The 121,896-nt window shown below is 45.9% G+C and overlaps 1 protein-coding gene across 1 annotated transcript; it reads left to right on the top strand.

Moving 5' to 3' along the window:
* Positions 1 to 23,381: 23,381 nt before the first annotated feature.
* Positions 23,382 to 120,717, top strand: LOC309808892 (forkhead-associated domain-containing protein 1-like; the record flags this gene model as incomplete). The annotated part of the gene is made up of 16 exons (XM_082629464.1): positions 23,382 to 23,474; positions 41,131 to 41,337; positions 57,343 to 57,613; positions 66,773 to 66,882; positions 69,983 to 70,219; positions 82,387 to 82,495; positions 86,162 to 86,292; positions 88,538 to 88,627; positions 89,655 to 89,759; positions 93,507 to 93,608; positions 95,490 to 95,613; positions 96,300 to 96,424; positions 99,335 to 99,430; positions 99,854 to 100,074; positions 100,611 to 100,773; positions 120,601 to 120,717. The coding sequence occupies 16 exons, from the start codon at positions 23,382 to 23,384 to the stop codon at positions 120,715 to 120,717; spliced, it is 2,301 nt and encodes a 766-aa protein (XP_082485590.1).
* Positions 120,718 to 121,896: the final 1,179 nt, after the last annotated feature.

Genomic DNA, 121,896 nt, shown 5'->3' on the forward strand with positions numbered 1-121,896 from the left:
AGGGGTTTGTGCCCCAGTCCAGGAAGATCCCACATGCCGCGGTGAGGCTGGGCCCGTGAGCCATGGCCGTTGAGCCTGTGCATCTGGAGCCTGTGCTCTGCAACGGGGGAGGCCACAACAGGGAGAGGCCCGCGTACCGCAAAAAAAAAAAAAAAAATTAAAAGAGATGAATGGATAAAGAAGATGTGGTACATATAACCAATGGAATACTACTCAGCCTTAAAAAAGAATGAAATTTTGCCATTTGCAGCAACATGGGTGGACTTGGAGGGCATTGTGGTAAGTGAAATAAGTCAAACAAAAACAAATACTGTAGGATATCACCTATATATGTAATGTAAAAAATACAACAAACTACCGAATATACCAAAAAAGAAGGAGAGTCACAGATACAGAGAACAAACTAATGGTTGCCAGCGCGGAGGGGGAGGAGGGTACAATACAGGGTGGGAAGGTGAGAGATGTAAACTTCTGGGTGTACGATAGGCTCAAGGATGTATTGTACAACACAGGGAATATAGCCAATATTTTGTAATAACTGTAAATGTAAAGTAACCTTGAAAAAGTATATAATTTTTTTTAAAAGAAATCATATTGAAAATTGGAAACAATTTAAATGTCCATCAACAGGAAAATGCACATATAAATTATTGTATTTCCCTAGATGGGAATCCTACATAGCAAGAAAAAAAAGAAAAAGAAAAAAGGGATGCCAGCAGCCACCAGAGCTGGAAGAGGCAAGGGATGGACTCCTCCCTAGAACATCCAAGGGAGTTTGGTCCTTCTGAAAAACCTTGATTGCAGCCCAGCTGATGCTGATTTGGCGCTTCCAGCCCCCAGACCCATGAGAGAATACGTTTGTTGTTTTAGGCCACTAAGCTTGTGGGAATTCATCACTGTGTTTAGCAAACCAACACGGGGCTCAATCTTCAACTCATTAGAGACCAGCCCCCCACTTTGATCTGAACACTTCTGGACTCTTCCTATACGGCAGGAGTGCTGTGGGAATTGCACAAAGGACCTTAGTTGTTTTGTATGTGTGGAAACAATCAAGTAGAAAATTATTCACGTTGTTCAGAGACTAGCTCATGGATGTTTAGTACGTAAAATATGGAGCATGGATGCACCTCCGTCTAAAAGGAAGGCAGGGAGAATGTTAGCTGGGAATGGTAGCAATAGGCTGGAGCCCTGAATAGTGCCTAGGAAGACAAGGAAGTTATCTGCAAGAGTAAATTAAAACCAAAGCAGGAGGTCACTTTCACCTCAAAATTCCCGAAGGCACACTCGTCCTGCTTGTTCACTGGTTCAGACTTCTCAGAGCTCTCTATCTTTTCACTACAGAGAAAGCTAAAAAGGTAAAAACCAGAAGACCCTGGCCCTTCCTTTCCTCTCCGCCGTGTTTTTGTTCTTAGACTAAATATAAGAAAGGCAAAGACAGGGGAGAAAAATCAAAAGCCACCCACCTCACCTGTTCTTGGGCCCTAACTGGCCCCAGGGCTATGAAAGAGCAAAGAAAATTCCCCCCAGCACTCCCACCCCACCCAAAAGGAGGAATCTCAGCAGCCATATTGGTGCCATGTGACCTCCACCCTCTCAAGTCACAGCTGATAGGTATGTGTTCACCTGACCAGGAGAACCAATCAGAAGCTGGGCTGTGCTAGGCTCATCTCTCCCAGGTCCTGGGTTGGGCAATGTGGTATCAGGGATTAAGGGGCCACAGGTGAGTGAAGCAGGGGACGTACCTCAGCACAGAGAGAAGCTGATTGCTGAAAGAGGCCGACATGAGGATGAGACCTCAGACATAGCTGTGTCCTGATGACTTTCTGGTCTTTGGTCCTGATGCCTTGGAAAGCCCAGCTGTACTTCTGCCCCTGGGTTCCACAAGAAATGCTGTGTCCTCCCAATAAATTCCCCTTTTAAGGTCGGATCCTAAATGTAGTCCATGTCCTTGAAGGCGCGCCCTGCCTTTGCATCATATCAGGCAGTGCTGGGCCCACAGTGGATACTCCACCTGGCCTCAATTTTGATTTTCACTTTTCTCAGACCAGTTACAGTTCTGAAAAGGGGAGCCACAGGCAGATGATTGAGATAAAGATCGTGTTGGAGCACAACTGTGACTGCAGTGCAGAGCGCTGCCTGGTGTGTGTGTGCAGCTAAGTCAGCTGCTTCCACCCACAGGTAAGTATGGAGCTCCACAGATATGTGCCAGGGTACTGTTCTGGGTTCTGGGGACAAAGCATGAAGCCCCGCTCTCCATGGGAAGGGTCCTTGCTTGAACAGTGTTTCCCAAAGTGGGTCCCGTGGCCTTGGGTGACCATGACCATGGTCATTGTGGACTGGCTACTTGCACTGAATCTAATCAACTTGAAAGCCACCAGGGAGCCACGTGCACAGAGAAAGCTGCTCTGCAAGAGGAGACTCACGAAGCAGAGGTTCACGGAGAAAACAGTCCTTCACAGAAAGAGACAGTTCTGGGCTCTCCTTAGCCTGGCCTCACTCACTGTCCTATAGGATGCCCCAGGCTACTTTCAATAAAGTCCTATCTTATGCTTAAACGAGTTGCAGTGGGTTTCTGTTGCTTGATGCCCAATGTTCTGAGACGCCTTGGCTCTGGATGAACACGTGTGAGATGGGAAATCTAAACTAAACCCACAACTGTGGAGCAAAACTGAAAATGGGACACAGCTTTATCCCTGGAAATGGATGGATCAATCAGACCACAGGCCATAAATGGGCAGTACACGAAGAGCCCTTCTGAGGATTACTGGTCTCATTTGTTGCCTTAAGGGCCCTGGCCAGGCCCATTTAGCTCCTAGGACAAATTGTGCTGAGTATTTAAGTGTGGAGGTACAAAAGGACAGCCCCTGTTCTGTATGCAAGCGCAGAGGGCGAGAGATGGGCTTTCAACTGGGGAGGACTTTGTTTTCATCCAAGCACTGCTGCTTCCTAGAAGGATGATCGTGAGCAAATAATGGGATCCCTCTGAGCCTTCCTCTCTACACCACCAAAATGGAGTTTCCTAATTTTTTTTTTTTTTTTTTTTTTTTTTGTGGTACGCAGGCCTCTCACTGTTGTGGTCTCTCCCGTTGTGGAGCACAGGCTCCAGATGTGCAGGTCCAGCAGCCATGGCTCATGGGCCCCGCTGCTCCGTGGCATGTGGGATCCTCCCGGACCGGGGCACGAACCCGCGTCCCCTGCATCCGCAGGTGGACTCCAACCACTGCGCCACCAGGGAAGCCCTGGAGTTTCCTAATTTTGAGCCCCTGAGGAAACCACAGGCAAAGTGCCTAAGCTACACCTGACACAGAGTGGAGGCGGGGGTGCGGGGGGGAGTTGCCACGTGGTGGCTGTGACTAGACCACAGTCTCCTGATGGAGAACTTGAAGATTCAAGCACTTCTCCAAGTGTGAGCCTCACACTCATTTCTGAAACCGTGTTTTGGGAAAATTCACCAGGCGCCACCAATAGTTTGCAAGGAAACTTCACATAAAGCCATCTCAGGAAAACGGCAGCAGGGCCACCTAGGTAAGACCAGTTGAGGCAGCCCTGGGGTCAGCCTTGCACAAGGCTTGGTTCCTCAAGGCACGTGATGGCAACTCTCATGACGTCCGTTTTGTTTGTTTTCAGTCTAACGCCGAGTTGTCTGTGTACTCAGAACTAAGTGGCTGGTACTAGGAACCACGGCCATCAGGAGTTTAGCCACCCTCTTCCTGGTGAGTCCCCAAGCACATTTCCCAGGATTTTAATGGGACAACGTCCCTGATGAGCTCCATTTGGGAATCTCCAAGTTAAACAGTCTATTCATTCAACACATTTTTATTGAGCACCTACTATGGGTCACATGCTAGGGATAATCTGCAAACAAATGGATCAAGTCCCTGCTGACACAGAGGGCACATCTTGGGTGGAGGGGGGACATAAAATAAACCAATAAATAAAAATATGATGCAATGTCAGAAAATGAGAAGTGCTGTGAAGACAAATGAGGCAGGGTAAAGGACAGATGAGAAGGGATCACAGATCTGGGTGATCAGGAAAAGTCTCGAGGGAAATCACATTGCAGAAAAGTGAAGAGTGAGCCACATGGACATCTGGGTGCACAGAATTCCAGAAAATGTCTCAAATGTTTGTGCACATTATGAATCTCCAAACAGTTGCTGTATGACGTCACATTTCCCAAACCCATTTGGCCACAAAACTCTTTTTCCCCACAGAGCATCTTCCAGGGTCAGCTTTCACAGAACACCCTGCAGGGAATGGTAATGGAGTCAAATGTGATATTCTGCAGGGGGAGAAACGGGCCCAGAGCAGACAAGGGTTGCCCATAGTCCTACAGCTCATTGATGAAGTCGTCCATCAGCTTTCTCGCTAGGTGGCATTCAGATCGCAGATCACCAGTAAGGGCAAGCCACTAAGATGGCCCAGCAGCGCCTGGCAGTGGTGGCGGTGGGCAGCGGGGTAAAACCAAGTTCATGGGTGCAGGATGAGCCAGGCACAGGCGCCTGGAACCTCCAGCTCAGACCCCCCTGTGTCCACTCCCCGACAGGGAAGCGTGTGCCTCTGATGGGAAGCCTGCACCCCCTCATGACAGCCTCATGGCAGAGGGGTGGATGCTTTCCAAAGTTCTTGCCACCTGTGTGGGTGGTGGTTCGCAAGGCACCGTCAGACCATTCAGAAGCACCTTTCATGCTGAGCCGACAGGAGAAAGCCATTCCCCGGTGTCTTTGTAGCAATGCAGCTGGCCTAGGAAGCGATGTCCCAGAGTGCCTGAAGATGGGATGGTACGTGACAGCGAGCCACAGCACATCAGGCTCAGATCCTCCAATAACTGAAGGAGAGTAGTCGTCAGGAAACCTGCTCTCCTTGGACATTGCGAAGCAAGCTGACCCAGAGAGGGAGGGAAAGATAGGGAAATACGAGCACACAATACACAGATGCAAATTTCTCCAGAAAAGCCACTAGAGAGAACATGTATACACGTGCACCAGACACCTTTAAAACGTAGCCCTGGCAACAGGAGTTTCCTTGGGACCAACCCGCCTGATTGCCATGTGTCTGTCTCATCAGACCCCTGGAACTCTGCACTTTCCAGGAAGGCAGTTAGGTGGATGACATGCTGATACAAGCCGACCAGCTCCCAGATGCAACATGTGACAAAACGTTCTCAGCTTGCGGTGACACTGTTAAGGATTCAAGCCAACGCCAGAACTGAATGTTCTCACCTCAGATCAGTGGTTCTCAACCAGGATTGGGTTTGCCCCCCAGTGGACATTTGGCAAAGTCACAGTGGCTGGAGGGGGAGCTGCTGCTGGCATCTAGGAGAGCAGGGATTCTGCTAAACACCCACCAATGCATAGGACAGTCCCCACAACAAAGAACTGTTCTACCCCACAGTCAATGGGGCCGAGTTTGAAAAATGCTGCCCTGAACAAAGGAAAATCCATTGTCTTGGGCAGTGAGGATTCCCATCAGAGAGCCTGGCCACCCGGTGTCAGTTCCATAAGAAAGAAGCAGGAAACAATCATTCTTGGAGACCAGTCTGAGTGTGGTACTTACCATTTTCCTTTAAAGAAACAGCCTTTTACAAAGACTGTTTTCCTATCCCTCCCCAGTCCAGAACTATAAATCAAATTCTCCATGGCATGATATAAACTGACTTCTCTTCCCTTTCTCCTTTGCTCTATCTCCAGTCCCAACTCTGTGCATTAAAACCTGGAATTTAATTGTAATATAAAAACTGTGGGAAAGAAAAGAGTCAGTAGTAGTTAGAAACTCAAATTGATTTGGAGAAATTTTAGATTATTTAAAAGCATACTTGGAACTAATGGAGGGTGAATAACCACAACAAAACCAACTAGAATACAATTTGGGAAGCAAAAGTTATGGCAAAATGCCTTCTGGGCTATAGGTCTTCCTTATCAGAAAAAAGAACCAATGTCAAACAATACAGCATGCATCTCAGAGATCACCTAGGCTCAATACTGTATAAAATTGGAGAGGTGCATGGGAACTTTAAATGCAAGAAAATGTCCTTAGTGTTTATCATCAAGATGACTTATTTCAGAAAGCATCCTTGATGATATGTCCAGTCAAGAAAAATCATCAGCATCTACTTTAACAAAACACAAAAGAGAGAAAAATCATATAATAATGGGATAGCAAGCTTTTTCCTTCACTTTTTGGGTAAAACTTGACAAGCTGTGAATATATGTGTTGGTAAGAGAAATTGTGTGAATACTTGATATAAACAAGTGAATAAATGTACCTGCCTGGGCTTCCCTGGTGGCACAGTGGTTAAGAATCCGCCTGCCAATGAAGGGGGCATGGGTTCGAGCCCTGGTCTGGGAAGATCTCACATGCCGCGGAGCAACTAAGCCCATGTGCGACAACTACCGAGCCTGTGCTCTAGAGTCCGTGAGCCACAACTACTGAGCCCGCGTGCCACAACTACTGAAGCCCATGTGCCTAGAGCCCATGCTTCGCAACAAGAGAAGCCACTGCAATGAGAAGCCCGCGCACTACAACGAAGAGTAGCCCCCGCTCGCCGCAACTAGAGAAAGCCAGTGTGCAGCAAAAAAGACCCAACGCAGCCAAAAATAAAAATAAATGTACCTGCCTTATCTAAATGCTGCCTCTTTCAAAGCTGAACAACAACCACAAAAAAGATAAAAGCTGCATTTTTTTTTGTTTCTGACAAATTAGTTGTCTGTTTTGAAAATCAGATTCAAAGTATGAGCCCACAAATTGACTTTTTGATTAGGAAAGGACACACCATTCTAGCAGTTGCCAATGATAAATTCATTTTAGCACCAAGTGGGTTCTTTTAAATCAGCACAAAAGCATGAGAGAGAAAGATTCAGGAATACACATCTCACAGGAGATGCTGTGAGCAGAAGAGAGCAATAATTTGAAAGGTAATGCTAAGTTTATTGAAAATATCCACTCAATGAATTAAAATGGCAAAGAGGAATTGGGACCAAAAATATCTAACTGCTATTTACGATAAAAGTTGATTTTGATGTTTATTTCCCGAGTCTAAAAAAAAAATTTAAGACCTAAGATTTTTCCATTGACCTGAAAGCAGTAAAAATTGTCCATTAACCTTCCCTCAGGCCAATAATAGAAAGGTCTCAAGGGGTAGAATAGGAGCCAGAAATAAGATTGAAGGGGAAACAGTAAGGAGATGCACATCAAATGACTAAATTCTAAGGGTAGGTTAAAAACAGACGATCTCATTGTCCTACGTCATGGAAAGCCGAATTCTCAGATGTGTACATTTTTATATGTACTTCCTTTCACTGAAACATATAAGTAAGAGGAATATGATTTTATCTCTATGGATTTCTTCAAGTCAGGGTTTCTCAGCTTTGGCACTAATGATATTTGGTGCCGGAGAGCATTTATGTGAGGGGGGCCGTCCTGTGCACTGTAGGATGTTTAGCAGCATCCCTGGCCTCTACCTACTGGATACCAGTAGCTCCTCCCTGGTGTGACAATCCAACATGTCTCTAGACATTGTCAAAAGTCCTCTGGGAGGCAAAATATCCCTAACTGAGAGATACAGCTTTAAGTCTACTGGGGGAAAATGCAGTATGGAGAAGTAGACTAAAAGCAGTATCAGCAGGGTGGCAATTTTCATGTTTCTGAAAGGAAGGTGTTGGTAACTGCATTCAGTCACAGAACTGGAAGAATCCAATGACTAAACCATACTGTTCTATGTAATGAAAATGCTACAAAAGGGAGAGTTTTGAACAGGAATGGTGCTCGAGCTCATTTTGTCCAACTTCCTTGTACAGCGAAGGAAAACTGAGAGGCAGAGTTGTTTGTCTAAAGACCACACCAATGCAATACAAACATAGGTGGTTCCAAGTAAATACTGCGTAGTTTCCACCTGGAAAAACAAAAACACGGGAGCCAACCTGCATGAACCCCTGAGGTGGCATAGTACGAGCCTCAAACCACATAATGAGTTCAGTGGATTAAAACACATCTACACTGTTTACATCAAAGACTCCTAATGATATTTTTTAAAACTCACTGGTCACTTTGGCAGTTGCTTCTTTGAATAATGACACATAGGAGGAAAGAACCAATCTCTTATTCTGCCTTCCCTGAACCAACTGTATTTTATGATAAACAAATAAACAAATGGTTGATGAAGGATTCTAGCTAATAATTACCAAAGGAATAACAATCAGAAAAAAATCACAACTCTGTGACCCCACAAGAAATACGGATCCAGGGAATGATCCTCAAAGGATGCTAAACCTATTAGGTAAAAAGTTGATGGATGAGCTCCAGTGCCCATTTACAAATGAATGGATAAAACAAGGTATATACACACAAGGAAATATTATTCAGCCTTAAAAAGGAAGGAAATTCTGACACATGCTACAACATGGATGAACCTTGAGGATATTATGCTAAGTGAAAGAAGCCGGTCACTAAAAAGACAAATACCATATGATTCCACTTATATGAGGTCCCTAGCATAGCCAGATTCATAGAAGTAGAAAATAGATGGGTGGCTGCCAGGGGCTGGGGTAAGGGGAAAATGCAGAGTAGTTGTTTAAGGGGTACACAGTTTCGGTTTTACATGATGAAAAGTTTTTGGAGGTTGGTTAAGCAACAATGTGAATATCCTTAACGTTAGTGAACTGTATATTTTTAAATGGTTAAGATGGTAAATGTTATGTTATGTATATTTTACCATAATGAAAAATTAAAAATGTTAATTATTGGGGGAAAAAAAGCCGTTGGAGACGTTGTAATGGATGGCTCAGTCTGTTAGCATTGGACCTACCATTCAATCTCAATATCGTTAAAAACAGGATGACCAGACATTATGTGCTCACTGTGTGATGCAGGATGGATCACACAGTACCGCCTATGAAGGCGTCTGGACAACAAAAAGACTTTGATCTCCTCAGTCCTCTAGATCTAACTATTAGTTTACAGGAAACATGGGGAAAAGAGGAACAAGTTAACTGAAACCAAGAGGAAGTGATCAGCCAAATCCAGGATGTGAATATTCTCCAGGACACAAGACCCAGTTTCTCCAACAAATCAGTGGCTGGGGGATAAAAAAGGTCAGGGGCGGGGAGTTGCTGTTACAGAATTAAAGACATGTCAGAGACATAACAACCAAGTGTAATGTGTGGACATTGTCTGGATCCTGATTCTAACAAACCAACAGTAAAAAAGATATTTCTGAGAGAATCAAGGAAATGTGAGCATGGACTGAATATTAGATGATATTCAGGAATGATTATAAGTATTTTTAGCTGTGATCATGTCAAGGCGGGGATAATGTAAAGGAAAAAAAGTCCTTTCAGTTAGGATGTCTTTATGGGTGAAATGACACAACTTGCTTTAAATTAACCTAGAAAAAAACTCATAAAGGAAGAAAAAAGAATGAAAGAACACTGAGAAAATGTTGAAGCTGGATGATGAATACATGGAGTTAATCGCAGGCTTCTCTAGTTTTGTGTGTGTTTCCAAAATCCCATAATAAAAAACAATTTTTATGTAGGCAATCTCAAAGGAACATACAGACACACACACAAACAGAGTGAGCTACAACCAAAGCGTAAGCAAATGAGGAAGCCATTTGCGTTTAATAAGTGCAGGAAACGGGAGATTAAGCCTTGGGCCTTGCAAAGTGAGCTAACCAAGTCTAAGATGCCTGTATTAAGCTGGCACCCTCAAAGATGCTCCACACCCTGGCAAGAGGAGGGCTTAAAATTTTTTTTTTCTGGTCTTTCAGAAAGCGGAGCCTATGAAAACCTGAAGTTTTCAATGTGGCTCTGGAGGGGAAAACTAATAATGGCCACAATACTGATGATGATGATGATCACCCTGAAGGTTTGTAACCACGTGGGTCTGGGGCTCAAGTTTACACTCCATGTATTCAGTGGGAAAACTCCAAGTTGAGGAAATAAATGTCAGTGTTCAGAGGTTATTAGCATCCCTGGCATCCAGCTGAAACAAACAAAAAAGACTTCCGAGAGCAAAGCAGCCAGGAATCAGACCCCTCAGGATTCCCACAGATTAAGTTCAATCAAGAAGGAGATCACAGTCAAATTACTAAACATCCAAGCAATAAGTCAGTATGAGCCAGAGTAAGCAGACACAACAAACAAGACATTGAGACCCGCCCCCCGCCACTCCCACCCAAAGACTTCAGATGTTGGAATTATCAGATAACAGATTCTAAAATCACTATGTATTCAATATTTTTTTTAAAGAAGGCTTTTAAAATGAGCAAGGAATGAGACTATCAAAATGGCCAGGCATTTGTCCTCAGGAGTTTGTGGGAGCACAGGAGAGCTATTTGACCCCTGTACATTTGCCTCTTCCATTCTGGTGGGAAAAACAGATTTCTTTACAGAATCAAATTATGCTGGCAATAAAAATTCAAGTGCTTCCAGGAGCCAGAGAGGAAATATGAGCAGTGCATTGGGCAGGCAGAACATAGGCTGTATCTAAAGAGGGAGCCTCTTCTCAACGCCAGCAGATTGTTGATCTATATACAAGAAGAGAGTCCAGGTATTGCCAGATATTCCCATTTTCCCAAAAAAAGGCATAAATCCAGATGTCAATGATCTGTACATGTTGGCTACTGTGGTAGACATCTGGTTTTTGTCACCTAATAACAATTCACCTCTCTTCTAAAATATTATGGTATTATGATCCCCCTTTGGGGACAACACCTTTCTCCTAGTCTCAGTCCAGTTTCTCAGAGATGGTGTTGATTCCACCTCTGGCTTCAGGGATGGGCACGTTGGCTCAAGCTCAGCCAATCAGAGCAGTCTCCTGGGCCACAATAATTGGCTCAGGAATGGGCTTGTGACCCATCCAGAGAAAATGAGAAGCAGTGAGGCCATTGGGGGAAGCTTAGGAAAAAGACTCTTATCCTTCCCTATGGAATTCAAAGCTGAGAAGATGTAAGGGCTGGAGCTTCGGCCGCCTTTTTGTGACCATTATACAGAGATTCTGTCTAAGGTTGGATCCACATGGTTCAAAGATACCCTGAGAGCTGGAGAGAGGCCAAGGCCTCATGAAATCATCTGAGCCTGAACCCAGAGGTTCCCTCTAGACTTTTCATTTTTGGTAACCAGTGAATTTGCATTCATGCTGAAGACAATTTGAATAGGTTTCTCTGTCACTCCACAGAAAGAGGCCTCTCCATTCAGCAACTAATTAAAAGTCTTTTAACACGCTGGGAAAGCTAGACAAACATATCTGAGGGCTAACCATGGACCTTCAGTCTGCGGTCTCAGCACCTGGCCACCCCTCTCCTTCTGTACTCCTGTCCCTAGCTTCTCTGATGACTCATCTTCTAGCCTCCATTCCCACTGCTCCTGCCCTGGACCATCCTCTTCTCTCCCTGCTCTGCCTCCGGAAATCCTACTCATCCTTCAGAACTCAAGTCAAATGGGTCCTTTTTTCTTAGCGCTTTCCTGACAACCCCACCCTAAGCCCTACCCGAGGCAGAAGAAGATACCTCTCCCTCCATCCCCAGGCCCCTCTGACCCCCCCGATGAACACTCAGCCCTTCTGCTGAGGATCCTAATTACGCAGCCACGTTCCTGTCTCCCCTACTTCTTGACCGTGATCCAAATTCAGACGCAGATTAGAAGGGATGATATTTGAGGCTTAAGTTTCAAAAAACAATCAGTTCTTAGGAAAGTCAGAAAACATGGTGAAAGATGAGGATTTGGGTCAGGGATTCGAAAGAAAAGAACAGTTGTTCCGGGGAAAAGAGAGGGTCTATGTGGAGTGTAGTGAGGAAGGAGGAACCACTGGACATATTTAGACCAAACGAAATGATTCAGAGGAAACCTGAGAAGAAATGTCTAGAGAGGCATGAGATTGATCTGACTGTAAAGGAATACAAAAAATGTGTGAAGGGAATGACCCAAAACAACAACGACAAAATGCCCAAAATAGATGCACTGTTCACATGAGAAAAGAATGCAGACAGCAGGAAGACGCTGAGCAACCTCCAGAAAACAAGAGAGAAGGTGACAAAGGATGAGGTTATTTCAAACCAGATAAACTGGGAGGCTTTCTATGGATTGAAAGGGGTTTTTCAAAAGCTAGGGCTCATGTTGGCTTGCCCCTGATGGAAACTCAGGGCACCGAGGCCTTCTGGAATTTTCTGTTCAACAGACAGACACAGGGAGGGTCCCAGGAGGCCAGGCAGTGGCTAGATGTACCAAAAGACCTACCATGGGTCAAAGGTCAAAACAAGCAAGGTCTCAGTTTATGAGCCACCCCAGGCAAGCACTGTCTCGCTTTTTACTTCTAAGGACCATGGGACCTTGTCCACAGTTCCCATGCCTCCTACCGTGGGACCAGTTTTTTCTTCATGTGATAAAATACCTAAGCCGGACAGTAGCCAATCACAGCGGCCTTTAACCTTTGTTGGGGACATACCTGGTTGAGGTTCTGAGCCCTCTTCCCAGAAAAATGCACACAGCCTCAGACACAACAAAGTTTCCTTCCCGTTTAAGCAGCTTATACCCGCCCTGGGGCCCATCTCTTGAACAATATTTCCTAAACTCATTCACTTAATCAAAAAAACATTTATTGAGTGCCAGCTCCCTGGTACCTGCCAGGTACTGCTGCCGGGTACTGCTCCGGTCACCAAGGATACAGGGATCCTCGCTTCATGGAGTGGACCTTCCAGTTTGTATCTGAGCCCTCAAATGATCAGAATGTCTGGCGAAGCGGCCCGGGAATTCAGTGATTCTGACATGGGGCTAGAATTAGGACCTGTCGTCCCAAAGAGCCCCAGCTCAAACACCCCTTCTGTAAGGAGAGAGGGGAGGAGTGTATTAAAATCATGTGCTCTAACTGGGAAGCTCATAGCCTGCTGAGGGAGTGTAGAGGGTACCTGCACTCTGGAAAAATGTTTGGCAGAATCTCGTAAAGCGGGACGTATGTGGGACCCAGAAATTCTACTCCTAGATATATACCCAAGAGATATGTGCACATGTGCATACCAAAAGGCATACACAACGGCCCCCAATTATCCCTGGTGTTCACACCTCTGTGTCCCCTCCCCTTGAGAATAGGCAGAACTGTACCTTATTTCTAATCAGTAGATGCTGCAAAGGTGATGGGCATGTCATTTCTGTGATTATGTTACAGAAGTTTGTAACTTCCATCTTGCCTGGAGACTCTCTCTATGGACTCTCACTGGCTTTGATGAAGCAAGCCACCTTATGGAGAGGCCCACATGGCAAGAAACAGTGCAGAATCTCTGGCTAACAGCCAGCAAGGTGGTGAGGCCCTCAGACTAACTAACAACCCTCAGGAAACTGTATCCTGCCAACCACCACATGAACTGGAAAGAGGATCCTTCCCCAGCTGACCCTCAGATGAGACCCCAGCCCTGGCCACCTCCCTCATTGCAGCCTGGGAGAGGGCCTGAGCAGAGAACCCAGCTAAGCAGTGCCCGGATTCCTGACCCGCACAGACTGTGACATAAGTGTGTGTTTTTTGGATCCGTTAAGTTTGCCATAATTTGTTCTGCAGGAATAGATAACAGAGTGTAATGCAATGCAGCAGTGAGAATGAATGAACCACAGCTACATCAGACAACGTGGTTGAACCTCACATAGTTGAGTGAAAGAAACCAGGCAGCAAATGGAATCTGTAAGATTCCATTTCCATGAAGTTCAAAACCAAGCAGAACTAATCTATGATTGGAAGTCAGACAAGCGGGAGGGGCTAACCAGAAGTGAGCACAAGGAGTCTTCTCGGAGGGGCGGGGGCGGGTGGTGATGTTCTGCTTCTTGTTCTGGGTTCTGGTTAGGGTGGGTGCATACACTTTGTGAAAATTCTTCAAGCGTACACTTATCAGTTGTGTTCTTTTCGAGATGTAGATTATGTTTTGAAAACAAAAGTTTACAAAAAAGACAATATGCTGGAGTCCAACAGCTAGGGTTCGAATCTTGGACCTATCACTTACAAGATTTGTAACTGGGCAAGTTACTTGACTTTTCTGAGCCCGCCTCTGTAAAATGAGTTGGGCTAAGAATTAAATAAAACAGTGCATGGCATAGTGGCTGGTACCTAACAAGCCTCAATAAATATTAGCTAGTTTGGTTCACCTCATTCATAATGGTTCATTGTTAATCTCAAAAAAAGAAGTAGTGGAGGTTGATTTGCCTGGATGCCTGCAAGTCGAATTTATGGAGTTGTCCTGCAGGTGCCACCCCACAGAGACCAGCTGGATTCTCAGAATCCCTCTAGCAGCGATCAGGGGAGCTCAGCCTGCCTCTGACACCCACACCCAGAAAGGTCCCTGGGCAACAAGCAAGATGATATGCGAGTGTTCTGAGGTCAACTTTGCTCTGGGTTGGGACTGAGACGATGCAAATCAAAGCTCTCCCCAGGATGGCTGTGATCGGGTTGAGATGGTGCTGTCCTCCCACATCATCAAGAAAGCAACAAAAACAAGCAAAGAGACAGACAGCAACGCGGACATTCACAGAAGGAGTCTGTGGTATCGGGCACAGTTTACTACTTCACACATATTAACCCATTTGGTCTTTACAGTCAATGCTGTTATTACCTCCATTTTACAGGTGAGAGAAGTGAGGTACAGACAGAATAAAACAAACAAACAAACGAAACCAGGCCGATCAGAGGTGGGATCAGCACCCTTCATCTGCAGTTTTCAAACAGAACATACAGACTGACCTCCCTGGCAAAGCTTTTTTTCTGTGTTGTTGTTTTTTTTTAGAGAGAGTTGTTTTTTGTTTTTGTTTTAATTTTTTAAAATTAATTAATTAATTTATTTTTGGCTGTGTTGGGTCTTCGTTTCTGTGCGAGGGCTTTCTCCAGTTGTGGCAAGCGGGGGTCACTCTTCATCACGGTGCACAGGCCTCTCACTATCGCGGCCTCTCTTGTTGCAGAGCACAAGCTCCAGACGCGCAGGCTCAGTAGTTGTGGCTCACGGGCCTAGTTGCTCCGCGGCATGTGGGATCCTCCCAGACAAGGGCTCGAACCCACGTCCCCTGCATTGGCAGGCAGATTCTCAACCACTGCGCCACCAGGGAAGCCCCCTGGCAAAGCTCTGATTTGCAAGAGATGAATGTCCCAACCAGCCTTGTCTCTATCTGAGAAAACACCTGGGTGATTTCTCATTTACTGACAGGGGAAGGGGGTGAGCACGGCTGCAGAAGGCCTCAGTGACCAGCTGTGATTTTGTGGTTTGAATTTATTTTTGTGAACCTGTGTGTGTGTGTGTGTATAAAAACCTGCATTTCCTTAGCCCATAGCGTCAGGTTATGAATGGACTGTGGAGCCTCCAATGGCCCTTTGCTCTCCCATCTGACACCTACTCAACAGCTTAGCTACTTCCTGATCTTTGAGCGCTCTCTCTCTCTTTTACACTCCCTTTCTCCTGTTCCAGCTCTTTCCCTGGCTCTCTCTTACCCCTTAAAGGCTGGGCAAGCCCCCTACCTCTTCCAGGCAGGAGGCCAGCATTCATTTCTTGTTGGAATGCAGGGGACAACAAGCAGATCTGGGGAGGGGGCACAGTGGATGGGCTCTCCCAGTCAAGGACAGCCCAGGGAAGGTAACTGCGGCCCAATGAGATTTTATGGGGCAGAGGTCCTGCAGGAAAGAAGCCCAGTGGGTGGCAGGAGAGGTCCCTGGCAAGCCCCAGCGACCCCCTCCTGGCCTCAGCTCCCTCCCTCTCTTGCTGCAGGCACTGCCCAAACTTCAGGACAGCCAGAAGCCCAGATTGTTCAGGGCTGAGGGAAAGCAGGTGGTGAGCATGGGTGTCTCGTGGCTGTGACACCTGTCACCTGTGGTCCCCGGGGAAAATACCTTCCCATCACAGTCATCTAGATTCAAATCCTTTTCTGGCTGTGTCACCTTGGTCACATACCTCCATGTCTCTTGAGCCTTATTTTCCTGTTCAAGTGGGAGTGATGTGATAGAAATAATACCCATCACGACATTTTTGAGCATTTCTCTGCAGAGCTCCCTGTTCCAGGTGTTTCATACACACCTACTGCCCCAGGTTATGGTGAGGATTAAATGAGATGATCCACAGGAAGGACTGGGACAGTGCCCTGCGGGTGGAAAGCCCGGAGTTAACATCACTCGCTCCAGTATTAGGACAGCTGGGAATGACAAAGCTGGGACATGGACCCAGGCCTTTCAGACACCAGCATCCTGATGTTGATTGAGATACAGTACAGCCTTGGTAGCCACCCAGAGCTCAATAAGATTGATTGATTACAGGCATCACCAAGGAGCCCATATAAGCTAGAAACCTCTTTTTTTTTTTTTGGCCATGCCGTGTGGCTTGCGGGATCTTAATTTCCCCACCAGGGATTGAACCCGGGCCATGGCAGTGAAAGCACCAAGTCCGAACCAGTGGACCGCCAGGGAATTCCCCAGGTGCAGTATTTTGATCACCCTATCATTGCAAAGTACAACTCTCACTCAGCCCAGGACATGCTATGATAAAGCCATGAGTTATTGGGGTATTTTAGTTTCTGTTTTTGAAATTTAAGTGGATGACATGGAACTGGGTTTTTAGACTTTCACACACCCTTTGAGATGACTGTGGCATCCTGTGGGGAGCGGCAGGATCCAATCAAGATTTGGCAATTTCTGCTCCAGTGAGCCTGAATGTCAGCTTTGTTCTCCGTTTAGTATTTCCTCATGGAGAGATGGACTAATGGCAACATATGCTCTCCCAAGCCTATCAGGGGGCCATGAGCGGCTCCGGCTCCAGGCTGGCCTGGATGGGCTCCATAGGGTCTGGCTGGCAGTGAGCAGGGTTGCGTTCTGTGCTCATGTTGATGAGACTGAAGACAAGCATGGAGATGGGGGTGGGGCTGGGGAGGGCCAAGGCTACAGAAGCCTAGGTCCTGGGGTAAGGACAGTTCAGCTCAGCAGCTCAAGAGTAGGAGGCAAGGCTGTGGGCAGGTGGCAAGGGCTGCCCCTGTTCATTCACTCATTCGTTCATTCAGGCACTGTTCTAGGTACTGGTGATACAGCAGTGAACAAAAGAGAAAAAAATCCCTGCCCTCATGGAGCTTAAGTTGGGGGCAGGGGGGAGTTGGGAGTGGGGAGACTGACAACAAATAAGAGAAGAAAACTAAATAAATAGCATGTTAGAGGAGTGGTAAGATGAAGGGAAGAGCAATAGAGTGAGGTGTTTGTTTTGTTATTCATGTTTTTGGGGGGGTGTTTTTTGTTTTGTTTTGTTTTTTTGGGTGGCATCATGGGGCTTGCAGGATTGACCAGGGATCGAACCGGGCAGTGAAAGCACCGAGTCCTAAACACTGGATCGCCAGGGAATTCCAAGACCCTTTTAAATAGGGTGATACTTGAGTAAAAATCTAAAGGAGCTGAAGGAGATCCCTGGGGGAAGTGCCTGGTAGGGAGAAGAAACAGTAACTGCAAAGGCCCTGAGGCAGAAATGTGCCTGGAGAGTTGAGCCTGACCCTCTCTGTTCCTCTGAAGTTACCACTCAGGGCCCCGGCCTCTGTGGTCACTCCTCATACATTCCTAAGGTCTTTCTGGTCGAATGGCAGAACCTTCCAGGCTGACTGAGGGCCTGGAAGAGATTTCTAGGGAAAAGTTCTGGGAGGGCTCTGCCATTCAACTGCAGGGTTGAATAAGTCCTGAGGTTTTGCCAAGCTTTTAACAAATGCACAAGGAATTTGCAAGAATGCAACAAATTCATTCCTGGACCATGCTCCAGAGCTGCTTAATCAGAATCTCTGAGGTCTGTGCCAGGAAATGTGCATTTCTAAGAGCCTCTAGGCATGTGGGAGCATCTTTACCATATATTCCATCCCATATCGATTTCCATGATTTTTCTCTCTTATATCTTCTTCTAATTGACTAGAGTGGAGTCTGCCATCTTTCATCTTTCTCAGATGAATATTTTGAGTTTGTCTTGGGGCACCTTGTCAGTCATTTCCTGGCAGGGAAATGAGGCATTCTGTAGGTAGTCAGCAGGGCTGTTCTGCTCCCAGACAGAAGGGGCTGATCTGAAAAGAGGTGACATGGGGTGAGGGGAGATAGTTGGCATTTGCATGTCTTCTCCACACGCTCCATCCCCCCAGCCCCGTGCCCATGGGGGGTGCGGGGGGATTTCTTAAGGATCTGATCCAGGTCAACACTGGGGCCACCGTCTGACCTTGTAGGGACTCAGGTGATGTTTGTAGAAGTAAAGAACACATGAATGAATAAACGCGAGTTTTGACAGGGAAGGACAGGAACAGTAAGGCTGTGGGCTTGTAAATACCCCTTCCCTAGCACGTGGGAGAATCTTCCATTCTTTCAGAAGTGTTCCCTCCACCGCACCCATCTCCCATCTCCACCCCCATCCCCAGAAGTGATGGTCCCCCAGCTTACTCTGTTTTCTCCTCCACAACAGAGAGAACTAGAGATTCGGGTGGGACGGGGGGGACTAACCTCCAGGCTTCTCGTGGTTCAGCTCCATTACCCTCCCACGCCTGACCACCCCCTCCTCAACGCACCGAGCCTAGAGCTAAGGTCAGTAGGAAGGATTCTCCAGTCTGCTCCTTCCCCGCTGTAAGACTTGGAGCTACTTCTGTGAACACTGAGCCTGTTTCCCCATCCTGGAAACGGGGCTGGGGACCTCTAGGGGGCAGGTCGGGGAGGGCTCGCAGCGCTGCAGCGGGCTGTAATTGGCCGGGTGCTCCCAGCGCACCTCCCCCTCATCCTCGGGCGCCGCGCACGCCACGCCCCTCCCCAGCTCGGCCGTCAGAATGGCGTTGCCGTGGCGACGTTCGTACAAAGGCCGGGCGGGCGCGCGGGCTGCGGGCTGTCGCCTGGAGACTCCGCGGGAGGGCGGCAGGGCGGAGGTCAGGGCTTCTTGGCAGAGGACGAGGTGTGGGCTTCTTCCTCAGGCCAGGTGAGAGCGGCGCGCGAGGAGGCGGCGGGCGGAAACCTGGGCCGGAGGAGGCCAGCCCTGCGAGGTCAAGGGTGTTGGGATAGGCAGGGGACCCGGCGCCAGCCGAGTCCGAACTCTCTGATCCAGGCTCGGGTCGCCAGGAGCACCCCAGAAAAAGTGCCCCAACACCAGCCGTTCCTTCCTAAGTGCAGCCCCTACCTCGCCCCCCAAGGGAGGCGGCACGGGAGCTTTAAGCCTCTCCTGGGCACCAGCTCTTGGATGTCCTGTGGGTATAGCTGGGATTAAGAGAGGAACCCCTGTTTCCCCTGATTTATGGACAACACCCACCCAATGGTCAGAGACACACACACACACACACCCGCCCCTTACCTGAACTCCCCTTCTTTAAGGAACTTTGAGGCCACTGTAAACCTCAAAAGAAAGTTTGCTCCTATAGCCCAATTCTGAGCCATCCAAAGTGGTCGGGGGAACGCAGATGACTGAAGCCCTTTTTGCCCTTTCCTGTGGCTGGTGCTCCATGGCGCTGAGTAAGAACGAATTCACAGAGCTCCACACATTCAAATTACTTTGACAGTGTTTTCACGCAAGGAAGTGATGCACAGGGCAAAATGAAGGTGGAGAAATATTGTCCAATCCAAAAGCTAAAGAGATAGAATTTAGGTTTTCCAAGGAGTCATCTAAGCTAGATACTGACAGGAAAAATGAAAGGTAGTTACTATCAAAGCTTCCTAGCCAGCTGGCTGTACTGACTTGCTTTGAGGTGTCCTTTGTATTTTCATTCACTCAGCAAGTGTTTCCCAAGCACCTACTATGTGTCAGGTTCTGCCCCCCCGCCACCCCCTGCCCTGGAGAAGGGGTAATGCACAGAACTGGCAGGAACTGCAAAGGGTCTGACATTTGACCCTGTTTGAAAGTTAGTAAGTTAGCCTGCCCAGCTTATAGTTCCTGGCAGAAGACAAGAGACTCCTGGGCCAGAAACAAAGAACTCGATGACTCACAGCACAGCTGACATAACAGGCAGCAGATCTGCATATGCACATTGGTTCCTGTTGCCCTGAAAGTCCCTCGGGGTGGTGCAGAGCAGCCAGTGTGGATGCTGTGCGCACAGTGGGTCTGTGTCCCAGGTAAGGAACTCCAAACTCAGGAAACTGCAATCTTTGAAAGGGGCTGCTAGCAAACCTGCCCAACTTTTGCCCCAGAAGGAGCCGTTATCTTTATTAGAAACATTACCTCTATCCTCCCAGGCTGTTTGCCATACAAGCATCCTCGGAAAGTGAGTGCAGGACAAAATCTTTCAATGCCTTTGCTCTGAAGATGGGTACAAACACAAAATACCCATGAAGAATCGCTTCTGAACAAAATGAACACAGTCCTGGTTTTCCAGGAACATATATGTTAGTGAAAGAGAAACCAACAGCAAGCATAACTAATGAAAGGAACAAGAACATGTCAGAGAATGATAAGTACAAGGAAGGAAACACAGCAGGGGAAAACTAGCAGGGGAATAACATGACTGAGGGTGCCTTTAGCCAGAGTGGTCAGTTAGGTGGTTGCCCCGAGGGGGGACGTCTGAGCAGAGAGAAGACCCCAGCCTTGGGGACGTCTGGGGTGAGAGCTAAACAACAAATATGTGCATAATCCAAGTTTAAGTTTTCGATTAGTGGCGTTTCCTGTGGTTTTCCTGCAGAAGAGACATTTCTTGGAAGTTTCCATTTTAGCTTAATTAGACTTGAATGTGTTGCGTGCTAACATGGTCCTCTGCAATTGAAGATTAATAACTGAAGGCAGCAGAGCATGGTTCTTTGGGAAGAGGAAATGTCTTTTCCCCTGTATACATGACAGCGAACTTAATCAAATGTATTTCTCATTATCTGAAAGCATCAATATTTGTGGGACATCCACAGGCCTCAAAGTTTACAAATATAAACTATCCTGCTTATTTTTATTTCTCTTACCCCCAGGTAGGGTCTCGTCTTCCTTTCAGAGGATAGAATGCTGGTTTCAAGGACTTTCTTTTACTACATGTCCCAAGTGTCAGCAGACAGTGCAAATCCCCCACCCCTACTCTGCCCCACCAGCAGCAATGGAGGTTTGTACACTGGTTACATGCAAAGGCTCAGAGTTGTCACACACTTACTATTGTGTGACCTTAACTTCTCTGAGTCTCAGTTTCCTCATTTGTAAAGCGGGACAATACTGACACCTGCCTCGCAGGGTGGTTCTGAGGATGAAAAGAGGCCATGTGTGTAAAAGGATAGCCCAGTGCCTGGCACTTAGTAGGGATTCAGTGATGGAATGATGATGGAGATGTTGATGGAAAGCAGAGCCAGACCGGAGACCCTCTACGGTCAGACCTAGATGATTTTTGTTTTTATCCACAGTCTAACAACTTCACACTTCAGTGACCTTTCAGTTGAAAAGAGACTTTGGGGACTTTCTTGGTGGCTCAGCGGTTAAGAATCCGCCTGCCAATGCAGGGGACACGGGTTCAAGCCCTGGTCCAGGAAGATCCCACATGCCTCGGAGCAACTAAGCCAGTGCACCACAACTACTGAGCCTGCACTCTAGAGCCTGCGAGCCACAACTAGGGCCCGTGTGCCGCAACTACTGAGCCCACGTGCTCCAACTACTGAAGCCTGCACACCTAGAGCCCGTGCTCCACAACAGGAGAAGCCACCGCAGTGAGAAGCCTGCGCACCGTGAGGAAGAGTAGCCTCCGCTCGCCGCAACTAGAGAAAGCCCGCATGCAGCAACGAAGACCCAACACAGCCAAAAAAAAAAAAAAAAAAGGAAAAAAAAGAAAAGAGACTATGTTTGACATGGCACTGAGATGGATCAGAATTCCAATATCATGTGAATTATCATCAACATCTTGGAACCAGCTGAAGTCACTGAAATTTTTATGTTTTAAAACACATGTATATATGGGCTTCCCTGGTGGCACAGTGGTTGAGAGTCCACCTGCCGATGCAGGGGACACAGGTTCGTGCCCTGGTCCAGGAGGTTCCCACATGCCACGGAGCGGCTGGGCCCGTAAGCCATGGCCTCTGAGCCTGTGCATCCGGAGCCTGTGCTCCGCAACGGGAGAGGCCAAAACAGTGAGAGGCCCGAGTACCGCTAAAAAAATAATAATAATAATAAATAAATAAAAATAAAAAAAATAAAAAACATGTATAGGGCTTCCCTGGTGGCACAGTGGTTGAGAATCTGCCTTCTAATACAGGGGACATGGGTTCGAGCCCTGGTCTGGGAAGATCCCATGTGCTGCGGAGCAACTAGGCCCGTGAGCCACAACTACTGAGCCTGCGCATCTGGAGCCTGTGCTCCACAACATGAGACGCCGTGATAGTGAGAGGCCCGTGCACCGCGATGAAGAGTGGCCCCCACTTGCCACAACTAGAGAAAGCCCTCGCACAGAAACGAAGACCCAACACAGCCAAAAATAAATAAATAAAATTTAAAAACATGTATAGGATTTACTTTGAAATGCATTAAAATATAAAATGTATAGATGGGTAGATATGTGATAAAGCAAATAGAACAAAATGTTGATTGTAGAATCTGGGTGGTGGTTCTATAGAAGTTCACCATCCACTTCTTTCAACTTTTCTGTGTGTTTGACACTTTCGTAATAAAATGCCAGCAAAAGATACGTACAGAGTCTTGACCGTACAGCCAAGCTATAATCTTGATATTTTGTCTTTGGAAATCATTTTTTTTTCAACCTAAATATATGAAGGAATGCAGTGACTTAAAAAGAAAGTATCTTCTAATGCCCATTTCCTTGATGACTGACTCTTCCACACTTTAAGAAGCTCTGTAGAAGTTGGGGTTTCTTGAGTCAAAGTTCAGAAGCCCAAGATTAATAACAGTCACAATCACAGTAGGACAAATGGGTGTTTAGTGTAGCAGTCACCATTCTAGATGCTTCACATTTAATCCTCACAAAACTCTTTGGGATACAGAGTATTATTAGCCCCATTTTACAGATGAGGAAACAGAGGCATAGAGAGAGAATAAGTAACTCACTCAGAGTCACAGAGCTAGTAAGTGGTGGGTTAGTAACACTGAGTATTTGATTCTGTCAGATAACTAACCCCAAACTAAGCTTAATGGGAGGTGGAGAGCGGTTATCAGTGGAATTCAGATTTGTTTGGGTTTTTTTTTTTTTGCTATTGCTTGTTTGTGCTCTGAGTTACATAAAGGATGTCCTCTTGTGATCAGAAGCAAGCTCATCTATGCCGGCTATCACTGTTAAAAGGACAGTCTTAAAAATGTGCGGAATTATCATTGTGATCATTGTTAAATCCAGCTATCCACTCCTACCTCTGCTGACTTCTCCTGTGGACATTATGGTGTATTCCATTCATTCTAAATATGACATTGAATAATTAGAGGACTGTATTTTTCTAACAAAATTGTTTTCTGAAAACCTTTTATAGGGAAAGCAGAGAATATGAAAGCCTATCTAAAGAGTGCAGAAGGCTATTTTGTCCTGAATAAAAGCACTACGATTGGAAGGCATGAAAATTCAGACCTTGTTTTAGAGGTAAGACCTCTTCCTAGCCAGTCCCCGACCCTCCCTACCCCTCACACCACCAAAAGTCCTTACTGTTCTGTGGACTCCAGTCTCTTGTAAAGCACAGCCTCTGGCTAACAGTCCCAGCCTTCCTCGGTGTGCCACCAATAACCAATCCCGGCATGTGCTGGGTCTCCCTGGCACATGTGGTGAGAATGAGCACAGTGCAAAGTGCGATGGGCCCTGTGTCCTTTGCTGACTGTGTGTGCAGTGTCCCACCCTGATGGCGCGGTTTGGAAGGTGGGCGTAGAGCTGATGCTTGACCTTCACCTGCTCCGCGTCTGGCAGCCACGGCCACCTGAAGTGCCCAGCTTGAGCAATGACCTCTCGCCCTTTCCAGAGCTTCTGGAGACTACGGGCCCCTCAGAGCCCTCCCCCGCCCCCGTACCTCCAAGTAGTAAATCAGGGTAAGCCCTGGGCATGGCCTCAGTGCTCTCTCACTTCATTTCATTCCATTCTCTGAATTAGCTGTGGCTTGGTCCACAGTCCCAGCTCATTGACAGCCAAGGAAGTTGGAAGAAATTGTAAGTAAGGAATTATAAAAACAGTGGCTTTGAGCCTTTTAACATTTTGAAAGGGATTAAAATATTGAAGCAGAAAGAGAAATGCAATGGAATCCCTTTAGGACTGTGAAAGGCAGACCACTCTCAGACTTCACTCAACAGATTTTTTTAAACTTTATTTTGAAATAATTATAGATGCACAAATAGTAGAGAGAATGGCACGAAGCATGTGTGGAGTCCTGTGCCATTTTACCACGTGTGGATTTGGGTGTGGCCCTCAGGATATAGGAGTATTCCATCATCAGAGATGTCCCTTGTGATGCTCCTTTTATAGTCACAATTCCTCCTCCCACCATCGTCCCCATGCTCCGAAAACCACTAATCTGTTCTCCGTCTCTATAATTTTCATCATGTATGTATGACCTTTGTGATTGATTTTTTTTTTTTTAGTCAGTGTAGTGCCCTTGACATCCATTTAGGTTATTAGCTTGTTCTTTTATTGCTGAGTAATAGTCCACGGTATGGACGTATCACCTATGTTTAACCATTCACTTTTTGAAGGACATTTTGTTTCCATTTGGGGCTATTACAAATAAATGTACTATAAACATTTGTGTACAGGTTTTTGTGTGAACATAAGTTTTTATTTCTCTGTGATAAATGCTCAGGAGTATGATTGCATGGATTAACATATGTGTTTATATAGATTCGGTTTGTAAAGAAACTGCCAGTCTTATCCAGCGTTGCTATACCATTTTTCATTTCCACCAGCAATGTATGAGACACATCCTCACCAGCAATTAGCCTAAACACGGTTTTTCATTTTAGCTGTTTTAGTAAGTGTGTAGTGGTATCTCATCATAGTCTTAACTTGCATTTTCCAAATCGATAGTGATGTTAAATGTCTTTTCATGTACATGCTTGCCTTCTGCATATCCTCTTCAGTGAAATATCTCTTCATATCTTTTAACTGTCTGTAATCGAATTGTTTAGTTTTTTACCATTGAGTTTTGAGAATTCTTTATGTATTTTAGATATGAGTCCCTTGTCAGATAGATGGTTTGCAAATATTTTCTCCCATCCGTAGCTTGTCTTCTCATTCTCTTAGCAGAGTATTTCACAGAGCAAAAGCTTTAACTCTTGATGAAGTCCAGGTAGTTAGTTTTTCTTTTATAGATCATGCTTTTAGTGTCATGTCTAAGAACATGCCACAAGGTCCCTGACCCTGAGGATTTTCTCTTATGTTTTCTTCTAAGAAAGAAATTTTTAAATCTATGAACCATTTTGGGTTCACTGTCGTTAATGATGTGATATTTAGGTCAAAGTTCATTTTTCTTGCATGTGGATATTTAGTTGTTCCAGAACCATTTGTTGAAAAGACTATCCTTTCTCCATTGAATTGCTTTTGCAAGTTTGTCAAAAATAATCTGGCCATACTTTCTATGGGGGCTACTTCTTAGTTCCCTATTATGTTTCATGGATCTATTTGTCATAATGGATCTACCATTATGAGATAGCCTTGATTACTGTCGCTATGTAAGTCTTAAATCAGGTAGTGTGATTCCTCCCACTTTTCTTTAAAGAAATTTTTTAACCTATTCTAGTTCCTTTGCCTTTCCATTTACATTTTAGTGTAAGCCTGTCTGTATACACAAAATATCATGCTGTAATTTTGATTGGAATTGTGTTTTATCCTATATATCAATGTGAGAATAATTGATATACTCCTACATTGTCTTCCAATTCATGAACATTGTATATTTCTCCATTTATTCGGTGTCTCTCTTGAGTGTTTTGTAGTTTTCAGCATACGAGTCCTGTACATGTTTTGTTAGATTTACACTTAACTATGTCTCTCTTTTTGTTTTTTTTGAGTGATTGTAAATGGTATTATATTTTTAATTTTGGTGTCCACATGTTCATTGACAGTATATAGAAATACAGTTGATTTTTGTATGCTTCTTGGTATCTTGCAACCTTAACTGCACTTTCTTATATAAGGGCTTTTGTAGATTTCTTGGGATTTTATACATAAACAATCATGTCATCTGCAAATAAGAACAATTTTATTTCTTCTTTCAGAAAAGGAGATCTGAATGCTTTTAATCTTCTTTTCCTTGCTTTATTTCCCTGGTTAAGACTTCCAGGACTCTGCTGAACAAGAGCAGTGTATAAATCCTTATATTTGCTTGTTCCTGACCTTAGGGGAAAGCAGTTACTCTTTCACCATTAAGTAGGAGGTTAGCTGTAGGGTTTTTATACATGTTCTTACCAAGTGAGAAATTTCCCCATTTATTCCTAGTTTTCTGAGAGTGTTTATTGTAAACGCAACAGATTTAAAGATAACTCCATGAACCTCCCCGTGAGATTCTCCTCCATGATATGGTCTCCCTTCAAGGACACAGAACATCTGTTCAGTGTGCAAAGTGGGAGGAAAAAGAAGAAGAAGAAGAACTGTAGTTTCTTCTTTATCCTAACAAGGCATAGATTTGGGGTAGTTTTATTTCCTGTCTGGCTAAAGTAGAGACAGAGATCTCTGTTTTGAACCGGCCTATGATATTAGAAAACTGTAGTAATTTTTAAAAGCACAGGCTTTGGAGATAGACAGAGCTGGGTTTGAATCTCATTAGGCTACTTTGTGGCTGAGTGACTTCAACCAAATTACTTAATCACTCTGAGCTCCTTTTCCCTGTCTGTAAACCTCTTACCTCACAGGGTTATTCTGAGGATTAAGTGAGAAATGCATATAAAGAGCCTGGCATGTGGTGGTCAGTGAATGTCACAATGATCATTATTATGGTCTCATAAAACAGAGATTGAGAAGAATCCTCAGAGGTGCACAGGGTTGAGATGAGGATCCACTGACATTAATAAGCCATTTGGAAAAGGGAACTAATGAGGACAGTTATTAACTAGACAGAAATTGAGTTGCATTCATTGTATATAAATAATTGACTGCTTACTGCTCCTCGGACTTAGCTTAAGAAATACGTCACTAGGCTTCCCTGGTGGCGAAGTGGTTGAGAGTCCGCCTGCCGATACAAGGGACACGGGTTCGTGCCCCGGTCTGGGAATATCCCACATGCCGCGGAGCGGCTGGGCCCACGAGCCATGGCCGCTGAGCCAGTGTGTCCGGAGCCTGAGCTCCGCAACAGGAGAGGCCACAACCGTGAGAGGCCCGTGTACCGCAAAAAACAAAACAAAACAAAACAAAACAAAAATGTCAGGGATTTATATTACTAAAAATCATCCTTGCAATTACCCAGAGGTTACATCTAGCAAATAAAAAAGATTGTTTGTTTTATTTGCCTGGATCAATCCTAAAGAATACGCAGTTATGCTTCTAAAGATTTCTACTCATCAGCAAGGCTGACATGTTGTTTGGACTATTGGTATCGTAGTATTTCGACATCATTTACTCTTTCCGATAATGGAAGGTAGTTACATGCTTCTTGTTTTTAAAAATTGGGAGAAAGGAAAATATAAGGAAGAAAATAAAAGTCACTTGTAATCATTTGGCTCAGGGAAAAATCAATATTGATATTTGCAGGGTTTTACCCTCCAGACTTTTTTCTATATCCTGTAAGGAGTTTGGTTCCCTAAGGCAGTAGGAAGCCTGTTTATAGCCAGGCTAGTGAGAACTGTTTCTAGTCAACAGTGATAACGGTTGCTATCACTCATTCATTGCACAGTATTTACCCAGAGCCTCAGCACCGAGCCAAGTCTAGGGGTACAGTGATGGCAGAACTGGACATGGTCCCTGCCATCAGGAAGCTGCCAGGAGAGAGAGAAATAAGTCAAATGATCCCACAAAGGTGTGACTAATTCCATTCCAACATTGGGGCTGTAAAGGAAAGGAATATGGAAGACAAGGAGGACTTAACTAGACAATAGGAGAAGGGAATGGCATGTGCAAGGGCCCTGGGGTGGAAGAGCATATTGTGAACCCAAGGGACTGAGAGAAAACCAGGGCGTCCAGAAGTCAGAGTGGGAAGGAGGAGGGCTAAGGGACAAGTCGGCCTCCTTCATGTCACCATAAGGGTTTTGATCTTTATCTGAAAGTAGTGGGAAGAAGGCTTGAAGGATTGTAAACAAGGGGGAGACCTACCAGTGAAAATCCCGGCTGCTGTGTGCAGACGAGCCATCAGGAGCTCTATTCACAATCTCCCCTCTCCCATTTTACATGGCTCAAAAGCCTCAGCCTTGCTCATTTCACAGCTAAACCTTGCAAGTTATAATTTATATGATTTGATGTGCCTTGTGAAGTGTATTGTTTAGAGTTGGATATGGCTGTTATTTAATCTCTGCTGAGAAAGGGACTCAGTTCTTCCAGAATGAAGAAACACCAAAGCCAGTGGTTGTTGGATTTTCCGCATGTTTAAGAGTGGTTGTTCAACATGAACTCCTAGGCATTCTGACCCAGTGGGTTTGGGGTAAGGCCCAGGAATCTTCACATTTATATGCTCCCCAGGTTCAGGTGGGGGGAATGGAGTCCCTGGAGTTGGTTCCAGGACCACACTTTGAGAACCCCAACATCAGTGCTCCCTCCCTCTCCGTTCTTGATCAGCAGAGCTCCTGCTTTGTGTGTGTGTGTGTGTGTGTGTGTGTGTGTGTGTGTGTGTGTGTATTCTTTCAATAAACTTTGTTTTGAGGAAAAGAGAAGCGAAGGGTAAACAATGAAGGGCTGACTGACCCTACCCCCTCCCCAGGGACTCCCCCAGTCCCACCCTAGTGAGGTTCCAGGATCCCTAGAAGACTGAGCTCTAGGACAGCCCAAGTCAGTGCAGGGCTGCAGCTAGGAAGGTGGAGATGGAAGAGAAAAAGAAAGAACAGACATGACAGGGGGATGAAATGCTGGTGTCCACCCCTCACCCTCGGTGGTCAGTGTCCTGCCAGGCATCTCCTTTCTCATGGGTTTAGCCATCTCTCCAGCCTGTGTCAGCCCTTCTCGCGTGGGATCTGAGGGTCGTGAAGCCAGACTGATCTCATACACATACCCCAGATCCCATCCAGCCGGATGACTCTCGTCCCTTTTTCTGGCCCCTGTCAGTTCTGGGCTGCCTCTCAGGAAAGAACCAGAGCCTACACCATAATCTTGTTTATTATTATTAAACAAGGCTGCTGGGATTCTCCTATTATTTGCATAATTTCACGGACATGCAGATATGTCTGCTCTGTCAAAGGACACACACAGCTGTAGCTCTGATGGGCATGGCCAAATTTCCCACCAGAGGTTTCCAGACGTGGTGTCCTGCCAGCAGTGGACGCCCGTCTCCCACTCCCTCCCCAGCCTAGGGTGCTGACCCCCCATTGGATCTTCACTGATCTACGGGGTGAAGTATGGTACCAGTGTCATTTTAATTCACATTTCTCTTATTCTAAGCGAACACCTGCATTTTGAGACATAAGGTGACAGGTGGACTCTCTGTGGGGAAATCCACGGAATGAAACAGGCCTGGGAGGGTGCACTTGCTGGCTCCCCATCTGCATCGCGCTTGTCCTCCTGCCTGGGTCGTGCTCCCCTCCTCCCCCCTCCCCCCCACCTCACCCCTGGCTTCTCCCCAAGTGCTCCTTGCTCTGGGGGTTCACCTGTTAGGTCTCACCAGTCCTCAGGGAATGTTTTGTCCCCTGTTTGGGAACTGGCGGCTGATTTCATTGGTCAGTACCCAGCACAGCAATTGATGGGACTAGTTTCTCACCAGCAGATGGAGGGCTTCCAAGAGGAAAAAGTTCAGAGGAAAGGGCTAGATCGTGATCTCATTTTTCTTTTTTTTTTTTTATTGTGGTAAGATATGCATAACATAAAATTTACCATCTTAACCACTTTTATTAAGTGTGCAGTTCAGTGGCATTAAATATATTCACACTGTTGTGCAGCCATCACCCCCATCCATCTCCAGAACTCTTTGAATCTTGCAGAACTGAAACTGCACCCATGAAACAACAACTCCCCTTGTCCCCCCATCCCAGCCCCCAGCAACCACCATTCTGCTTTCTGTCTCTATGACCTTGGCTACTCTGGGTATCTCATATAAGTAGAATCATAACAGTATTTGTCTTTTCATGACTGGCTTCTTTCACTGAGTATAATATCCTTTCACTGAGTATAATGTCCATGTTCATCCAGGCTGTAGCATGTGTCCGAATTTCCTTCCTTTTTTAAGGCTGAATAATATTCCATTGTGTGGATTCACCACATTTTGTTTATTCATTCATCTACTGATGGACACTTGGGTTGTTTCCACCTTTTGGCTGTTGCAAACAATGCTATGAACATGGGTGTATAAATATCTCTTCAAGGCCCTGCTTTCAGTTCTTTGGGATATATACCCAAAAGTAGACTTGCTGGATCATATGATAATTTTATTTTTAATTGTTTCAGGAACTGCCATGCTGTTTTCCATAGTGGCTGCACCAAGTTACATTCTCACAACAGGGCACAAGGGTTCCACTTTCCCTGCGTCCTCACCAACACTTGTTATTTCCCTTTTTTTTTTTTAAAGTAGCCATTCTGATGGATGTGAGATGAAAGAAAGATCATAATCTTTTGAATAGCATACATAATGCAAACAGCTACAGCATACATTTATGGACTACTTACTGTATCTCACATGGCTTTATACATCATCTATGTATGTTCTGTATATATATTTATAGCATTATATCCACAAAACTAATCCTGTGCGGGTGAGAACTACTATTATCATTATTATCCGCATTTGATGACATGGACATGGGACTCAGAAAGGTTAAGGAACTGGCCCAAATCACACAGCTAGTCGGGGGAGGTGGGGCTGAGTTTCAGACTGAGCTGACTCAAGCTTCTAAAAACAGAAGCTTCATTTTTTGAGTGTAAATTTAGCTTTGGGAACATCTAATATCTAAATTGGAAATTCTCAGTTAACTGAGATAACAAGATAATTGACTAAGCTAGGGAAATTCCACCCTGTGGAATGGAGAATGGGGGTTGTCAGTGAAATGTGAGATCAATGTTCTCGTGATCCTCATTCATGCAACAGACTGAGGTGGTGCCATCTGGGGGGGATTTGGGTAAAGAGGAAACGTTGACCTGGTGCTTTCCCAGGAAGAGGAGCATTGGGGCTGTTAAGTGGGGGCCCAGCAAGAAACACCACTTATCTCTCCAATCCAGCCAGAGTAAGTTCTCTGCTTATAAGGACTGGTGGAGTTCAATTAGTCCCACCTGGATAACCCAGGATAGTCTCCCACTTTTAAAAAATTTTTTAAAAAGTTTTTGGCTGGGTTTGGTCTTCGTTGCTGAGCACAGGCTTTCTCTAGTTGCAGCGAGCGAGGGTTACTCTTTGTTGCGGTGCACGGGCTTCTCATTGCAGTAGCTTCTCTTGTTGTGGAGCACGGGCTCTAGGCATGCAGATTCAGTAGTTGTTGCACGTGGGCTCAGTAGTTGTGGCTCGTGGGCTCTGGAGCACAAGCTCAGTAGTTGTGGCACGCGGGCTTCGTTGCTCCATGGCATGTGGGATCTTCCCGGACCAGGGCTCGAACCCGTGTCCCCTGCATTGGCAGGCGGATTCTTAACCACTGCAACACCAGGGAAGTCCTTAGTCTCCCTCTTTTAAGAGCACTGATTAGTAACCTTGACATCGGCACAGTCCCTTTGGCCACCTCATGGAGCATATTCCCAGGTTCTGGGGATCAGGGCATGGGCATCTTTGGGAGACCATTCTGCCCACCACATTAATACTACCACCTGACTGGACTGTTGCTTTGGGACTGGTCTGAGAGCTTTCTGGAAGTATCAGTAGGATCAATGCCACAGGCCATGGAGAAAGATGGCTGGATGAGCTGGCAGGTGATAATCCCGTTACCAAGAGGGCAGGAAGCAGGACGGGTTGAGTGAGCACCTCAACATCCCGGAAGCAGCCAGGCAGTTTGGGGCCTGGAGATGAACCAGGGGTTGGAAATACACACCTGCGAATCGAGGGGGTGGCACAGTGGCCCCAGCCCATGGACAGAGTGCAGAGGAAACGGACATCTGAGGGGAGAGGAGCCCGGCGTGGAGACCTGGAAGCAGTCAGAGAGGTGAGGGAGCCAGAGAGCTGCTGCCAGGCTGAGGGTATTCATCACAGAGACAGCTTGCTTTGTGCCAGGTACTGTTCTTTTCACTCTCGAGTGTATTAACTCATTTCATCCTTAGGAGGTTAGTGTTGTTTGCCCCACATTACAGATGAGGGCGTTGAGGCACAGATAGGCTGAGTATCCTGCCTGAGGTCACAGAGGGAGGCTGGGGCACTGGGCACCACGCTCGGGCAGTCTGATTTCAGGAGCAGCCTCTCCTGAGGACTTGCCGGTCCACAGGGCTCTCCCAGGGAGACCGGGGAGGAAGGATCCAGCTGACGGGGAAGCAGAGAAGCTTCTTCTTTCCTTCCACTCCCAGACTCGTCGTCTCACCAGCGCCTGGCCGTTTCCTCATATCCTTATTCTTTTGAAAACCCCATTTTTTTTTTTTTACTATTTCTGTACTACATCCCTTTCCTGAGGCAGTGGGGGGATAGGGCTGGGGGATGGGATAGCCTAGAACCAAAAGGTTAAGAGAAATAGATAAAACACACACACACACACACACACACACACACACACACAAGTTAATTTCAAAAATGTTATCCCACTCCTTTGAACAAGTCACCAAGCAGTACCTTTTGTCAATCATACAAAGCCCAGCTTATCAAACTCATTTTTGCTGCTCAGGGAGCAACCAAAGAGAAGCAAAGAACCATGCCCCAGGCTGCACAGCTGGAAGGTAGCAGAGGTGGGACTTGAACTCAAGGCTTTCTAACTCCAGAGCCCATCCTCTTGCTCATAATAGAGAACATTTCCCATTTGCCCTATGTTCTCTTCTAAGTGCTTTAGTATGTATTATATCATTTATACGTCACCAGTAACTTATAAGACTGTCCTTTTGTTACCTTACAGATGAGGAAGCTGAGGTATCACTTGCCCAAGGTCACCCTGCTAGGAAGTAGGAGAGCTGGGCTCGAGCCCAGTCTAGTAACCACCACGTTGCCCTGCTCCCCCAACCCCTGAACCACCAGGCCACGTGCCTCTCTCTGACAACTGTGTCACATGTCACAGGGAGGCCGAGAGCCCGAGGAGGCCCCCGAGGGCAATGGCAGTGGGTTGAGGACCCAGTGGGAGAGGACCCTCTTGAAGCCATTTGACAATAAAGGAAAGGAAGGGGGAAGGGGCGGTGTTTCCAGGCCGAGGGGGTGGTGAGCACGTTCACAGGTTAGACGGAAGTTATACTGTCAAGGTGAGGATGCAGAAGAGGAGATGGTTGAGGAGAGGGACCAGACCAGGGTGGGATGAAGGCAGGACCACCCGGAGGCCCTTGGCAGCTAAGAGAAGCCTTGAAGGTCCCATCTAGGAGCTTCTCCATGCCTGGGAAGTCCAGGTCCTGGCAGGGAGCTGAAGGCACATTCACAGGGGTGTGGAGTGATGGAGGGGAGTTTCCTGAAGGGACTCCACAGGGAGTGGGCAGGGCTCAGAGAAACCACAAAGGATAGTGCAGGGCCCAGAGCTAGTATGAGTGAGGACTGTTCCCACCCCCAGAGCTGAGGGGTGAGGGGCAGGGGCATTTCCTGGGACCCGGAGACCCCGAGGGCTGGGTAGAGTCCCTCTGAGGGAAGCTGTGTGGCCCCAGAGAAAGGAAGCCAGGGGAATAAGTACCCCAACCTCTCTCCTCCCTGCTCTGATCTCTAACCCCCGCATTTGGCCAAACCCAACCAGAAACCAGAGTCAAGGAGCCCATCAGCCCATGGATGTAGCTGCACAGGTGGGCCTGCTGGGCAGAGGGCGCTGTGGAAGGGGATGGAGGAGGGTCTGGAGAAGCAGACGGAGGATGCAGGCAGGTGCAGGAGGTGAAGACCTAGGAGGCTGTTGTCAAAGTAGAATTAAAAGCCTAAGACCAGGAACCTGCTGGCTGGGGGGCCCAGAGGGCACTGGGACAGCCTCAGGACAGAAGTTTGAGGGTGGCAGGAGGGTTTGGGGGCCAGGATGGACTTGAAGGAGCTGGTGAGCTCGAGCAGGGCCCAGGCTGGGTGAGCGTAGGGCATTACGCATAGGGAGGGGACGGGGAGCAAAGGCTACGTGACTCAAGGAGAGGACGAGACAGAGAATAAGGAAGGCTGGGAGCGGGAAGTTATGGTCTGAGATGGGGCTTCCCAGTTCCAGGTGATGCAAGGTTGAAACCTAGCTCAAAGGACGGTTCCAGGTACACGTCGAACCTCAGCGACAACGTCAGCGAACCTCAGGGCAACATCATAACTAAGTCGGCTTCCCGAGGAGGCTTCCTCAAAGCACAGGAGTCATCAGAGCAGATGGTCATTGTTAAGAGATGTTTAAACGTCTCAATATTTTATGGACTCACTATATAATTTTTAAACATTTAAAATGCAGGAGCCTTTAAGAAATGCACTTGTTTTCTCTATTAGGTCCTGCCTGTCTCCTCTCTCATTATTAAATCACTCTCTACTCTGAAAATCACAGGGTACAAATCAAAGGTACAGGTTTTGGAATTAGACTTGGGTTCAAACCCTGACATTGCCCTGTGCCAGCATCCTGAGGTTGAGTGAGTCCCTTCATCTTAGCCATTTTTTGAATCGTGGTAAAATACATATAAAGTTTACCGTCTTAACCACTTTTAAGTGTACAGATCAGTAGTTGTAAGTTATCCACATTGTTGTGCAACCAGCCTCAGAATTTTTCATCTTGCAAAACTGAAACTGTACCCATTAAACAACAACTCCCCGTTTCCCCCTTCCCCAGCCCCTGGCAACCCCTATTCTATTTTGTTTCTATGAGCTTGACTACTCTATGTACCTCACATAAGTGGAATCATACAAAATTTGCCTTTTTGTGACACTTATTTCACATCATGTCCTCACGGTTCATCCATGTTGTAGCATGTGTCAGAATTTCCTTCCTCCTACACTGAATAATATTCCACTGTATGGATGGACCACATTTTGCTTATCCAATCATCGGTCAGTGGGCACTTGGGTGGCTTCCACCTTTTGGCAATTGTGAATAATGCTACTATAAACATGAGTGTACAAATATCTCTTTAAGTTCCTGCTTTCAATTCTTTGGGGTATATACCCGGAAGTGGACTTGCTGGATCATATGATAATTTTATTCTAAATTGTTTGAGAAGCTGCTCTACTGTTTTTCCTATCAGCTGCACCATTTTACATTCTCAGCAGTGCATTAGTGTTCCCCTACTCTACATCCTTGCCAACACTTGTTATTTTCTGTTGCTGTTTGTTTGTTTTTGATAGTAGCCATCCTAATGGGTATGAGGTGGTATCTCACTGTGGTTTTGATTTGCATTTCCCTAATGACTAGTAATGTTGAGCATCTTTTTATATGCTTGTTGGACATTTGTATATCTTCTTTGGAGAAATGTTTATTCCAGTTCTTTGCCCATATTTGATCAGGTTATTTGGGTTTTTTTTTCTTGTTGTTGTTGTTGAGTTATAGTTCTCTATATATTCTTCATATTAACCCTTTTTCAGATTTGTGATTTGCAACTATTTTCTCCCATTCTCTAGATGGCCTTTCACCCTGTTTATTGTGTCCTTTGATTCACAGAAGTTTTAAATTTTGACATAGTTGAATTTATCTATTTTTACTTTTGCTGCCTATGCTTTTGGTATCATATCCAAAAAAGCATTGCCAAATCCAGTGTCATAAAGCTTTCCTCCTGTGTTTTCCTCTAAAAGTTTTATAGTTTTAGACTACGTTTAAGTCTTTGATCCACTTTGAGTTAATTTTTATACATGGTGTAAGGTAAGAGTTCAACTTAATTCTTTTGCAGTCTTTCCCAGCATCATTTGTTGAAAATACTGTTCCTTCCCCATTGAATAATCTTGGCACCCTTGTCAAAAATCATTGGACCATATATGCAAAGTTTTATTTCTGTGCTCTCTATTCTATTCTATTGGCCTATGTGCCTGACCTTATGTCAGTATCACACTGTTTTGATTACTGTATCTTTGTATGCAGTAAGTTTTGAAATCAGGAAGTGTGAGACCTCCAGCTTTGCTTTTCTTTCTCAAGATTATTTTGGCTATTTGGGGCCCACTGAGATTCCATATGAATTTTAGGATGAATTTTTCTATTTCTGCCAAAACTGCTGTTGGGATTTTGAATCTGTAGATCCTGCTGTGTAGTAATGACATCTTAACAATATTAAGTCTTCCAACCCACGAATACAGGGTGTCTTTCCATTTATTTGTGTCTTTAATTTCTTTCAGCAGCACTTTGTAGTTTTCAGTGTACACATCTTTTACCACCTTGGTTAAATTTATCCCAAAGTATGTTATTGTTTTTGATGCTATCATAAATGAAATTATTTTCTTAACTTCCTTTTCAGATTGTTCATTGAGAGCATATAGAAACACAACTGATGTTTTTTGTTGATTTTGTATCCTACGATTTTGCTTCTGAATGTTGTTTATTAGTTCTAAGAGGGTTGTGGTTTTTCATGGACTCTTTAGGATTTTGTACATGTAAGATCATGTTGCCTGTGAACAGAGATAATTTTACTTCTTCCTTTCGAATTTGGATTGCCTTTATTTCTTTTTCTTGCCTAATTGCTCTGGCTAGGACTTCCAGTACTTTGTTGAATAGAATTGTCAAAAGCAGGTATCCTTATCTTCTTCTTGATCTTAGAGGAAAAGCTTTCAGTCTTTCACCTTTGAGTATGATGCTACCTGTGGGCTTTTCATATTTGACCTTTATTATGTTGAGGTAATTTCCCTTTATTACCTGCTTGTTGAGTGCTTTTATCATGAAAGAGTGTTGCATTTTGTCAAATGCTTTTTGTTCCCTGTATAGCACAGGGAACTATATTCAATATCCTGTGATAAAGCATAATGGAAAAGAATATTTTTAAAAGAATGTATATATATGTATAACTGAATCACTTTGCTGTACAGCAGAAATTAATACAACATTGTAAATCAACTACACTTCAATAAAATAAATAAATAAACAATATAAATGAGTCTTAAAAGTCAACAATAAGAAACCAACCAACCCAACTTAAAAATGGACAACAGAGCTGAACAGACACCTCACAAAAGAAAATCTACAGATGTCAAATCAGCATATGAAAAGATGTTAAACAGCATACATCATTAAGGAATTTCAAATAAACATGAAATATCTCTTCATTTATTTAGACTACTTTGATTTCTTTCATCAACATTTTGTAGTTTTCTTCATATACCTCTTCATATAGCTCAGTATTTTGTTAGATTTATTCCTAAGTACTTCATTTTTTTTTTTTGGTGCTAATGTAAATGGTGTTGTGTTTTTAATTTCAAATTCCACTTGTTCATTGTTCGTATATAGGAAAGCAATTGACTTTTGTATGTTAATCATGTATCCTGCAACCTGGCTATAATTGCTCATTAGTTCCAGGAGGGCTTTTTGTCGGTTCTTTGGGATTTTCTGCATAGACAATCATGCCATCTGCAAAATGGGCAAAAGATCTGAACAAACACCTCACCAAAGAAGAATTTTTTTTTCCTTCCCAATCTGCTTTTATTCTTTTTTCTTGCCTTGTTGCATTAGCTAGGAGATACAGTACAATGTTGAAAATGTGTGGTGAAAGGGGACATCTTCACCTTATTCCTGATCTTAATTGGAAAGTTTCTAGTTTCTCACCATTAAATATGATGTTAGCTTTAGGGTTTTTATAGATGTACTTTATCAGGTTGAGGAAGTTCCCCTCCATCCTTAATTTGCCAAGAGTTGTTGTGGTGGTTTGGTGGTTTGTTAGTTTATCATGGATGGGTGTGTGATTTTGTCAGATGCTCTTTTTGCATCTGCTGTTATGATAATGCGATTTCTCTTCTCTACGCTGTTGATTTGATGGATTACATTAATTGATTTCCAAATGTTGAACCAGCCTTGCATACCTGGAATAAATCCCACTTGACTGTGGTGTAGAACTCTTTTTATACATCACTGGATTCAATTTGCTAATAATTTGTTGAGGATTTTGCATCTATATTCATGACAGGTATTGGTCTGCAATTTTCCTGTTTTGTAATATCTTTATCTGGTTTTGCTATTAGAATAAGTTTGGCCTCACAGAATGAGCTGGGAAGTGTTCTCTCTTCTTCTATTTTCTGGAAGAGATTATTGAGAACTGGTATCATTCTTTCCTTAATGTTTGATAGAATTGACCAGTGAACCCATCCAGGCCTGGTGCTTTCCATTTTGGAAGGTTATTCATTATTGATTCAAATTCTTTACTAGATATGAGTCTTTTCAGAGTATTTATTTCTCCTTGTGTGAGTTTCAGTAGATTGTGTCTTTCAAGGAAATGGTCCACTTCATTAACTTATAAAATCTGTGGTCATAGAATTATTCATAATATTCCTTTATTATCCCTTCAGTGTCCATGAGATCAGTAGTGATTCCATCGCTTTCATTTCTCATTTGAGTAATTTGTATCTTCTCTCTTTTTTTCTTGGTTATCCTGCTAGAGGTTTGTCAATTTTATTGATCTTTACAAAAAAAAAAAAAAACCAAACAGCTCTTTATTTTGCTGACTTTTCTCTATTGTTTTCCTGCTTTTTATTTCATTCATTGCTTCTTGTCTTGTGCTTGTGGTAGGCTTATATTGCTCTTCTTTCTCTAGTTTCATAAGGTGGAAGCTTAGATCTTTTCAAATGTATGCCTTCAATGCCATAAACTTCCCTCCAAGCACTGCTTTCACTGCATCTTGCAAATTTTCATAGGTTGTATTTTCATTTTCATTTAGCTCAAGATAAATTTTTATTTCCCATGAGACTTCCTCCTTGACCCATCTGTTATTTAGAGGTGTGTTGTTTAATCTCCAAATATTTGGGTATTTTCCAGCTGTCTTTCTGGTATTGGTTTCTAGCCTAATTCCATTGTGTTCTGAAAACGTACTTTGCATAATTTCTATTCTTTTACATTTGTTGAGGTATATTTCGTGGCCTGGAATGTGGTCTGCTTGGTGAATGTTCCATGGGAGCTTGAGAAGGATGTGTGTTTTGTTGCTGTGGGATGAAGCTGTGTGGTTGCCAGTTAGATCCAGATGATGGTAGTGCTGTTCAGTTCAACTTCATTCTTCCTAATTTTCTGCCTGGTGGGTCTGCCCATCACTGACAGAGGGCTGTTGAGGTCTCCAGCTACCATGATGGATTCATCTGCTTCTCCTTGCAGTCCTATCAGTTTTTGCCTTCCATACTTTGATGCTCTATTGTTGGGTACATACAATGAAGGACTGTTATGTCTGCTTGGAGAATCGACCCCTTTATCACTATGTATCGCCTCTCTTTATCCCTGATAACTTTCCTTCCTCTGAAGTTGGCTCTGCCTGAAATTAATAGAGCTGCTCCTGCTTTCTTCTTGTGTTTCAGTATTTTAAGTGCCAAAGTGTTTGGTAGGAATTTGAAAAGTGGGTAAAGGCACAGTCATTTGAATCAGGCAAACCTGGGAACAAGCCAGGCGAGTCAAAGTGACTGACTGTGGGCACATGTAATCGTTCTATGCCTCAGTTTCCTCATCTAAAAAATGAGTAATTATCAGACCTACTGTACAGCACAGGGAACTATATTCAATATCTTGCAGTAACCTGTGATGGAAAAGAATCTGAAAAAGAATAGATATTATATATATGTATAACTGAATCACTTTTCTGTACACCTGAAACTAACACAACATTGTAAATCAACTAGACTTAAATAAAAAATTAAATTTTTTTGAAATGAGGAAGTATCCCTTTGAATTATTGTGAAGATGAAATGGGATAATGCAGTAAAGCACTTAGCAAATTTCCTGGCATTTGTGTAATTACACATAATGTGTCATTAATATATTCTACTAATATATGCAGTTATATTATTATCTATTCATATACTATAAGCTATTATTAATATAAGCTATTGGTTATAATTATATTGTGGGACATTAGTATAGATTTCTAAGTCCAAGTACTCTCTATGAAAGTTGGATGAGGCGCTCTGAGAAGAGTGACTTAGAAAGTAGTTGCAAAGTCTCAGGCTGGAGTGGATGGCTCATAGGCAGTGTCCTGAGAAGACAGAAGACTTCGCACGTGCCCTGCAGCCCATAGTCCAGGGCGCCAGGGCCAGGGGGGATGTGATATTTCCTCCTTGGTGCCGAGTTTTGCTCATTCTTCTTATTAAAGTTGTTATACAGGAGGTTTCTGACCCCACTGACAATTCACTGTCTGGGGTCTCTCTCTTTTGTGGGAAATGTGGTCACACGAGGGCCCCTATTGAAAAATAGATCATCTTTGCTTAGATAAATTCTGATTAGCTTTAAGAAGCAACAGTAATAATTAAGCACAGGGGAAAAACCTTCATTGTACACCAAGGCTTTTAAAAGGTAGTTATAAAACTATGTTTTGTGGTGTGAGCTCAATTGTGTTTAAACTTTTTAAAAAGATTGTAAGCATAGAGAAAAGACTGGAAGGATGTGAACCACCGTGTTCTCGGTGCCTGCCTCTGGGGGACGGGAGTCTAAGTGATTTTAATGTCTTCTTTGTGTTTTTCTCTAGTTCTCATTTTCTGCATTATTACAAAAAACATGTTATTTTAAAAATGAATAGAACAAACAACAATTATTACAAAACCTCCCCTTCACTTTAACACTTGCAGTAAATGGACAGTTGTCACTTGCCAACTGACCTTTCTGGTTTGTGTTGGGCCATTTCTGCTGTCTTGCCACTCGGGACAACCAAAAGGATACTTGCATGGGATCAGAGAACTATCAAGTGGCCAATTCCTGGCCAATTTCCCCCGAGTTCCCTCTTGCCTCTGTGTTGCCTGACGCCCTACCCCAAAACTGGGCATCTATTCTGGGTCTGCTGTCAGGGTCTGGTGACCCTCCACTCACTAGCTGTGTGGCCTTAGGCAAGTCACTTAACCTCTCTGACCCTCAGCATCCTCCTCTTAAAATGAGGATTGCAGTGACTGTCCAGCCAGATGAAGTGATTAGCACATTGGGGCCCCCAGTGTCAGTGGCACTAGTTATTCCTTGTTATTCCTGTTATTCCTGGCTCTGACTGTCCCCCTTCTGCATTTCAGTCTGCAGACGTCGACAACCATCACGCACTCATTGAATATAATGAGGCCGAAAGCAGCTTTGTTCTCCACGACTTCAATTCCTGCAACGGCACGTTCGTCAATGAGTGCCACATTCAGAACGTGGCTGTGAAGCTCCTACCCGGAGACATCCTGAGGTTTGGGTCCGGAGGGCTGACCTACGAACTGGTCATCGAAAACCCAGCCTCGGTGAGTCCAGGCCCCTGCGGGGGTGGGGTGGGGTGGGGTGCAGAGGTGCCGTGTTGTGTCACCTTCCGTGCAGCCTAGGGCTCGGGTACGGCCACAGGTGGAGTTCGTCTGGAGCGCGTCACTCTTCCTTTCGCGATTCTGCGAAGTTCAGCCCCATCGCGTGGGTGCCCGGGGAGAGCGAGTCCTCGCGCCCTCTTCTGGGCATTTCGTGGAATTACATGCAAGGGTTGCCTAGCGACCAGCCCGGAGCGAGAGCGTTTTCCTGAAAAGTGAAGCTTGGCGAGGGGAGGTGGAAAGCAAGTGTGTGCTTTTGAAGATGCAGAGATGGATGCTTCCTTTTTAGACAGATCAGTGCTCTGCAACTTCCTAGCTTTGCGACCTCGGCCAGGGTTCTCTGCGTGCCTGGGTCTGGGTCTTCTCAGCGCTGCAGGGCGTTGAGAGAGTATCTATGTATAAAAAGTCAAAGTCTCTGGCCGGAGTAGACACTCAAGGCCTGCCAGCTGTTATCACACCGGATCAGAAATGTTCCCGGAATCAGGACCTAAAGTATGGCCCCAGGTTAAGCGGAACGTAACGCAAAATTCGCCCAGCAAAGCTCAGTCACCAGAAGTATCTGGTTCAGTAGGGAGGCAGGATGGGGGCTGGTTAGCAACACAGTCCTGGGTCAGAACCCCAGCTCTGCCACTGGCCTACTCGGTGCACTCTTGCACAAGCCATTGGACCCCTCGGAACCTCGGTTTCCTCATCTACAAAATGGGGCCAACGACAGCAATGACCTTGCAGGCTTATCTCGAGGGCTAAATGAGATGGTTCTAATTGTAAATCTCCCAGAATAATGCCCATTCGTGGTAAGCACACAATACCTGTCGTGTGTGTCCCAGAGAGACGGCGTGTTAACCTCACTCCCCAGCACCAAGAACGCTGCATGGACTGAGACTTCTGAGGCTTAAAGTCCTTTCTGGGACGAGGCTGGTTATAAATAAATAAAGTTTAGAGAATCTAGACAGAATCCTGTGGTGTCGGTCCCCTAGGCAGCCCTAAATACTCACTCAGAGAAGATCAGCACCGTCCCTCCGGCTGCAGGGCCCATGACACCGCATACACCACGTTTGGCTTTGAAAATCTGGGGCAGTTTTCTCCTGCTGCTTCTCAGCCCCCTTTTCCTCCTTGGACCAACATTAAAGTGTGCTCACTTGTGGGATGCACTGGGATCCACTGGCCGCCCTGAGGAGGGGCTCCTGACCCAGAAGGTGTTGACCTGATCAGGGGTTCTCAACATGGGTTCTAAGGATCCCCCTCGTCAGAAGCACGTGGGGAGCAGACCCACAGTGCAGATCTGGGCTTCACCCAAGGCCTGAGGACTCATACTTAGGATTCCCAGATGAAATACAGGACACGCAGTTAAATCTGAATTTCAGAGAAGCAACAAATCATTGTTATGTACAGGTGTGGCCCAACTATTGCAAGGAACCACTTATGCTAAAAAAATTATTTGGTGTTTATCTGAACTTCAGATTTAACGGACACCCTATAGTTTATTATATATTGATTTATTCATTTCTTTATTTATGCGAAATCTGGCAACCATACACATCCTCCCTGGGAGTAGGGCCTGGGAATTTAGAATCATTTGTATGGAACACTTACAGAATTTTTTAGGGATCAAAGAAAAGGGGATTTCACACTCCCAAGCCTGAAAATCCAAGTTCATGAAGTTTGATTCAATGTGCCCCAACATGTCTGATTCCAAGAATTTTTCAGGAATGTTCAGTAAAATTACAGGTTCTCAGGCCCCCTCCCTGGGAAATTCTGACTTTGTGGCTTGCCCGTGGGGAGAAGAAGAGGGGGAGCAGCAAACAATATCTGCATTTTTTTCTTCTTTTTTCCTACAAAGATATTTATTGAAATATTATTTATAGGGGCATAAAATTTGAAAACTATTTCCATCCAAAGGGGGCATTGTTTAATATATTATATTGTTTAATATATTATAAGGAGTTTAATATACTATAAGGAGTTCATTTATATATGGAATACTCTTCTGCCTTTTTAAAATACAGCTTTCTTGAGATATAATTGACATGCCATAAACGTCACATGTTTAAAGTCTGTAAGTGGATGGGCTTTGACATATGGGTACACCTGTGAAACCATAGCCACAATCAAGACAGTGAACAGCTCCTTCATCCTCCAAAGTTTCCTCCGGATCACAGCAAGTGTTTGTTTGCTTGCTTGCTCTTAACAGCTTCACTGAAGTACAATTTACATAACAGTAACTTCACCCATTTTAAGTGTCCAATTCAATCAATTTGAATATATTGATGGAGTTGTGCAGCCATCACCACAACCTGCTCTCAGAACATTTTCCTCCATTTCTATCACCCCAAACCTCGGAGAAACCTTGGAGGTATTTCATTTTGGGGTTTGTTTTTAACTTTTAATTTTCAAAATTATGGTAAAATACACATAAAATTTACCATCTTAACCATGTTTAAGTGCACAGTTCACAGTGGCATTAAATCTATTCACACTGTTGTGCAGCCATCACCCCCATCCATCTTCAGAACTTTGTTCATCTTCCCAAACTGAAACTCTATGCCCATCACATCAAACCCCCTGCTTCCTTCCTCCCCTCCCACCATGCTTTCTGTGTCTGTGAATTGGACTATTCTAGGTTCCTCATATAAATGGTATGTTACATTGTTTGTCCTTTTGTGACCATCTTATTTCACTTAGTATGATATCCTCATGGTTCATTCCAGTTGAATATTTCATTGTATGGATTCACCACATTTTGTTTACCTGTTCATCCATCCATGGCCACTTGGGTTGCTTCCACCTTTTGGCCATTTTGAGTAAGTTTGTTATGAACACGGGTGTACAACTATGGAATGGGGACTTTATTTTACAAGGTGCTTCTTATATAATTGTGGGGAAAAGTGATGACGACCTCTAACCTTGAGTAGATAAGACGGAAGAAGATGCTTTGTAAGAAGAGAAACCAGGAGAGCAGCAGGAGGAATCACTGACGTGAACAGCACTGTGCTAAGCAATGCACCTGCTCTCCCTTATTTCACGCTCACAGCAACCTATGAGATGGGTTCTCCCATGATCCCCATTTGACAGACAAGGAATCCGAAACTCAGAGAGGTTAAGTAATTTCCCCAGGGCCACACAGCTTGTCAGTGCAAATTAAACACTATCCCCACTTGTGGAAAAAGGAGGGGAGAAAACCATTTAGTCTGATGCTAGCTGGAGCAGTAGCCTTGACTGGTTTTCACACCGAGGAAAGCATACTCTCACGGTCACTCGAATATGCACGGATTTTTTCAATTCTTATTCCTACACGCACTTGCACCTTGCTTCATTCCTCGGTTGACTACAGGCAGCTGCACAAGTGTTCCCCCGGCCTGTGCCCAGGGCACTTTGCAGGACTCTCCACAGCCCCATCTTCTCAAAAGTGCTCTCTGCCGGGGCGTCCCCAGCTTGAGAAGCTTCCATCCATGATGCTCATATTCATGGAGGGGTCCTTTGCAGCGTCCGTGTGAGGGCAGCCTGTGGACTGACTGACACCTTCCTACAACTTCCACTTCCTGATGACCCCAACCTGCTGGCTATTTAAAAGAAGAGAAAGGAAGAGGGGAAAAGGGAGAGGTATTGAAGAGCATCTCTCATCAAATATTTTGAAGCCCAGTTTTTCTAAAAAATTCGTAGCTGTCTTGCTTCCGGCATATTCTTGTTTCCAATTGATTTTGGGGTCCCTGGTGAGGGCGCTGTGTTTCCTCCTTGGATGGAGTTTCCACGGAGGACTGCACTGTTATCATACAGATTAAGTATGATGAGAACTGTTCTTCTCCCGACAAAGAGTTCCCAAATGAAAGCATTTAGTTCAGGTTTTGTGGTGACCCTAACCAATAGAGGAGGGTGTGACAGCATTTTACTGGGGGAGGGGGGTGAGGTGCGGGGCGCTTAGGAATCCAGATGTGTGTGCAGATGTCACAGTGGTTAGAGCACGTGCCCTGAGGTCAGACTGACTCCAGCGCCGTCCCAGCCCTGCTCTTGACCGGCTTTTATACTGGACGTGCACAAATCATCTACCTCTCAGGGCCTCGGTCCCCACTCCTGTAACAATAGTTCCTACCACCTTGAGTGACTGTGGTATTAAGTGGGCAAAGTGCGTAAATTGCTTAGTCCAGCGTCTGGCACCTAATAAGCACATGATAACCCTCAGCTTTAGAGTCAAGCAAACCAGCATGGAGCAGCCAAGATGCCTCCTTTGTAAATGTCCTTTTGGACAGGGAAGCCTCCCAAGACCTGCCCCCGCTTGCAGATAAATATATTTGCAGATAAATTACCCATAGAATAACATACAAGATGGAAAAATATAAAGAAAAACTCTTGTTTGACAAAGTGCATTGGCAGCCAGGTTGTGCCCAGGACCATCCTTTTTTTTTTTTTTTTTTGCGGTCGCGTGCCTCTCACTGTTGTGGCCTCTCCCGTTGCAGAGCACAGGCTCCGGACGTGCAGGCTCAGCGGCCATGGCTCACTGGCCCAGCCGCTCCGCGGCATGTGGAATCTTCCCGGACCGGGGCCCAAACCCGTGTCCCCTGCATCGGCAGGTGGACTCTCAACCACTGCGCCACCACGGAAGCCCCCAGGACCATACTTTGTAAATTATACCTCTCTCATCAAAGTATAACCTAGGGCTGCCATATTGCACAACTCCAGGGTCACCATTCACAACGTAGTCCACGTGGATGGCGCCCACTGAAGCTGTGCAGGACATAACCCGCAGGGCCATCTTCAATGCCCTGAAGCAACCGTTGATTAATCCCATAGAGTCTTGGCACCAGGCGTGGGAAATTGAGGTCCCAGAGTCAGGTGTGCCGCCGTGTTGTGGGTTTTGTTTGTTGTTGCCTTTACTCATGCTTTCTGAGCTCTGGGAAAAGGGGTGTGGAAACAAGCTGTGCTAGTCACAGGGGCGCCGTTCTTACAAGGCAGCTGAGTAAGGAAACCCACGTCACCCATATGTATCCATCATGTCTTTCTCTATTCTGAAATACGGCAAAACGGATGGAAATGGCCAGAATGAAAAAGGAAGCCAGGCGCCACAAATGACGTGCCGAGTTGTTCCATGAGGGGGTTGACAGCTCCTTATCGGCAGCCCCCATCCCCATGACTGCCTGTGTCTGGCCTTCCCTGTAGCCTGCTCTGCCCTGTTCCCAGTCCAGCCAGACTCTCCCCCGTGGCTCCTGGATACTGTCTTCTGTCCCTGCAATGTCATGACGTCCTGTCTTGCGAGAAGAGCGCCCTCTGTCGGCCAATATTCCTTGCTGCTTTAATGGGGAAGCTCTGCAGAACACAATCGAGAAAGCAAGGGCTTTGGAGTTGGATGGACCCAAGTTGAAATGCCAGCTGCAACTGGCTTTACCTTTCTGAGCTTCAATTTCCAATTTCTGCCAAGGAGCTACTCATTAATCCCAGGTCCCCTTTCCCCCTTCAGTTGTTTTTATAGAGGTCCCTGGGACCACCCCTATCATGGCATAAACTGAGGCTCAGAGAGTTTCAGTGACTTCCCCAAGGTTAGGCATCAGTCATATAGATCCAGAGACAGGATTAAAAGCCGGCTCTCCTGAGTCCCTTGGAGCCTTTCCCTAATAGCACGAAGCATCGTGGGGCCGTGAGAGCCCAGGCAGGTCCTTCACTGCCCAGCGGTTAAGGAAGGTCTTGCAATTCCCAGTCCAACCTGCAGTTTCACACGCTGACAGGGGATGATTCATTATGTGGGTAAAAACGAAAGCCACTGATAATAGAAGAAAATGCATTTTCAGTTATCTGGCTTCCTTGCTTGTTTGGCTCCACTAACTTATTTTTTGGCTGCACCAATGCAGGATCTTAGTTCCTTAACCGGGGATCAAACCTGCACCCCGTGCTTTGGAAGCGTGGAGTCTTAACCACTGGAGGGCCAGGGAAGTCCCTGGCCCCACTAACTTTTTTTCTTTAATTATTTTATTTATTTTATTTATTTATTTTTGGCTGCGTTGGGTCTTCGTTGATGCGCGCGGGCTTTCTTTAGTTGCGGCGAGCGGGGGCTAACCTTCGTTGCAGTGCGCGGGTTTCACATTGCGGAGGCCTCTCTTGTTGCGGAGCATGGGCTCTAGGTGCATGCGCTTCAGTAGTTGTGGCATGCGGGCTCAGTTGTTGTGGCTCGCGGGCTCTAGAGCACAGGCTCAGTAGTTGTGGCCCATGGGCTTAGTTGCTCCGCGGCATGTGGGATCTTCCTGGACCAGGGCTCGAATCCCTGTCCCCTGCATTGGCAGGTGGATTCTTAACCACTGTGCGCCCAGGGAAGTCCACCCACTAACTGTTTACCAGGGATATTGCTGCCGTTCCTGGACAAATTCAGTTGCCCCCTTTCTTTTTCTTTTTTGACGATGGTGATCACACCTGATGGCTAATGTTTTATGCTCATTTATTATGGACCAGGAAGTGTTCCCAGCATTTCACGTGCACTATCTCACGCACTTCTCACAGACTAAGAAATGGCTGTTAGTATCCCTGTGTCTTACAGACAAGGCACAGAAATGACACACTCGTCAGGGTCCCAGAGAAGGAGCAGAGCCGGGAGCCGGACCAGAGTCTGTGTGACGCCGGATCCCAAGGTCTTAACCCGAGGTCGGCACGTTATGGCCCAGGGCCAATTGCGGGCCATCCCCTGTCTTTGTAAAGTTTCCTGGGAACACAGCCATCCCATTCATTTCAGTATTGCCTGTGTTGTCGGCTACAAGGGCAGAGTAAGCTGGGCAGATCCTATGGCCCACAGGGCTGGAAATGCTTACTGTCTGGCTCTACAGAAAACGTTGACCAGCCTCTGCTTGTAACATTATGCAGTACTGCCTCTTTAATTTGACTTGGTTTCTGAAAGAAGAACTTAAAATAGACGGGGGAGCTGGGGAGAAAGAACTCACTCAGATTGAGCCTTACTGTGTGCCAGGAAATGTGCTGGTTAATTGCTTAAGTTTACTGAGGAATAAGAAAAAACAGACAAGCTGGAAAACTAAATTTTGAACAGACTTTTCAATACCTCTTTAAAAGAGAGCTGGAAATATGTGGTTCTAAATATACATACACATATATATGCATTTGCAAATATAGTAATAATATAATTACATTGACATGGATCTGATAAATATACTAGACATTAACATATTATATATACAACGGATGCATATTACAAATTTTGCCTGTTTCTTCAACTGGAAAGTTTTCTTTTAAAACTGTGGACTGTTGGGAATTCCCTGGTGGTCCAGTGGTTAGGACTCAGTGCTCTCACTGCTGAGGGCGTGGGTTCAATTCCTGGTCAGGTAACTAAGATCCCACAAGTGCACGGCGAGGCCAAAAAACGAAATAAATGAAACTATGGAATGTCTTCCCTGAGTCACTTTTGAAGCAGAAATTTGGGGTTTGTAGTCTGAAGCCTGCTGTAGCTAGAGAACTATTTATCTATCAAAGTTTCTCTAAGCAGTGTTTTACTACTTGTCTTATGATTGGTTCCTTGGTCTTAAATCATTCTTCTCTGGAGATGCTGCTTTACTTTTATAAGTTGAAAGGTAAATTTGGTGCATGGTGGGTTTTATTTGAGCATGTCATAACCTTTAAAACAACTTTCACTCTGAGTACATAGTGATGCTTATGCTAAAGTCTCAATAAGCATACTGTCCAGGAAATTTGATTGTTTGCAAGTGTCAGAAAACCAACTAAAACTAGCCTAGGCAAAAAAAAAAAAAAAAGCTCATGGAACTGAAAAGGCCAAAAGCTGCAGCTTAGGCCCAGCTGGATCCAGGCGCCCAAATCATGGTCAGGAATCTGACTCTTTCTTCCCTGTTAGCTTCCCAATCTCAGACAGACTCTTGCCTCACCTGTAGGAAAGTGGCCAGCAGCAGCCCCAGCACCCTACAAAGTAGCAGTTCCAGGGAAAGAGCCAGCATCTTCATTGGCAGTGGCTTGGATCACGTGGCTTCCCCTGAACCAATCCCTGAGGCCAGGGGCAAGGAATGCTCTGATTGGCCAGACCTGGGTTATGGTCTCACCCCTGGGGTGGAAGGGTCAGAGTTCTATGGACTCAGGGTTGTCAGGGAAAGGGTGTCTTCCCTGCAAAAAAATTAAAGTGCCCATCCAGAAGATGGAAGAAATGGATGCGGCGGAGACAAAAACAAAGAAGATGTCCATGACATTAGGAAGCATTCCTATTGCCTAAGTGGAGCCTTCCGAACGGGATTTGCCACTAGGGATGTGGGGGGAGGGAAATGACGAATAATCCACTTTTCCATTGGAAAAGTCCCAGGCCAGTCTCCAAGGAAGCAGAGTTGCTCATTTCTCTCCTGTGGTGAACAGGTGTGATGAGAAGCTCAGAGTCAGGGCCTTAGTTGTCCATCCCCAAGAAGGGTGGCGTTTCCACGTTCCTGGGACCTCTGAATAGGGCCCGTTGTTGAGGAGGATGTGGCTTTACTGTACCGGGGGTTGAGAAGCCGGCAACTGAGTGAATGACCAGAGAGCATGGGGCCCTTCAGAACAAAGCCTCTTTCTGGTCAAGCTTTGTCATCTACCTGACCTCGTAGGATTTCCTCTACCTTGTGCTTTTACAGGTCCCGTGGGGACCTACTGATGTGATGAGAAATCCTGAGGCTGGGTGTTTTATATCAAAGGCGATTTCCCAAGATCAGTGAAGTGGAGGGCACGGGGCAGCAGGCAGCCTCAGGCTCGGCCTCCGCAGCAAAAACTCACACACAAGGACCCCTGACGCTGTGTTGTCACCAGATGTCTACAGGCAATGCAGATGACATCGGGGGAGGTGGAGACGGGAGCGCGGGCTGAACCCTTAGCATCCTGCTGAGACAGAACCCGGACCCGGCCAGGAACCGGGCCGCTTCCTGCTTCCTCTGGCAGACCACACCCTTTGTTACCAAACCAGAACCACGTTGCTCCTTCTCTGAACTTAGTTGATGATCATTCATTCATTCATTCATTCATTCCATCTCTCAATCTGGCAAGACCGAATTGAAGCAGGCCAAGTCTAGGGGTAGCAAAAGCTATTTGCAAAAATCCGGCTGTTTTCTCATTAGATTCTATTTCACATTTTATGGACTGACCAGGAAGCTGATTAGAACTTAAAAGGAAAGGAAAAACCGTAAGGTTGAAGATTTACAAGAAAATGGGAAAATTAGATGGGCCAGATCTCCTTTAACACAGCTGGGAAAAACCCAAACGAATGGCTTTTCTGAACAGCTCAAAGGGACTTAATTCTTTTAAGTTCCAAAACCTAAAAATAATGTATAACTTGGCGGTTCTGTGTTCTAAATGTATAATCCTGATTTCTCACACTGAAACCCCGTACATAATTTACCCTTTTCTTGGGGACATAGAATTATTACCCGTCTCTGAGTTACGGTGACACCCCGGGAGCTGTTGAGATAAAGGCCTTTTGTCCTGGCACCAAGAAGCCCCCTCTCCTGGCTTCTGAGATCTACTGGCCATGTTTTCTAGTCTCCATTCTGTCTTTCCAGGTCCATGGCTCCTCCATGCTGGGGTCAGTGTGCTTCCTCGCCACCATCACCCCTACCCCCCAGGCCCTTCCAGACTGTGGGAATTAAGCTCCACATCTATGTATGTTAAATTCTTCTGTAAGGAAGACGATCTCTTCTCCCTCCTTTATGTACTTACTCGCTAATGTATCTAGGTCAGTATGGACTCATGCATACTGATTTTACAGTTTGAGTTTATAATCCAATACTCATTAAGTATTTCTTCGCTCAAATTCTTCCAGCCTTGGCCACTGGGAGCTCTTTCAGATTGCTTACTGTGTCCTTGAGCATCTCCCCACCTTTTCGTTTTGGGCACTTCCTTACTCTCTGCTGTTACAAGATGCGCCAGGCTTAGCATGTATTTTCCCCATCCCAGCCCCAGAATCAAAGTGCTTTTTATTTACACTCCGTTTGCCAACCGTTCAGCTCAGTCAGCGAACACCTACCATAGCAGGCACTCTGCTGGGTGCCAGCACAGCCAGCAATTGGCTGGTAAATATTTAATGACCAGCTCTCTGGAAAAAGTAAAGTACATGGATGCATAGCATAAGGTTTACTGATATAAAGAATGTGTAGCACAGTCTATCCATGTAACAAGAAATACAGTACTCTTTCTTGTAAATTCTATATAGCCAGCTAAGTCTCACAGAATGCTTTCATTGACTTTAGCTGAACTCTTGTATCCATAGCCAATTTCTCATTGCAGTTGACGAATGAGAGAGTTCCCAACCTGAGCACTCGTGGGTATTTTTGGATATTTTGGATTTATGAATAATACAAGTGAAAAAAGAAAGACGTTAGAACTCCACATGTTCATCAGTGACATGAGTGAGTTTGTTGCTGCATCAGATAATAATTTTCAAATACTGGAAGAACGTTTCCCCAATTTTTTGCTCTATTCATAACATAATGGCTAAGACACAACATGCTTTTGTATAAGCTGCATTGTTACCATTTTCTCCATTACTGTCTTAAGTCTAGGCAATCAACAAAACAAACAAACAAACAAAATCAAGCTCTACATGAACCACCATTATTAAACCTATTTATAAAAGTTTTTAAAAATCAAGCCCTCATTTATAACATTTCCTGATTTCTATGTTGTAATACGCACTCCACGGTCAATTTCCAGCTCCCAGTGACACATCCCTGAATACAGAGAAGGAAAGAGAGGTGTGGTAACACATTACTATGTAGCATTTCCAACAGAAACATATAGTAGAGTGAAATAAACTCAAGAGCATAGGTAATAATAAAATAGAGTAAAATAATTAAGAAGAGGTGAGTTTTAAGTTTGTATCACCTTTTTTTCTGATATAATTTAATGGTAAATTTATGTAAGTTAATTCTTATGAATGGCTGTGTTTATCAACCAGTTCGCAAAATTCCTGGACATTTAACAATCGGTTCTCGTGAGCGGGTACCAGCTGGGCCCAGGACTCCTCTGGTACAGCAGTAAACATACCACAGGTCTTCCAGGATGGAGGCTGGGGTCCTCTGAGCTGCTTCCAGGGCGTGGCATGTACCAGATGAATAACACTTCCATAAGACAGTTGTCAGTGTTCCTAGAAAATCCCATTTCTAAGTAGCCCATGCGATGTCTTGTGGTTTTTCACACAATCTAATGGTCATTTCCTTTTTTTAACTCGGAAAATATCCTATCATTCACTAACCAATCATCTAAGATCCGTTTGTGAGTATGGAAAGCAGGTAATAAATCATGACTTCGAGTAACCTAGAAGTCCTAAGAGCACAGGTATTGGAGTCAAATTGTGTCACCACTTCCTGGCCGTGAGACGTTGGGCAAGTCATTTAACCTCTCTGAGCTTCAGTTTCTTAATCCACACAATGAGGGGTAAAATGCCTCCTGCAAGATTATTCTGGAGATCAGATGAGATGACGTGCATTAAGTGCCCAGCACAGTCTGTGGCACATCTGTGGCTTCTCTACACAGTGGCTCATAGCCGTTGTATTGTCCACAATTACTTACAAATGGCAGAGCACATAACAAGCTCTCCAAGGGCAAGGTCTAAGTTTCCACCTTCTCTGCAGGCTCCAGGGCTTCCTGGCAGAATTCATGTGTACTGTAGGCACTCGATGTGCAAACTACTTCCAATTTTTTTTAGGGTCTCCCGTTCAACTTATACTCTTTACAGGGTTAGAAGCAGATATTGGGGAAATAACACAAAGAACAAATAGATAATTTGAAAAAAAATGGATAGTGTTTTCTTGAGTAAATCATTGATCTGTGTTTATTAAAGCTAATATAAATTCAGCCGTGGATGTGGTCATGGTTAATCCAGGTGGTTGACAACCTGCTTTTTTTTTTTTTTTCGGTACACGGGCCTCTCACTGTTGTGGCCTCTCCCGTTGCGGAGCACAGGCTCCAGACGCGCAGGTTCAGTGGCCATGTCTCACGGGCCTAGCCGCTCTGTGGCATGTGGGATCTTCCCGGACCGGGGCACGAACCCGTGTTCCCTACATCGGCAGGCGGACTCTCAACCACTGCACCACCAGGGAAGCCCCAACCTGCTATTTTAAAGGTAGTATGGAAAAGAAATCAGGAGTATCACATATGCTACCTCAAAAACAAAACAAAAAACCCAACCATGGCAACATACCATATGGTCAGAGAACAGACACAAAGAAAGAGAAAAGGCATTAGCGTGTATTTTTAAACTAAAGTTTCTAAAAACAGACTTGAAGACTTCCCTGGTGACACAGTGGATAAGAATCCACCTGCCAGTGCAGGGGACACAGGTTCGAGCCCTGGTCTGGGAAGATCCCATATGTCGTGGAGGAACTAAGCCCATGCGCCACAACTACTGAGCCTGCGCTCTAGAGCCCACGTGCCACAACTGCTGAGCCCATGTGCCCCAGCTACTGCAGCCCATGCGCCTAGAGCCCACACTCCGAAACAAGAGAAGCCACCACAAGGAGAAGCCTGCGCACCACAACAAGAGTAGCCCCCCGCTCGCCGCAACTAAAGAAAGCCTGCACGTAGCAACGAAAACCCAACACAGACAAAAATAAATAGAATTAAATCTAAAATAAATAAATAATAAAAACAAACTTGTTGATAACTGACCTTGACCCCATGCTTCCTGTACAGCCCAGAGCTAGCTTTTAATGTGAGTCTTCTTCTTATGTTTGCTTTTCTCCCTGCCTGTATCGTTGTAGTTGCCAGCAGCAATTTCTGAGAAAACCTTGACCTTCCCTTTGATAAAGCAAGCCGGGAAACTAGAGAAAACCAACTTTAACCATCCAACTAAAGCTACCCTCAACCAACATGCTTCAGAGAAAAAAAAAAAAAAAAAAACCTTTATTTTTAAATTTTTAAACCCGACGAGCTAGGAGTCTCTGCTGCGTTTATACATCTTTGGCTCCTTCCCACTAGGGGCCCTATCGTTCGGGCTCTGTGTGCTGCAAGCAACAGAAACCAGCTCTAGCCAGCCTCAGGGATGGAGCACTTCAGGGTAGCACCCCAGCCAGTGCTCAAAACCAGCTTCCTTATTTTCCCCACCATGTTCACAGCAGCATAGTTATAATAGCCATGAGGTAGAAACCACCCAAGTGCCCATGACGCTTAATGGATAAACAAAATACACTCTAAACTGTATGGTGGAATATTATTTAGCCTTAAAAATGAAGGAAGGGCTTCCCTGGTGGCGCAGTGGTTGAGAGTCCGCCTGCCGATGCAGGGGACACGGGTTCATGCCCCAGTCCGGGAGGATCCCGCATGCCGCGGAGCGGCCGGGCCCGTGAGCCATGGCCGCTGAGCCTGCGCGTCCGGAGCCTGTGCTCCACAACGAGAGAGGCCACAGCAGTGAGAGGCCCGCCTACCACACACACAAAAAAATAATAAAATAAAAGAAGGAAATTCTGACATGTTACAACATGGATGAACCTTGAGGGCATTATGCTAAGTGAAATACGCCAGTCACAAAAAGACAGGTACCATGTGATTTCACTTATTTGAGGTACTTGGTACTTAGAGTAGTCCAATTCATAGAGACAGAATGTTGGTCACCACGGGCTGGGTGGCGGAGGGAATGGGGAGTTGTTGTCTAATGGTTAATAGAGTTTACGTTTTGCAAGACGAAAAAGTTCTGGAGATCCATCTCACAGAAATGTGACTATACTTAACACCACTGAACTGTATACTTTAAAATGGCTAAGATGATAAATTTTATGTTGCAGGTTATTTACCACAATCTGAAAAATAAATAAACAGCTTCCCTCTCTCCATGTCTGGGCTCCACTCCCTCATGCTGGCTGCATTCTGAAGTCCCACCAGGTCACTCCAGATCCTGGTGTCCAGCCAAGTCTTCTTGGTTCTCCTTGGCTCTGATTGGATCACTTGCCCCACCACTGAACCAATCAGTATGTCCAGGGAGTGTGATTGGTTGATTGCTTAGCCCCACCCACAGCAATGGGCCGACAGATTGGGAGGGAGATTCCTGGAATTTCCAGAAGAGCCAGGTGGGTTGCGGCCTGTCCACTACGGCAGTGGATCACTTGAGGCATGAGATATGAGCACTCCCTTCAGCACCCTGGCAGTTAGTGGGCAGTGAGGCACATCTACCTGAGCATCCCAGCACAAAAGGGAATTCCTCCACACTACCCGTGGTCTCTCGATTTGTTTTCTCTCAGGCGGGGGTAAAACATATTCAAATTTCCCCCTTCCCACCTTCAGCCCTTTCATTCGATAAATCTTTATTAAATCGATGAGGAAAGGTTGTAGGAATGATTGAGGCAAGACAGCCCCAGAGGAGAGGACGGGAAGGGATCGGATGGATGGAGAAGTGAGTGCAAGGCAGGAGCAGGACACCTCAGCTTCTGAAAGGAGAGAAAGGAAGAAAGCTTAGGTGGAGACCGAGGTGCCCACAGTGGAGAGAAATTCGAATCTTCACATAAGGTAACAGAGTTCTGGAACACTGCCAAGTCCGTTCCTGAGACAGGTTTCAACGGGGCCAGTGTCATCATAAATGCTGGGCCAGGTGTCGCCAGGCAATTGGAGTTTGATTTTCCCGAACAGTGTTCTCCCTGACTCCAAAAAAGTCTTCAGGGGAATTCACCAGATTCTTGACTTGGCTGGGAAAGACTGTAGCTAAAAGACTGGTTTGGGAACCTGAGTGAGTGGAGAACCTTCCTCTTGAATACAATCCAGCTGGAGCTATAGGAAGTTCTGTCTGCCAGTGCTCCTATTTCGGAAGCATTCTGTCCTGTTTCTCATTATGTGTCTGCAGTCTGCAGAAAGAGAAACGTGACCGCCACAGGCGGCAAACCTTTGAACTTAGCTTCTTCCTTGAAAAGTGTGTTTTTTTCTGCCAAGAGACTGGGGGCGGGGCAGAGAAGGGAGAGAGAGACAGAGAGGGAAAGAGCTTTCCAGAACCCCAGTCCCACCACCCTCTCCACCACCACCTGAGCTTGGTGAAGTCCTTAACCTCTCCAAGCCTCATTTGTAAGCTAGGAATAAGGAGAGCTCCTCCCCTTCAGGGCTATCGCGAGAAATCGGTGAGTAATTACAGTAAATGGTAGCATTCACGATGTCACGGTTTAACCACTAGGCTCGGGGAGGGATGGCCACAACAGCATTAACCAAGACAAAGCCAGGTGTCAGCACCTCTCAGCATTTGCTTCTCCCGGTGTAGATGGATTTTGATGTGCTCTCTAATGAAAGTAGCTACAGACATCTTCCGCCGGGTCAGATGAAAAAAGGTTCCCTCGATAGATATTTATGGAGCGTCTGGCAAGAATCAGATGTGGCAGATGTTGAGGATCACAGGCTAATGAGCCAGCTGGGTTTCGAGCCAGTTGGGGTGCCTGCCACCCCAGAGCTCTCGGCTTCGGGGAACAGGTGGAATGGGAGTGCCAGGGAGACACACAGTGTGGATGTGTGTGTCCTGGAGAGCTGGGCTTGAATCTCGGAGATGTGTTCATTCATTCTTTCAACCAGTATTTAAGGACCTACTGTGTATGTGCCAAGGGTTTATTCTAGGAGCTGAGGATACGGTGCTGAGCAAGGTAGACAAAAAGCTGTCAGCCTCTCAGAGCTCAGAGGTGGCATTGTACCAGCTCAGACGCTCACTGCCAAATCTGTGGTCCTGGGAAAGTCACTAGGTCTTGCTCAGCCTCGGGCTCATCACAGAGCATCAAGGGTATTAAATGAGGTAATGCATGTGAATCTCTTGACTGGGTGCCTGGCACGAAGGCTGCACCCAATAAATGGTGGTGTGATAGTGTGCAAGGTGACCCATGGTGGGGACCGCCATCCCAAATTTGGGGAGAGTGTGGGAGGGATTCTTGGGAGAAGTGACTTATACGCCGAAATCTAGGGCAGCAATTATGTCGCCGGGACAGAAAGGTGAAGACCACCCCAGCTGCTCGTAACCTCCCCTGACCCTCTTGTCTGCCCCTGCAGGTCTCCTTCCCATGGGTGAGGGGCCCAGCACCTTGGCCAAGGCCACAGCCACCTTGGGCCACCCAGCAACTGAACCAGTCACCCTCACCACCACAGAACCCCTTCTACCCGGGCATCTGGCCAGCGCCAGTGCAGAGGAGCTGGTCGCAGGGGTCCCCCGAGCCCCCCATGGTCCCACCAGCCTCCCACAGGCGGCCCGTGAGTGCCAGCGAGAAGATGTTCTCCTTCGAGGTGGACAGAGCCGCCCACAGCGTTCCCATCATCAGGCAAGGTACTCATGGGCGCTTCCTTGGCGGCTTAGGGGAGGGGCTTTTGCTAGGAGGATGGGTCTCAGTTTCTGCTTTCCCCTTTTTTAAAAAATTTTTATTGAGGTGCAGTTGATTTATAGTGTTGTGTTAGTTTCAGGTATGCAGCACACTGAATCTGTTCAACATATACATGTATCCACTCTTTTTTAGATTCTTTTCCCATATAGACCATTACAGAGTATTGAGGAGAGTTCCCTGTGCTATCCAGTAGGTCCTTCTTAGTTATCTCTTTTATGTATAGTATTGTGTATGTCAATCCCTCTCTTCCAATTTATCCCTCCCACCACTTATTCCCGGTAACCATAAGTTTATTTTCTACATCTGTAACTCTATCTCTGTTTTGTAGATAAGTTCATTTGTACCTTTTTTTAGATTCCACATATAAGCAATATGGTATGATATTTGTCTTTCTCTGGCTTTTGCTTATGTTCTCTGGTTCTGAAGTAGAACATAATCAAATGTGAAAAAATTGGGGAAAGCAGAAAGTTAGAAAACAGTAAAAGATAAGCTGTCACCCTTATCACCAGAATTCTCCCTGTTGACTTTTTGGTACAAACTCCTCCAAGACTGTGCTCTGCCCATCTGCACACGTCAGTACCTCTGTGGTGAGTGTGTGTGTGTGTGTGTGTTTGTACATATATATGAATATATATGAATCTGTATCAGAATCTAAATTTATATACTTCAACTCAGATGTACAGACATATTGGTAACTGAAATCCCTCTTGCCTTAGGAGGTTTTTAAATATTTTATTACCATTTTACAGGTAAGAGGAGACTGAGGCTTATGGAGAAAATTACTTCTCCAGAGGTTATGTATTCACTCTAATCTAAAATAACGCTTTTCAGTCAAATTTAAGGCTGGTTATCTCAGTGACTGTCACTCACAGCCTGGTCACTTTGGGGACACACAGCCATCAGGGTTTCCTTCTCCCCCCCTCCCCCCCAGAAGGCCTCATGGCACTTGGGGAGGAGACTTCCTGTCTGTCACCATCCTCTTGGCCTTGCCAGGCTTACTGGCAGAGTAGCTGGGTCGACTTAGTCCCTGGCATGATTCCCAGGTTTCTTCTGTGGCCACTGGTGTGAAGGTCCCATTCTCTGTTTTCCGTGTCCCAGCCCCAGACCCCTCTGAGTCCCCAGGTCTCTCGATGCCTCCACACCCTTCCCTGGTCTCACTCAGGACCACTCACCTAGTCACTTCCCTCAGCCATTCAAATAATAGTTATTATTCTGAAATAAACAGACTAAGGAGCAAATGAAAGGTATCTCTGCAGTTTACATCATCATCATCATCATCTAAGGAACGCTCATGTACCAACCACCCAAGTTAAGAAATTACTCAGCCATTTCCCCCCAGCATTTTTTTTAATTTAATTTTATTTATTTCTTTATTTATGGCTGTGTTGGGTCTTCACTTCTGTGCGAGGGCTTTCTCCAGCTGCGGCGAGCAGGGGCCACTCTTCATCGCGGTGCGCGGGCCTCTAACCATCGCGGCCTCTCTTGTTGCGGAGCACAAGTTCCAGCCGCGCAGGCTCAGTAGTCGTGGCTCACGGGTCCAGCTGCTCCGTGGCATGTGGGATCTTCCCAGACCAGGGTTCGAACCCGTGTCCCCTGCATTGGCAGGCAGACTCTCAACCACTGCGCCACCAGGGAAGCCCCCACCCCAGCATTTTAATGTGAAAACGTTCAAACATACAGCAAAGCAAAAATAATTTTACAGAGACAGCTCTCCTCCTAATTCTACCGCTAACACTTTGCTGTACTCTTTATTACATTTCTGTCTACCCATCCTTCTTGTCCTGCATTAATCCATCTTATTTTTTGGATGCATTTCAAAATAAATAGCACACATCTGTAGTCCTCCCCCTAAATGTTTTAGCACATATACCATTAACTAGAACTCAACATGTTTTGTCTCCTTCATGTAAAATGAACACAGAATGTGTATTAGTTATCATGATTGCATAACGAATTCTCCCCAAACGTAGCAGCCTAAAGCAAAATCAAACATGTGTTATCATCTATACGGTTTCTGTGGGGTCAGGAATTTGGCAGCAGCTTAGCAGGACGGCTGTGGCTCAGGGTCCCTCGTAAGGCTGCAGTCATCTGAAGGCTTGACCTGGGCCAGAGGATCCACTTCGAACACGGCTGCTCACATGGGTGTCAGCAGGAGGCCCCTGTTCCTCACCACATGGGCCTCCCCAGAGAGTGGCTCGAGCATTCTCATGACACGGCAGCTGCTCCTCCTGAGCAAGTGATCCTGGAGGACAAGATGGAAATGGCAACATCTCTTGTGACTAAGCCTCAGAAGTCATGCTCTGTCATTGTTGCAATATCCTGCTGGTTACACAGGGCGTCACCCTCCAGTGTGGGAGAAGACTACACACGGGCCTGAAGACCAGGAGGCGGGGATTATCAGCAGTCATCTTGGAGGCCGGCTACCACAGCCTGCCCTCGGGTCCTCAATGATTCACACTCCTCCTCCTCTCTCCCGAGGCCCCCCAAAATCTCACCCCAGTAACAGCATCGGCTCAAATTCCAGAATCTCGTCTAAATCAAGTCCAGGTACAGATGGGGCTCATGGGTGTAGTACGTTACGTTCAGCTCATCAAGTACTACTTCCAGAAATCTGAAGACCTCTGAACAAAGGGTCTGTCCCTCACACACCCAGCACATATTGGTGGGACAGACATAGCATCACTGCTACATACACTCCTCTTGTTCCAAAAGAAGAAAAACAGGAAACACACAGGAGTCCCTGGCCCAAAGCAGTTCTGAAGTCCAGCTGGGAAAATATCGGCAGTTCCTTGACTGGGCTTCAGTCCAACTCTTGCCCAGAAATGACTTTCCAGGGCTCTTGGCTCTGCCCCTGGTCCGTGAGTTCCGCCTTCTGAGTCGTCCTCCCTTTCCTATGAAAGGTGTCCCATGGATGTGGCTGCATAGTTTTATAGCCTGCTTCCTGCCTGTAGAAGCTTGGGGGTCCAGACGCTTCTTTGACTTTTGTGGGTCTCTGTCAGTCTGAGTTGGCAGTGCTTCTTATTGGGGTTCATCCTATCAGGCAAAACCCACGCCCACAGACTTTTTTGTCACAAGCCCTTCCACCATGGGCTTCTGCAAAGACTGACAAAGGACAGAAGCTTCTTAGAAGCCCAGTTCTTTGACCGAAGGGTTCTCTTGGACACTGCCCTGGATCTGTATTCTTAACAAAGGATTTTACAACCACACCCTCAGCTTCTTCTCTGGACTGTGTTTTCTTGAGAGTGCCCTTGATTTGATCTTTGCCCAGAACCTGTTTCTTACATTTCATTTGCCACCTGGAGAGGCAGGGAATTTTCAAGCCCAGAACATTGCCCTGATTTAACAGCCCTTCCTTTAACTGTCTCTCCCCCTCACATTTCACTATAAGTAGCAAGAAGTAACCAGGCAGCACCTTCCAAGACTCTGTCTGGGACTCTCTTTAGCTTGACCACTTAGCCTCATCACAAACATTTTCTACCTTCCTCATGACCACAGGCAACGTGTTAGGAAACCTTCTGCCACCACCTAACAAGGATCCCTTAACCCCAGTAACATTTTCCTCACTTTCCTGGAACCCTTCCCTCACTGCCTCCTCAAAGGCCATCGGGCTTCTACTAAGACTATTCAGGCTTTCTCAAAGACTCTTGGCCAAAGTCCTCCAGCTTCTGGCCACTGTTCCATCCCAAACCACTCCACATTGTAGGGTTTTTGTTAAATTTTGCACCACTCCTGGTGCCCAAACCTGTATTTGCTACTTATTGTTGCATAACAAATTACTGCAGGATGTAATGGCCTAAAACAACAGTAAACATTTATTATCTCATAGCTTCTCTGAGGCAGGAAGTTGGGAATGGCTTAGCTGGGGGATTCTTGCTCAGGCTTGTCCATGAGGTGGCAGTAATGGTGGTGGCTGGGCTGTGGTCCTCTGGGGGCTTGTCTGGGGCTGGAGGACCCACCTCCAGGATGGGTCACTCCCATGGCTTTTGGTAAGAGGCCTCAGTTCTTCACTAAGTGCACCTCTCCATACGTTGCTTGAGCATCCTCAAGCTGCCAGCTCCTCCAGACAAGTGGTCCTAGCGAGTGAGGCAGAAGCTGCAATGTCTTTTATGATCTAACCTCAGGAATCAAACTGTGTCATTTCTGCAATATCCTTGGTTACATAGAGAAGCTTTGTTACGGACTGAATTGCATTCCCCCAAAATGCATATGCTGAGGCCTCAATCCCAATATCGCAGAATGTGACCATATTTGGAGATAGTGTATTGAAATAGATGAGTAAGTTCAAATGAGATGATTGGGTGGGCCCTAATCCAAGGGCTGGTGTCCTTGTAAGAAGAGAGAGAGAGACGCCAGGGATGCACGTGCACAGAGAAAAGGGCATGTGAGGACACAGCAGGAAGGTGGCCGTCTGCAAGCCAAGGAGAGAGGCCTAACCCTGCCCACACCTTGATCTTGGACTTCCAGCCTCCAGAACTGTGAGAAAATGAATTTCTTTTGTTAAGACCTCCTGTGGTGTTTTGTTATGGCAGCCCCAGCTAACTAATATAAAGTCCATCCAGTATTGCAGAGGATGATGCAAGGGTCTGAATACCAGGAGACAAGAATCAGTGGGGCCATCTTGGAGACTGGCTACCACACCCTGAAAGGTGTAGATCTTGAATGTGCTCACTGAGTTTTGCCAGTCGTGCACAACTATGTAACCCAAATTCCTATCAAGATATAGAACATTACCATCACCCCAGAAAGTTCCCTCATGTCCCTCCCCAGTCAATTCCCAGCCCCAGGCCCCAGAGGCACCCACTCTTCTGAATTCTTTTCCAGCCATGGATTAGATATTCCTGTTCTAGAATCTCAAGTACACAGAACCATGTAGTACATGTTCCTTTGTGGAAGGCTTTTTTCACTCAGCATAGTATTTCTGAGATTCATTCATTTTGTTGTATGGATCATGTTCTGTTTTATGAACATATATACAGGGTTTTGGGGGTTGTTTTTTTAATGCATCCTTTGGACACATGGCACATGGGCTGTTTCTTCTCTTTTTTTCACTCCGCCATTTAAATTTTTCCACTGTAATCACCGGTTTCTCCAGTGCCATGCTGAACTTGGGGCTTCTCTGAAGGACTTGGATTCCCCCTGGAGAAATGAAGGATGAGTCGTATGGCTTAGAGTCACTCACTTCTACCTGGGCTCTATCTCCTCAGCCTCTCAGCCAGGTCTCATGTTTCCAAACATTTGCCCTCGTTCCCCTGACACTCTCGCCATCCTCAGAAAAGGACTTTCATCTTCCCGTGTCATGGGGAGTTCCTTTCTGTCTGGGCCTCTCTACTGCACGCTTTAGAGAAAACTCTGTGCTCCAGTCCTCCATGCTGTCTCTTGACAGAAAACACCTCTTTTTAAGGGTTCCAAGAAAGCTCTTTCCTCTCTTAGCAAAGCTGGGCTCTTCCAATTAAATTGGTTTACTGTTAGACTGTCACCTTGCTTTAGACTTGAAAAATTCTATTTGAAAACCCAAAGCCAAGGATTTATTTTCTGCAGATCAGGTCAGGGTTTCTCAATCTTGGCAGAGTGACAGGTGGGTCGCATAACTCCTTGTTGAAGGATCTGTCCTGTCCACTGTAGAGTGTTTAGCAGCATCCCTGACTCCTACCCACCAGAGATACCAGTAGCAACACCACCACCACCACCCCTAACTGTGGTTCTCAAAAATGTCTCCAGACATTGTCAAAAATGAAAACGTCATTTTGCCTGGGGGAAAACTCACCCTGTTCTAGTTAATACTCATCCTTCCTGTACCACAAGGCAATAAAACGTCAGCTCCAAGGCCAAATCTTAATGGCAAGAGCTCATGGGAGGTGGGGAAGAATTACTGAGAAAAGAAAATATGTGGAGTGACTTATTAAAATAGCATCTTGATTCATATATATATATATATTTTTTTTTCCCAATAATGGGATCATATGAACCTAACATAGGTAACCTTCTTTTTTTTTCTTTTTTTGGCCGTGCCGCTCAGCTTGCAGGATCTTTGTTCCCCAGCCAGGGATGGAACCTGTGCCCCCTGCAGTGGAAGCACAGAATCCTAATCACTGGACTGCCAAGGAATTCCCTACCTGATTTTTAAAATTCAATAATATGTCATAAACATCTTCCCACTTCAATACATTGACTACATAGTGGTTAAAAGCATAGGCTCTGAATCCAACAAACTTAGGCTCATCCCTTGACTCTACCACTTACCAGCTGTGTGTCCTTGAGCAGGTGACTTGACGTCTCTGTGCCTCATATCTCTCACGTATAAAATGGAGATGGGAATAATAATGCCTATCTCACTGGGTTGTTATGAAGACGAAATCGTATCCTGCCTGTAAGTGCTGAGCACAGCGTCTGGTGCATAGCGAACATTCAGTAAATATTAAAATATTTAATATTTTAATATTTAAATTTTAAATTTTACAATCTTAATAATTTAAATATTTTAAAATTTAAATATTTAAATTTTAAATATTAAAATTTTAAAATTAAGTTATTACCTAACCATGATTGTTATTTAACTTTTATTTACAACTTACAATGTCTGAAAGACACAGTTAAGGTGCACACATACTGTCCCTGCTGCAGACTGGTGATTATTGGAGCGCACCAGGACAGCTGGGGGTTGTTAAAATATTAAAGTAACTCCCCTGCCTTTTGGCCAACAGCTCATGCCCGAAAATTCTTAAAGTGACTGCGTCCCCGTATCCGCCGTCCCACCGCCCCAGCCCTCCCGACTCTCCCTGGGGCTTCTCCCCACTGGGACCTCCGAAGGATCCAGCATCTAGAGTTAAGCCGGTTTGGTCATACATGGCCCTTAGGTTCTTTTTGATAAATAACAGTAGCCGGTAAAGAAGTTTGGGGCAGGTGAGGGGTAACTGCTCCCGCACCTCCCTGCCTGGGTGTAAGGAAAGCAAGTCTCAGAGCAAATTCTAGCCCCACAAAGACTTTGAGTAAACACACCTTCCCCAGTAAAGGGACCCCATCGATCAGCCTGTTCTGTAAGATTGATGAAGTCCCCGCTCCGGCCATCATCTTGCAGGGAAGCGTCCCTCAAGACAGCCACGACAGGGTCGTAGAGGCAGCCGGAGTCACCCCTAGAGATGGCATCAGACGCCAGAACTCTAAGCTGAGACTGGACAGGGGCCCAGTTAGGGTCAGACCCCGAGGCCCTCCCTGGGGACACAGGCCAGTCAGTACCTTCCTCCAGTGAGAGCCGATTTCTTGAGGAATCTGAAAACAGATCAAGTCTTCCTCCTGAAAATTCAGTTTCCAAATTGAGATACACAATCAGTGTCAAATAAACCCCAGATTTCAAAGGCTTCATGCCTCGAAGAAAAAGAATATAAAATATCTCCATATTTTTTGTCGATTACGTGTTGAAATGATGCTTTTTAATGTATTGGGTTAAATAAAATTGATCATTAAAAATTCCTCTCTTCTTTTTACCTTTTTAACGTGACTACGAGAAAATTGAAAATTGCATTCTGTAGCTCCCTTATTTCTCTATCAGGCACTGCTGCTATAGTCAGTTAGGACTTAGCTGCTCAGGATCCAAGAGAGTCAGATGGGGGCAGTGAGCTTCAAATAAAAGTTTTCTAATCATGGACCTAGTTGGGGAGGTGGAGGGAGAGAAAATGGGCAGCTGCTGAAGTTCCAGGCCCTTGTGTTCCTCGTGCCCCAGGAAACACTGTGGCCAGGGCTGCTCATTCAACACGCAAGGCTGTGCATTCTCTGGGCACCACAGGCCATCAGCTATGTCCACTAGAGGTTCTGGGGTCCACAAAGAGGTTTGAGACCTGGCTGGGGGGCAGGGATCTTTGACTCTAAAATGCATAAATAAAAAATACAGAAGCAAAATGAATAAATGATGAATGTCCACAAACATGACAGTGCGTGCTTCATTCATCATTAATGTTAATACTCATTAAAGTTTCATCACCACTGAAAACAATTTGTTCAGTTTCTCACTTCACAAGAAGATAAGAATGTGCAGTGACTGTCCAGAAACCATAGTCACTTGGAAATTTAAAATATGCTGCTTGGGCCCAAGTGATCTCACACGTAGAATTATAGAAATCTTTACAAACGTTTCTACACCAATAAAAAGAAATGTATTCAGTGTTGATGTGAGTGAATTGCGAGATGTCTGATGTGATACAGAGTGGGGTCCCCAAACACAATGCCATAATCCCTGAAAGTCATATAAAAAGGCCTTGTAATACTGGGGTAAATAAGAAAAAATATAGGAAAGCTTAAATGTCTATCAAGTGGATCCTAGTTAAACACGTTTGGCACACTTGGACAATGGACCACAATGCTACCCTGGAAAAGAACCAAGTACAGCTACAAATACTGACATGGGGAGATGTTTTTGATATTGTTAGCTGAAAAGTAAGCTGGATAAGAATCTCTGTCATGTAAATGCATTTTTGTTTTTTGACAAGATATGACTGCAATAAAAAATATAGCTAATGTTTAGCGCTAAATGCTCTACATGAGGGGTCAGCAAACTTTTCCTGTAAAGAGCCAGATAGTAAATACTTTAGGACTTGTGGGTCACATGGTCTCTGCTGCAACTACTCAGCTCTGCCTTTGTAGCTGGAAAGCAGCCATAAATAATATGTAAATGAATCACTGTGGCTGTGTTGCAATAAAACTTTATTTACAAACATAGGCAGAAGGCCAGATTTGGCCGCAGGGCCATAGTTTGCCAACCCCTGCTCTATATCATTATTCTATTTAATCTCCAGATAGCCCTTTATAACAGAGACTATCAGGGATCCTGAATTATGTATGTGGAAACGAAGGCTTAGAAAGAGCAAATGACTTGCCCAAGGTCATCAGCTCTTATGCGGCATAGAAAAAAGTCTGGAAAGAGGCACACCACAGTGCATCAGTGCAGTTAACGCTGGGGAAGAGAAATGAGGCAGCTCTTACCCTTTCCAGTCCTCCTGTAATGCTTTCAGTGCATAAGTCTCATGAATGTGAAGGTTAATCTGAAAATATTCTTTAAGACTTTGGGGAAACTCACAGTCTCCTCTGCATTCTCTGTTGATCTTGTGTGTTAGTGTGGACCAACGCGGCGGAACTGTCGGAACAATCAGTGGCCGAGGAAATTCCTGGGGCAGAGCCCTACAGAGAAATTTTTGTGGACCAGGACCTGTCCCAGCACGATAAGGTGAGGGGTCTTGGGGAAGCACAGAGCTACAGCAGCAAGAGGGACCATGGAGAGATTGCCACTGCCTCTTGTTCTCTGTGTCTCAAGGACTGTCCCTTTTTCCTACTTCCAAGAAACCACCTCTTCCTCCCAAGACATTCAGCCAGGTTTGGCCACTGCTCATTTTATCCCAAATAACATCTACAACTACAAGGTACTGAGCACCTACTGTGTGCTGGGCCATGTCCTGTGCACTTGACATTTATTAGCTCGTTAATCTTCACCAACTTCAAACTAGATTTTATCAGCCTCACTTTGCAGATGAGGAAACTGAAGCTCAGAGAGGTTCAGTGATGTGTTCACGGCTGCCCAGTGCAAGGAGCAGTGTTAGGATTCAAAGCGAGGTCTGGTTAGCTTCTCAGCGGGTACTTCTAACTCCCACACAGTAATCACTTGGTCAACCTTCAGTGATGGAACAGTGATGCAAAAACACATTCCTAGCAGGAGGAATTGAGCCCTGAAGTCAGGGAGGCCTGGGCCAAGAGACTCGTTAAAGAACCAGAGAGGTTTAAAGCAGGGATGCGAGCAGAACAGGTGGATTCAAGTCAAGCCATCCTGGGAAGGGCCCAGGTCAATTTCTCCCCACTTAGACACGACCTGAAAGTTACTCTAAAAGAAGCAGTCTATAATATCTCGCTTTCCTTCAGGGCCAGGGCCTGCTCCTGCAGCAATTCTCAGAGTTTGTGAGGAGCAGACCTACCTGGGGTTCTTGTCAGACACGGAAATCCAAACCTTCAGGAGGCAGGGGGTTCCAACCAGGCATCCTGGGACCAGACTCTGAAAAATGTTGCAGAAAGGCGAGAAGCCACACTCAGATTCTGTATTTATCACTGTGTAACAAGCCATCCCAAAACTTAGCGGCTTCAAACAGCAACTCATTATTCCCCAGAATCTATGGGTTGACCTGGAAGGTTCCTTTGCTCGCGTCCCCTGGCCTCACTCATGCGGCCTCAGTCAGCCGCTGGCTTGGCCAGTTTGGTGGTCGGTCTCCATTGGCCTCCTTCCCACATCTAGGGCCTCAGCCAGGACGCCTGGACTGGTGCGCCCCTTTGTGCATGTGGTTTTTCATCACAGCACGGTGGTCTCGGGGTTCCCAGGGGGCCAGAGCAGAAGCTGCACAGCCTGTAAGAACTTGCCTGGAGATCATGCAGCATCACTTCCACTCCATTCCATTGGTTAAAGCAAGTCACGGGGCCAGCCCAGACTAGAGGGTGGGGAAATAGACTGGATGGCAAAACTGCAAAGTATTTGTTGCCATTTTTCAACCTGCCTCAATTTTAACTCGGAAATATAGTGCAACCACTATAATTTTTTCTATTTATAGAAAATTTTTATAAGCCATTTATCATTTTTTCTATTTATAATAGAAAGAATTCTTTCTCTTTATAAGCCATTTCTACCCTAACTTGCCAGGACTCCTTCAAGTGACAATAAACAAATTAGCTTGAGGGGGAGCATCGATTAGCTCAACTTATTGGAAAATTTAAAGGGCCACTAGCTTCAGGTATGGCTAGATCCAGGAGCTTGAATAATGTCATCAGAACACCTCCCCACTACCAACCTCTCCCCTCTGTTTCCCTCAGAGTCTGGCTTTCTACATGAGGCTGGCTTTGTGTGTCAGAAAAGACAAACTCAGGCAAACAAGCCTACATATTTAAAGTTTATGATCCAAAAGAAGGCAAGATGCTCTCCCTCTGTAATCGATGTGTGAAATCTCTGATTGACCAGCTTGGGCCACATGCACATGGGGAGGTGGGACAGGAAGGAGCAGGGCACATGACTGACAATCCTACCCAGACCCCATGGAAGGAGGAACGCTCCCTCCAGAAGGGCAAGGGGACCCTCACCAGGAAAGCAGAACCCACAGCTGTCCACTGCCCTCTGCAAACTTCTTATATTCCAGCACTGTCACGGGGCCTGGCACTTAGTTGCTGCCCGATGAATGTTTGTTGCATGAAAAATGAATAAGCACCTGGCTGATCATAACAGGGTGAAACAGGGGAAACTGCCCAGGAGTAGGGAATATGTCTGATACTCTCTCTTGAAGTTTTGCCACCAACTTTCACAAGGACCCAAAGGAAGGCCCCTGGCAGCAGCTGGCAATGTCAGACAGGCTTTCTCATGAGCAAGGCCCTGTCCTTCCCCAGGTCACGGAGCTAGCAGGTCGTGAGGCTGACTGGACGGCTCTCCTGGGAATGAGCTGGCCCAGAAATTGCCCATTTACCTCCTCCCGTGACTGCTTTGGAAAAGGCCTCTGGGGAATTTTTTCTTCTTCTTCTTCTTCAGTTTTTCTGACATTTTATTGATAACGTCTGGTGAGAAGTTTGGGGGAATTTTTTTTTCCTTTTTTGGAAAACCTAACCAATTCTTTGGCTGCAGAGCTTTATCACTGGAGAGATGGAGGACAGGGTTAATTATACCTGTGGGTACAGTCTACCAGCAATTTTGTTTTTCCAGCCGAAAGTTGACATGAGCCCATGCAAATAAATCACTATTCCTGTCTCATTTACTTTCCAGATTGAGTTACCTGGAAAAAATTCATACATGAATAGCCAAAAGAGGCAGGAAATATTAGAAGAGAGGAAAGGGAAAACAAATAGTTAAGAATGTTTTAACTTAAAACAAATAACCCTCATTATAGGCAGAATGTGGTCAAACAGAATGTTGTTTTCCTAAGTACCTTTCCTAGGTCCCCAGTGTGCTAGGCTGTATATTATAAATGAAAACACTGTAAGTAAACTTTCTAGCAACAAAAATTCCCAAGTGGGATGGTTGTTCTTAATATGAAAGTCTAATTCTCGGGGAAAGGAAAGTTTCCGTACCTGTGAGGTATAGACATCCATTACAGGAGTCTATATACAAGTACATCATTTTAACCCAATTCTTGTCTCTATGAGATTTTCGAAGTGACAGAGATAGCCTTGAAAGTCTGCTTTTTCCCTCCCTGCCTGCCCTCACCTTCCCAAAGAATGATACCATATTTTTCCTGTCTTTCTTTAAATGGGCTCAGCCTTACACCCAGACCCACACCTAGTAAATTTCCCATCTGGCCTCCACCCAGGATGAAATAATTCGGCTGCTGGGAAAAGAAGTCAGCCGTCTCTCCGATTTTGAACTTGAATCTAAATACAAAGACACCGTGATAGCAAGCCTGCAGAACCAAGTGGCCAACCTGAGCCAGAAGCTGTTGGAAACAGCTGCCTCCAGGCAGAAGGAGAGGGTGATCCCGCCCAAGTTTCAGGTTCTGCATGAAGAGGACGATGCCCAACAGAGAGAGATCCAGAGCTTGAAAAACCAGGTAGGGCTCAGAGACAAGTGGGTCGGGGCCTTGGGGTCACAACACAGGGTGACAGCTCTCAGGTAGAGCCTGGGGGGAGCCACCCAGGTAGTTAGAAATGGGCAGTGAGCACAGCATGGTGAGGAGTACAGTTCCAGGGAGTGGAGGGTTGGCAAGTTTCTAGCCTTGTAAGAACAATATTAGATTTGATTAAGTGCCTACCATGTTCAGGCCCCAGTGCAGGTGCTTTGGGTGCATTAGCTTATTTATTTATTTATTTATTTATTTATTTATTTTATTTATTTAATTTATTTATTTATGGCTGCATTGGGTCTTCGTTGCTGTGCACGGGCTTTCTCTAGTTGCAGTGAGCAGGGTCTACTCTTCACTGTGGTGCATGGGCTTCTCATTGCAGTGGCTTCTCTTGCTGCAGACCATGGGCTCTAGGCACGTGGGCTTCAGTAGTTGCAGCATGAGGGCTTCAGTAGCTGTGGCTCACGGACTCTAGAGTGTAGGCTCAGTAGTTGTGGCCCACGGGCATAGTTTCTCCACAGCATGTGGGATCTTCCTGGACCAGGGCTCGAACTCCTGTCCCCTGCATTGGCAGGGGGATTCTTAAACACTGCACCATGAGGGAAGTCCCCTCATTAGCTATTTAAACCTCAGTCTTCTGACACATGCCATTCTACAGATGAGGAGACTGAGGCACGCTCAGCGATGCCCAGGAGCTTGTTACAGCTTGCACAGCAAGTGAGAGACAGTGATGTGATTTGGGCTCAGCTCTGCCACCTTGTACACCTCATGCTTTCACACCCACTTTGCATTTCCACCCAACTCGTGTCGCTTCAGTGACCACTTCTCACACCCACCCGGACCCAGCCAGAAAGAGCTGGAGATGGGGAGAAGGAACCCCACAGTGTTCCAAACACTGAGGCCTTTATCAAACCCTGAAGGCAGCTGCTGGTTCATTTATAGGGAATTTCACCAAAAATTCTCCACCCAGAATGTCTGGATTTACCAGTCAACTTCCTTCCTCCTGAAACTAAATCCAAAAGAAAAAAAAATTTTTTCTTAAGTTTTAAAGAACTACTTTAAAATTGGCCACTGATCTGGTACATAAATTATATCTCAACAACGTTGATAAAAAAGCAATTGGAAATTGATGAATTTTGGCCTCAGTGCATAATTCTGCTTAAAACCGTAGTCAGATTTGGTTCAACATGACGGAGTAGAAGGACATGCTGTCACTCCCTCTTTCGAGAACACTGGAATCACAACTAACTGCTGAACAATCATCGACAGGAAGACACTGGAACTCACCAAAAAAGATACCCCACATGCAAAGACAAAGGAGAAGGCGCAAAGAGACAGTAGGAGGGGCGCAATCCCAATGAAATCAAATCCCATCACTGCTGGGTGGGTGACTCACAAACTGGAGAACACTTATACCACAGAAGTCCACCCACTGGAGTGAAGGTTCTGAGCCCCACGTCGGGCTTCCCAACCTGGGGGTCCGGCAATGGGAGGAGGAATTCCTAGAGACTCAGACTTTGAAGGCTAGTGGGATTTGATTGCAGGACTTTGGCAGGACTGGGGGAAAGAGCGATTCCACTCTTGGAGGACACACACAAAGTAGTGTGTGCATTGGGACCCAGGGGAAGGAGCAGTGACCCCATAGGAGACTGAACCAGACCTACCTGCTAGTGTTGGTGGGTCTCCTGCAGAAGCGGGGGGCAGCTGTGGCTCACCAAGGGACAAGGACACTGGCAGCAGAAGTTCTGGGAAGTATTCCTTGGCATGAGCCCTCCCAGATTATGCCATTAAACCCACCAAAGAGCCCGGGTAGGCTCCAGTGTTGGGTCACTTCAGGCCAAACAACTAACAGGGAGGGAACCCAGACCCACCCATCAGCAGACAAGCAGATTAAAGTTTTACTGAGCTCTGCCTACCAATGCCACAGCCAGCTCTACCCACCACCAGTCCCTCCTATCAGGAAACTTCCACAAGCCTCTTAGATAGCCTCATCCACCAGAGGGCAGACAGCAGCAACAAGAAGAACTACAATCCTGCAGCTTGTGGAACAAAAACAATATTCACAGAAAGACAGAAAAGATGAAAAGGCAGAGGGCTATGTAACAGATGAAAGAACAAGGTAAAACCCCAGAAAACAACTAAATGAAATGGAGATAGGCAACCTTCCAGAAAAATAATTCAGAATAATGTTAGTGAAGATGATCCTGGACCTCAGAAAAAGAATGGAGGCAAAGATCGAGAAGATGCAAGAAATGTTTAACAAAGATCTAGAAGAATTCAAGAACAAACAAACAGAGATGAACAATACAATAACTGAAAAAAAAAAACACACTAGAAGGAATCAATAGAATAACTGAGGCAAAAGAACGGATAAGTGACCTGGAAGACAGAATGGTGGAATTCACTGCTGCGGAACAGAATAAAGAAAAAAGAATGAAAAGAAATGAAGACAGCTTAAGAGACCTCTGGGACAACATTAAACACAACAACGTTCACATTATACGGGTCCCAGAAGGGGAAGAGAGAGAGAAAGGACCCGAGAAGATATTGAAGAGATTATAGTCAAAAACTTCCCTAACATCGGAAAGGAAATAGCCACCCAAGTCCAGGAAGCACAGAGAGTCCCATACAGGAGAAACCCAAGGAGAAACACACCGAGACACATAGTAATCAACTTGGCAAAAATTAAAGAAAAATTATTGACAGCAGCAAGGGAAAAATGACAAATAACATACAAGGGAACTCCCAGAAGGTTAACAGCTGATTTCTCAGCAGAAACTCTACCAACCAGAAGGGAGTGGCATGATATACTTAAAGTGATGAAAGGGAAGAACGTACAACCAAGATTACTCTACCCAGCAAGGATCTCATTGAGATTCGATGGAGAAATCAAAAGCTTGACAGACAAGCAAAAGCTAAGAGAATTCAGCACCACCAAACCAGCTCTACAACAAATGTTAAAGGAACTTCTGTAAGTGGGAAACACAAGAGAAGAAAAGGACCTACAAAAACAAACCCAAAACAATTAAGAAAATGGTCATAGAAACATACATATCGATAATTACCTTAAATGTGAATGGATCAAATGCTCTAACCAAAAGACACAGGGTTGCTGAAAGGATACAAAAACAAGACCGATCTATATGCTGTCTCCAGGCGACCCACTTCAGACCTAGGGACACATACAGACTGAAAGTGAGGGGATGGAAAAAGATATTCCATGCAAATGGAAATCAAAGGAAAGCTGGAGTAGCAATACTCATATCAGGTAAAATACACTTTAAAATAAAGAATGTTACAAGAGACAAGGAAGGACACTACGTAATGATCAAGGGATCAATCCAAGAAGAAGATATAACAATTATAAATATATATGCACCCAACATAGGAACACCTCAATACAAAAGGCAATCGCTAACAGCTCTAAAAGAGGAAATCAACAGTAACACAATAATAGTGGGGGACTTGAACACCTCACTTACACCAATGGACAGATCATCCAAAGAGAAAATTAATAAGGAAACACAAGCTTTAAATGACACAATAGACCAGATAGATTTAATTGATATTTGTAGGACATTCCATCCTAAAACAGCAGATTACACTTTCTTCTCAAGTGCGCACGGAACATTTTCCAGGATAGATCACGTTTTGGGTCACAAATCAAGCCTCAGGAAATTTAAGAAAATTAAAATCATATCAAGCATCTTTTCTGACCAGAACGCTATGAGATTAGAAATGAATTACAGGGAAAAACCTGTAAAAAACACAAACACATAGAGGCTAAACATTACGTTACTAAATAACCAAGAGATCACTGAAGAAATCAAAGAGGAAATCAAAAAATACCTTGAGACAAATGACAATGAAAACATGACGATCCAAAACCTATGGGATGCAGCAAAAGCATCCCATAGTTCTAAGAGGGAAGTTCATAGCTATACAAGCCTACCTCAAGAAACAAGAAAAATCTCAAATAAACAATCTAACGTTACACCTAAAGGAACTAGAGAAAGAAGAACAAACAAAACCCAAAGTTAGCAGAAGGAAAGAAATCATAAAGATCAGAGCAGAAATAAATGAAATAGAAACAAAGAAACCAATAGCAAAGATCAATAAAACTAAAAGCTGGTTCTTTGAGAAGTTAAACAAAATTGATAAACCATTAGCCAGACTCATCAAGAAAAAGAGGGAGAGGACTCAAATCAATAAAATTAGAAAGGAAAAAGAAGTTACAACAGACACCGCAGAAATACATAGCATCCTAAGAGACAACTACAAGCAACTCTATGCCAATAAAATGGACAACCTGGAAGACATGAACAAATTCTTAAAAAGTTATAACCTTTCAAGTCTGAACCAGGAAGAAATAGAAAATATGAACAGACCAATCACAAGTAATGAAATTGAAACTGTGATTAAAAATCTTCCAACAAACAGAAGTCCAGGACCAGAAGGCTTCACAGGTGAATGCTATCAAACATTTAGAGACGAGCTAACACCCATCTTTCTCAAACTCTTCCAAAAAATTGCAGAGGAAGGAACACTCCCAAACTCATTCTCTGAGGCCACCATCACCCTGATACCAAAACCAGACAAAGATACTACAAAAAAAGAAAATTACAGACCAATATCACTGATGAATATAGATGCAAAAATCCTCAACAAAATACTAGCAAACAGAATCCAACAACACATTAAAAGGATCATACACCATGATCAAGTGGGATTTATCCCAAAGAGGCAAGGATTCTTCAATATATGCAAATCAATCAATGTGATACACCATATTAACAAATTGAAAAAGAAAAACCATATGATCATCTCAATGGATGCAGAAAAAGCTTTTGACAAAATTCAACTCTGATTTATGATAAAAACTCTCGAGAAAGTGGGCATAGAGGGAACCTACTTCACCATAGTAAAGGCCATATATGACAAAGGCACAGCAAACATCATTCTCAATGGTGAAAAACTGAAAGCATTTCCTCTAAGATCAGGAACAAGACAAGGATGTCCACTCTCACTACTATTCTTCAACATAGTTTTGGAAGTCCTAGCCACAGCAATCAGTGAAGAAAAAGCAATAAAAGGTATCCAAATTGAAAAAGAAGAAGTAAAACTGTCACTGTTTGCAGATGACAGGATACTCTACAGAGAGAATCCTAAAGATGCCACCAGAAATCTACTAGAGCTAATCAATGAACTTGGTAAAGTTGCAGGACACAAAATGAATGCACAGAAATCTCTTGCATTCCTATACACTAATGATGAAAAATCTGAAAGAGAAATTAAGGAAACACTCCCATGTACCACTGCAACCAAAAAATACAATAGCTAGGAATAAACCTACCTAGGGAGACAAAGACCTGTATGCAGAAAACTGTAAGACACTGATGAAAGCAATTAAAGATGATAGCAACAGATGGAGAGATATACCATGTTCTTGGATTGGAAGCATCAATATTGTGAAAATGACTCTACTACCCAAAGCAATCTACAGATTCAGTGCAATCCCTATCAAATTACCAATGGCATTTTTTAGAGAACTAGAACAGAAAAGCTTAAAATTTGTGTGGAGACACAAAAGACCCCGAATAGCCAAAGCAGTCTTGAGGGAAAAAAACGGAGCTGGAGGAATCAGACTCCCTAACTTCAGCCTATACTACAAAGCCACACTAATCAAGACAATATGGTACTGGCACAAAAACAGAAATATAGGTCAATGGAACAGAATAGAAAGCCCAGAGATAAACCCACACACCTATGGTCAACTAATCTATGACAAAGGAGTCAAGGATATACAGTGGAGAAAAAACAGTCTCTTCAATAAGTGGTGATGGGAAAACTGGACAGCTACATGTAAAAGAATGAAATTAGAACACTCCCTAACGCCATACACAAAAATAAACTCAAAACGGATTAGAGACCTAAATGTAAGACCAGACACTCTAAAATTCTTAGAGGAAAACATAGGAAGAACACTCTTTGACATAAATCACAGCAAGATATTTTTTGATCCACTTCCTAGAGTAATGGAGATAAATACAAAAATAAACAAATGGGACCTAATGAAACTTCAAAGCTTTTGCACAGCAAAGGAAACCATAAACAGGATGAAAAGACAACCCTCAGACTGGGGGAAAATATTTGCAAAGGAAGCAACTGACAAATGATTAATATCCAAAATATATAAAGAGCTCATGCAGCTCAATATTAAAAAAACAAACAACCCAATCCAAAAATGTGCAGAATACCTAAATAGACGTTTCTCCAAAGAAGATATACCGCTGGCCAAGAAGCACATGAAAAGCTGCTCAACATCATTAATTATTAGAGAAATGCAAATCAAAACTGCAATGAGGTATCACCTCACACCAGTTAGAATGGGCATCATCAGAAAATCTACAAACAACAAATGCTGGAGAAGGTGTGGAGAAAAGGGGACCGTCTTGCACTGTTGGTGGGAATGTAAATTGATACAGCCACGATGGAGAACAGTATGGAGGTTCCTTAAAAAACTAAAAATAGAATTACCATAGGACCCAGCAATCCCACTACTGGGCATATACCCAGAGAAAACCATAATTCAAAAAGCCACATGCACCCCAATGTTCATTGCAGTACTATTTACAACAGCCAGATCATGGAAGCAACCTAAATGCCCATCGACGGACGAATGGTTAAAGAGGAAGTGGTACATATATACAATGGAATATTACTCAGCCACAAAAAGGAACAAAATTGGGTCATTTGTAGAGACATGGATGCATCTAGAGACTGCCATACAGAGTGAAGTAAGTCAGAAAGAGAAGAACAAATATCATATATTAACGCATATATGTGGAACCTAGAAAAATGGTAAAGATGAACCAGTTTGCAGAGCAGAAATGGAGACACACATGTAGAGAACAAACGTATGGACACCAAGGGGAGAAAGCGGCAGGGGGTGGGGGTGGTGGTATGATGAATTGAGAGATTGGGATTTACATGTATACACTGATGTGTATAAAATGGGTGACTAATAAGAAAAATATAAATAAATAAACATTTTAAAAAAGGAGAGAGGAAAAAAAAAACCATAGTCAATGCTTGGGGGCCTTTGTTCTCTTGTTCTCTGTTTACTGTCTTTCCCTCTGTAACCGATTCTAGGTACACAGTTTCAATCCTAGAAATGGTGCTCTAGAAAGGACACAGATTGTGTATGGTGAACCTAGGAGATTCTAGCAGGAAACTGTAAGCTCCATGAAGGCAAAGGTTGGGCCCAGTAACCTTCTAGAACTCTGTTAGGACCGTGTCTGTTTGTCTGTTCTTTATTCATCCATCCACCCATCCGTCCATTAATCCAAAGAAATATTTTGGGGGGCCTATCCCGTGCCATGCCCTCTTCCAGGCTCTGAGAATTCAGCAGAGAACAAGACAGACATGATCCTTCCCCCTGTTACGCTCTAGTGAGGGAGACAGAAAAAACAAGTCAACAAATACATGCTCTAATATTTAAATGAACTAATGACTCTCCTTCAAACCTGGTTTTGAAAAAACAATGAAAGTAACAGGTCCTGTAGGAATTATTAGTGCAAACAGCTACCTTGACATGTAGCTGACACATTAATGAGCATCTTTTTCTTGAACTGAACCCAATTTTGCTGAAATATTCCTTTCAGTTATTCTCCCATTTCAGAGCTTTCCTGAGAAAATGACATGTCTTTTTCAGGTACATGGATGAGGCTGAATTATTCCCACATACCTTTTTTATTTTTGGCCATACCACGCGGCTTGCAGGATCTTAGTTCCCTGACCAGGGATCAAACCCAGGCCTCCAACAGTGGAAGCACAGAGTCCTAACCACTGGACTGCCAGGGAATTCCCCACATACCTTTTTTTAAATAATTGAAATATATTTGACATAGAATATTATATAATTTCCACATATCTTTGAATATCAGCCGGTCCCAATTTGAGTATTATTTAAAGTGGCTGCCGATATCTGGGGGAAAAAATGTTTTTTTACAAAGAAATTATCTAGAAATAATTACACTGATGCATCATGCTCTTGCCTCCCCTACCACTGGAGCTTCACTTATAACTGAAGAAGAATATTTTATAGCAAGGCATATATGAACCAGAGGCTCCATCGGTTTGAACTCAAATCGAGTTTCAACCACTGACATTTTAGTTTCTTAACTATTCTACTGCCTGCAGAGCATTCCACCAGAAGTGTAAGCCACATGGCAGGTTGATTTATGGTTCTGATTACTTTATGTGTTTTCCCTGGTCCCCGAAGGTGTGTGCATAATGATTTGCTCTCAGAGATCTTCGATCTGCTACAGTATCACTAGAAAATTCTTACCTCCATGTGCTCTTATACGCCTGTGCTAATTAGAAACCAAATTATCATCCTGAAACAATCACTCCTCCTAGCACTCTTAACTTTCTTATGATTCAGTGCCCATTTTATTACACAGCTTAACAGACATTAAACATCTTGGAATTTATGCCATTACAAACAATATGGATATTTACTTTGATAGTAAAAGTATCAAAGAGGTTTGAAGACTCTTTGGAGTTTTCCAGCAATCCAAAATCCTAAAACTCTGACACTCAGATTGAAATATTTTCAATCTGTCAAAACCACTGGAGTCTTAGAGGGGAACGTATGTTTTCCCTTCTGGAAGTTTGTCTCTGTGTGTTCTATCTCTGGTATCATGCAAATAAAAGCATTAAGCTGAGAAGAGCTTACAAACACTTTCAGTGTTCCAAGGACCTTTTATGGAAAAGTTGTATTTACCCCCAACAGAGAAAAGTAAGATGTGAAAGAATTTTTTCACTCAAAGTTTCCAAAGCACAAACATGCAAAAGTATAGCCTTGGGGAGAGTGGGGGTCAGAGTGGCCTGTGTCCCCGCAACTTCTAGCATAGACCCCCCCCCCAATAATGTCTCAGGTGCCCCAGGGAAAAAGTAAGTGTAACTGCCCCAAATGTCCTAGACTCTGAACCATGATGGTGTATGAAACGAGTCAGAAAACTTGTGAGACCTTGACGGTTCTGTTAATTCTACCAGAGTAATAATGACAAGATTTCCAAGGATACAAACCAAGACCAAAGGCTGTGAGCGCCATCTGGTGGCCATATCAGCACGCCCGAACTCCATTACCTGGGCATGCCCACCACCTCCCCCCAATCTTTTTTTTTTTTTTTTTTTTTAGCGTGATGCCCGCAACCTGATCTGATTGTAAACAGGGAATTTCCTGTATTTCTTCTTTTGGAGGGATTATTTTTATTTAAGACACTGAGTCTCTATTTACTCTTATAACAGTTATTTTTAATTTAATGCACGTTTTTAAGTTTAAAAAGGGAGCTGCTTCTACGAAAAACGCTAAGAAATTATAGTGTGACTAGCCAAGAGACATGGGAAAAATAGTGAAAGTGGTATATGAATGACTGAAGTTTAGGAACTCTCTTCGGGTGGGGTTGCCAGATAAAGTAAGGACACCCAGTTAAATTTGAATTTTAGAATTTCGTTGTAGTGTGTGTCCCAAATATTGCATGGGACACATTTGCACTGAAATATTATTCATTATCTGAAATCCTATTTTAAGTGAACATCCTTTTTTCCTCCCCTAAATCTGGCAACCTTACCTTAGGAGAACAAAGAAATTGCACCCAGGACTTCCCTGGTGGCACAGGGGTTAGGGATCCGCCTGCCACTGCAGGGGACACGGGATCGAGCCCTGGTCCGGGAAGATCCCACCTGCCGTGGAGCATCTAAGCCTGTGTGCCACAACTACTGAGCGCTCGTGCCACAACTACTGAAGCCCGTGTGCTTAGAGCCCAGGCTCCGCAACAAGAGAAGGTGCCGCAATAAGCCTATGCACCGCAACAAAGACCCAACGCAGCCAAAAATAAATTAATAAATAAATAAAATTTATTTTTAAAAAAGGAAAAGAAATTGCATCCTTCTCCTTCTCACTTCCATTTTGATCTATCAAAACAAGCTAGTGGGGCTTCCCTGGTGGTGCAGTGGTTGACAGTCCGCCTGCCGATGCAGGGGACACAGGTTCGTGCCCCGGTCTGGGAAGATCCCACATGCTGCGGAGTGGCTGGGCCCGTGGGCCATGGCCACTGAGCCTGCACTTCCGGAGCCTGTGCTCCACAACGGGAGAGGCCACAACAGTGAGAAGCCCGCGTACAGCAAAAAAAAAAAAAAAAAAAAAACAAAAAACAAGCTAGCTCTTGTCCTGTCTACGGATTGCTTGACATTTATGCCCCAATAAATGTGTCCCTGTGGGAGTACTGAGGCCTGACATCTGAAAAATCACAGGGCAAAGGCCCACAGTGCACCTTGAGGTGGGAATGTCCGGGCCACTCAGAACAAGCAGTCTGGCCACATCAGACCGAGAGGGAGGGGGTTCTGGGCCCAGCTCTCTTTCCCGGCCTCTCGGGTACCTGCTCTGTGGAGGCCGAGGCCTGGCAGCTACTTTCGGGCCCTTACAAACGTTGCATTTGATGGAGAGCCTTCCGCACCCCACGTGTAGACCTAGACCCCTGGAGGGGGGCCCGCCCTTGAGGGGGCTCTGAGCCATGGATTTAGAGGGTGCTCACAGCAGCCATAGATAGAGCTGGCCTGTGGTGCTCCCACCCACGATTCCTGTATTTCCTTTATTTTTTTATTATTATTTTTTTTTGCGGTACGCGGGCCTCTCACTGTTGTGGCCTCTCCCATTGCGGAGCACAGGCTCCAGATGCGCAGGCTCGGCGGCCATGGCCCACAGACCCAGCCGCACCGCGGCATGTGGGATCTTCCCGGACTGGGTCACGAACCCGCGTCCCCTGCATCGGCAGGCGGACTGTCACCCACCTCGTCACCAGGGAAGCCCCTGTATTTCCTCTTAATAACAACCACACTGGCGTTTAAGTGAGCCTGGCAAGGCTTACAAATGCACACATAAAGATTACCAACTACCTTCCCCAGAGACGGACGAGGGAAGTTGAAGCTAAAACACACCGTGAGGGCTTCCCTGGTGGCGCAGTGGTCGAGAGTCCACCTGCCGATGCAGGGGACACGGGTTCGTGCCCCGGTCCGGAAAGATACCACATGCCGCGGAGTGGCTGGGCCCCTGAGCCATGGTCGCTGAGCCTGCGCGACCGGAGCCTGTGCTCTGCAATGGGAGAGGCCACAACTGTGAGAGGCCCGCATACAGCAAAAAAAAACCAAAATAAACCCAAAACAAAAGAAAGAAAACACCCCGTGGGTAGTCAGAGGAGAGGACCGTCATAGCTCATCCCCCTGTGCCGTGTGCCAGGCTTGATCTGAGCACCTGTACACATGTTAACTTATTAAAATACTTCTAACAATCCTATCAGGTTGGGACTACCATCACCCCGCGTGCAGACTGAACAAAAGGAAACAGAATATGGTGTCCTCCTTGTGCTCACAAAGCCCGTTAACTGGCAGAGACAGGACTTGAAGGCCACAGTCCGGCTCCCGAGTCCATGCCATGCTTTACAGCCTCCAACTTCTCACGCTCATTCCTAGAGCCACCTGGGAAGGAGGAACCAGGCAACTAAAGACTGGGTTTGAATCAGACTCCACGTCTGACCAGCCGCGTGATCCCGAGCAGGGGGCCTCGCCTCTCTGAGTCTCAACCTGGCTCCCTTGCAAAATGGGCACATTAATGGGAACGTCAGCCTTCAGCAACGCTGTGACGAGTATCAGTGTAGCATGTGTGAACGGGCTCTGTAAACTCTGGAGTGTTCTGTGAGGTATAAACTACCCTCTATTCTCATTAGAGGGAATTCATTTCATAACCTGCTCCCAGCTCTTGAACTTTGCTGTGCATCCAGTCAGTGCTGGATGATCTGGAACCAACAGCTGGTCTATTTATGGATGAAAACCCACAGGTCATAGGAAGACAGCAGCACCGGAGCCCCTGGGTGGCCACAAAGATAAGGTTCGTGTCTTGAGGACCGATGACATGGTGGTCACTGAAGGAACAGGCCCCTCCTGCCCCTTCCACTAGTGACAACTGAAAACCTTGGTTTCCCCAACACCCCGATCCAAGATTAGCCCGACTCTTTGCCCAACGTTGGAGAAGTACCGGCGTGTCCTGCAGGCCTGGCTGACCCCCTCTGACTGTGTGTTGCCTCCTTCCACAGATCAGTGCCCTACAGCAAGGCTACAACCAGGTGCTGAGCCAGACCCTGGAAATCACCTCCCTGAAGCACGAGGCCGAGAACTTAAGGAGGGATGCCGCAATCACGTCAGGTGAGGCCCTTCTGCATTCAGGCCCCAGAGCTTCTGCCCTCCCCCTGCAGACATCACCAGTCAACCAGCGCACCTGTGCCCGTGACATGGGTGCAGCCTCAGGGATCACCCGTGTCGGTGCATTAGAGTTCTCCCTCAGTGGAGGTTTCTTGCCACCCAGTTCCGAGGGCAGGGCCTGGTAAATATTTGAGAGAATGGTATCTCTTGGCTACAAGGTCTCCTGAGCACTGGCCCCACCAGGGAGAACACAGGTCGCCTTGTGGCTTGGGTGGTTCCACAAAGCAGCCTGAGTGCAAACTAGAGCATGGACAAAATGGGGTCACTCCTTTAAGGCACCCATAGTCTCACCCATTTCAGCCGAGTGCACTTGGGCCCAAAGGAAACCATTTTCTAATTTGATCAGAGGTGGTTCCCTGATAAAGGGCTTGGGTTGGGAGAGGGGCAGCCAATGCACAGCTGTGACTGAGCTTTGATTCCCTGGATTCCTTCATTGCTTCCACATGTTTCTTGAGCTCCTTCTAGGTGTCAGGCCCCGTTCCAGGCTCCGGGGAGGGAGAGCCAAGCAAGACAGTCAGATTCCTGTACTCACAGATTTGGGAGGGGGTGACAGACAATAAAAGTTAATGGATGAATAAACAAGCCCACTTCAGAGAGCAGTGGTGCTGTGGAGAAAATAAACTGTGTGTCGTGGTGGCCAGCGCTTCAAGGGGGGAGGCCAAGGGGGACCAGCTTAGTGGGTGTGCAACCATGGAACTCAGGTGGGACTTGAACCCGTGGGCTGGGACTCGAACCCAGTCAGAACCCACTATCTTTTAATCGAGATCATGCATCTGGTCTCGGGACTTACTAAAGCTCAGGTTCTTTATGTCTCATCGCAGAAAGAATTCAGTGAGAGACAAAGTAAGAAGTGGATTTCTTTAGAGAGAAACACACTCCACAGACAGAGTGTGGGCCATCTCAGAAGGCTAGAGGCCCCCAAATATGGGGCGGTTAGTTTTTATGGGCTGGGTAATTTTATAGGCTAATGAGTGGGAGGATTGGGACAACTCTAATATTTTGGGGAAGAGGCGGGGATTTCCAGGAATTGGGCCAACACCCACTTTTTTTTTTTTTTTTTTCTGTACGCGGGCCTCTCGCTGTTGTGGTCTCTCCCGTTGCGGAGCACAGGCTCTGGACACGCAGGCTCAGTGGCCATGGCTCACGGGCCCATCCGCTCCACGGCATGTGGGATCTTCCCGGACCGGGGCACGAACCCATGTCCCCTGCATCGGCAGGCGGACTGTCAACCACCGCGCCACCAGGGAAGCCCCACCACCCACTTTTTGACCTTTATGGTCAGCCTCGGAACAGTCCTGGTGCTGGTGCGTGTGTCATTTTGCTCATGTATTACAATGAGCCTGTAATGGGGCTCCAGTTCCCCTGGAAGTCGAATCTTACGCCCCCTTGGACCTAGCCGATTCTAACCAGTTTATGCTGTATCCTCCACGGCTATGTCCTTCTTTTAGAGAGGACCTGTTTCAGGTGGGCAAGGACAAGCCAAGGGCAAGCGAGGCTGCGTGGAGTGAACAGAGGATTGTGGGGCTGGGCAGGGTCGGGGGGTCTGGGTTTTTATTCCAAGGGTGTTGGGAATCCAGTGGAGTTTTTTAAGCCGAAATTGACATGCCTAGAGACCTGAAGAGGATGGGACCACTCACAAACGAGGGGAGGGAGAGAAGCAGGTGACAGGGAGGAGACAGTGAGCCTCGGAGGGGCACATCACTCTGAAGGCAGCCAGCGCGTAGCAGGAAACATACCCACTGCTGTAGAAGCCAGGCACAGCATTGAGTCGCACGTGAATCCCCATCTCTGTATGAATCTGTGCTTTTCTTCTGCCTCACTCTGCAACTTAATCACACCCAGCCCCACCCCCTGCTGCCCCCAGGTCTCTGCTTATTCTCCTCCCTCACTTGGGATGTCCTCAGATATTTTCTGAGCACCTCCCCCAGGCTAGGTGCTGTTCTGGGCACCAGGAATGGAAGGATGAACTCGCTGGTCCTCACCTTCCTCCCGTATGTCGGCCAGTGAAACCTCATCCAAGCATCAAGCCTGTCTCAGATCCCACCTTCTCCGATCAGGGAGTCGGACAGACCTGGGTTGGGATAATGCTTGAGATGGGCTGGACCCACTCAAAGTGTGGCAAGCCCCAGAGGGATTTCCAAGTAACTGAACTGTGTCCTGGAGGCAAAGCTCATTCTTAAAATGAAATTCTGGAGCATTTTGTGCTTTATTTCATAGACATTCTTGATTGAAACCTACCACTAAAACTGGGCCTGATGTTCTTTTAAGAAAAGAACCGTAGGAGATAACCCAATACCACTGCATTTATGCACCCTTCTTCCCACTTTTATTCAAAATGATACTACAATGCAAGAGGGAAGAGATATGGGGAGATATGTATATGCATAACTGATTCACTTGGTTATAAAGCAGAAACTAACACACCATTGTAAAGCAATTATACTCCAATAAAGATGTTAAAAAAAATGATACTACAGTAATGGAGTAGTTATCTATTGCTGCATAACAAGTTACCCCAAAATGTAATGGATAAAACCCCAACCAATATTTATTATCTCCCCCAGTTTCTGTAGTTCAGGAATTTGAGCGGGGGGTGACTTAGTTCTCATGAGTTGCAGGCAAGATGTCGGCTGGGGCATCAGTCATGTCATCTAAAGCCTCGGGGGGAGCCGGAGGATCCCCCTTCAAAATGGCTGCTCATGTGGCTATTGGCTGGAGGCCTTAGTCCCTCAGCACACATGCTTCTCTCTAGGGCTGCTTGAGTGTCGTCACGACACAGCAGTTGGCTTCCCCCAGAGTGAATGATTGGAGAGAGAGCAAAGAGGAGGCCACAGTGTGTTTTATGACCCAGCCTGAGAGGAAACAGTCCGTCATTTCCAGAGTATCATATTGGTGACCCATGGCAGCCCTATTCAGGGTGGGAGGGGCTACACAAGGCATGAATTCTAGGTGGTAGGGATCATTGGGGCCATTTTGGAAGCTGGCTGCCGAGAAAAATCATAGGCGCCATGTAACAAACATAATTTAGCCACTTTGTGTTCTTGGGACATACCGCATCATTTGACCCTTACAATAACTCTGTGTGGGACAGACAGTGGGAGGTGAAATAGCTTGTCCAAGACCACCAAGCTAATAAGTGGTAGAGAGGGGTCCAAACTCAGAGGACTGTGAAACCAACCACCCACCCCATCAATAGTGTCCAGCAGTTCCCTCTGCCACACGCCCGTCTCCTGGCCTCTGGAGAAGAATTCCTGGACCTTCCCTGTGCTGGGCCTTTGTTCCCCAGGCCCATGGTGTGGCCTCTCCTCCCGGCTTTGCCTGGCCTGTGCCCACAAGGGGCCCCCAAAGGCTTCTCCTCTCGCTGGTGCTGACTGCCCCTCATTCTCACTGAAGCCTCAAACCCTGTTCCGTGGACTTTGCTCTCATTCCCATTCCTGCTCTGTGACCCTTGGAAAAAGCCTCCCCAGTTCTAGGCGGGCACCGGTGGTGGCCCGGGTTTGGAACGTCTTGTCCGAACGTTGGCTGAGAGCCATGGTGTTGCCAAGAATCCTTCTTGCCTCTTTGACCTCCATGAGTCTTTTGTTTTGGTTTGGTTTGGTTCTTTTACAGAGATGGTGTCATCTTTGCAAAGAGACGTGTTAGTAAAGGATGGTCAAGTTCAACAACTACAACAGGAGGTGAATCAACTGAAAAGTGAGAACAAAGAAAAGGATCACCAGCTCGAAGCCCTCAGCTCCAGAGTGAGTGTCGGGTCATCAGCAAATTGTAGCTGCGAAAAGCAGACACAGTGGAGTCACATGACACACGGTGGTGAGATGAGGCCAGTGCCCAAGGACACAGGGAGGGTAGCTGCTGGGCAGGTGGCCAACTTCTCTGAAGCCTTTCAAAGGACAGTGTGTATGTGGCTCAGAAGAAGCATAATAGATTTTCACATCCAGCAAACATTTTCTAACCCCTATTATAAATGAGTTTGTTTAATCCCAGCAACAAACCCACCTATGAGCATATACTGCCATTGCAAAGTTTAACATTAAACAGAATACGATCTCCCTGTGAGCACGGATGACCACACGGCTGCATCGTGGTCCCAGCACCGCTGGTTCTCATAACTGTCTTCACAGCAGAACGTCTGAAGATCCAGATGCAAACACGCAGACGCTCATTTCTTCCTTAGACTTTAGTGTGTGGAATGTCTCTAGGGAAGATGAACGTGGTAGGCAAGCAAAGAGCTTTTTACATGTAACTTTGACCCTTTGCAAATCTTGCCTTCAATGCTAACTTGAGAATCCTGCCTCTATAGGATAAGATTTCTCAGTATTTGCATGATGTGCCTGTTTCTGTGAGTCAAGGTAAAACCTCAAAGCTTTCATCTCAGGTGGCAACTCAGAGATTCCCAGAGGCTACCCGATAGCTAGGTCTGCATGGGGCTGGGGTGAGAACAGATCTTGAGGTTCCAAGGAAAAGGCACAGTAAGTAATACCTGGAACGTAGTACCATACCCAGTTTGGAGCTGGTGAAAGGCACTGCACGAGCTTTGGGATCAGACAGACCAGGGTCCCATCCCAGAGCTTTCTTTTATTGTAACTTATTTGGCCTCCATTTCCCCATGTGTGAAATGGGGATGACAAAATCGTTTTCCAAGAAGTGGGAGGCTGGTTTTCGTTGTGCTCTTCTGCCTCTGCCCGAGGTCGGCTGCCTGGCCAAGCCCTCTGCATTCGTTTCTCCCAAGCAGGGTGACTTCCCAGGCATGTGCTATAGCTGTTTAATGTGGTGTGTGTGTGTGTGTGTGTGTGTGTGTGTTGGGGACGGGAAGGGGATGCAGAGCTGGTGCTAAGTACAAGGAATCTGCAAAGACAGCACCTGCTTGGCTCTTCTACCTCCTGAAGTGCATTTGGATGATTTATGTCCCCGTTTCCCCTTCCTCGTTGACCTTGGAATGAGGTCCCTTCTCCTCTAGACTGTGCTGGCCAATAGCACAAGGGCTCGTCACCACCAAGGATACTGCTCTTGTGAACATTTGAGATGCCTTTTTTTTAATGACATATATCATGTGTGTTAATTTTAGAAAAATAAGTAGATGACATTGAGAAGAAAAAATAAAAAGAGAGGAGAGGAAATGCTACCTTGAGAAATCAGTGTTAATATTTTCATGTATGTTCTTCCAGTCTTGTTTCTATATATTGCCTAGAAATCAATCAATCAATCATTCTATAGTGAATTTATACTATGCACATTTTTTAAATTTTTAAATGCTTACTATTTTCCCGTGCTAATAAATCAACGCTCTTATCATTCGTCTTAAAAGCTACATACTTTCTCCTGGATGTATCCAGTGTTATAAAGTGGTCTGCTGTTATAAACAACACTTGGGTTGTTTCCTCTTTTTTTTTTTTTCTTCCACTGTTACTGACAATTCTGTGAAGAGCATCCTTGAAACTACAGATTTACTTATTTCTCCAGTCATTGTCCTTAAGGTACATTCCTAAAGTGGGAATTGCTGGGTCAAAAGAAGGCACATCCATCCTTATGCCCTTAATGCCTGTTGCCAAGCCGCCCTCGGGCAAGACAGCTCCGTTTACCCCTCCACACCAGTCGGGGCAGTTGTTTCTTTGAGATGCAACCTGCACAAAAGCCCTAAGATGGACCTGAGCTCACTGGCTCAGCCCCCTCCGCCCTCACTGGTCACAGCGTGAAAACATCCCAATTCCTGCACCCTAAGTCCCCAGACTCTACAAAGCTGGATTTCCCCTGCAGTGAAGTTTGCTGGCTTTTGAAGAGGAACTTAGATGCTCTATTCCTCAGAACTCAGGAGAGGGGTGAACTGGGAAGGACTGCAGGATCCCATGCTCCCATCACACAAATGGTCTCGCCTCTCAGAATTCAGAGGTGTGATTGGGTTATACAACAGGAAACACTCCTGGGCATGAACACAGGTACTTGGGACCCCCAGCCAAGCCCCCGTGGCCTTGTCCTTTTTCTCCACAGTGCTCAGTGCTGAAAGAAGAGTTACAGAAGGAAGATGCCCAGAAGGAGAACTGGGAAGCCCAAGAGAAAGAGTTAAAACTCTGCAAAACCGTGCGTTGAACCTCCTGACCCCTAGGTGTCCACTGAAAGCCTAGATTGTGGCCTTGAGGGTTTTGGAGGGGTTCCTTGGCCCATTAGCTAGCACAAGCTCTGGGGCTTTCTGGGTGTTTGTCTGTTAATGTAGTCTCCTAATTCTTTGATTTGCTGGCCTCAAAGAGATGGGTGAAAAGACCATGGAAAACACACTCTCCCCAGATTTTCTGGGCAGTTGGCTCAAGGCCCCTCATCAGGTTTCCCCTGGGGAAAGGGATGGGAGGTGGCCACCATATGCTGCTAGAAATTCACCGTGGTCCCTACCCCTGGACTTGTGATGCCCAGACTTTCATGATCCACTGTCACAAGTTTTATCACGGCCCTGAGCACTGTTATTAACACAACTCTTCTTGAAGTATTTTTACTTAAATACATTCAATTTTACAACAATTCATAAAAACAAAATAAAAAGCAAATGTATCACTGGCCTTGTATGGAAGGTGAACATAAAAATGAATACAATGAGAAGATGACCACTCAATGTAAATGTTCACCCCCTGTACCGGCCCGAACCCTCGTGCACATCACCAGGCATACGTTTTCCATCCGTTGGGAAGGACGGTGCCTGGGACGGGAGCAGGAGACATGTGTTCTTCTCTCTGTCAGGAGCACACTTCTCTGCCTCAAATGAGAAAAAAGAAAAATGTCATTGTTCTTTTCTTCTAAACTGTGCCCATTGTGTCTTCCAAACAGCCCTTATTTTGATTGAACTCAAAAATGTGCCCCAAGGAAAGAGACTCTAATGAGTGGATAGGTATCTTGTACTGTTTAATCCAGGATCCATGCTGATCTTCAAAAGAAACTCAAATTTTCCCTCACCCAGCCCTTTCATTGCATCCGTTGAAAGAAAGTCTACTTTGCCTCAAATACGTGGAATTGTCCCCCAAGGGAAGGAGTTAAGCGAATCCCAGACTAGGTTTCTGCCTTAATGAACCGGATGAAATGAGTTGTGAAGTTGACTTCCCTGTTGTTGGAACTCTTTCAGCAAATCCATGACATGGAAAAAGAAATGAGGAAGCTCAGGGTGGAGCTGAAAATGAGCAGTACCGAGCAGAGCCTGATCTCTATGACGCTGTGGGAAAAGAGCAAGGTATGGCAGGGACAGGTCGGCCTGGGAACCACTCTGTGGCCAGCACTCCACCTGCATCATCTCTGTTCATCCTCACAATGACCCCATGCGGTCTATACTGGTATTAACCCCACTTTACAGTCGGGAAAACTGGGGCTCACAGAGGTGAAGGAAGTTATCCAAGTTCACTTGCATAAAGTAGTTGTGGCAGAACTTGAATCCAGGTCTGCCTGACTCCAAAGCTCCTGTGTGTAACCACAACCCTAGACTGCCTTCAGATCTTAATTGTGAAATTATCTAAGAAAGAATTGATCCATTAAATCAAGTTTGCCAATGATGTTGATCCAACTTAAATTCTCATATTGATTTTTTTTTGTCTTTTTGTTCCATCATTGAGAATGTTTTTAAAAATCTCAACATGTTTGTCATTTGTGTGTTTCTTCTTTTAATATGAACGATTTTTGCTTTATATATTTTGAGGCTGTGTTACTAGGTGCATATAAATTTAGAATCCTAATACTTCCTGTAGAGCAAAACTTTAGATCATCATGAAATATCCCTTTTCATCTCTAGTAGTGTTTCTCCCTTAATGTCTCCTTTGTCATTTAGCTTCACCACTGGCTTTCTGTTTGTTAGAGTTTTCATACCATATCTTTTTCATATGTTCTCTGTCAATTTTTGTCTTAAGGTTTAGACATATGCCTTCAGATAGCGTATCATTTTTACAAAATCCAGTTTGACAATCTTTGACTTTTAGTCCATTTATATTATGTAATTACTCGTGTACTGGGGTTTAAATCTACCTTCTTGCTCAATACCAGATGTACCATCTGTGGTATGTTCCTTTTTCTCTCCTTTCTTGCCTCCTTCTGAGTGGATGGTTTTCTCTTATTCCACTTTCCCCCTCTATTAGCTTGGAAATATTTCACTTTTTTACTATTCTCTTAGTAATAGTAATACAATAGCATTCATCCTTGACTCACCAAAATCACACATTAATTAAGTTTTTCACTCTTCTACTATTCTCTTAGTAGTCATCCTGAAGACTACAATATGCATTCTTTTTTTTTTTTTTTTTTTTTTTTTGCGGTACGCGGGCCTCTCACTGTTGTGGCCTCTCCCGTAGTGGAGCACAGGCTCCGGATGCACAGGCTCAGCGGCCATGGCTCACGGGCCCAGCCGCTCCGTGGCATGTGGGATCCTTCCGGACCGGAACACGAACCCATGTCCCCTGCATCGGCAGGCGGACTCTCCACCACTGCACCACCAGGGAAGCCCTGCATTCTTAACTTACCAAGAGGCAATAGTAGTTGATAATTATGCCCTTCTCCTTGACAGTGCAATGAGTTTCAAACACCTTAACTTCACTTACCCCCTCCAGATTTATAAGCCATTGCTGTCATTTTCTAAACTCCTCTTGATACTTAAAACCCCACAAGACATTATTAGTGTTTTGCTATAGTCAGTATCATATCCACACATTACCCTTACTGTTGCTTGTCTTTTCTGCATCTCTGATCACCTACCTGGGTTCATTTTTCTTGTGTCTGAAGAATACCCTTTAATGTTTTCCCTCATTGTGGCTCTGCTGATGACAAATTCTCAAATGTGCCTGTGTGTCTGTCTGGAGATGTATATTTAACCTTCACTCTTAAAACACATTTGACTGCGTATTGAATTCTACAATGGCAATTCTTTTCTTTCAGCACATTAGATACAGCATTAGATATGTCACTATTGTCTTGTGGCTCCTATTATTTCTATTTAGAAGTCATCTGTAAGCCTAACTGTTGTACCTTTGCATAATCTGTCTTTTTCTCCGGTTGCTTTTAAGATTGTCTTTTCCCTTGATTTCCAGCAGTTTTATTATGGTTTATCTAGGTGTGGATTCAGTTTTATTTACCTCGTTGAGTTCGTAGGGGCTTCTTGAATCCCTGGCTTGGTGTTTTGCCTTAGTTCAGGTGCTTGAGCTCTGTACCACACAGGCAGTGGGGAGCTACTAAGGCTTCTGAACAAGTGACTGATGCAATGACATTCGTGGACAGTAATCAGGGTGAAAATGGTAGTTACAATTTCTCACGTACTAGGAGTTACCTTGAACATTTCATCTCTTCATCTTCACAACAGCGCTGTGATCTAGAAATCATCCTCTCCATTTTACAGATGAGAAAGTCAAGGCTACTAGTTACTAGTAAAGTAACTAGCCCAATGGCACAGTCGGTTTTGTCTGACTCCAGGTTCGTCTGACTTCAGTGACCCTGGCGTAGCAAACAGCCACATGCTACTGTTTACACTGAAATTAATGAAAATTAACTAAAATTTTTAGTTCAGTTCCTCCGTCACACCATCCCCATTTCGAGTGCTCGATCCCCAGATGTGCCTGGTGGCTGCCATATTAGACAACACAGCCTCGCTCAGAGTACCTGTATCATTGCAGAAAGTTCTGTTGGACAGAGCTGCCTTACAGCTGGGTAACTCTCACAGTACCGTTAAGATTGCACTGGAAGAAACTAAACTCGAGGCGAGGAGGCCACTTGTCACAGTCCAGCTTGCATGTGAGAGGGGTTGGAGGACAGGCATGAGACCCCCGAGTGTGAGAGAGGGAGCAGGGCGGCTGTTGAAGGTGACTCTGAGGCTTGGGGACGGGAACGGGGGCTGTTCATGCAGAGCACAGATAAGGGCAGAGTCCAAGGCTGGACTTGGCTTTTGCAGCATATGAAAAAGGCTGCTGACATAGAAGTCAGAGCATGTTTAGACCTGGGAGAAAACTAAGGCCCAGAGAGCTTAGATGACTTTTCCAAGGTAACGGAGCTGGGTAGAGGCTCTTCCACTGGACCACACTACTCAGAAGAAAGCTCTTAAGGGCTTTTCTGGGTCTTTTATTACATCCCTGTGATCCCCCTCTTCAGATCCCTAAAAACACAGCCTGTGAATTTGTTTCAGCACAAAAACTTTCCATTTATTTACGAGAGTTTGCCTCATTTCCTGTTAGTGCCAGGGCCCAGGGCTCAGCAGGTGCATCCAAGAACTGAGCAGCTGTGAGGCCTACACTGGCCAGCCAAGGGTAGCGTGGAGCACGCCCAAGCTTACCGTGTGTTGACTGTTACCCAAGCAAGGGGGGAAAAGTAGGCAAGCTTCTCCACTTTAAAGGCCTTCCTTGGCAGGCTGCAGTTCTTAATAGACATTGCTTTGGCAAGCCTCCAGAGAGGTTACCACCAGTGAGTGTGCTCAAAGTGGTAACGACAAACAGTTATGATAATAAACCCAATCATAACATTTCCAAGTACCCATCACGAGTTATTAGAACGAGACTGTACGGCGGACATTCCCGTCCACCTTTCATAGGTTACAACGGTACTTAACACTCTCACAGAGCCCTTAAGCACTATTCCAAACATTGAATCCCCACAATAACTCTATGCAGTGATACTAGTATCATCATCCCCATTTGACGGATGAGGACACTGAGTCACGGAGCAGTGAAGTAACTTTCCGAGTGTCGTACGGCTGGTTAGGGACCGAGCTGGGATGGGAGTGTGCGGTAGAACATAGTTGAGCCCCGGGTGCAGAGCTCGGCCCTTTCCCATAGGGGGCAACTCCCTGTGAGTTTGCCTCCACCCTGTGCATGCCTGTGACCCCTGCTGCTGGGCTGCAGCTGTCCCTACCCCTCAGGGACTCCCCCACTGCCATTAGCCCCCCCAGAAGAGTTTCCCCAGAGGGCATGATGATCACATTAGCAGCAAGCCCTCGGTTTCATCATCCTTTCAGGTTGAAGAGAAGCTTCGGCAGGATTCCAGAAGGAAATTGCTTCAGCTGAAAGAAATGAGGAACAGAGCAAACCTCATTAAAGCCAATTTGGAAAGGGCAGTAGGTCAGGTAGGCGTGCTGCAGAGCCCCTTCACGGGCCCATGCTCTCCACGGAATCCCGCACCCAAGCGGCCGGCAGGGATGAATGAGGAGGAAGACGGCCTGCCTTAGTTCACCCACTTATTTTCTATACGAAGAAGTGTCTAGAAAGAACTAGAGCTGAGATTCTATCTAGATCTAGAGTCTGAGCTTTTAACCACGATGCTCTACTACTTCGCTATTAGTTACTAAGCTAAGCATCATTTTTCTGTGTTTTGAAGAAAGTTTAGTGAACCTTTGTCCCGCCCCCAAAGGTAGTGGAAATGACTCCTGCATTAGTCCTGTCCCCCATCAGCTGCAGTTCCCCTTCCCCTCATTTCAGATGAAGATCAACAGTTCTCGGGAAACTCAGCAGTATTTGCTGCAAGAAGAGTTACAGCAGCATCTGGCAGAGAAGGAGAAGCTGACCGAGGAAAGACCGCAGCAAGAGGAGAAGCTGAAAGCCAGAGTCAAGCGGCTAATGGCAGAGGAATCGGTAAGGTGGTCCCCGTCCTTCTCTTTACTACTGGAAACTGATGAAATGGGCTTTCCTATGAGAAACAGAGGGCATGTACTTAGATGGAGGAATCTCAGCAACTCCTTGTTGGGAACTAAATTAATTAAAGAGGGTGAATGATGTAGGAGGAATTAACATGAAGCTTGAATCCTAAAACTCAGAGATCAACTTGAAGATCAACTTGAAGAGGCAAGGTTATTGAAATGTCTAGAAATGGTACTTTGTTTATATACCGCAGCTGATTTTATTGATACAAATCCCAGTCGTTACTGCGGCTCCTGGTTTGTGTCTAAGTGTGTGCAAGACCAACCAATAGTATTTCAGTCTTTCTCTTCATGCATATCAGGGGAAACACATGGCCAAAACTGCTACTTACTTTTCCAGAAACCAGCCAATTAGAGGATACTTTACAGTGGCACCTCTCAACTCAAAGGTGTCCACGGATCATATGGGGATGTTGTTGAAATGCAGATTGTGACTCAGCAGGTCTCGGGTGGGGGGAGCCTGGGATTCTGCATTTCTGAACAGCTCCCAGCTGGTACCGATAGCACAGCTCTGCAGACTACATTTTCAGCCACAAAGTCTGAGAAGAAGGTTTTCCCCAAGTTGGCCGATAAGAACCACCTGGGGCTTCCCTGGTGGCGCAGTGCGTTGAGAGTCTGCCTGCCGATGCAGGGGACACCGGTTCATGCCTCGGTCCGGGAGGATCCCACATGCCGCGGAGCAGCTGGGCCTGTGAGCCATGGCCACTGAGCCTGCGTGTCCGGAGCCTGTGCTCCGCAACCGGAGAGGCCACAAGAGTGAGAGGCCCACGTAACGCAAAAAAAAAATAAATAAATAAAAGCCCCTCCAGGGACTTCCCTGGTGTTCCAGTTATTAAGACTCTGTGCTTCCGCTGCAGGGGGCGCGGTTTCGATCCCCGGTCAGGGAACTAAGATCCCGCATGCCTCATGGTGCAGGCAAAAAAAAAAAGCCCCTCCAGGAGCAAATTTGATGTGATTGTTCAGAGATGAGACCAGAATGACAACAAGTGGAAACCCAAGCTTAGAAGAACATTAGAAGAAAAAAAGAAATAAAACATGGGGAGGGAACATAGCGGGGATCTCTTATTTATAATGATGCTAAGTAGGTAGGAAAGTTGGAAATCTTCCTAGATGTGACTTTGTATTCGAAATGAAATTTTTAAATTCCTTCTCTGCTGAAGCCCTGTAATGATATTTTCCAAGGTACTAAGTAAGTGACAGGGTTTCTGCTAATCCATGATTTGTTCATGTTTCTTCAAATACAAGAGAGTGAGATTGTGATCACTGATAAAGCTGCTGTCCTCACCATTCTGGCCACAGGAGCAGTCCTTCAGTGATCTAGGAGCCAAGTGCAAAGGGTCCCGACATGAGGAAGTCATTCAGTGTCAGAAAAAGGCCTTATCTGAGCTTCGTGCGCGAATTAAAGAACTTGAGAAGGCCAGCTTGTCAAGTAAGTTTCCTCCTGCTTAGTCATCCCTCTGTGCTGAGAACCATGGGCCCCAGACTTGAGGGTTCACTTTAGGGACTAACCAATTTGCCAGGACCACCATCTTCTATCCCCATCATTTCATAACTAAAAAAACATAGTTATAAAAAAAAGATGGGCAGGAAAAAAAATAGATGTGTAGGCATGAGCTCAGAGTCAAGAGCAGGCCTTGATATTAAATAAACAGGATTTCATGAAAAACTCAGAACCTTGTCCTTCTTTTTCTTATTTCACTGTGGCCCAGTGGAAACTTTTTCATAGACGCATGCTGTGCAAGGACCAACCTTGGGGAACTTCCCAGGATAAATACCCTGTTTAGAGGGAATAGGGCTTTCAAGAAACCAAGCTTGCTGCTGGGTGGAGCCCTGGGCTAGGACACAGAAGCCTGGGTTCAAGTCCATCCTCACACCTGTGGCCGAAGGTTCCCCCTCAGTGCCCCCGCCCTGGGAGGCTGCAGCCTCATATGAGCTGTGTGGCCTTGGACAAGTCATGTCACCTCTCTGGGCCTCGATGCCTCACCTGCCAAGGGAGGATGGTGAGCTCATTAGTACTGGCCTGGGGTAAGTGTCCAGTAAATAGCAGCTGTGACTTTTACATGCAGTAACTTCTTCCTGAGCCTTTCTTTTGAGTGTAAATTATTTCTTTTATAGATCACAAGGACCACATGGATGAATCATTTCTAGACTTAAAGACCCTCGGGATGGAAAAAAATGTTCGGAAAATATTGGATGCAAAACCTGACTTGCCAACTTTTTCAAGAGTAGAGATCCGAACGGTAACCAAAGAAACTTTGTCTCTGCATTGACTGACACGTGGGGAGGGTGGGCATGAGGACAGACACGAGCCGTGTGCCCTGGCACCACTGTATACATCATTGGTTCGAGGCCAGGTCCTCCCTGATGGGCTAACACCTGTATGGACTGGTTGGTGCCTGGCCGTACCAGTGATCCAATGTTTGAATAGAAAGGCGGCTTCCCATCGTGTACAGCATGATATAACATTGCACTGATGCTGGCCCGGACAATCTCTGGGCCCTCCTTTTCACATCACATGTTGTATTCTGCAGAAAAGATTCAACAAGCTAATGTACAACATTATGCCATGAGCTTGCCTAACATTTGCTTTTTGCTATAAACTGAAAAACATGAACACATAAAGGGCAGCAGAAGGGAGCCATGATGATTAAGAAGACACAAGTTCTAGAATCAGAGACCTGTGTCCTAATCCCAGCTCTGCAAGCTCTGTGACCTTGGGCAGCCTCCTAACCTTTCTGGGACTTCAATTTCCCAGCTGTAAAATGATGATGGAAAAATTAAAGGAGATCATTATGTAAAGTGCTTATCCCAGTGCCTAGCTCATAGCGAGCACTTTAATAGATGATAGTTATTATTGTCAAACAGTTTTTAAAGAGTATTATCCAAGAAAACCTTCCTTTCTTAGGGAGCATAGTTTGTGTTTTCCAGGATTTTCAGAAGTAATTTGATTGTTAGGTTGAAGGTGCCCTGTATCCTAAATGGATGTTTGATCGGGTGTTTGATTGACACATGACAATGGACAGCTCTGATCAGCGTGGCTTGCTGCGGCAGCTGGTCTAAACCAGCTTTTGGAAAACATAATAAAGCCATCCTCTCTGTACCAGCATTTTCTCCTACAATTTTTCTAGACATTTGCTCACACGTCTAGAGATGTGAGTCTTCAGAAATGTGTTGGTTTTCCTGATAAAATCGAACCTTCCTTCTCTGAGGCTGGGAGTGGAGGGCCCATCTCCAGGTGGGGAGCTCAGCTGGATCTCATGTCCTGATGGTCCTGCTTCCAAGATTGACCTTCCCCTTGGCAACAAGCCCTCATCCCACCACTGACACCACAGAGCAGGAAACCTCCTAACTCTCAATCCTCCAAGGTTGGCAGTAATTAAACGAAAGAGCAGGAGGAAGAATAGCTGACATCTGTGAACTGCTTACTGTGTGCCAGGCGTTGAGCTCAGCCGGCTCCATGCCTTATGTCATTGAACCATCGTAGCAGCCTTGTGTCATAGTTACTATTATTGTCCCCATTTAACAGATAAGAAAAAGTAAGGCTTCAGGAGGTCAAGTACCTCACCCAAGGTCACAGAATAATGATTGAAGACACACCAGGGGTGTGTCCCTGGTGGTGTGTCTGCTAGCCTGCAGAGACCGGGTGGGGACTGCGTGCTTGGATCCTGTAGCCCAGGCTCTTCCTTAGTGACCCTCCCCTCAGGAAAAGAGGGGGCGTCTGGAGAGGTACAGAGGATGCAGCTCAGGGTAGCTGAAGACACTGAGCAGCATCTCAGGTTCTTTTTGCAGCAGATCTGCCCGGTTTATTCTCATCTTCAGATACCCTCTTTTATTCTCATCTCCATAGATACATAGACAAATATGTCCACTCTTGTCTATCACAGTCACTTGGGGGCCTTTATATTTTTGTAGTTGTTTTTTTTAAAATCTCAGAGGTTTTCAGGGTAGTGCCAACAAATGCTAGGGCTAAGAGATGCTCATGGCAAGCATTAAAAGCCAATTTATTTTTTAAGGAGTCTTATGGTTATTTGTGGTCGTTCAGATCAGGTCCCCTATTCAGTCTGGTGGCCTTTCCATGCAGTCAGTTGGGCTTCCAACAGCCAGCTGGCTGGTTGGGGTCTTAGGGAGATGCAGCTGCAAACACTATCTGCATTGTCTCTGGAAAGGTTCTGAAGGGATGCCCACCCACCAGGTTCCAGAGCTAGGAGAAGGTTGGGCCAAATTTTGTGAGGGTATGGTTTCTGCTGCACAGAAATGAGATTCCTTTAATAAAAAGGAGGGAGGCTATTTTCCACTTAACCTTCATTCGTTCATTCAACAAACATGCCCACTATGCACCACTCGTTGCCAGGTGCCATGCTGGGCACAAGGAGGGAGATAGTGAGCAAAAGCCGCATGGTCCCCATTTTTCTGGAGCTTGTCCTCTCAACATCAGCGGTACTGATTTTTTGAGCCAGGTAACTCTTTGTTTGGGAGACTGCCCTATGCATCGTGGGGTGTTTAGCAGCATCCTTGTCCTCTACCCACTAGACGCCACCAGCAATTATGACAGCCACAAATGTGTCCAGGCATTGCTAAATGTCCTGGAGGGGGTAGGGTGTCCAGAGTCACCCCCGGTTGAGAACCACTGGCCTAAAGGGAAGACAGACGAGACGGTGGCCAAAGAACGGCACAAGTGATGCATCATTTCAAAGGCAGTCGTGCTCTGAAGGGGTAGGAACACAGTCATAAAGAAAGCAGTTCACAGAGTCAGACTGGATTTAAAACCAACTCTCTTGGCGTGGACATATATACACACACACGCTACCAAAGGTAAAATAGATAGCTCGTGGGAAGCAGCTGCATCGCACAGGGAGAGCAGGTCGGTGCTGTGTGTCTACCTAGAGGGGTGGGATAGGGAGGGTGGGAGGGAGACGCAAGAGGCAGGGGATATGGGGATATATGGATACGTATAGGTGATTCACTTTTTGATACAGCAGAAACGAACATACACCATTGTATAGCAATTATACTCCAATAAAGATGATATAAAAAATCAACTCTCTCAAATTATTTTTTCCAGTTCTTGCATTATTCTTTGGGTTATTCTTCTGGATGTAGAAAATCATAATGGAATGCCAACTGAGTTTTTTTCTTTTGTTTTATTTCAGCCTCAAAATGGCCTTTCCAGCCCAGGGTCCATCATGGTCTCTGAGAAGTTAAGGAAAATGGATGTGGCTGACGCTTTAGATCTTAGTGAAAAGCTGGTAGGTATACCCAGCATCAGTCCCCTCCTGTCCAAACCTGCGTGCCCTGCAGATAGTTTAAACATCAACTCCACATACATTTTAGTTGTTACAGTAGCTCCACGAGACCCATCTCCTATCCCAGCATGGGCTGGAAATTGCAGAGCCCAATTCCTTGGAAGACTGGGTAGTAAGAATGAATGTTTATGTCTGTTGTCATTCCCCCTCCACCCCTCCCCCCAATTCTCAAAAAGGCATAGTGTAAATGGATGCGGGGGAAAATGAAAGTCGTACTAAAAACCCCAAATGCACTCATTTGCAAAGCATGTGTTTCTTCTCTGCAACTGCAGAAAATGAATGAAACAGAATTAGACGTTTGCCTCCTCAAAGTGGCCACCAGCGGTCTTGGGCCAGGCCTCTTACCTGTGAAACGCTTTCTCGTAGTACTTGGATATGAGCAAAACCCTCGGGACTATGCTGAACATCAAAGATATGTCAGGTCACGTGTCCATGAAACACCTCTCCCCAAAAGAGAGGGAGAGAGTCCACCAGCTTCGACAAAGAGACCTGTACCTGGTGTTTGATAAGATCACCCTACTCAAGAACCAGCTGCAGAGGAAAGAGGAGCTTTTGAGACGATACGAGAAGGACATTGAACAGCTCAAGTATGGCCCGTGTCCCCGGCAAAAGGCCCAGGCCTCCATTCTCCAGGCTAAACCTCGGTGCAGCTGCAGACCCGTAGGGACCAGGACAAGAGGACAGAGGCCTGGGTGTGGAGTGGGGAGGCGGGATGGTGACTCAGGGCCTGATGGACCCAAGTCTCTGGGCAAGAAAGCAGCAGTTAAAGTACCCTACTGTTAAGGAATAAGGTGCACCTTTTATAAATGTGTCTGATGTTTCACCATGTGTGTGCTTTTCGTAATTCCATCGTATTTTCAGTGGTATCCGTTCCCCCACCCTCTCTGGAAAATTGGGAGGGGCTGGTAGCATAACCTGTGCCCCCTTCATGCTGCACATCCACAGCCAATGGGCTATTTATTCTGCCCTCTAGTCCCCACATCTTCAGCCTTCCCCCAACTTCTAAGGAAACCGCGAAGCCAAGCATATATGGAAGTGTTCTGAGGATCTCCCAGGTCGGGAGCATTGGTGGTGAGTGAGAAAGCTGAGGAGAAAAGAGACTTTGTCTCTCCTGTGTGCTCAGGCAGAGCAAAGTGTCGGTTCAGATGTACCAGTCACAGGTGGCAAAGCTGAAGGACATCTTCAGAGAGGCCGAAGAAAAGGCGCCGCTGAAGGAGGCCCTGGCGCACATGGAAGAGCGGCTGCACCAGGAGAAGAGGGTCACCAGGGCGATCAGGCAGCAGAAGGTGAGAGGTCCCTGCTCGGAGCAGAGCCTCTGAGGCTGCCCCTCAGCTCCCTTTAGAAACAGCCAACTGAGGTCCCAGTGGGATCCAGGCAGCACAGAATGCATTCGCTCATTGCAAAGGAAGGTGGCAGAATAGCTTTAGCGTTAGGCAGACTTAGGTTTAGACTCTTGTTCTGCCATTTACTGTGTGGCTTCAGGCAGCTTTTTTTTTTAACATCTTTATTGGAGTATAATTGCTTTACAGTGTGGTGTTCGTTTCTGCTGTATAACAAAGTGAATCAGCTATATGCATACGTATATCCTCACATCCCTCCCTCTTGTGTCTCCCTCACACCCTCCTTATCCCACCCCTCTAGATGGTCGCAAAGCACTGAGCTGTTCTCCCTGTGCCATGCGGCTGCTTCCCACTAGCTATCTGTTTTACATTTGGTAGTGTATATATGTCCATGCCACTCTCTCACTTCGTCCCAGCTTACCCTTCCCCCTCCCCATGTCCTCAAGTCCATTCTCTACATCTGTGTCTTTATTCCTGGCCTGCCCCTAGGTTCATCAGAACATTGTTTTTTTTTTAGATTCTATATATATATGTCAGCTTAACCTCTCTGAGACTCATAGTCTAGCTTGCCTCTATTTTTTTAAACTTTCTTTTTTTTTTAAGTTAATTTTTATTTTATATTGGAGTATAGTTGATTTACAGTGTTGTGTTAGTTTCAGGTGTACAGCAAAGTGATTCAGTTATACATACACATATATCTATTCTTTTTCAGATTCTTTTCCCATATAAGTTATTACAGAATATTGAGTAGAGTTCCCTGTGCTATACAGTAGGTCCTTGTTGATTACATATTTTATATATAATAGTGTGTATATGTTAATCCCAAACTCCTAATTTATCCCTCCCCACCACATTTCCACTTTGGTAACCATAAGTTTGTTTTCAAAGTCTGTGAGTCTGTTTCTGTTTTATAAATAAGCACATTTGTATCATTTTTTTTAGATTCCACATATAAGTGATATCATATGATACTTGTCTTTGTCTGACTTACTTCACATCGTATGATAGTCTCTAGGTCCATCCATGTTGCTGCAAATGGCATTACTTCATTCTTTTTTATGGCTGAGTAGTATTCCACTGTATATTTGTACCACATCTTCTTTATCCACTCCTCCATCGACATTTAGGCTGCTTCCATGTCCTGGCTGTTGTGAACAGTGCTTTCTGAGACTCATAGTCTAGCTCGTCTGTATTTTTTTAACTTTTGATAATTCGTGTATTTTATCTTGTTCTTTCTATCCAGATAACTCTTTTTTCTACCAGTTTTATTGAGACATAATTGACACACAGCACTGTACTGAGCTTAAGGGTGTCCAGCATCATGATCTGACTTCCCTGCCTCCTGAAAAGATGACCACAATTAGTTGAGTGAACAGCCCGAGTGTTTTTAAAGGCGGCGCTTCTGATTTTCATTGTTCTGCCAGGTGCCAGGGATACACCGAGGAATAAGCTCTCTGAGAATAAAGATTTGGGTTTCCTCTTCTGAGTAGCCAGAATAGTACGCCAGTCTTTCTGACTTGGGGCTGTGTATTTGTACACGCATGCTTGCGTGTATGTGTGTACATGTGAGTATGTGCTGTGGGTTGGCATGTGTGTGTATTTGTATGTGTGTGTTTGTTGCCTGCATGAGCTCTAAGGAGGCCAAGGTCATAGAAGGGTGCCCTTCTCCTCAACCAGGAGGTGATGGTCAGATAGTTCTTTGCAGAAGCCTGCCCTCCATCCTGCGAACCTTCCAGGCAATAGGTTTCCAGACAGCAGGCTCTCTGGCTTAGAGCCCCAGAAATGAAAAGTGGCTGTCCTGCTCTGAGGGAGCCTGGATGCAGTGTTTCCAGTGCTCACTGCTCTGAATTAAACATCACAGGCCTTAGTCTGTGTGTGACATGGGGCTGCCTCAGGCAGAGGACAGTTTCCTTTCACACCAAGCAATGCCAGGGAGAGCTGGGCCAGTGACAGAGTTGTGACTTTCCCTTTGATGTGCCCTCTGGAGAGCTCACCCCTCCCCAAGGTGCCCACCCCCGCCCCCAGGGCTTGGCAGACTAGGTCCCAAAGCAGAGACACCAGACCACAGAATGGGACAGAGAAGGGCCCCAAAAAAGCCATTGTCATGTACTGAAAACCTGAGGATTTACATAATGAGGTTTCACATGCATTATTCCTGGGCTGCATCATTCACACACAACGCAAGGGACATGCCAGCCTGTTTGGCGCTGGACATCCCTCAGCAGAGAAGGGTCTGAAATGGCCAAGCTGAACCTGTGTCAGGGTCCCCAGAAGAGCTACAGCTAGAAGCTTTCAAATTCGTGGAGTTCACAACTGGGGGAAAGACTTACCAAGGGACAGGCACCTGCTCCACACCGCACATGCTTCATCTCTCCCATCAACCCGCAAGGGATGCTGGCAAGTGTCAGCCCCTTAGAGAGAGGGGAAAGGTGAGTTGACAGAGGGTACCGTTCCCTGGCTACTAAGTGGCAGAAACAGGATTCCCTCCCCACCTGCTGCCCTCCCCCGCCCATGTTCACTTTTCCACACCCCCTCCTTCTGTGTCTCCCTTACCAGGGTGGCCCCCTTGGATACATCGCACCATTGCTCCTGGGGGTTTCACTCCAGGACTCAGGTTTGCATTTCATGCTTGTTGTTAATATGTCGTCAGAAATCCCTGTTTGTCGGGAAGAAAACAATAATACATTTTAAAGTTTTGCTGGATCCTAAAGGGCACTTGTATACATCTGTCTTGGCATCCGTTCCTTCCAGGGAGTATATCTTCGTTGTCTTTAAGCAGAAAAGAACGGAAAGTAGAATTCCTCTTTCCTAAGTTTTACACTTAGTATTTTCACAAGGAGCCTTAGTTTTTTAGCCTCCTGTATGAAACTTTGAAACTCTTCACCCGTTCACAGAGGTGGCAAGGTTGAAGCACTGAGATGAAATTACACATCTTAAGCTTCAGAATTGCCCCCCCCCCAAAAAATGGAGTTTGTAGTTTAAATGTTTGACCATCTCTTCACCAAGCAGACCTTTCAAGAATCAAAAGTCCTATTTCCACACTAATATCTCTGGCTGTGAAAATGAGACTTGGTATAAGATGCTGGGCCTTCACAGCGAACTGGGTCTGTGGCTCTGTCCATGTGGCAGAGGGACGGGAACCGCTGCCCAGGCCGTGCTCACTCGAATCCACTTCCCACATCACTCGAGAAGCCGGCAGTGTCTCTCAGAGTTCAGAGGCCAGATTTGGAGTCAAACAAATAGGGGTCAAGCCCCACCACTGCCCCGAATGACCCTGAGTAAGTGGCTTGACCTCTGTATCCCAGGTTCCTCAACAAAAGCAACCAAAACTGTTAGCAAGGGGCCTACTCCGTGGGGCAGCAGGAGAGTTAAATGGCAAAATGCCTGCAGTGCCTGGCATATCACAAGCCCCGTTTCTAAGGGTGAAGAATAGGCAGCTCATGGATGGGTGGGGATTCCTCTATTTCTTTCAGGGAGCTTCCTGCCAGCTGACGCCTTCCCCGGTCCTCCCAAAGCCGCCAGCTCTTATGGGACGCGCTCTTCTCTTTGGTGAATACGACTAGGCCACGGCCAAGAAAGGACCCAGATACCTTTTGTGAATGGGCTAAGGCTGGGATTTTCAAGAGGAAATTTTTAAATGCACAGAAGTTGCCACTTGGGAAGCACGCAAGCCCTTTCTCAGGGCTTGAAGTGGAAGAAAGGCTGAAGGGCAGCGGCTGCTTCTGGCAGGAGAAGCCGCTCAGCTCTCCTGCCAATCAAATCTCCAGCCAATCAAGTCCTGGCTAGGACGCGTGACCACCGCTTTGTCTTGTGGTCTCAGCCAGGAAAAGCCCCTAACCTTCCCTCTGCTTAATTAGCTCAGATCCCTCTTCTTTAAGATGAGAATAAAAATGGCACCTAGCTCGTAGCCTTCCCAATGGGAGCTTGTATACAAAACCCTTAGTACATAGGCCCACAAAGCAAACATGCTCTCCTACCATCGTCATTATCCTCACTATTCTCTTTAACTCACTATCTTCCAAGATTTCCTTGGGCCCAGGTATTCTCAAGATTCTGGCTTCCTCTGTGCCACTTGTGTGTTTTGTTTGTTTGTTTGTTTTTGCGGTACGCAGGCCTCTCACTGTTGTGGCCTCTCCCATTGTGGAGCACAGGCTCTGGACGCGCAGGCTCAGCGGCCATGTCTCACGGGCCCAGCCGCTCTGTGGCATGTGGCATCTTCCCGGACAGGGGCACGAACACGCGTCCCCTGCATCGGCAAGCGGACTCTCAACCACTGTGCCACCAGGGAAGCCCGAACTGTATATTTTTAAATGGTTAAGATGGTAAATGTTATATTATGTATATTTTACCATAATGAATAATTAAAAATGTTAATTATTGGGGGAAAAAAAGCCGTTGGGGACTTTGTAATGGATGGCTCAGTCTGTTAGCACTGGACCTACCATTCAATCTCAATATCGTTAAAAACAGGATGACCAGACATTATGTGCTCACTGTGTGATGCAGGATGGATCACACAGTACCGCCTATGAAGGCGTCTGGACAACAAAAAGACTTTGATCTCCTCAGACCTCTAGATCTAACTATTTGTTTACAGGAAACATGGGGAAAAGAGGAACAAGTTAACTGAAACCAAGAAGAAGTGATCAGCCAAATCCAGGATGTGAATGTTCTCCAGGACAAAAGACCCAGTTTCTCCAACAAATCAGTGGCTGGGGGATAAAAAAGGTCAGGGGCGGGGAGTTGCTGTTACAGAATTAAAGACATTTCAGAGACATAACAACCAAGTGTAATGTGTGGACCTTGTCTGGATCCTGATTCTAACAAAGATAAAAGTAAAAAAGATATCTCTGAGAGAATCAAGGAAATGTGAGCATGGACTGAATATTAGATGATATTCAGGAATGATTATAAGTATTTTTAGCTGTGATCATGTCAAGGCAGGGATAATATAAAGGAAAAAAAAGTCCTTTCAGTTAGGATGTCTTTATGGGTGAAATGACACAACTTGCTTTAAATTAACCTAGAAAAAAACTCAAAAAGGGAGAAAAAAGAATGAGAGAACACTGGGAAAATGTTGAAGCTGGATGATGAATACATGGAGTTAATCGCAGGCTTCTCTAGTTTTGTGTGTGTTTCCAAAATCCCAGAATAAAAAACAATTTTTATGTAGGCAATCTCAAAGGAACATACAGACACACACACAAACAGAGTGAGCTACAACCAAAGCATAAGCAAATGAGGAAGCCATTTGCCTTTAGTAAGTGCAGGAAAAGGGAGATTAAGCCTTGGGCCTTTGCAAGATGAGCTAACCAAGTCTAAGATGCCTGTATTAAGCTGGCACCCTCAAAGATGCTCCACACCCTGGCAAGAGGAGGGCTTAAAAAAATTTTTTTTCTGGACTTTCAGAAAGGAGAGCCTATGAAAACCTGTAGTTTTCAATGTGGCTCTGGAGGGGAAAACTAATAATGGCCACAATACTGATGATGATGATGATCACCCTGAAGGTTTGTAACCACGTGGGTCTGGGGCTCAAGTTTATACTCCATGTATTCAGTGGGAAAACTCCAAGTTGAGGAAATAAATGTCAGTGTTCAGAGGTTATTAGCATCCCCGGCATCCAGCTGAAACAAACAAAAAAGACTTCCGAGAGCAAAGCAGCCAGGAATCAGACCCCTCAGGATTCCCACAGATTAAGTTCAATCAAGAATGAGATCACAGTCAAATTACTAAACATCCAAGCAATAAGTCAGTATGAGCCAGAGTAAGCAGAAACAACAAACAAGACATTGAGACACCACCCCTCTGCCACTCCCACCCAAAGACTTCAGATGTTGGAATTATCAGATAACAGATTCTAAAATCACTATGTATTCAATATTTTTTTTAAAGAAGGCTTTTAAAATGAGCAAGGAATGAGACTATTAAAAATGGCCAGGCATTTGTCCTCAGGAGTTTGTGGGAGCCCAGGAGAGCTATTTGACCCCTGTACATTTGGCTCTTCCATTCTGGTGGGAAAAACAGATTTCTTTACAGAATCAAATTATGCTGGCAATAAAAATTCAAGTGCTTCCAGGAGCCAGAGAGGAAATATGAGCAGTGCATTGGGCAGGCAGAACATAGGCTGTATCTAAAGAGGGAGCCTCTACTCATCCCCAGCAGATTGATGATCTATATACAAGAAGAGAGTCCAGGTATTGCCAGATATTCCCATTTTCGCAAAAAAAGGCATAAATCCAGATGTTAATGATCTGTACATGTTGGCTACTGTGGTAGACATCTGGTTTTCGTCACCTAATAACAATTCACCTCTTCTAAAATATTATGGCGTTATGATCCTCCTTTGGGGACAACACCTTTCTCCTAGTCTCAGTCCAGTTTCTCAGAGACGCTGTTGATTCCACCTCTGGCTGAAGGGATGGGCATGTTGGCTCAAGCTCAGCCAATCAGAGCAGTCTCCTGGGCCACAATAATTGGCTCAGCAATGGGCTTGTGACCCACCCAGAGAAAATGAGAAGCAGTGAGGCCATTGGGGGAAGCTTAGGAAAAAGACTCCTATACTTCCCTATGGAATTTAAAGCTGAGAAGATGTAAGGGTTGGAGCTACGGCCGCCTTTTTGTGACCATTATACAGAGATTCTGTCTAAGGTTGGGTCCACATGGTACAAAGAATCCCTGAGAGCTGGAGAGAGGCCAAGGCCTCATGAAATCATCTGAGCCTGAACCCAGAGGTTCCCTCTAGAATTTTCATTTTTGGTAACCAGTGAATTTGCATTCATGCTGAAGACAATTTGAATAGGTTTCTCTGTCACTCCACAGAAAGAGGCCTATTCCTTCAGCAACTAATTAAAAGTCTTTTAACACGTTGGGAAAGCCAGACAAACATATCTGAAGGCTGACCATGGACCTTCAGTGTGCGGTCTCAGCACCTGGCCACCCCTCTCCTTCTGTACTCCTGTCCCTAGCGTCTCTGATGACTCATCTTCTAGCCTCCATTCCCACTGCTCCTTCCCTGGACTATCCTCTGCTCTCCCTGCTCTACCTCCGGAAATCCTACTCTTCCTTCAGAACTCAAGTCAAATGGGTCCTTTTTTCTTAGCGCTTTCCTGACAACCCCACCCTAAGCCCTACCCGAGGCAGAAGAAGATACCTCTCCCTCCATCCCCAGGCCCCTCTGACCCCCCCGATGAACACTCAGCCCTTCTGCTGAGGATCCTAATTACCCAGCCACATTCCTGTCTCGCCTGCTTCTTGACCGTGATCCAAATTCAGACGCAGATTAGAAGGGATGATATTTGAGGCTTAAGTTTCAAAAAACAATCAGTTCTTAGGAGAAGTCAAATAACATGGTGAAAGATGAGGATTTGGGTCAGGGATTCGAAAGAAAAGAACAGTTATTCCGGGGAAAAGAGAGGGTCTATGTGGAGTGCAGTGAGGAAGGAGGAAACACTGGACATATTTAGACCGAACGAAATGATTCAGAGGAAACCTGAGAAGAAATGTCTAGAGAGGCATGAGGTTGATCTGACTGGAAAGGAATACAAAAAATGTGTGATGGGAATGACCCAAAACAACAACGACAAAATGCCCAAAATAGGTGCACTGTTCACGTGAGAAAAGAATGCAGAGAGCAGCAAGACGCTGAGCAACCTCCAGAAAACAAGAGAGAAGGTGACAAAGGATGAGGTCATCTCAAACCAGATAAACTGGGAGGCTTTCTATGGATTGAAAGCGGTTTTTCAAAAGCTAGGGCTCATGTTGGCTTGCCCCTGATGGAAACTCAGGGCACCGAGGCCTTCTGGAATTTTCTGTTCAACAGACAGACACAGGGAGGGTCCCAAGAGGCCAGGCAGTGGCTAGATGTACCAAAAGAGTTACCATGGGTCAAAGGTCAAAACAAGCAAGGTCTCAGTTTATGAGCCACCCCAGGCAAGCACTGTCTCGCTTTTTACTTCTAAGGACCATGGGACCTTGTCCACAGTTCCCATGCCACCTACCCCGGGACCAATTCTTTCTTCATGTGATAAAATACCTAAGCCGGACAGTAGCCAATCACAGCGGCCTTTAACCTTTGTTGGGGACATACCTGGTTGAGGTTCTGAGCCCTCTTCCCAGAAAAATGAACACAGCCTCAGTCACAACAAAGTTTCCTTCCCGTTTAAGCAGCTTATACCCGCCCTGGGGCCCATCTCTTGAACAATAGTTCCTAAACTCATTCACTTAATCAAAAAAACATTTATTGAGTGCCAGCTCCCTGGTACCTGCCAGGTACTGCTGCCAGGTACTGCTCCGGGCACCAAGGGTACAGGGATCCTCGCCTTATGGAGTGGACCTTCCAGTTTGTATCTGAGCCCTCAAATGATCAGAATGTCTGGCGAAGCGGCCCGGGAATTCAGTGATTCTGACATGGGCCCAGAATTAGGACCTGTCGTCCCGAAGAGCCCCAGCTCAAACACCCCTTCTGTAAGGAGAGAGGGGAGGAGTGTATTGAAAGCATGTGCTCTAACTGGGAAGCTCATAGCCTGCTGAGGGAGTGTAGAGGTTACCTGCACTTTGGAAAAATGTTTGGCAGAATCTCGTAAAGCGGGACGTATGTGGGACCCAGAAATTCTACTCCTAGATATATACCCAAGAGATATGTGCACATGTGCAGACCAAAAGGCATACACAACGGCCCCCAATTATCCCTGGTGTTCACACCTCTGTGTCCCCTCCCCTTGCGAGTAGGCAGGACTGTACCTTATTTCTAATCAGTAGATGCTGCAAAGGTGATGGGCATGTCATTTCTGTGATTATGTTACAGAAGATTGTAACTTCCATCTTGCCTGGAGACTCTCTCTAAGGACTCTCACTGGCTTTGATGAAGCAAGCCACCTTATGGAGAGGCCCACATGGCAAGAAACAGTGCAGGATCTCTGGCTAACAGCCAGCAAGGAGGTGAGGCCCTCAGACTAACTAACAACCCTCAGGAAACTGTATCCTGCCAACCACCACATGAACTGGAAAGAGGGTCCTTCCCCAGCTGAGCCTCAGATGAGACCCCAGCCCTGGCCACCTCCCTCATTGCAGCCTGGGAGAGACCCTGAGCAGAGAACCCAGCTAAGCAGTGCCCGGATTCCTGACCCACACAAACTGTGACATAAGTGTGTGTTTTTTGGATCCGTTAAGTTTGCCATAATTTGTTCTGCAGGAATAGATAACAGAGTGTAAAGCAATGCAGCAGTGAGAATGAATGAACCACAGCTACATCAGACAACATGGTCGAACCTCACATAGTTGAGTGAAAGAAACCAGGCAGCAAATGGAATCTGTAAGATTCCATTTCCATGAAGTTCAAAAACAAGCAGAACTAATCTATGATTGGAAGTCAGACAAGCGGGAGGGGCTAACCAGAAGTGAGCACAGGGAGTCTTCTCGGAGGGGTGGGGGCGGGTGGTAATGTTCTGCTTCTTGTTCTGGGTTCTGGTTAGGGTGGGTGCATACACTTTGTGAAAATTCTTCAAGCGTACACTTATCAGTTGTGCTCTTTTCGAGATGTAGATTATGTTTTGAAAACAAAAGTTTACAAAAATGACAATATGCTGGAGTCCAACAGCTAGGGTTCGAATCTTGGACCTATCACTTACAAGATTTGTAACTGGGCAAGTTACTTGACTTTTTTAAGCCCGCCTCTGTAAAATGGGTTGGGCTAAGAATTAAATAAAACAGTGCATGGCATAGTGGCTGGTACCTAACAAGCCTCAATAAATATTAGCTAGTTTGGTTCACCTCATTCATAATGGTTCATTGTTAATCTCAAAAAAAGAAGTAGTGGAGGTTGATTTGCCTGGATGCCTGCAAGTCGAATTTATGGAGTTGTCCTGCAGGTGCCACCCCACAGAGACCAGCTGGATTCTCAGAATCCCTCTAGCAGCGATCAGGGGAGCTCAGCCTGCCTCTGACACCCACACCCAGAAAGGTCCCTGGGCAACAAGCAAGATGATATGCGAGTGTTCTGAGGTCAAGTTTGCTCTGGGTTGGGACTGAGACGATGCAAATCAAAGTTCTCCCCAGGATGGCCGTGATCGGGTTGAGATGGTGCTGTCCTCCCACATCATCAAGAAAACAACAAAAACAAGCAAAGAGACAGACAGCAACGCGGACATTCACAGAAGGAGTGTGTGGTACCGGGCACAGTTTACTACTTCACACATATTAACCCATTTGGTCTTTACAGTCAATGCTGTTATTACCTCCATTTTACAGGTGAGAGAAGTGAGGTACAGACAGAATAAAACAAACAAACAAACGAAACCAGGCCGATCAGAGGTGGGATCAGCACCCTTCATCTGCAGTTTTCAAACAGAACATACAGACTGACCTCCCTGGCAAAGCTTTTTTTCTGTGTTGTTGTTTTTTTTTTGAGAGAGTAGTTTTTTGTTTTTGTTTTAATTTTTTAAAATTAATTAATTTATTTATTTTTGGCTGTGTTGGGTCTTCGTTTCTGTGCGAGGGCTTTCTCCAGTTGTGGCAAGCGGGGGTCACTCTTCATCACGGTGCACAGGCCTCTCACTATCGCGGCCTCTCTTGTTGCAGAGCACAAGCTCCAGATGCGCAGGCTCAGTAGTTGTGGCTCACGGGCCTAGATGCTCCGCGGCATGTGGGATCCTCCCGGACAAGGGCTCGAACCCACGTCCCCTGCATTGGCAGGCAGATTCTCAACCACTGCGCCACCAGGGAAGCCCCCGGCAAAGCTCTGATTTGCAAGAGATGAATGTCCCAACCAGCCTTGTCTCTATCTGAGAAAACACCTGGGTGATTTCTCATTTTCTGACAGGGGAAGGGGGTGAGCACGGCTGCAGAAGGCCTCAGTGACCAGCTGTGATTTTGTGGTTTGAATTTATTTTTGTGAACCTGTGTGTGTGTGTGTGTATAAAAACCTGCATTTCCTTAGCCCATAGTGTCAGGTTATGAATGGACTGTGGAGCCTCCAATGGCCCTTTGCTCTCCCATCTGACACCTACTCAACAGCTTAGCTACTTCCTGATCTTCGAGAGCTCTCTCTCTCTTTTACACTCCCTTTCTCCTGTTCCAGCTCTTTCCCTGGCTCTCTCTTACCCCTTAAAGGCTGGGCAAGCTCCCTACCTCTTCCAGGCAGGAGGCCAGCATTCATTGCTTGTTGGAATGCAGGGGACAACAAGCAGATCTCGGGAGGGGGCACAGTGGATGGGCTCTCCCAGTCAAGGACAGCCCAGGGAAGGTAACTGTGGCCCAATGAGATTTTATGGGGCAGAGTTCCTGCAGGAAAGAAGCCCAGTGGGTGGCAGGAGAGGTCCCTGGCAAGCTCCAGCTACGCTCTCTTGGCCTCAGCTCCCTCCCCCTCTTGCTGCAGGCACTGCCCAAACTTCAGGACAGCCAGAAGCCCAGATTGTTCAGGGCTGAGGGAAAGCAGGTGGTGAGCATGGGTGTCTCGTGGCTGTGACACCTGTCACCTGTGGTCCCCGGGGAAAATACCTTCCCATCACAGTCATCTAGATTCAAATCCTTTTCTGGCTGTGTCACCTTGGTCACATACCTCCATGTCTCTTGAGCCTTATTTTCCTGTTCAAGTGGGAGTGATGTGATAGAAATAATACCCATCACGACATTTTTGAGCATTTCTCTGCAGAGCTCCCTGTTCCAGGTGTTTCATACACACCTACTGCCCCAGGTTATGGTGAGGATTAAATGAGATGATCCACAGGAAGGACTGGGACAGTGCCCTGCGGGTGGAAAGCCCGGAGTTAACATCACTCGCTCCAGTATTAGGAGGACAGCTGGGAATGACAAAGCTGGGACATGGACCCAGGCCTTTCAGACACCAGCATCCTGATGTTGATTGAGATACAGTACAGCCTTGGTAGCCACCCAGAGCTCAATAAGATTGATTGATTACAGGCATCACCAAGGAGCCCATATAAGCTAGAAACCTCTTTTTTTTTTTTTGGCCATGCCGTGTGGCTTGCGGGATCTTAATTTCCCCACCAGGGATTGAACCCGGGCCATGGCAGTGAAAGCACCAAGTCCGAACCAGTGGACCGCCAGGGAATTCCCCAGGTGCAGTATTTTGATCACCCTATCATTGCAAAGTACAACTCTCACTCAGCCCAGGACATGCTATGATAAAGCCATGAGTTATTGGGGTATTTTAGTTTCTGTTTTTGAAATTTAAGTGGATGACATGGAACTGGGTTTTTAGACTTTCACACACCCTTTGAGATGACTGTGGCATCCTGTGGGGAGCGGCAGGATCCAATCAAGATTTGGCAATTTCTGCTCCAGTGAGCCTGAATGTCAGCTTTGTTCTGCGTTTAGTATTTCCTCATCGAGAGATGGACTAATGGCAACATATGCTCTCCCAAGCCTATCAGGGGGCCATGAGTGGCTCCGGCTCCAGGCTGGCCTGAATGGGCTCCATAGGGTCTGGCTGGCAGTGAGCAGGGTTGCTGTTCTGTGCTCATGTTGATGAGACTGAAGACAAGCATGGAGATGGGGGTGGGGCTGGGGAGGGCCAAGGCTACAGAAGCCTAGGTCCTGGGGTAAGGACAGTTCAGCTCAGCAGCTCAAGAGTAGGAGGCAAGGCTGTGGGCAGGTGGCAAGGGCTGCCCCTGTTCATTCACTCATTCGTTCATTCAGGCACTGTTCTAGGTACTGGTGATACAGCAGTGAACAAAAGAGAAAAAAATCCCTGCCCTCATGGAGCTTAAGTTGGGGGCAGGGGGGAGTTGGGAGTGGGGAGACTGACAACAAATAAGAGAAGAAAACTAAATAAATAGCATGTTAGAGGAGTGGTAAGATGAAGGGAAGAGCAATAGAGTGAGGTGTTTGTTTTGTTATTCATGTTTTTGGGGGGGTGTTTTTTGTTTTGTTTTGTTTTTTTGGGTGGCATCATGGGGCTTGCAGGATTGACCAGGGATCGAACCGGGCAGTGAAAGCACCGAGTCCTAAACACTGGATCGCCAGGGAATTCCAAGACCCTTTTAAATAGGGTGATACTTGAGTAAAAATCTAAAGGAGCTGAAGGAGATCCCTGGGGGAAGTGCCTGGTAGGGAGAAGAAACAGTAACTGCAAAGGCCCTGAGGCAGAAATGTGCCTGGAGAGTTGAGCCTGACCCTCTCTGTTCCTCTGAAGTTACCACTCAGGGCCCCGGCCTCTGTGGTCACTCCTCATACATTCCTAAGGTCTTTCTGGTCGAATGGCAGAACCTTCCAGGCTGACTGAGGGCCTGGAAGAGATTTCTAGGGAAAAGTTCTGGGAGGGCTCTGCCATTCAACTGCAGGGTTGAATAAGTCCTGAGGTTTTGCCAAGCTTTTAACAAATGCACAAGGAATTTGCAAGAATGCAACAAATTCATTCCTGGACCATGCTCCAGAGCTGCTTAATCAGAATCTCTGAGGTCTGTGCCAGGAAATGTGCATTTCTAAGAGCCTCTAGGCATGTGGGAGCATCTTTACCATATATTCCATCCCATATCGATTTCCATGATTTTTCTCTCTTATATCTTCTTCTAATTGACTAGAGTGGAGTCTGCCATCTTTCATCTTTCTCAGATGAATATTTTGAGTTTGTCTTGGGGCACCTTGTCAGTCATTTCCTGGCAGGGAAATGAGGCATTCTGTAGGTAGTCAGCAGGTCTGTTCTGCTCCCAGACAGAAGGGGCTGATCTGAAAAGAGGTGACATGGGGTGAGGGGAGATAGTTGGCATTTGCATGTCTTCTCCACACGCTCCATCCCCCCAGCCCCGTGCCCATGGGGGGTGCGGGGGGATTTCTTAAGGATCTGATCCAGGTCAACACTGGGGCCACCGTCTGACCTTGTAGGGACTCAGGTGATGTTTGTAGAAGTAAAGAACACATGAATGAATAAACGCGAGTTTTGACAGGGAAGGACAGGAACAGTAAGGCTGTGGGCTTGTAAATACCCCTTCCCTAGCACGTGGGAGAATCTTCCATTCTTTCAGAAGTGTTCCCTCCACCGCACCCATCTCCCATCTCCACCCCCATCCCCAGAAGTGATGGTCCCCCAGCTTACTCTGTTTTCTCCTCCACAACAGAGAGAACTAGAGATTCGGGTGGGACGGGGGGGACCAACCTCCAGGCTTCTCGTGGTTCAGCTCCATTACCCTCCCACGCCTGACCACCCCCTCCTCAACGCACCGAGCCTAGAGCTAAGGTCAGTAGGAAGGATTCTCGAGTCTGCTCCTTCCCCGCTGTAAGACTTGGAGCTACTTCTGTGAACACTGAGCCTGTTTCCCCATCCTGGAAACGGGGCTGGGGACCTCTAGGGGGCAGGTCGGGGAGGGCTCGCAGCGCTGCAGCGGGCTGTAATTGGCCGGGTGCTGCCAGCGCACCTCCCCCTCATCCTCGGGCGCCGCGCACGCCACGCCCCTCCCCAGCTCGGCCGTCAGAATGGCGTTGCCGTGGCGACGTTCGTACAAAGGCCGGGCGGGCGCACGGGCTGCGGGCTGTCGCCTGGAGACTCCGCGGGAGGGCGGCAGGGCGGAGGTCAGGGCTTCTTGGCAGAGGACGAGGCGTGGGCTTCTTCCTCAGGCCAGGTGAGAGCGGCGCGCGAGGAGGCGGCGGGAGGAAACCTGGGCCGGAGGAGGCCAGCCCTGCGAGGTCAAGGGTGTTGGGATAGGCAGGGGACCCGGCGCCAGCCGAGTCCGAACTCTCTGATCCAGGCTCGGGTCGCCAGGAGCACCCCAGAAAAGGTGCCCCAACACCAGCCGTTCCTTCCTAAGTGCAGCCTCTACCTCGCCCCCCAAGGGAGGCGGCACGGGAGCTTTAAGCCTCTCCTGGGCACCAGCTCTTGGATGTCCTGTGGGTATAGCTGGGATTAAGAGAGGAACCCCTGTTTCCCCTGATTTATGGACAACACCCACCCAATGGTCAGAGACACACACACACACACACCCGCCCCTTACCTGAACTCCCCTTCTTTAAGGAACTTTGAGGCCACTGTAAACCTCAAAAGAAAGTTTGCTCCTATAGCCCAATTCTGAGCCATCCAAAGTGGTCGGGGGAACGCAGATGACTGAAGCCCTTTTGCTCTTTCCTGTGGCTGGTGCTCCATGGCCCTGAGTAAGAACGAATTCACAGAGCTCCACACATTCAAATTACTTTGACAGTGTTTTCACGCAAGGAAGTGATGCACAGGGCAAAATGAAGGTGGAGAAATATTGTCCAATCCAAAAGCTAAAGAGATAGAATTTAGGTTTTCCAAGGCGTCATCTAAGCTAGATACTGACAGGAAAAATGAAAGGTAGTTACTATCAAAGCTTCCTAGCCAGCTGGCTGTACTGACTTGCTTTGAGGTGTCCTTTGTATTTTCATTCACTCAGCAAGTGTTTCCCAAGCACCTACTATGTGTCAGGTTCTGCCCCCCCGCCGCCCCCTACCCTGGAGAAGGGGTAATGCACAGAACTGGCAGGAACTGCAAAGGGTCTGACATTTGACCCTGTTTGAAAGTTAGTAAGTTAGCCTGCCCAGCTTATAGTTCCTGGCAGAAGACAAGAGACTCCTGGGCCAGAAACAAAGAACTTGATGACTCACAGCACAGCCGACATAACAGGCAGCAGAGCTGCATATGCACATTGGTTCCTGTTGCCCTGAAAGTCCCTCGGGGTGGTGCAGAGCAGCCAGTGTGGATGCTGTGCGCACAGTGGGTCTGTGTCCCAGGTAAGGAACTCCAAACTCAGGAAACTGCAATCTTTGAAAGGGGCTGCTAGCAAACCTGCCCAACTTTTGCCCCAGAAGGAGCCGTTATCTTTATTAGAAACATTACCTCTATCCTCCCAGGCTGTTTGCCATACAAGCAGCCTCGGAAAGTGAGTGCAGGACAAAATCTTTCAATGCCTTTGCTCTGAAGATGGGTACAAACACAAAATACCCATGAAGAATCGCTTCTGAACAAAATGAACACAGTCCTGGTTTTCCAGGAACATATATGTTAGTGAAAGAGAAACCAACAGCAAGCATAACTAAAGAAAGGAACAAGAACATGTCAGAGAATGATAAGTACAAGGAAGGAAACACAGCAGGGGAAAACTAGCAGGGGAATAACATGACTGAGGGTGCCTTTAGCCAGAGTGGTCAGGTGGTTGCCCCGAAGGGGGACGTCTGAGCAGAGAGAAGACCCCAGCCTTGGGGACGTCTGGGGTGAGAGCTAAACAACAAATATGTGCATAATCCAAGTTTAAGTTTTCGATTAGTGGCGTTTCCTGTGGTTTTCCTGCAGAAGAGACATTTCTTGGAAGTTTCCATTTTAGCTTAATTAGACTTGAATGTGTTGCGTGCTAACATGGTCCTCTGCAATTGAAGATTAATAACTGAAGGCAGCAGAGCATGGTTCTTTGGGAAGAGGAAATGTCTTTTCCCCTGTATACATGACAGCGAACTTAATCAAATCTATTTCTCATTATATGAAAGCATCAATATTTGTGGGACATCCACAGGCCTCAAAGTTTACAAATATAAACTATCCAGCTTATTTTTATTTCTCTTACCCCCAGGTAGGGTCTCGTCTTCCTTTCAGAGGATAGAATGCTGGTTTCAAGGACTTTCTTTTATTACATGTGCCAAGTGTCAGCAGACAGTGCAATTCCCCCACCCCTACTCTGCCCCACCAGCAGCAATGGAGGTTTGTACACTGGTTACATGCAAAGGCCCAGAGTTGTCACACACTTACTACTGTGTGACCTTAACTTCTCTGAGTCTCAGTTTCCTCATTTGTAAAGCGGGACAATACTGACACCTGCCTCGCAGGGTGGTTCTGAGGATGAAAAGAGGCCATGTGTGTAAAAGGATAGCCCAGTGCCTGGCACTTAGTAGGGATTCAGTGATGGAATGATGATGGAGATGTTGATGGAAAGCAGAGCCAGACAGGAGACCCTCTACGGTCAGACCTAGAGATTTTTGTTTTTATCCACAGTTTAACAACTTCACACTTCAGTGACCTTTCAGTTGAAAAGAGACTTTGGGGACTTTCCTGGTGGCTCAGCAGTTAAGAATCCACCTGCCAATGCAGGGGACTCGGGTTCGAGCCCTGGTCCAGGAAGATCCCACATGCCTCGGAGCAACTAAGCCAGTGCACCACAACTACTGAGCCTGCACTCTAGAGCCAGCGAGCCACAGCTAGGGCCCTAGTGCCGCAACTACTGAGCCCACGTGCTCCAACTACTGAAGCCTGCACACCTAGAGCCCGTGCTCCACAACAGGAGAAGCCACCGCAGTGAGAAGCCTGCGCACCGTGAGGAAGAGTAGCCTCCGCTCGCCGCAACTAGAGAAAGCCCGCATGGAGCAACGAACACCCAACACAGCCAAAAAAAAAAAAAAAAGGAAAAAAAAGAAAAGAGACTATGTTTGACATGGCACTGAGATGGATCAGAATTCCAATATCATGTGAATTATCATCAACATCTTGGAACCAGCTGAAGTCACTGAAATTTTTATGTTTTAAAAAACATGTATATATGGGCTTCCCTGGTGGCACAGTGGTTGAGAGTCTGCCTGCCGATGCAGGGGACACGGGTTCGTGCCCCGGTCTTGGAGGATCCCACATGCTGCGGAGCGGCTGGGCCCGTGAGCCATGGCCTCTGAGCCTGTGCGTCCGGAGCCTGTGCTCCGCAACGGGAGAGGCCACAACAGTGAGAGGCCCGCGTAACGCAAAAAAAAAAAAAAAAAAAAATTAAAATAAATAAATAAATAAATAAATAAATAAATAATAAAAAACATGTATAGGGCTTCCCTGGTGGCGCAGTGGTTGAGAATCTGCCTGCTAATACAGGGCACATGGGTTCGAGCCCTGGTCTGGGAAGATCCCACGTGCCGCGGAGCAACTAGGCCCGCGAGCCACAACTACTGAGCTTGCGCATGTGGAGCCTGTGCTCCACAACAAGAGAGGCCGCGATAGTGAGAGGCCCGCACACCGCGATGAAGAGTGGCCCCCGCTTGCCACAACTAGAGAAAGCCCTCGCGCAGAAACGAAGACCCAACACAGCCAAAAATTAATAAATAAATTTTAAAACCATGTATAGGATTTACTTTGAAATGCATTAAAATATAAAATGTATAGATGGGTAGATATGTGATAAAGCAAATAGAACAAAATGTTGATTGTAGAATCTGGGTGGTGGTTCTATAGAAGTTCACCATCCACTTCTTTCAACTTTTCTGTGTGTTTGACATTTTCATAATAAAATGCCAGCAAAAGATACGTACAGAGTCTTGACCGTACAGCCAAGCTATAATCTTGATATTTTGTCTTTGGAAATCATTTTTTTTCAACCTAAATATATGAAGGAATGCGGTGACTTAAAAAGAAAGTATCTTCTAATGCCCATTTCCAGCTGATTTTATTGATACAAATCCCAGTCGTTACTGCGGGTCCTGGTTTGTGTCTAAGTGTGTGCAAGACCAACCAATAGTATTTCAGTCTTTTGCTTTCTCTTCATGCATATCAGGGGAAACACATGGCCAAAACGGCTACTTACTTTTCCCGAAACCAGCCAATTAGAGGATAGTTTACAGTGGCGCATCTCAACTCAAAGCTGTCCACAGATCATATGGGGATGTTGAAATGCAGATTGTGACTCAGCAGGTCTCGGGTTGGGGGAGCCTGGGATTCTGCATTTCTGAACAGCTCCCAGCTGGTACCGATAGCACAGCTCTGCAGACTACATTTTCAGCCACAAAGTCTGAGAAGAAGGTTTTCCCCAAGTTGGCCGATAAGAACCACCTGGGGCTTCCCTGGTGGCGCAGTGGTTGACAGTCTGCCTGCCGATGCAGGGGACACGGGTTCATGCCCTGGTCTGGGAAGATCCCACATGCCACGGAGCGGCTGGGCCCGTGAGCCATGGCCGCTGAGCCTGCGCGTCCGGAGCCTGTGCTCTGCAACGGGAGAGGCCACAACACTGAGAGGCCCGTGTACCGCAAAAAAAAAAAGGGAGGGGGAGGGGGCTTTTTTAAGGATATAGGGTTGAGTGCCTCATAAAAACTGGGAGCTGAAAGAGAGCCTGGCCTCGAAATAGAACTGGTAAGCCATCAGATCTCAGGCATCATCTCTTTTACACACACACAAGCATGCGCACACGCACACACAGGCCGTATCTCCTCTCTGTGTCTCTGTGTGGCTCCCCTGATCTCTGCTCTCTCCAGTCATGTGACAGGAAGGAATGACCTCATGGTCCCCCAGTTCAAAGGACCAGCCCAGGAAGCAAGTAGCATCTTAGAGCCCATAACCCCAAATCCTGGGAGTGACCATCTTAAAAGCCCAGCCCGTGCCAAGTGCCCGATCAGCTATGACCAGGGACAGAGTCACACACATGGCTGCCTGGATCCAGGAGTAGTGCTCAGAAAAGGGTGAGACAGACCCCCTAGAGTATGCTGCATTTTACCCTCCTAAGACATCAGAGACATAAGGCATTCAGTTCAGTAACAGCTTTTCGAGAGAAAGTCCATCCCAATGAAATTGCCTATAATCAGAAACTCCTGGTTCAAAAAAAGATGCAAATGTCAGAAGAAAACGTTATCTGTGTATCTGGAAGAGTGTACACCAAAATGTGAATAAGGTTACCTGTGGGTAGTGTGATAATGGTGGATCATTTTTCCTTCGTTTTGCTCACGTCTATGTGTGTATATAAATATTTTTTACAACAAAGATTTTATTTTGAGTAAAAAAAAATGCCATTTGAGAAATATTTGGGGGTCTCCCTACAATTATAGAGTTTGGGCGTTTGTTGCTCTTGCTTGTTGTAGGTTGGAGCCAGAAAAGGCACCCCAAAGATGGACCAAGGAAGGGAGATGCTGAAGAGAGAAATGTCCAGCAAATCCAGCCAGAGCCTTCTGTTTTCTAAACCTGGTGGAAGGAACTAGAAACGTCGTCCCGCTGGGCCTCGCGTGATCCTCCGTGAGTCAGTGTAACTCTTCTGCGTCAAACTACTAAGATGCTTTGTTAGGACATTAAAGGTTGCTACCCTAGTGTGTTGCTTCCTAGACTGGTATTTTGCACAATACTGTATTTTGGAGTGTGTGAGGAGAGGGGTCCTTTTCACAGATATTATGAATGTAAACATACGCAGGCGTATGAAGAATAAGTTTGAAATTCAGACTCCTAGGCCTGGTAGATGCAATTATGTGTTTGGGTAGTGACAAACCCAAATGTCACACCTCCAAGGAGCTCTGAGAAGCCCGCAGTTGAGAAAACCCAGGGCGTGTACTGGGGCCACAGGACAGAATGGTAACCTCAGGGCTGTTGGGGCCATGGTATAGTGCATTTATATCTGAATTTATTATAATAAGTGTGAACAGCAACCAGTTTTATCGCTTCCATAACAGTGAGTCATGTTTATAGGGCGCTCTGCGGTGTTCAAAACACTTCTCGTCTAATCCTCTCTCAAGCCCTGGGAGGTAAATAGCATTATGTTCCCCATTTTACAAATGAGGAAGCTGAGGCCAGAGAGGTTAAATGGCCCGTCTAAAGTCACACAGCTAGTAAATTCAAGAATTGGGTCTGGAACCCAGGTTTCTAACTCCATCTCACGCTGCCCATTCTGCCGCACCAAGACAGCCCAGTAGGTCAAGTCCCAGGCCATCAGGACAGACCAAGTACCCAGTCATCAAAGAACACACACTGCCCAGGTGGACACACCCCTTTCCCGTGGTGTTTGAAGAGACCCTCATTTTTGCCTTCTCTCCAGCCATCTGTTCTCTCCCTGCCTTTCTTGTACGGCCAGAGACCACCAAACAAAACAGGAGGAAGAGCCAGAAGCCATGAATATCATTTATTTTTTATTTTTAAAAAGGCACAATAAAAGTATTTTGATATTTTAAAACCAAATGCATTCTTTATACTGATTAAAACTAGAAGGAAATGGGAAAAATGATTTGCATGATCTTCCACTAAAGGTACTTCTTACACAGTGAGAAGGGTGAGCATCACCTGACCTTAAAAATAATCTTGAAAATCCCAGTAGTTTTCCATAAAGAACATATTACTTATACTGTACCATATCCCCAAAATCCAAAACAGCAATCTCCAGCACCAGAAAAGAT

This window comes from Mesoplodon mirus, assembly GCF_964341445.2.
Source record: "Mesoplodon mirus genome assembly, chromosome: 7".
Lineage (NCBI taxonomy): Eukaryota > Metazoa > Chordata > Mammalia > Artiodactyla > Ziphiidae > Mesoplodon > Mesoplodon mirus.